Raw genomic sequence first — 144,179 nt, forward strand, 5'->3', positions numbered from 1 at the left:
AGAATCAACAATTAGTGATACTCGTAGATGCATAGTTTAATTTATAAAAGGATACGATAGTGTTGCAAAGTTTTCAACTTGTATCCGGGAAAATGGCTATTTTGTGTTATTTTACTGAAGACAAGATTGAACAATGTTGATAAGTGATATTGTGAAACAAAGAAATGTGGAGGACTTTTGTCAATCCTAGGTGAAAATTGGAATTAAAATGGCACTGTTGCCAATTTTATTTAAGTTTCTATTAACATTCCATTATAAAATAAGTTTAAAATAAGGATACTTCCAATAATTGTCTGATTTTAAAACGTAATCCAAGTGAATTTATGGCATACAATGAATGGCTCAGCATCAGTGTTGCTTTCAAAATCTAAAAAATTCTACCTTGCCTTGGTTGTCAATTTTACTTTTTTTTTAGGCAGAATGCAAAAACGAACATAAACTATGGAAACGCTCCAGTTTTTTGAGTACAAATAAATCTTGATACAGACAATACATTCATTGTTCCTTAAAGAATAGAATATCTTCGACTTAAGAATTACAAATGATGAGAAAATTAAAAAAAATAAAATAAAATAAATAAATAAATCTATAGAAAAAGAAATTAAAAGAATAAAATACTTAAAATTATTAAAATATTGTTGCATGGATTTATCAAAAATTATTATTTCGGCATAGCTACTAACTATTTTTTCATTAATAAGTTGTTAAAGTTCCATTTTTGTTGAGGGTTGTCCTCATAGTATTAAGACCTCTGTGTCACAGTGACAGCATTCCGAAGAGAATAGGACCAGGCTATTGTCATGTTTCATACTTGTATTTCAAAATGGATTTAAGCATTCACATTATGATCTCGGCACTGGATGTAAATTCTTGGTAGCATTCGGTGACCCCTCCATTCTGATAAAAAATACATCCATCTCCCAGTGAAATATATCTGGAAAAAAGTTGCATTTTCTCAATACGCAACGGTGCAGTGTCTTGGCAGTGCCAATCATAACAAGCTCATATATGTATAGAGCATGTTGAAAACATATCTTTGATCTAGATGCCTCAAAATAATTGAGATACTTGGTAAAAGTAAAAAATCGGCAACATGTTGAGGTACTTGCTATATTTTTGAAGGCAAGACTATACTCACGTATCAATCGAAAAAAATATTTTCACGGATATTCATAAATAAATATAAAAAAATCACAAAAGTCTAAACAAATTACCAAAAAAAATTAAACAAAATAAAAAAAGGTAAAAAAATTAAATTAGAAGCATCTTTATTTTAAAATCATTTTATTATTTTTTGTTTGAAAAGAATTATGAATAAACTTGGCAGCAGTATTTTTTCCAAAACCAATCGTTACCTGGGACTGACATCAGCCCTTGATATTTTGCCTTGATACGAGTTAAGATACCCATTGAAGTCAAGTTCAACAAGAAAAAATTATAATCCATACAGATTTCAAAGTTTTAAGCATGGCAACGCTGTATCACCACCGGTCAAAAAATTCTTCTTCAAATACAAACATTCATCTACAGATGACATAAATGGTTGATTTCCTGCCTCAAATCGTGATTAAATTCTACAAAAGTAGCTTCTTTAACACAGAACTCAAAAATATAGACATTTTTAAGCTCAAATATATAAACTATGCAACCCTGTATCATTAAAACTGTACTTGCATTTTGAGTTAAATTTTAACAAAAGCCTTAATCTATCATAAAATTGCATCTAAACCCCAAAAGCATATCTTTTAGCCGTCTCTAAGTTCGTTTTTAAGTTAAGAAACTTGATAAAATGAACATTTTTTATAGGTTTTTATGTCAACTTTGCAACGTTGTTTTAACAGAATTAGTAGTATTAATGTTTCAATTGAAATATGCATTCGATAATAATACTAACATTTGATAAAATGTCACAAAATATCATAAAACATCCAATTGAATCGTTCTGAGAAAATAAGATACCTGAGAATATGAGAATTTTAAAGCTCAAATATGCCAACTTTGCAACGCTGTATCTCGGAAACTAGACGTATACTCAAGCTAAAATTTTTACTGGAGGCTTACCTCATCATAAGGTTTCATTTGAGCCACAAACGAACGAAATCCCCGGGTTCCCGAAAAGGGGCCAAAAAAGGCCCTTTTTTAGGGAGGCTCTTTCAAACAGACGATATCTGCCGATGAGTTCACACATGGTCCATTGGTTCAATCAGTCTTTGTAGTAATGAAATTGAGGTTTTCGTGTAGATAACTATTCGCGCTTTGCGGTTAGTTTGTTGCATCAGGGCCGAATTTACCCACTTGCCGCCCATGGGCCGCCTGTATTTTGCCACCCCCTTCTCTTTCGTTTTGAAACATCAATAAAAACCATCAAGTGAACGTGCCGGAGGGGGAGGGGTGCATAAGGCGCGTTTACTCGTGTTGGACACAGTTTTTGAGAAAACCCTGTCAACACTATTAGCAAAAGTTCGTGGAACTTGCGCGAAAGTTAAGTTCCGTAGGTAAACCTATCTCTGTGTGGTCAAAGCCTTCCATTTATCAGAAATGAACGAAAAAATTATGAAAGAACAAACATAAATGTGGCTTAATGATTTTAACTTCCACCACCGCGCCGCGCAGACCACACTGTGTTCGGCGCAATGCGTGAAGTATTCCTGCAGTGTTGTAGGCGCTGTGCGTTTCATGCCGACTGCTGCTGAACGCAGTGTGTTTGACGCAATGCGTGAAGTATTCACGCAGGCTTATAGGCGCTATGCGTTTCACGCTGACCGCAGTGAACGCACTGTGTTTGATGCAATGCGTGAAGTATTCATGCAGTCTTGTAGGCGCTAATATGTGTTACATGCCGACTGCCGCGCCGAGGGCTTCTGCTTTTCATCTCAAGTCCTCGTCATCATTTCTTTCTTAGTCGCGCCGTTCCAGGCATGATTGCGTGTTTGGTTTCTCTCTTAACTCGACGAATTGAAGGTGCTGTCTCTTTGTATTATTGAAAGACGACAAATTTACAAATTACTATACTCTCAGGAAATGAGAGATTTTGTCGCCTTTTCTCGTTTGTAATATTTTTTTTTTTCCAAATCCGATTTTTTAATACCTACATTTAAAAACATTGCAAAATTTGCCGCCCCCTAGATTTGCCGCCATGGGCCGCGGCCCATGTGGCCACCCCCTAAATCCGGCTCTGTGTTGCATACGCGGTGAAATCGAAGGCTCCGTAAAACTCATTATTTTTCGGATGGGATTTGGCAAAAACTGTTCATACATCGTTTTTCTATAGCACGACGGAATATTTCGCGCGGATGACTTCTTGTCGCCTGTGCCCTGTGAGACCGCGGCTTCACGGAGCTCATCGCCGGCGCAAGGATCACTTTGTTAGCGCCACACATGCAAATGAGGCGCGCGTAGGATCGCACCACGGGATGATGCGCGCGCAATTTCTCATATCTCTAAGGTCGAAACAGCCGTTTTACCGCGAAGAGAGCACTAACTCCAGAAATGAAATTACTTCAAGGAAATGGATCTCCTAGCGCTAGCGCTAACCGAGCGAAAAAATTTCAACGAAGTGGCAATGAAGATATTTCATGTGTGAGGAATTTGCGATTTGACCATTGATTCTTAGGAAAAAGTTCGCGAGAAACACGATGGTGCCACTGGTTTTCTCTGAGATCAACTCCCAAGCTCAAAAAAGCTCTCAAGTTGAGACAAAAATGGAGGGGATATCCCACGCTATCCTGAGAGTCTACCTCTACATCCAGACAAACTCTCCATGCAAAGATAGGGAAATTATTCCTCAGCAGTATTGCTTTCGGGAAGACTTGGGAAAATTATCGATTTTAGATAATTTTTCGTGATTTTTTTGAGATGTTGTCCGATCCTTCGGCAAATTTTGCCCCCTCTTAACAACTTTTCTCTCAGTCCGCGACGTGTATTTCCTGTTGCATTTTACTTTTTTGAAGGATAACTGATGTCGCGTCGTTGTTGGACTAAACTATGTTTCGCAGATGTCCTTTCAAACGTATTTTATCTCGGCGGATCCTGACACGTCTGCAAAGAAATGACGGGAGTATTCAGGTCATATACGATTCATATACTGCCGTGCTAAGGAAAAACGCCGTATGAACCTTCAGGCGTTGCCAGATTTCCTTTGGTAAATCACGAATTTTCGGGAAAATTTGTAAATATTCTTCCTCCAATCTTTCAGTTAATTTTGTTGGCAATTTTACCCAAAGTTCCTGAAAATTTCAAGGAAAAATATTCATAGCTTTCTTCAAAAACTACTTATTTTCTGAGAAGAAAGTTGGCAACTCTCGAATGTTCATACGGCGTTCATCCTTAGTACGGCAGTATACTACGAGGCACGCGTTGTTGTGACGTCGTGAGCTACGTCAGACTGTTGACACCAGCTGAAAACGCCTTCAGTTTCGCGAGATACTTCACCGCTCACACCAGAGTTAATATAATTGTATCATTAACTGCCCTGTGGAATCCTCCACTTTTCGAGCATTCATGAAGTATATTACCTCGCATTTTTTCGGAAAAACATTTATGGAAACTGCTAGCATATCGACGGTGAGGCTACGACCTATCTCGGTTTGCGATGTTGTAGACTTCCTGCCGTTCTTTGCCTTTTTAATGGAAAACTAATCAACGTCAATTCTTGAAAACTTCCATGGTTTTTCCTCTCTGTGCGAAGAAAACTCTGCGAAAATTTCAAGAAATGATATTGATGTGTTCTCTTTCACGAAAATAAAATAGAAGCGGAGATTTTCAAACACCGCAAACAAGATCCTTGGTCTGGAAGTTTCACTGCGTCAATATGTTTTTTTTTTCTTCTTCTTCTTTTCTTTTCTTTGCCCTTTCAAGAAAATTCTCCAAAAACCTCGCACAAAAATGTCCAATGGTCCTCTACTCAAACCTGAAGTAAGCACAAGCAGAAATTTTGAGACGCTAGAACGGGGGAAAGAAAAGAATAGACGAAAGCCACATCAGTCTGAATGCATCAATCATCAGTTGGCCCATTGGTTAGCATGTAAATATCTGTTGAATGGTGCAATTTTTGGGTGTGACATTTATCTATTCTTTTCTTTCCCCAGTTCTAATCGAGTTTCGAGTTCCCGTCGTCGCAGCGTCGCACAGTGGATCGAGTCAATGAGGCAGGTCGCACATGAAATTTTTGACTAAAACTGAAACTTTGATGTTTATTTCGTCCCATTTCAAAATCGAAAGAGTGGGCCCTGAAGGAAATTTCACGAGGAAGCCAATAGAACCGCTTTTAGAATCTCAAAGTTTCGTATAAACGGAGTTATAAGCGTTTAAAGTTTCCAAATTTTGTCCGACCTCTCCGATCGACCCGACCCACCGTGCGTCGGCACGGACCCACAAAGCGCAAGGATCACTTGGTTAGCGCCACACATGCAAATGATAACGCGCGTAAGATCGCGCCACGGGACGTTGCGCGCGCACATGCTCGCGACTCAAAGGTCAAATCGCGCCTCGAATCGAAAACCGTCGAATTTCGAATCGCCAAAGGTCCGCCCTTCGTCCCCGCGCGCCCGGAATGGAAAGTGGCGCCTGACGCGTGGCGCGGCATGGCATTTCGCCATCGGCGAGCACTTTCCCTTTCGGTTTTTTTTTTTTCGAATCATGCACTTACACCGCCCGCGTGGACCGACCGCGCCGTTGGAATCGATTTCGTCGAGTTGGAGCAGAAGAACCAGTTTCAGAGCTAATCAAGAGCATCCCCCCCCTCCCCCACCCACTCCACTCGTCAGGGAGCGGAGAAGTCGCTCACCGACTGACGACGACGTGGAGAGAAAAATATGAGCATGTAGCTTGAAACAAAGTAGCAGACCGGTGGCGTGGCGTGCTTTGCGATGTATAGATTGATCTGTCATTTAAAGCTGTGGAAAAGGATCGATTATCAGGGTGTTCGCGACGAACACCTTGACAATCGATTCTTTAACATGGTTTCAAATGGGGGAATATCGATATATATCGAAGCAAGCCACGCCACTGTAGCAGACCCGCGAGTGCTACCGTCGGTCTATTTGCGTCCTAGAGATAAGCTTTTATTGAGTCGACTCGATTCGAGAGACATGTGCATAGAACTGCAGAAAAGTGCAGACCGCAGCTGAGGGATTGAGGAGGCCAATTTTTGCGGAAATGCGGGGTTTAGAGGACAAGGCGCATAAGTGCAGTTTTTGAAAAATCGAGATATTAATGTTTTCAACAGAGTTGCCGCAGTCAGGGAATACCGGGGAAACCGGGAAATGTCAGGGAATTTTAAAAAGTCAGGGAATTCACATTTCCCCCGCTTTTTTAAATCAAAATTTTCCTTAAATGGGAGAGTAAGAAAGAAGAGAAGAGAGATCATTCTGTTTTTTCCCCGACCACAAACATCGATTCTTTGGTTCTCGGGCCAACAGCAACGAATTGGTAAATTATTTTTACGTAAAATGAACCCTTAATTTTTTTGGGACGTGAATCGCCTGCAATTTACAGAGTATGCAACCAGCAAGTGTGGGCCCCATGTATGTAACCGCTAGCACCCCGAGTCCCTGAGCGCTAATCCGGTCTGGACCCAAAGTACAAAACATGCTTAATCGCCCGGTTTTGGACTTTAAAGTATTGAAGACTTCAACGTCTCCAAAACTAGTCCCTGCAAATAGATCCCTAAATAAAACTACGATCGCTGAGAGTGCAGCTCGTCAGGATGAAAACTACACTGAAGTGTAGGTAAACAAGCACTTTTTAACATTTGAAATTATCATATGTTAAATCATCATGAGGGAAGGAATGATAATTTGTTATCAGCTAAATTCCCCAGGAATAACATAGGTCGCACCATCATAAAAATAAGAAAAAACGTCAACAGAGGCCCAGTAGGCAGTAACGTCGCAATACTTGTTAATTCGGGAGGGAGGGGGAGAGGTACCTAACTTGTCGGTCGCGCGCGTAATGCGTCGATAACTCCCACACCCCCCTCCCCCTCCCTCCGTCATTGAATATCATAATCAAATTGAAGACGTGAAAGGCATTTTTGCTGAAGTGACTCATCGCTGCGTCGCCTGGATTTATTGTCACGTCGCGAAGTTCCGTGACATTGTTTCGGATTTTTTGATTGACAAAATAGCCATATCTAAGAGCCAATTTCCGCGGCTCATTAAAAGATAATAATCATGACAGTAGGTTATAAGTAATACTGTCATTTACATTTAACCCCAGGCGCACCTATTTTCGCCAGGTGGGAGAAAAAAAATTAGAAAAAAAATTCAGTCGAGCCATCCGCGCAGCCAGCTCGACGCGGCCATGTGCTGCGTCTGTGTTATTGTTTTGGTTTCGTAGTTCCTCGCATTTTACGTCACGTCTGCGCATGTGTTGGTGAGCCAACTTCACAACAAAGAAGTGGTAGACAACGGAGTTTGCATAGCTGGTGTTGTGGCCCTAGAATTGGTGTTTTTTTACTTAAAATAGTGTTACATGTTAAGTTTTTTAAGCCATATGTCCTAGGAAGAAGTGTCATCGTCGATTCCACAATGCCTTGGTTTTTGCCTTGGTCAGATAGCATTAAAAAGCGAGCATGTCGTTACTTACTCCAAAGGTACCTGGGTCAATTTTTGGAAGAAAAGTTGACCCTGGATCAGTTAACAGTCGATTTATACAATGGAACTGGCTCCGTATCTGACGTTTCTCTTGATGTCCAGGTAAAGACTTGTCCTTTTTGCAATTTTCAATAATTTCAGCCAAGCTGTTTTAATTTGGCTCGAATTGGAGCTCCTTAACCTCCCACTGATAACCTCATTGTTGAATGGAGACTGCCCCTCATTTTCAAACCTCTCCACACTTTATTCATTTTCTCTCTTCATTGCCAGGAAAATTATCAAGATATTGTCTGATCGTGAGTGAGAAATCACAGAACACACTTCAATCATTCGAGCATCCTGAGGGTGCTACTAATTGATAAGGTACAATGAGGTTGATGATCAGCTGTTGGTGTAAATAAATGGAGAATCCATTGTGTTTGGTATTTGACCAAACCACGAAGCTAGATTCTTCTCAAGTTTTGATATCCCTAATCAATTTAGGATTTGATTTTGATCTCCTCTCTGGAAGTATGTACTGCAAGAGTTCTCTCGAATCATTCACACGGATGGAACCTCTACTTCCTGATAGCCTTGTGTTTTGATATGTTGAGATGATGGCCAAACCATGGCCAAATTTAGCTAATTTTGTTCTATCAATTTCTCTATACATATACATTCGCCAAGAGCTTTTTCATTTGCAATTATTTGCAAACTAAATGCAGTTTGAAGTTGCTTGCGTCATTGAAGCTATGTCCTCTCGGACAATTAATGATCTCTGTATATCTCCAAGCTTTTGCAAATAAGGAAGAGTCTACTATTTTGCATTGTTTTCTGAAGAAAGAGTTCTTAAAATTCTTATCCAGCCTATTTCCTTGTAAAGAATGAATGTAGAAAATATTGATCAGCTGAATCTAATACAAATTACTGACTATGCTAGGAAGGTAAACGATGGTTTAAGTAAAAAAATGCATACTTCTAACTGAAATGTTGCGAGTATCTGCATACGTTTCTCTAACACCACGCACAATGCTAACCAACAGTTTCTCTCGTAATATTTTGTGAATTTTCTTGATTTATTCAGAAATGCTCCGCATAAATTTCAATGATATATGCTTGTTACTTTTCCTCTGTGAAAACATAACATAATTAGAAATGTTTGAAGTCTCTTCATGCCTCAACCATGACCTCCTCTTTTTCTGTCGCTCTTGCTCATTTGTCTTTCATCCTGCTTCTGTTTCATTTGAACTTTGAGTAAATTTTATCTTAATTTTGTTCTTTTTCTAGACGATGAATGATTGGGGAGAGAAACGGAACCTCCCTGTGGAATTCGTCGATGGACATATATCTGCAATGTCAGTTTCTGTTCCATGGTCCACTCTCTTGAAAGACTCAAGCTATGTAGAGGTCACTGGCTTAGTCATAACGATACAACCAAAACAAAGACCAGAAAATGGTAATTCCTCTTCCTGTCATAAAAATTGATATCAATTTCTAATTGTCTCAGCAGTAACACATATTTATTCTGAGGATTACCTTTTTCATTTTCGGATTTTCATAAAGGAATTCTCCAAGTTGAACATAGACCTATGATCCATCAAAGCCTTAAACTCGTCCATGGAAGCAAACAAGATATATGAAACTGGGTGTTCCAAATTCAAGATAGTAGGTAACAAGTCAAGGGTGTACATTTCAGATTAAAAATAACTGTTTCTTCTGAACCTGGACCCTGAAACGTATGTCAAATATTAAAATAAGTTAATCTATGGAATATTTTGCTTAGGTTTATAAGTATTTCAATTAGTCAATTGGACCTCCATACTTAATGAATTATTTACTTTCTATAGTGCATATTTCAGATTCTGGCATGAAATTTTGAAAATTTCAACCATGTTAAAGTTGCAGTTATTGGAACTCCATCCTTCTCTGCAGCCTTCCATTTTTATAATGGGCAATTCATAATTCTTAAAATTAGATAAATGTCCCTGTAGTCCTTTACTTCAAGTACTGTCCAATTTTATCTCATTCAAAATGGTGAGAGACAAAGCTGATTAAGATCTTTTCTCATTGAACTTTGAAAACACAGCGCCTACAATCCACAGGCAGTTCGGTTTTTGGTAAAAGTTTATAGATAGGAATGTATTTATTCTTACCCGTTACACTTGAGAGACTGTGTAGAAAAAATTCATCTGATGAATGAAAAATATATATCATGTACTTTTATTGTTTCTATCAAAATCGGAAGTAAATCATGTAATTTTAATGATTTTCATTTTTTCTTATTTTTTATTTCTCTTATTGTCATAGGTGTATCCATGTTTGAGTCTATGTGGTCGTCTATGACAAGTAGCATTCAAATGGCTGAGGAATGTTTGCGGGAAGGCGGTCCAGAAATTGACGCATCCCAGCCTGTGGAAGGTGTAGAAATCATTGCTCAGGCCATCGAATCAAGTAAGTCTGCCAAAATGCTTTATTTTAACCTAGAAGTACCCAATTTTAATATTTGCTATGATTCATAAAGGAAAATAATTTTAAATAAGATACCTACAGAAAAATTGTTTGGTAACATCTTACTTTAAACAAAATTAACTTACGAAAATTTGAAAGAAAAATTCGAGTATTTTAGAGTCAGTGAAAAATAAAGGTGAAGCAATCTTGGAAGGTAATTACTCTGGAAGAATCTACAGAATATCTCCGCGATGAAACTGTAGGAATACATTTCTCATTCTGTGCTGTTGTAGACTCCTTGTCTAGCTTTATTCCTTTATGGAAATTACTTTTTGTAATTCCCTGAAAACTCCAAATTTTTTTTTACCTATCTGAAGAGTATTCAATGTGAATTTCAAGCAATGGTGTTGGTTTTTTCTCTTGTGATAAAATAATATGGAAGCAGAGGTTTTGAAGCGCTGGAAAAAAGGTACTTATTCCTACAGTTTCATCATCTAAATATGAATATTTCATATAATTTCAAAGTAACTTAGGAATCAATTCATCTGCATTGAAAAACCTACATGAAAGAATAAGATGTTTTTTTCCAGATTTAATTCATGTCCTTAGATGGCCTCTTTTATTATTTTTTTTTTACTCATTCAGCATCTTCTGTGAAGAAGATAATTCCTGTGCGACTTACAGAAAAAATTTAGCTTCAAACCTGATTTTGGGGAGTTAACTTCTCAAATTAACCCTTCTCTCCAGAACGAGAGTGTTATCATACAATTTCATCTTATGACCAAATAAAGTATTACAGATGAGTATATCATTCTCATCACTCCTACTATTCATTAATTTATTTTCATTTTCTTTATTTCAGTTCTGAATCGAGTCAAGGTTAAATTCATCGATACTGTGATACGATTAGAACATCTTCCCAAAGAAAGTCCCACTGGAATTGCCGTTGAGCTGAGAATAAAACAGTAAGTTAATTTAACTACAATTTTCCTAAGTATTCTGTTGGTTTCATGTCAGAATGATCCCGACAGAAATCCATTTTTCTTTTTAGTTTGCAACTCTCTTTAAGCTTTTGAGGAAGGATTAAAGCACAAAATATTTTTCATGAAATCATGTGGCAATATGTGAAAGTCACCAGATGTGATGCTTTATGATTCCTGTTTTCATAAACGAAATGCGACAAGAATATTCTACAAGATTATACATGATGATTGACCAGACTCTCCGTCGCTTATCATTAAGTTTTATGAAGGCACTGCTATTTGATAATATATACTAAGCATCTGTCATGATTTCACAGGAATGTTTCACAACTATTACTACATTAGATCTAAATTATGTGGTTTCAAGAGAAAATATCCATAACTCTCCTCAAAAATAAACATTTTATCAAAGAAAATTTGGCAACTCTCAAATATTTATACAGCATTTTTCCTTAGCACGGCAGACCAGTGATTTATCTCGATTAGAAAACTCATTAAAGTTCAGCAGGAGGCAATCAAAAGTATTTGATGTTTTGTTTTTGAGGTTACACGAGTCATGTAAAGAGCAAAAGTTCATATTAGGTGTATTTTAAGGTATTTTTCAAACCTGAAGATTTTAATCTGCTCAATTTCCTGATTAGCCTCGGCTACATGGACCAAGCAGGGAGCGAACCAGAAATGCCTCCTTCAAGTGAAAGTCTTCATCAGTCGGCCCCTGCTTTCTCTGTGAAAAAGTTTTGCCTGGAAGGAGTCTCTCTCTACACAGACGAATTTCCTGCGTCTGCCCGCACGGTATCTAGAAGTTTGATCTCTGAATCTCCTTTCTCAAATAAAATGGCAGCATCATTTATGGTGAGTACCTACCTTCTCTTTTTTTAAAAATTTGTGAATTTTTAAGTCACCTTGCTCTTCAATTTTACAGTCTTCTCCATGGTTTGAGTGTCGCATACTTTTCAACCAATCAGATGCCAAGATTTTCCTGTGTAGTTATGAAAACATGGAGAGTACATCTATTGATCTATCTTTCCAGTAGTATTTGTTTCCCTCTTTCCAGTCCTGAGAAGGATCATTTCAAAGAAAATTTTAAGAATAGGAGGTTTCTCACCATTCAGGTAGGGTTTTCGGTGATCAGGAATATTCAAAAAAATTTATTTGGATGGGAGAAACCATGGAAAACTCTTGAAAATGGATAGAAACCCTTGAAAACATGGGAAATTAGGGTATATCACTTAACATTATGCACACCATACACGTAAAACAGATAGAGTCAAAATCTTGACCCTCTCCTTCCTTTAGTATCATAGATACGAATATTACATATTATGAGATATTTTCATAAACTTAAAGGCTCTGACAGATAGATAGATATATAAGCTAGCTGATAGGTAGTGTCTGTCAATATTAATTTTCTCCCTTCCTCTCACAGTTAAGTGTTATCTGTCTCCTATCTAAACTAGGTCAATCATTGTTCAGAATGAAGGAGGAAGGAAAAACAATTGTACAGCTTCGATCCTATTTGCATTCCTATTATTTCCTGTAAAATTGTTTGCAACCGCACAAAAGAGATCGAAATACAATGAGAAATCTGAGGCCTAATTTAACTTATCTTGCTACCTATTGAGTTGATCTGTGGTTGAGAGACTGCCAGAAGGTTGCTGCGTGTGATAAAAATGTCACTCTTCTTTTCTAGTTTCTCCATTCTTCTGGAAAAATGTCTTACTTCAAGAAAACGCATGCATACTGAAATGCTGTATTTGTATCATTACTTCCTGATCGTGCAATTTTATAACTGAAAATCCTAAGTTTGTGAGATAACATAAAATCCTAAGTGCATTTAAGACGGTATCTGTGGAAAGGGGCCTGATTTTTTGGGGAAAAATTTTTCTTAATTTTTTGCAGATACTTAAACCATATTTTTCTACAACCTGAGAGTTTTTGTCATGGAACATTGGGGCAAAAATGTCCTTCATTTTTGAGATTTTATAATCAAACTTGCGCTAAAATTTCCAGATTTTCTTCCCCCATAAATGTTTAAAAAGTTATGGAAATTTTTCTTCTGGAAGGTTCGATCCCTCCCCTTAGATCCAGTTAAATTTATAGAATTCTTAGTGTAGACTGTAGAATCAATGAGCTAACTAAAGAGTAAGTAATAGCCAATTGCCAAGTGGCATCTTTTCTGCCATATTCTAAAGTACTATCGACACCTAAAATTGTATGTTCATTGTTGCTCTGCAGAAATTTCGTAAAGGACTACGTGCAAAACGGGCCATTTGGGGCTCGGGGCGGATACCTTTGAGACTTTCCCTATTCATTCACCTAACAATGCCCCATCTTTTCCCAAAGTTCCAAGCCCCCCAAAAATTTTGGGGAGACGCGGCGGGGGGTCAAAGTTAAAAACCGGCAAAATTTTCGCGAATTTATTACTCGAAAACCAAGAAGTTTTCGAAAACGCGGTTTAAACGAGCGTGTTCAGCGTGACGAGAGCTTTCAGAAAATGTATAACATCATAGGGTTTTGTCAACTTCAGCTCGAGTTATCGCCTCCGAAGCGCCGGAACGCTCAAAAAAGACCCCTTATTTTTTCACGTTTGGGCCGATTTAAAAAAAAGCCATTTTTTTATTTTGATGAAAAACTGATATGTTGTTCCTGACTCTCTGTAGCCCCTCTGGCTCTTTACCGCATGCTGGGGAAATGTTTTGGTCGCGAGTTATAAGAGCGGAAAGCAGCGAAGGTCGGGAAAATCGGCTATTTTAAACTGGATTTTCCCGACCTTCGCTGCTTTCCGCTCTTATAACTCGCGACCAAAACATTTCCCCAGCATGCGGTAAAGAGCCAGAGGGGCTACAGAGAGTCAGGAACAACATATCAGTTTTTCATCAAAATAAAAAAATGGCTTTTTTTTAAATCGGCCCAAACGTGAAAAAATAAGGGGTCTTTTTTGAGCGTTCCGGCGCTTCGGAGGCGATAACTCGAGCTGAAGTTGACAAAACCCTATGATGTTATACATTTTCTGAAAGCTCTCGTCACGCTGAACACGCTCGTTTAAACCGCGTTTTCGAAAACTTCTTGGTTTTCGAGTAATAAATTCGCGAAAATTTTGCCGGTTTTTAACTTTGACCCCCCGCCGCGTCTCCCCAAAATTTTTGGGGGGCTTGGAACTTTGGGAAAAGATGGGGCATTGTTAGGTGAATGAATAGGGCAAGTCTCAAAGGTATCCGCCCCGAGCCCCAAATGGCCTGTTTTGCACGTAGTCCTTTGGCAACCGATTCTACTGATTGAAATTACTCCTTATAGAAAATTGAATGGGTTTATCTGTTTGATACAAAGTCTCTGCCATGAAGGGAAATATTCTGCTTATGTCAGATGATTAGTTTTTAATTAGTTATCTCTCAATCCGGGGTTATCTGAAAAATTAGGAAGTATAAGACGATAAAATGAACTTTCTATCCAATTACGTTGTTAGAAATTATTACAATTTTGAGAATCTGCTGGTTATAGATTGTTACCGCATTTTTCCTTTATGGGTCAGCATCTGTCATGCTAAGAAATAACGCCGCAGGCAGGAGCATTCGAATGTTGCCAAATTTCTGCTCATGAATAATTTATTTTTGATAAAAGTCACGTATATTTTTCGAAATTTTCATCTATCTTTGGTTAAATTGAGTATAATCCTCTACAAAATTTAAAGAAAAAAAAATTCAACAGCTTTTTAGAAAATAGTGTCTTATTGTTAGAATTTTGGCAACGTTGTACTTATGTTTTTATGATGTATTCCAAACAGCAATGTTTTTCATTGCCTCTCAATATCATGAACTCTCTACTGTGTTACAGGAAAGTGAAACGAGTACGTATGAATCTGCTCATTCTGAAGATGTCAGCTCAAAAGAATCAGCATACGTCCCAAATCCAATTCTTGTTGGAAAACTGACTGGCAGGCAAGAAGTCAGATTAAAGCTGAAACAGGGTGAAATGGTGTTGGAACCGAAGGTATGTCACTTGATCAAACTGAGTGTCTCAGATAAACATTGCGAACGTTAATTTTCAGTTATGGGACCTCAGAACCATCAGTCAATTATTGCAAAAAATGAATGTAAAAAATTCTTACTCTGATATAATATTAATGCTAAACTTCACTTTTCAAAAACACATATCTAGCACTAACCGATATTTGTGTTTAGGACAAGGTGATAAAAGAGTGCTGGGTCCACACTATTCAAAACTTCCACAAATTTTAATTACAGTAAAAAAAAAAAATTATCAATTTTAATTCGGACCACAATTTTAGTATTTTTTTCTTGTTCCTGTTTAGGTTGATCTTGAAATCGACATAGGCTCTGCAACAATGTTCCTGTCGCCGCGGCAGTTTCATTTACTCTTGGAATTGATGCAAGGACTAGCATCGCCAGACAATCAAGATTGCTCAAACGTCGCACAGAGACCGCGTTGTGTTCAAAAAATGATGCAGGCGTCCGACTTCGACCGGGTCGAACAGGAACTCCTGCGCCAACTGCACCCCATCAATATCTCAAAAGAGAAAACTCTGCAAGCTGTTCACGGATGGTCCTCGGCTGGTCTCGAAGATAGTGAAGACGAGTTCGAGCCGATGAACAATCGCTGGACTGCTACCTCCAGTCTTCCCTCGAGTTTCAATAATTCTATGTCGAATGCTTACATTAATTCTAGGTAAGTACTCACATTCCCTGCCTTTCATTGATCTCTGAGAGTCTGAATGTAAAACGCTATTAAATGTGTAAAATTTCAGTGGGTTGATTGTTGAAATTGATACTCTCACTATTCTTAATAGACAAAAAACAGGAAAGGGATCTGGAGGGATCCTGTTGGTGGAAGCTGCTGCTTGTAATGGACAAAGAAGGCAGGTATTAGACTAACTAACGGCAACCAACGAGAGACCCTGTAGTTAATCCATCATTTTCTCCCCTAGTCTATAGGAACCAACCATTTCCACCAATAGGATCGCTCCATACTCCCTATGTCTTCTTTGTCTATCATTTTGTCTATCAATTCCAACAATCAGCCCGCAGCTCTGTAAACATAGAACAATTGAAGAGCATAATAAATTTCTGCACAGGATAAGATCTAATGCTCCATCCTATGAAAATTCTCTGTCATTAAAATGAAGAAATAAATCATTTGTATCCAAGGAATTTCGATGGTGAAATAGCAAGAATGCGTATCTTGTTGGCTCTGTTTTCAAAGCTCTGCTGTCATTTTATTAAATCAAAGAAAAGCAAATCAACGCTATTGCTTGAAACTTTCACTCAATATTCTTCGCACAAAGAAGAAAAGGCAGGGAAATTTTTGAGAAATACTGTTGAGTATTTTTCAATTCAGAAGAGGAGGGTTGACAGGAAGTCAGCAATGTTGCAAACCGAAATACGCGTTCTTGCAGTTCAATTATTGTATCCCTATAACAATTAATAATGTAATTAAATGTGTTTCTGTCATCAAAGTAAATAAAATATTTCTGTTGGCTCAAAACCTTGTTAGTAGGAAAAATCCAAGATAGAGCTTACTATGAACTTCAGTTTTTTAAAAATTATCTAGGTTTGAAATTGTGCGTTTATTCCCACGTATGAATTTTTTTTTTTCTGTGTGTTACTGAGCATCATTTCTAAGTTGAGTCTTTGATGTTCCAGCAAATCCTGTGGCTCAACTTCTAGTTGCTCTTCCTCTATGAGTGGGCCTTCAACTAAATGGAAAGGAAGATGTAAGTGCTTCGTACTTGTGGTTATTATCCTGAAATAGATTTTTGGCAATTAGCGATCACCTTTAACATTGTGGAGTGGAAACACAGAAAATGTGGTGATACAAAGGGCAAAATAGGATCTTATATAAATTATAGAAATATTTGCATGTATTTATCGTAACATATTCAATCAATATAATAAGGTGTTTGGAATTGGAATGGAGGTTCTTCAATGATTGATTCTTCGGATCAAAAGAAGTTTTTTGTTTTATAATACTTTTTTGCTGAGCTATTTCAAAAAGTTTATAGCTCCCCAAAGTTTTTTGAGCAAGAGATTTAATTTTTATTCAATTTCAGAATCAGTTGTCAACCTCACAACACAAAATTTTACAGTGGGGGTATTTGATTGCACACTATCAATTTCTGATACACAAAAAGTAAAAATTAAAAAAAATTGGAGCTTTAAAGGGTCTCTCAATTCAGTGATACAGGTTTCCAATTTTGAGATGCTTGTAATGCCACATTTTTCTCAGCTTTTACTCATCTGTGGCAAGAAATGGACAAAACATCTAAAAATGCTCTCATGTACCGAATTTTGTCTTTTATAATTGATAATGCCTCTGCAATCAAAATTATTGATTTTTTTTGTTTTTCCAAAACTTTGAAAGATCTAATTCCTGCTTCAAATGACTAAAAAAGAGACATGGTGCAAAGCAAAATAGTCTATTTTCGGTCTGTTGAATCGATTTCTGAAGTATCTGAATAATGTTTAAGAACACTCTGTATGTTAATGAATATGATATTTTTAATACTCGTAGTTTCTTCTTTTCTGATCCAGTAACTTCATCTATGAAATTTAACCCCACTTACTTTTTATTTTCAGCTGGTAGCGGTGATCCCGATTCAAATTCCAGTGTTAATCACTTTTATATCCGTCTGAGCTCTCTGGCTGTGATCATCCTCCACGAAGATATCCTAACACAGTGTGTCGAATCAAATGCCCTCTCCCAATCTAGTTTAAAACAAATGACTGCTTTATCAGAGTCATTCTTCAGCAAACTAGGCCTTTTCGCTGTGTGCGGTTATGGAACAAAAGATTTTACTAACGCCAAGCAAACATTTTCAGATGCTTGTCAACTGAACCATATAAGGTAAGTCAACTTCTCTGTTTTAGTACCAATATTATAAAGTTCTTTAGTCAGGAGAGACTTTTTAAAAATATTTTACGAAGCTAAGCCATGTTGACAGTGAATAGCCTAACAAGAGAATAAACCATTCACAGCTGTTGTCTTCTTTTTACAAGTATGAGGCAAGGGTGCAAAGCCGGTATATTTGACAGGGTCTTTGCTTCAATTCTTAAAGTTTGCTCATTTCATTCGAGACCTGTCACTCTCTCATGATTCAGCTTATACTGAGTGATTGTTAATGATTGTAATTTTTTTCTTTTTCTTGTTTCAGATTATTAGCTACTACTGTGATATTAGAAGGTGATGAAGTTACAAGTGTGAGTAAATTAGATAATTTCACACTGACAGCAGCAAATTTAGAAGTTTTAGAATGCCTGTATGATGGTGTAGTCCCCAATCAAAAAGTTGAATATGTTGAGGTAAGGACGGATGCTTTTCTTTTTTTTCTGCACCGTGTTAATTGACGGTCAATTTTATTTGGAGTGTTCGCAAGTAATCTCTTCATTTCAAGGATGAAACTGCAAAAATGCACATCTCAGTCTGCGGCTTTTTTGACTCCTTGTCATACTTGATTTTCAGCATGGGAAACTACTAAACATCATTTTTTAAATCTTTGGCGTTTTTTCGTCTCCATGTTGAGATTAATTTGCGAACATTTCAAGCCAGAGTTTTTAAAACTTTTACTTCCCAATACCTTGATTTTAAAAGAAGTTTTCAAGTAATATCATGTGTGATGCTCCACGGGATAAGAATTGGGAAGGAATAAGGCTTGAACATTAAATTGCAGATACATTGGAAGGAAGTGAAACGAAAGTTTAAGTGTGAATCGCTTTATTGGATTTCTCAGTAAGTGGTCGAATGCTTCCTATTGGTGACTGGTATCGTAGCTTGAAAACTCAAAATTTAGGAATTTTTATTTAAATATTTTAATTCTTTCTTTTATTTTATTTTCCATTGTGTTTTCTCTTTTCAGTTATTGCGATTTATGAAAAATTCTTCGGAAAACTCTCTCATAGCCCCTCTCTACTCTGTTGACTCTAGTCCTGATGTGAAAGTGCAAATTAAATTTAGCGACCATGTGAAACACAATTCTGTTTCCTGCATGGATATCAAGTAAGTTTCTGATGTTTATTCATTAGTTAATTTAATGACACCATGCAACGTTACCATATCAATTTATGATAATGCATTTGATTAATAGACCCTAGTCGTTATTGGAGGCATCTTTTGTTGATGTTTATAAGTTGCTGTGTTCTTTGGTTTGGGATTAAGCAACAAAACCACCATGAACAATCTTCGTAAAAAATCTCTTTTCTCCCCAGCAATTCTCTTTCTAACTTCTGGAAAGTAGAGCAGTGAGCAGTGAGTGAAGCATCTTATTTTTGGAAATTAATTTTTCCTCCAATAAGTGGTGATGGATGCGCAATGAAAATTTCTGTGATATTAAATGTTAATGAATATTCGATGAAATTTAATGAACAAAAATGGTAGACTCCTCTCCCTAATTTTCTTGCCTGACTGTCCAGCATGAAAAGTAGGGGAGGGGGATATCAACTATTTTTTCGAATTTAATCCAATGTTCACCAACACTTAATCTCAGAAATTTTCATTTCTTCTTCCCTGATTTAAGAAATTGTATTGCCTTGAAAGCAATCTAAAATAAAACCTGCCTGTCAATATTGAAAACATATCTTTTGAAGAAGTTGATTAGTAATATCTGATATCTATACTAACCCTTCATTTTCCCTATTTCAGAGTATCCTTGCAGCAATGTTGGTCAGAAGTTGATATCTCCATTGTTGATAGGATATCTGTACTCTTGAATCCACACCCTTTATGCAGCAAAGTATCATCTGTGCATGAAAATACAACTGTAAGTATTGTATAATAATTGCGTACTAATATTCGTATCTTTTAAAAAAGTCTTTCCTTTTTTTTCTTTTCAAGATGCAAGATTTTTGTGTCATACACCTATCAGAAAAGAGAAATAAGTATGACCTGGGGATTGATTATGGCTTGGTCAGATTCTGTTTTAGGTTCCTAGTGGTGTAGGTCGCACAAAAAATGTTTGTCCTTTGGAATTTTGAATGGGAGCAGAGTGAGTCCAATTTTTTTTAAATTTCGCCAATTTTGTATCCAATTTATATAAAAATGATCACTCTGGTCGCTTCACAAACCTGCAATAGATCAATGACGGTTGCGCTACATAAGTGAACGAATTTGAACCATTTGCAAAACGTTGGTGTAGTACTTTTTCTAAGGATCTATAAAAAGACAAGGAAAAATTTTTACTCCATCACTAGTTCATTTTTGTGTTTCTAATTGATAAAATTTCAATCCGTAGGGTTTAATTCTGCCCCCCCCCAAAAAAAAAACCCTTGGTAATCAACAATATTTTCCAAATTAAACCCAGTTCTATCACCTCTTGATATGATTTAACCTCTGGTTAAAATGCCAGGTACTTTGAATATTTATTCTCCAAGTTAAGGTGGCACCCAACCTGTGAAATTTACTCCGTACACTTTGAAATCCCCAAAAATAGCAAATAGCAGAAGTTCGCCTCTTTGAAGGATTAAATTCGTCTTGAGGTAAAAGAAGTTTACTTGAAATGAAAAAAATAATTTCAGTCCTAAATGCAGTTCTAACTTTTTTTCCAGCTTTTTAAAAATTCTTCAAACAATTTCCTGGAAACATCATCATACTCCAATGAAAGCGAGCTGGAATGGAATGTATCAATACCCTACTTTGTAGTCCTATTAAGGTAATTATTTTATGCATCTTTGATACTGATATTTTGTTTCTATATGAACCCTTACTTTATAGAACTTCCCCAAGAGATGCTTCCATTTTTCAGTATTATTTTAAGAGTAAAATTTCTATGGAAGGTCTTAAACTTTGGCATTAGAATCATTCAAACTTTACTGTACTTGCAAATTCTTATAGCCTTTCATCTAACCAAGAAAATTTCTCCACAGTTTTGGCGCACTGCAATCCTGCTGAAATAATCGGTGAAATGAAATCCATCCCTTCGAGTTCCTGATTTTTGTTATTTGTACCTTATATGAATAAATTTTCCGCAGGAATCATAACGAAGGACAGTTTCTAATGGTGTCTTTATGTTTTAGTCATTGCCACGTAGTGGCTAAACAATTATTATTTTGGTTCGGTTCAACTAAATTCCCTAAAATTCATCAAATTTTTTCAGGTTTCCAATTCCTGATTTAAGAAGTGCAAATGACATGGACAAACCGCCTTGGTGGCAGAGACGGATACGGCCTGATTCCATGCACCTCCAGTTAATCGATGTCAATGTCCGTAGTCATGCTTCCACTCGGCAGCCAGCCAGCAGTTATGAATTGCAGTGTCGTCACATAAATGTCCTATTTCAGGTACTTGCAAGTATTTAGCATGCTCTCTCTCAGGCTCTATCTCCACGGGACGTTTCATGGGATTTTTCCCAGGGAAAAATCTCACTTGCAGAGTTGGGTGAAATATTGAGTTAGGCAATGCTTATCACAGTAACGAGCGGAGTCCTCGTGGGGTCCTAAGAGGGACTCAGGGAGAAGGAGAAGAAATTTTGTTGTTATGTTGTTGTGTTTTGTTGTTATGTGTTTTTGTTGTATGAAGAAGCCCAGAAGTTTCATCCCTGCAATTCGAACTTGGGACAATTCCCATAAAACATCCCGTGGAGACAAGGTGCCAGAAAAGTCAGTGAAGAAACAGTTTGAATTCAGAATGTCTTCAGAGCTAATCAGTAATTGCAGGGTGTCTGCCATCCGTAGAAACCGGCAAAACTGGAAAATATCAGGAAGTTTTATGTCATCAGGTGTAAAAAATATAGGGAAATGTATCATAGATCAGGAGATATTTATCAGAACTTATACATGCAAGAAATCAGGAATTTCCATTTAAAATTGTCAAAAAACTCAGGAAAATCCAAAATGGAATTTTAGTAGACACCTTGAACTAAAACTAGAAAAACAAGAGAAAATTCTACCTAGAACTGTCAAATGAAACTCCTCCTCCTTAATTTTATGTACTCCTGTGGTTTTCAATGATTGGAAAAGTGTACAAGTTTCTCTGAGATCAAAGACAATGATGTTAACATTTTGCCTAAGGGAAATATTATATCTCCTGGAGTGGATGTTTGCTCCCTCTTAGTTCCCTCTTTTTCTTAAGTATTTTCGTTTTACAGAAATTAGTTCCATTAGCTGTGATACAATGCCAGTCTTTGTCTTGGTGGAATACTAATTGGTAGTAGATTTTAAGAAATTTTGACTCGAAAACTTTTAATTCAATTTAAAATTGTCTTTGCAGAATTTTAATTGGTGGTAGATTTTAAGAAATTTTGACCCGAAAACTGTTAATTCAATTTAAAATTAAATTGCAGTTATAGTTCCTTTTGAATGCTTTCTGCAAGAAAATTGAAAAGTTAGAAAAAAACAAGTATTTAATAAGAGCTTCATAAAATGATTTTTTGTCAGTTCACATTTACATAGAGTAGGTTTTCAAGAATAAATCAGGTAAAGCACTCGTACATGTTAAAGTTTACTGTCTGTCATGTGCAAATCGATCATTTTTTTGTTTACAGGAAGATACAAACCCTCTAGTGCCAATCGCTAAATTCTACATGGATGATAAAAGTAATGACTTCACAAGTTCAAATATTGCAAAAGATTTAGAATTATTGAGGTGGGTACTTTTTTCTTGCAATCTCTTCCTAACGGAGACTCCTTGAAATGTCGTTCCTCTAACAATCCTGTGAATTCTGGTCCACACTATTTTGAGAACACTAAGCATGAATCCATTTTAAACTGAGCAAGTTTCATTACTAAATACCTAGCATAAATAGATGTGATAAAGTTAGTGCAAGTTTGAGATTCATTTTAGAATGCCTTTCAGGCTTAACCTTCAAAAAGAAATTTCTGCTCTAAAAGTGTGAAACTTTTCCAATGTGTCAACAATTTGAGACACCAAAAATATTAAACGCTGAGTACATATTTTGACTTTCCTCCCTACAGACTAAAAAAAAGGAACCTGTTCCAGGCTTTCTACATTATTAATTTGATTTTTCCTGAATGTAGTTCTCATACTTCATTCTTTTAGATAGTAATCAATTAATTATTTGTGACCATACATTGAAATTTATTTACATACACCAAATATTTATATGAAGTAATATTATTTTACATTGCGAAGTTAAGAATTTGCTTCAGCCAGATTTCAGTGATGAAGTGTAAATTTTGAGCACTCTTCCTCAACGTAATAGTGACATTTATTTTTCAATTTTTCTTTTCAGAATCGTAGCAAGAATTTACCCTGCGGTTCCAGTCAGCGAATTAGAAGATGATCTCTCTTACATGAACGAACCTGCTTCAATGGCTCAATCTTTCTATATCAAATCAGATAGTAGTGAACCCTCTCTCTTCAGCTCTCAAAAAGTCGTTCGAGGCAATGAAGGGATAAGTAACTATTCTCGTAAGTCCGATTTCATTTCTAAACCTCGCACCCCTGATGTAACCAATGCTAATCATCCTCGATCTCTGAATTTGAAAAAAGTATGACCAGTAGTTTCATCATTAAGTTCACTTTTTCTTGGTCCTAGGAATGATGATTTTGGAAAATTTTAATTTTGATGAGGAAAACTGAGAACGTCAAGTTTAATTTTAAAATGAGCTACTAAAATGATTCTTTTCAATAGATGGTCAGAAATCTGGTTTTAATGTAGAATTTTTCGCATTTTTTTAGGGATACCTGAAAAACTCACGTATCTGGAGTGTTTGTAACTTGAGAGAGTCCAAAACTTTTTTTGAGCTTTGTCAGAAAAAACAAAGAAAATTCAGGATATTTCATTTTCATTTTTTCTATAATTGACATTTTTGTCGAGAAATTTTTTTCTTGAAATCTGTCCACACCCTGTCTGTGCTACATGAATTATATCTCTCTTTCAGAGGAAAGCGATGAACTAGTCATACCTGCAAGTAAAGAAGAAATGATGGAATTTATTGAAGATGCTAGTCACAATGCTCACATACAAATCGATGCAACTTTTCCATGTGCCAACATCTGTTTTCCCTCTAAACATCTGTATGAAGTCGTTTACAATAGGTAAGCCTCGTAATGTCTCTTCTCTGCTGTTTATCAAAAAATTATTTGTGCAATGTATGTTATCAAGGATATGAGAGAAATACGAATATGGATGCAGTTATGCAAGCACATCTACATCAGTAGGGCTTGAAAAAAAGGTCTCAATGCAATAGTTAAGGATCAGCAATGTACAGTAAAATCTGAATAGGATGACTCTTTCAACAATGTAATGGCGACTTTTCTGGTCCTGTCAAAATCCCTACTCTAACATTGTATCTTTGTTTAAAGAAAATACCGCTGCTGCAGACCTTGATTTTATTTAACGATGATTTCGTCAGCTTACGATGGAAAAAAAGGTTTTACTTTTCACAGAACACTTAAAAATACTCGGAATAGAATCTCATCACAAATATGTTAAGGATTGAGCGCGACGCTGTCTGTGATGCGTGAACTCAGCGTCTGTCTAGGTGCTATATCAAAAAAACCACTTTTGCCTCTACTAGAAGTCAAAACTTGTCAAGAATTTTTAATTCTCATAGACTTCTTTTGTTTGAACGTTTCTGTTTCATCCTCTATACTTCGGTCGCAATATTCAGTAAGCAAGCTAATATTTACATGTATTGCAAGCGCCATTTGTGATGTTGCCAAACTTCCCAAACTTGTACGATTTTTTATAGGAAAACTAACGAACAAAGCTCTCGAAAATTTTACCTAATATTTCTCTCATCATCAAGATTAATCCCTGAAATTTTCTCAAAAGTATTTGCAAAAGTCTCAAGAAAAAATTAAAACAAGATTGAAATGCTTTGCAGCACAGCACCTGAGCTTAAGTGGCGCTTGTGATACTTTGGCCATAAGGTGGTAGACTCCAAAATTTTGTGAAGAAATTTTGTCCCGGTATTTCTTAGTCTTTTTTTAATTGCGTTATTTTTTACTTTTTCATTATTTGCCCAGGTTGAACACTGATCTTTGTCTGTGGACTCCATCTGCTCCAAAACAAAAAAAATGGAATACTCTTGATAGTCTGAACTCGATAAATTTCTCATTTTGCAAATCTGGATTACATTATGGTATGTTTCCCTCCTCTTATTTTGTGTTCTCACCATTACTCATGTTCAAATCAGCTTCTGAACTAATCTGAATATTTTTCTTGTTTGGACAAGTAGTTTCAATTTCAAAACAGGGCTCGATTTCAAATTTTTGGCATATTGTCCATTCCACAGTCACTCTTTTGGAACTCATTGGTTTGGAACCGTTCGATCATTTATTTTTTGAGAAAAAGACTTATGTAAGCCTGGGCGGGAAAACTCTCTCTCCCTTGTAGGACACCGTAATCTGACTCAGGTAATACTTGAACAGCTCCTGTAAACTCTACCGCCTTAAAAAATAAACCACATTGCCTGCAGTTTTGGAATCCTAGAAAATGTCTCAAAGCCCGATTCTTCAGCAGTTTTTGACCAAAATTGCTACCCTGAAAAATTTGCTCCTATTCAACAAAATTTTTTTCTCATGAACATGCATTACTTAGAAATATCTCTTTTTTTCTCTTAGCTTCAAATTCTGAATCAGAGTCGGAATCAGAAGATGGCGTGTCTTATTGGGTCCAAAAAGCTGAGCCTGTGAAAAAAGCCAAAGGACAGAGCGAGTTTACTTTCACTCTGAACGTCGGGGAAGGTGTTTTTACTGTTCTCCCTCACAACAAAGTAAGTTTTTCTCTTTCATTCTCACTACAATAAATTGCATGAATATCATATCATTGACTGTTCTTTATAAAATCCTATGCAAGAAGAATCAAACAAAAAAAAATGAAATAAAATTGGTGGAATTTCTCGTCTTCAACAACATGAAGATAGTTTGTTGCATGTGTAGAAAATACTCTGTATCCACCCCTTCTGTTCGCAAAGTCTTTTTCGAATGAATCCTTTAGAAAGCCGTATACGTGTGGAGGAAAAGTAATCTTTTCAGGTTGAAAAAAACAGGGGTAAAGTTAATTTTAAACAGTTTGGAAGTCTGTCAAACTGATTTTTAAAACTGAATAATATTTACTGTGCATACACACATCTTGCCAATTTCAACTGGACGTATTTCTGCCAAACAGAATTATGTGCATTATGACAAGAGCCGTGCTATGCCTATATTCTTAGGGGCTCAGGGCTCATGCCTGTGAAAAGTACCAGTCGAGATGAACTGTTGTAATTTAATTTTTGGCAGATAAAAAATTTTCGAAATAATTATTCTGAAAAAACTCATTTTAATTTTTTCCTTTTTTTTCCAGGATAAAAATGGAGCTGTGATTCCGGGACAAAATGGAAAACTAGAGTTTTTATTCAAGCAAGGCCTTGTATTTTTTGTCTCCAGCTATAAAGGCAATGTTCGTGATAATTATGCATGCGTTCAAGCTGGGACAATCTCTCTCCATCATTCTAGTAAGCATAGCTCTCTAATATCTTAATTGAAACAACTGTGGTGTCAAAGTTATTTCACGATTTTCTTTCACATTTTGCAGCTAGTGGCAACCATGGTTTTTACTTGGGCGTAAATATGTCTCTACTGGCTGGACGCTCATGACTTGTCTCTTTGTAAATGCATCCAACAACAGCTTTTCAGTATTAGGCGCACTTCTTTTACTCAAGGAAATCCCTGGGTAAAAGCTGCAATGGAAGACCTGACGGAACCGAAAAAAATTTTGCAAGTTTTCAGCTTATCTCTCCAAAGGAGTAGCTTGACATTTTCCATGAGAAGTGGAAAGAGTGTTAGTTCTCAAGAATTCCTCACAAGAGAGAATCTAAAAGAAGAAAATGTCCTTTTTTTGTGAGGGGGGCAGCAAATTTTGGTCGTAGGGAAAGAAGGCTGAAAAAACAAGCTCTTGGTCCAAGAGCTTGTTTTTTCAGCCTTATTATGACTCGACATAAGTACCTTCTACCGCTCAATGGAGAAGTGAGAGGCGGCTTAAGTAGTTCCAGGGTTTTTTCAGTAATTACAAAGACTGCTCCGCATTTTCTCTAGAAGTTGCTGTGTCTTACTCTTAGCTTGGAAGTTAATAAATTATTTTTGCCTAACTTTTCATCAGGTGCTGTAGTTCCTTGCTCACCGGCATCATCTAGTGCCAGCTCAAATTCATCAACGAGTTTACACCTTGATCCTACCATCTACCAGTCTTGTGAAGAACTTCTCAAAGATTCTTGTTCAGACATGCTGGCTGTAGCAGTCAGTATTAAAGTCAACGACTCGCGGGTGAAAGTGAGTGGCAGTTTCAGCTTATCTGTTTAGTGCCCTAGTTTCAGAAAAGAATAGTTAAAGGAAGCATTAAGCATGGAAAAAAATTGATCCTACAGAAATGGCAATGTTGTATGGAAACAAGCCAGAATCTACAGGAAGTGCTAAATTTATAAATCTAATTAATCAAATTCTGCCAATAAATTAATGCACTGTTTATACCTCCAACAGCTAAGAATCTGTATAAAATCAACAAAGAAAATTGCATCTCAATCAAGTCTCAATGTTGCTAGCAAACTAGTCTGCTGAGAGATGCAATAAAGCCCAATGTAAATAAACAAATAATCCTTAAAACTACCATCAATTTACCTCACGTCTGATTTCAGTCATTCTGAAGCATTTAAAATATGATCCATCCAAACAATTTAGTGATAGCAGGAGCAAATCCTTTGAAACAATTGAGGTCATGTCTAGTGAAATTATTTATTTATTTAGGTAAGGTCATCTGACATCTCCTTCTTGTCCAAACTTGTTGCCAGAAACCTAGATAATAGTGCTTGAGAATGCTGAAAAATCGAAAATTTTCCATTTGAATTAAAAACTCTGAATCTTCCTTGAATTCTCTGTTTATTTACTTTTAATGGATTACGTACAATAATCGCGAGATCTTAGCGTTTCTCATAATTTTCTATAACATCCTTAATTTTAATCCTTGCAGACTATCCGAGTAGCCTGCGCCATCAGTGATGCAACGCTGCGGTATCGAATGTGTCCGACGGACAATAATTGGTTCAATCAACTGCTGGATTTCTTTGATGTTCTCTCCTACCCAATTATGGGTTACACACCATCCCAAATCGTCACTGAGCTTCACATCCAATTTTTCAACTGCGCTGTGGACTACAGGTGTGTATTGTTGAGTTTTTTCCCTTTTTTTCAGTATTAGGTAGACAAAAGTCAAAATTTGATTTTAAAAAAACTTTACAATCTTGTTTTTTTTTATTTTCTTAAGATTCAAGATTTTTTTGCAAAATAAACCCAATCATTTCAGTTTTTTTATTTGTTCAAGTTCCTAAAAATAACCCAAAAATATCCAAAAGCTTCCAAGAACTACAGCGAACCAATTTTTCTCTCGTGTAATATTTCATAAAGGATGAATGATGTATCAAAAATGAAGTTGGGACATTTCTGCTGTGGTATGTTGAATTTCCTACAAATGAAATTCGGAAAGTTTCTCCTTGTTTTTTCTCATTTTTTATTTAAGATATGTAGAAAGATGTGTTGTTTTTTGTTGTTGTTGTTGTTGTTTTTTTTTTTCGAGTCTATCATTTCTGCTGCAATCAATTAGAAATATTTGTTCTTTCAGCAAATGGAACTTATTTACCCTTGATCAAAAGGCAGGAATTTGCAGCAAGAGACGGAAACTTCAAAATGGATATTGCATGAATATTATATATCTTCGTACAGCATTTATTATATATTTTCTAATATTAGTATAATAGTTAAATACTATGAGATAATTACTTTTACTGAAAAAATTATTCTGTATTCTTATTTTCAGGCCTCTCTACTTACCCTATGCTGCTTTGCTATCATTCGGTAGTTTCAATCTCTCTAGCAATATCGTCGCTCGGACAAGTTCATCAACTTTAAGGTTCATGGCAGAAGAAGTCGCTCTTGCCCTCACAGACAAAGTCTCCGTGACTTCTGGACGAACTCTTAACGTGAAAAAAGATTATATCTGTGTGGTGAAACTTGGATTATTTGAACTGTCATTGCGTAAAACAGAAAACGCCAACAGTCCAAAGATTGATCTCCGTGCCTCGAATAATATTGTTCATGTACGAACTTGCTCAGACTCTGCTTGTATCCTCCTCCAACTCCTATCATACATCGCCTCGGATGGTGATATCGCTACGGAAACTCCAAATTTTGACTCAAGTTCAATAACGGAGAAAACCAATGAGTCAATGGTAGAAGAGGAGCAGATTGTGACAGAGAGCGAAAGTTTGACAAGTCCTGCTGGCAATGTTCATTTGATGATGGAAGATGCCATGATGGAGTCCAATGCTATTCCTGAAACAAAATCAGAAGGTTTGTATTGTTTATAATGATTCTCTAATAATTTTGTTCCGAGGAAGTTTCTGTGCTATAGTTAAAGAGCCCTGAAGTTCACAGTTTTTATTAAAGTTAAAAGAAAACCAGCTAAGCTTACATATCTCTTTCATTTTTCCCCTGTTGATAAGATTCTTCGTACTAACGTGGTTCATTTTGAGGAAAGAAATTTCAATTTTGAGGGTTTTTAATTCGCTTCAAGCCAAGGAAAATTTTGGACATTGAAGTCTAATCGTTTATCATGGTAATTTTGTTGTGTCAGAACAAAACACTTTTAACAATTTACCTTTGAAAGGTTTTTTTCACTCATTTACTTATTTTTTGAAACTGAATGATCCGTTCAAAGATTAAGCACATTTAATTTTAGTGGAAAATATGATTTATCAATAACATAAGAAAGCTGACTCTGTCTATGATGCAATGTTTTTGCATTCGTTGCAGGCTTTAACTTATTCTATTTTAAAGATGGTAATAATTTTTCTTCAAACTTCAAATGGCTGCTTGCTTAGACAGGCTGATATTGGTCTCAATCAATTTCTTCCAACATCTTCAAATTGAGACTAAAGCAAACTCAATAGGTTGCTTGGTTTTTAATTAGAGCGTCATTTTTGATCATTTGGGACACCCTATATATTTGCAAACCTGTTCCCCTCCAAACTTTCTGCCTCATAGCATAAAATCCCTGTGTTTCCTAATAAATTGTAAGTAGCGTCTAAAAATTAAGCCTCGCAGCAAAATTATCTTTCAAGTTTAGAGGTGATGTCAAAACTGTATGCAGAAAACAAATGATAGTTTCCTCAAACTTGCCTGAAAGTCTCTTGTTCAATCGGGAAAATACTGAATGTGCCAATAACATTGTTTTGTTTTTCAGAAGAAGCTGTGATAACGAATGGTGCTGGGGACATATTTCTGTTCCCCGATGAAAATCGTAGCGACAATGTAAGCAGGTCACCTTCTAATTGGAATGATGATGATGTAGAGTACGGCTTTTGCTTGCTGGAGCAGAAAGCTTGCATGGATAACTTGGTATGAAATCTTTTTTTTGTCTTTAACTCAATTCTCATCATTTCCATTCACCAGCTTAAATTTTCTTCAGAATTTTTTGCGATAGACATCCAAAGCATAAACTGAAACCGAATCACGTATGTACTTCCAATTTCACCTTATCAAAAATTAAATAATTAACTCCAGCAGCCTGATTGTTGAAATTTTTAGTTTGTTGGGACGACATAGATGACATAGGTTAAAAGACGAAGCGTGATTGGTCGGCTATGTCTTATCGCTGCTTTATCGTGCCTTTGTCAGGTGGAATGATCAACATACTGTCGGAAACTTAAGAGGTGCCGTTAGCTTGTCGAGAGGTCAACCCGACATAGGCACGACAAAGCAGCGATAAGACATAGCCGACCAATCACGCCTCGCCTTTTAACCTATGTCATCTATGTCGTCCCAACAAACAAAAAATTTCAACAATCAGGCTGCAGATTGATGTATTCTCCTGTCTATTATGAACTTTGGTTCAAAAGATTAATCTGAAAAATTTTGATCTTAAATTGTAACATTAAAAAGAATGTGACGTATAACTTTTTTTTTTCAGACCTTCTCACTGCCTTCGATCACCTTTTTTCCTAATTGAACTCTAACAAATTTGATAACACGACCAGGGAGTAACTGATGAAATATAATTATAAATTTTGCTCGCTTTTTTTTTTTAACTCTGAACATACTGATGGTGAAACTAGAAGTATTTTTATCCTACTTTGTAACTCTGCATTTATTCTATCGTGCAGATTTTAAATCTCAAAAACCGTGCATAATGGTCAGTGGCCATCCAGACTTCCTATCTTATGTTATTTTTTATTTGGGAAACTAATCTTCGTATTATCTCAGGAATGTCTCCGATTTTTCCTCTTTGTTTAAAGAATATTCTGTGAAAACTTCCAACAACAGTGAAATCGGCTCGTTTTCGTTAAAGAAAAATAAAGCAAAAATTTAAAACATTTTAAGAGATATGAATCATTTCTGAATGATTTGAATTTGAATTGATTTTCTTTCATCGATGAATTTTTTTGCTTTTGGAAGACAATTATTCCTTGCTTTTGCACTAAATTTTGTATGACTTCTCATTCCTAATAGCATTGAGTGAAAACATTCAATGGGTAAATAGAAAAATGGGTTTCGTAGGAAAATTAAACTCGAGTTATGATTTTGAAACATCTCAATGAAGGTGCAGCTTTCTAGTTTCACCAGCAGCGGAGTATCTTGAATTGGTGGAATTAAAATAAGTGTTTAACCAGATTCCTACACAGGTTATCAGTCTTAATTTTACGCGAGGTTTTAATATAACTTTGAACGGTTTGCTTTTAAATTCTTTCCAAGCGGTGCAGAACTGCTTTGCTTCTTTCTTCCTCATGAAACTGCGCTTTCTAAGCTAAGCAGCATCTGCTTTTTGCAGTCTGGAGTAAAACCACTTGCACCCTCGAATCCTTTACTATTTTTATCAACACTATTTGGACCGTTTCAAGCAGAATGGTACCAAGCCACATCAGCTATCGCTAAATTTAATTTTTTATATGAAAACTGTTTTGCGGATTTTTGTGCAAATTTCAGTGGATTTTCTGCATGGCTCGAAGTAAATTCCTCATGATTTTCAAAGGATTCTGTGCAAACATTTTCTTGTAAAAAATTAAATTGCCAAATTGAATTTGTCAAAGTGACCTTGTTCCTTTCTGCTAAACACAGTCCATTTATCTGTTGGCCACTAGAGGTTCAAAAACTTCATCCCAAAAATTGTTCAATTCTATTGTCAGTCGCAAAATATCTTTGTGAAGAAACCAGTGTTCTAGTTTTCTTGCAGCTAAAGAGGGTTTTTTGACCGGAATTGTAAATATTACTAAAATAGTAAAAATGAAGGCCTTGAATAAACCCAGTAAATCAATTTCTATAATTTTACAATCTATCAACGTTTCCGCATTCTGTTGAGAATATGCTCGAAAAAGTATGTCTCAATACATTTATAGGTTTAAAAAATAGGTGTACATATTTATTCATTAATTTTTCATCAGCATTTGATTTTTCTCCCTTGGCAAGTCGCATGATGCTAATCTTGGTGCTTATGTTACCATATTTTATTTTTTAATTGATTATCATTACAGTCTAGAAGCAGTCTTCCAGAGGTACGAACTCTGAACTCAGCGGCAATAAAAATCGTAGACAATCATTTCAATATCCCAGTAGGCAAAACAGATGTTTTGAAGGCGCCAGACCATTTCCCGGTTCCAGCTCGACGGTATACGTTGAAAGAAATGACTGTCGTATGGCACATGTACGGAGGATCTGATTTTGGGGACGCCAAACCCAGTGAAAAGTATGTGCCCATCAATGAAAGGTGCGTCATCAATTTGAGTAATCTTTCCTCTCATTTATGTATCAAAAAATGAACAAGTTTAGCCCAATACACAATTAATAATATAATAACTATAATGCCAAAGTAATAGTAACAAATATACTGGAATGAAAGCAAGAAAGAAATTCAGATTAAAGGGCTGCCCCTAAATTACGTAACTCTAAGGGGAGAGGGTTTGAGGAGATTGGTACACCATTTTCTTTTTACGTGTTAGAGAATAGGGATCTACGTCACAAAAGCATTACAAGGAGGGGAGGGGGGTAAAAAATGCTGAAAAAGTAAGTTGTGTAAGTTAGGGACAGCCCCAAATATCTTAACCATCATGGAGATTTCAACAAGGAAATAAAGGTAACTGCAGACTTGAATCAAAATAATTCAGAACAAGCAGTTCCAACGCCAAAGCGTTGGAGGGCGCTTCTTTGACAAAGTATATTATTATCAGTTTATATACCCGAAGACTGACGAAGATTGAAATAAAAGTGGGAAGCTTTTCCCATTAAACTCTTCAGAACTTCAGGACGACAACGAAGATCTAGAAACATCTATAAGCACTAAGTGATTAACCTTTAGGTGGTGCATGGAATCATAAAGGATACCGTGTAAATGAGACGACGGGAAAGAACGGCGGAACGTCTGATAAAGCTAGATGCGTCAACGCGATCTAGCGGACAGCGGCGTCGCGAGGTAGGGCGCGCGGGTCGCGGCTCGCGGGGCAGCGTGGCAGTGAGAACAGGAGTGCAGCAGCGGGCAGGGGAAGCGTGGGTCGCGGGGAAGATAGCGACCGCGGCGACGCGGTGCCGGCCGGCGGTGACATCAACGACATCGGCGCTGGCTGGACCCATAATCACGGCGTGAACACTCTGCCAGGCAGCGCTAATGTCACCGCTAACTGGAGTTGGGGGTCCTTATTTATTCTCTTGGTCCATGACATCATAACCTTAAACCTTCAGCCCAATGCCCAGAGACAAGAGACCCTCCACTGGCCTCCTAGCGACAGGTGGAAGCTTTTACTTTCGGGGTTTCAACAATTCCTTATGGACAATTATGAGCGAGCAACAGTCATCACCATATTTTCGGCTGTTGACTTACCTACATGGTCGATGATGAGCTTCGGATGACGTCATAAGCCAAACAACTTTCCCAAACGTCGGCCATTTTCGGCTTGTTTGCAAAACGAAACTGCCAACACGTTGTTGAACATCAACCATGTAGGTAAGTCAACAGTAGAATGCTGAAGTCCCGAAAGTAAAAGCTTCCACCATAGCCAAGTTACTAGTGGAGGGTCTCTTGTCTCTGCCAATGCCGCAAACAGCTGACGCTTGACGATGCTGCGCCGAGAAAATGAACCAATCACAAAATAGCACAGTAATACGTCACTAAAATGAAGAGATCACGTGACTGTTCGTGATTTTTTCGAATCAATCTGAAACTACAATCTCGAATATGAGGCATTTAAGCATAACGAAGCCCCAAAATAGTTTAACCAGGTAATACGTCCGTGCGAGATTGTTATGCTGAAAAGCAAAACATTTCACGAAAACTTTTACGAATACCAGATGCAGAAGAAAATCAAATTTTCCCGGGTGTACCAGAATGGCGTCATTACCCATAAGGCAAAACGGTATGTAGTATAGTACATGTTACATCGGGGGAGTCGAACGGCTGGAAAGGGCGCATCTGGTACCCAGAAGCGCCCAAAAAGCAAAAATGCATTTAAAAGCACAAAAACGGTTCGCTAGTTAGACACTTTTTAGAGGCAAGCTCAACTCGATCTTACAGCTCTTGTGGATGGCCATTTCAAGACTAAATCAGCCTCCAAACATTAGAAAACTGATCAAAGTTAGTCTCAGAATTGAGAACAACCTAACTTCTTTATTGACACCTGTTTGGTTTGATTTGTCATTTTTTACTGGTTTTGAGAGGAGGGGGAATTTGCGTAGGTTTTTTGGCACCTAGGTCCTTTTTCCTGTGGATGGTCTGAACGGACTTGTTTTTTGCCCATTATTAAGGGAGTATTTTGCCTCAAAATCCAACCCTTACCTCGTCTGTAGAGGTCAGTGGCATAAAATGTTTGCAGAGTATCTGACAGTTTATTTCTGTGTAAAATTTCATGAAAAGAACCAGATGGTCCATTAAAAATTTGAAAAAGCACTCTTAAGGGCAGAAAAAGGTGATTTTAATCTAATCAATCAGAGGTTGTCAGTCCTGATGATTTAACTAGGCTATGTCTTTGGCTGGGTTTCAGGCAATTAGTGAATACAGGCTCCCTCGCCTATGTATGTCGTAACAGACCGCCAAAAAAGTGTTTTGAATGGGCCCAGATTTTGCCAATTTCAGAATTAATTTTCTCCCTCCATTCAAGTCCAAATATTTGAAAGAATTACCGGTAGCTTAACGCACTTGGTACTTCAAGACAATGAATTAAAAAAAATAGGCATCACTGACTATTTGATGGACCTTTCTTAAATTTTTCTAATTTGATGCTTTTCCCAATATAGTGTTGATCATCAATTTTAGAAGCATTTTCCATGGTTTTTGATCCGTAATTTAGTAGAGTATAATATATTCTACATGTTCTGTTACTGTCGTATCATTACTCATAACTATCATCTACAAAATTACTAATTAGTTTAGGAAAAGTTTTTTCATTCAACTGTGTATTTTGTCCATGCAGTGTCAGCTGCCCAACCTCTCCAGCTAACAGAAGTGGTCAGATTAATATGGATATGGATGATGTCAGATTTTACAAATACAATGTGAAAGGAGTAAGTTTCTGCTATAATTTTAAAATTTAAAGTAAGCTCATAAGTCCTCTTCTTTGTCAAGGTGCAAATTGAAGCATTTTGACTCATATTTTTTACTCAAAATTTTGCGTACCAAAAGCACGATTTGTGGAAGGATAATTATCAAAAGTCCAACTAGTCCAATAAATATTAAAGGTCCTAACCAATATATCAACGTTTTTTGATGAATATTTTCAAACTTCCTGCTCTTATAAAAAAAAAACCAGATCGTACACAAGTTAAATCAAACACTAAATGTCTTTGTGGTATAAAAATGTGGCAACCTCAATCTTAGCGCCTTGGCTCAGCTGTTGCACATTGTTTACACTTTGAAGATTACAGGGTGGGGAAGGAACATAGCTCAGTAAAAGGTCTGCCCAAACCATTGTAGTGCGCAATTTGATTCTAGTGGACTCAGGTTTTTCTTGCAAATGGGAAATTCAAATCCTTTGTGACTAGTGCTAAATAAAAATATTTTTTGCCACCTAGTTTTCTATGTATTGTTGGGTTCTAAATACAAAAATGGCCTTTTTTCTCAATTTTGCATTAATTTTGCAGTAAATCAAATATTCCTGAAAATTCTGGGTTTTTTTTTTTTTTTTTTTTTTTTTTTTTTTAGAAAAAGATTAATTTTACTGAGAATTTTTGGTGTTGAAGAAAATCAGTGTTAAAAAAATTAAGAAAATCACACATCAAATGCTGTGTGTTCTTGAAAAAAAAAATTACAAAACTGTTAAGTAAAAAATAGGTACTCTTAAGTTTTTACTGACATCCTTTCAAATTCTCTCAATAGACGCATCATAGCTCCCTGGAAGATGTGAAGCCAGCAGAATCTCTACCTTGGGAGGAACAGGGTGGTCCACAGCGGCAGCATCATGTACTTATGGAATTGCAACTAAATAAGGTATTAATTGAATTAATTTAGTGTTCATTGCATTTTTCTAATTTCTTATTTTTTTATTATTCATTATCATTATTATGCTTTTGAATCAGATCAACGTGGGCGTCAACCGTAAAAATCCATCAGCATCACTTTAAGTATGTTTTCTCGGAGTTATAGGTGCACTGCAAAAATTATTGAAGACTTAATGAACACAAGTTTGTTTGATAATTTTTTTTATTAAAAGATTGATTTTTTCTTTTCTTGTCTCAAAAGGTTCTCGGTAAACTGTCCTGCAAAAAAAGATATTACTACCTATATAGGCGCAAAGTAGGCCCTTAGTGTACATTGTTTTATTTTTAGTTCTTACACGTTTAAAGAAACAATTTAATTCTGAAATAATACACAAAATTGAAGTCTAAAGGTATGAACAATCAGAATAAACATCAGATTAGTCTATTATACACCATGTTATCAAGCCAGGTCAACTTTCCCGGAAAGCCTATTTTTTATTGACACTGTTATCCCAAACAGGGTGGCTAGCGACTGGGAAACTGGGAAAAGTCAGGGAACACAAATCAACCATTAAAAGTCAAGGAATTTCGTCAATGGTTAGAGAATTTCTTGTGGAGTCGGGTTCCACGTCAAAATCAGGTCTGCGGCAGGCCAGCTGATCAAGTTGTTGTGCCAACGTTCCAACCGGGTGATGCTCTCAAGCGGTGTAAAAAAGTCAGGGAATGATAAAATGAAATTTTGCTAGCCACCCCGTCCGAAGTAGGGAAGTGGAAGAGTCGAGCATAAAAAAGTTCAGGAGATTATTTTTTTTAGTTCTCTAAACATCTGGAAAGGAGTTTCGTTGAGAAGTAATTGTGAGGATGTAAAAAAAAAATTAGATTTTGACCAGGTTTGATCACAATCTTTCAAAATGTCCCACAGATTCGATTCCAGCATGAAGTATACCCAGATGACACGGTTGAAGCAAAGCGACAAATTTTATTGGTGAAAGAAGTAGAAATTCGAGACCGTTTAGCCTCATCTAGGATCAACAAATTTTTATATCAATACTCAAGTCAAGCAAGGCCCAGACAATCACATGCAGATATGGTAAATATAAATCCTAGTTCAACTGTTCACTTCATCAAATTAATATCTTTAAGCTGAGTCTTAATCTTTTTGCATTTACACTAATTAAAGAGAGAAAATAGCATATTATTTTTGAACTTATAGATATTGAAACGTCATCGCTGTTAAAAACTGACCTTGGCGTATCTGAATGACTGGAAACCTTGAAAATTGCTCAACCAGCAAAATTGCCTTGAGTGAAGAAGTAGTTTTTTCTTTTGCGATCAGAGAATAACCTTGAATTGAAATCAGTAAAGTTAAAATTTTTGTTGAATTTATAAGTGGAAATAAAACTAGATTTTTCTGTTGAATCTAATTATTTCTCTGGGACTTTTCTACCCATAGCAAAATTTATGAAAAGAATTGAAGGTACTCAATATCTACCCTGAAACTAAATATCCACCCATAACTTATTGCTTTGTAAGTAACATAAAGTTTTTCATGAATTTTTGACCACTATGCCACTATTAGAGGTTTCTGGTCTTTCTTTAACTTTTTATCAAAATTTACCAAAATGATGTTGCCAGCAGTACATGAATTTGGGTTCTCTTTAGACGTGTATCTGAAAGTGTCAAGATTTTAAACACTTGCTGAGCCAATTCTGAAATTTTACATGCACGATTTTCATTGATATCCTTTTCTGCTTCTCTAGGTTGTGATCAAAGCACACTATTTGCGACCAGACCCACAACAGCCTGCCGAGGAGTGTTGCTTGAAAGTATCTTTATTGCCTCTACGTCTGAACATCGATCAGGATTCAATGCTATTCCTTTGCTCTTATATCAATCAGCTATGTGGAAACATCAATCAAGACCTAGACATGAGCAATGCATCAAGCGAACTGACACCAATCAGTAGTTTGTCGCCTCCTGAAGATGACGATGGCTCAGTATCAACCTCTGAAGAATCCAGAAAGAGCGAGAAGTTTGAGCGAAATTGGTCGCCTCAGATCTCATCGTCTCCACCTGTCTTCTTCAAAAAATTCATTTTCTCCCCAGAAGTGCCTATCAGAGTAGATTACGAAGGAAAGCATGTGGACATGACCCACGGTCCGCTTGCCGGCCTTCTTTTAGGTCTCGGAAACTTGAACTGCTCGGAGCTTGCTCTGAAGCGATTGATACACAGGCATGGGCTCCTAGGTTTTGATAAATTAATTCAGTATGCTATAACAGAGTGGTTGCAGGACATCAAAAAGAATCAGTTACCCTCAATCATCGGAGGCGTCGGGCCAATCCACTCGGTCGTCCAGCTATTCCACGGAATTCGAGACTTATTCTGGTTACCAATAGAGCAATATCAAAAGGATGGCCGCATCGTCCGGGGTTTGCAACGGGGAGCAAATTCATTCACCACATCTACGGCAATCGCTGCTTTGGAGTTGACAGCTCGAGTTGTACAAGCGATTCAGAGTGTTGCAGAAACAGCTTTCGATATGCTGTCACCGGGTCCAAACCTTCATAAAATGTACCCTCGAAACGATAGACGGAAGAAGAAACGGAGACATCCCTACAACAATCCAGCGGACATCAGAGAAGGTGTTGCAAACGCTTTAATGCTAGTCCGCGAAGGCATGGGAGAGAAAGCGGAGACTTTAGCTCGGGCAGCCAGCGAAGGGAGGGTTCTGAGGCAAATCCCTGCAATGGCGCTAACGCCTATCATATTAGCAAGTCAAGCTACTACCAATGTCTTGGGAGGAGTGAGAAGCCAATTAGTTCCTGACGCAAGGAAAGACGCAGCTAGCAAATGGAGAGTTCAGTCCCCATCCATGTAGTCTTCGGAACTGATTCAGATTCTTGCAGTAAATGGCATTTTTCAATTTTTTTGATAGGCCAGTCGGCAAGATATGAATTTGTCGCACTTAAATAATCAAATCAGGCATTTTATTAACTGTCTTGGCAGATAGTCAAATTTTGATGGTTTAAGAAATCTTAATTGTTTTTGACGGAGAGAGTTTTCAATTTTTTTACTGTAAGAATTCATCAAATCTACGAACTGCTCTTGTATTTTGCTCTCAAAATGCTCTTCATATAATTTAACTTTCAGCATTTTAAAAATTCTGCATTTTATGACATGCTGAAAATCCTAAGATAAAAGTTCATTTTAGGAATAGAACTAATTGATTTCCAATTCTATGATGCCAATTTTTACAGGGACTTCTTTTCTAGATAAGCAAATAATTATTCCGTCTAAAGTTGGCAAAAGAAAGAATTAGAATTTCAATGTGAGTAAGAACCTTTGACTGTTAGCCTAGGAATTTAACCGAATGCCTGATTTGACTGTTTGCCTGTGGAAATGTCAACTGTTTCCTCACACCAATAGCTAAACTCGGTAACCACAGCCCTTGATTGCTGCATTGTCAAATTTCTCGGAGAATCTTTTTTTTCAAGGAAAACGAGGCAGCTCCTCTGCAGATGTTGACATGAAATGTTCTTCTAAAAGAGAGGAAAAATTATGTACATTTTTCAGAAATAATGTTTTTTCAGTAATAAAAAGAAGGATGATGGGAAATTTACAGCATTAGAATCTGAGGAACGCGATTTCCCAGTTTAGCCATTGACATGCATTAGTGCGTATAGCAATTTTTCCTCTTACTCGTTTGCACTGGCACATTGTTGCCTTTGCATTCTATTTTTTACTATTTTTTAATTGAACAGAGAACCTTTATTTTTTAATTAGAGTGGAATGTAAAATGTGTGGAATGTGTGTAATGTGTGTGGATGTGTGTGTGTGGGGGAAAATCTGTACACTATATACTCCACTCTGACGATATATGTACTCTATATACATGTCTTTTGTTTAGTCAACTTATCAGTAGAAATAATGAATGGAAATGAAACAGGAAAGAAAGGTATGAAAATGGTGAGACGAAACGTTTAAAATGAAGATGGAGCTTAATAGTTCATTGATTTTTGTTTCGTTTTTAAAATGAATGTTTATCTTTTGCACGTTTAGAAACTATTTTTTTAATCATAAGCTCATGTGATATTGCAGCTATGCATTCAAAATACCCAGCAATCATATTTGCTTGCTTTAAAATTTGATTGAGTTTTGAGTTCAGTAATTGCTCTTGCCGCGATCATCTCGTTATTACTCCAAGTGCATCTCGCAATCTAGGTTGTCTCAGCTGATCTAGAATAACCAATATCCCTGAAACACAGGGAAATTGTATTCAGAGAAATCAACGATCTTTCCAATTTGGTAGTCTAGCACAGAGACCGAAGTGTATGCGCTCTCTCTGAGCGAGCAATAGAAATTCTGCCAACAATCTTCAGCATTTCTCTCTTATGAGGTGTGGTTTTACTTTTATGGTGACTCAAATTGAGGTGTTTTTCCAGTGAGCATGAACAGATATTTAGATACCAGGCATATTTTGTCTAATTATTGTTTCACATGTTATTTCTAAGAGGACTAGGACTGATTATGAATTACATCAAGCATCAAGAGTAGAGAGGGGGCCTAACAAGTAGCAACAAAAAACTCAATTTTTGTGTTTGAAGTCTTCCTCGTGCAAGGTATAAAATTCTGAATTTCATCATCTTGAAATCTATTACCACCCTCTCATTTTTTGCCTCCTACTTGAGGCATGAATTTTTCCTCATATCTTATCCACGTTGGCAGTTTTTCTAGCAGTTTAATTTCACTTTGACCTGCTGTCTCTCCTTGAATAATGTTCATAATGAAATAAATCTCTTATTTTCTCCCCCATATTGTACTTAAGATCAAGGCTTAGTCAATGACTCAAACCTTTAAAGCTCTTTATGGAATGATCCAAAAAAATTGTGCTTCTCAAAAATGTTGTTGAAATGCATAAACTCAAGAGCTGAATTGAATGCAGCAATATATCACGGAAATTTAGAACTTAGCCTACCACGATAATTCACCGCTTTTTAGGTATATCTAGTTGCAACTCTCATCTTGCATGGCAGTTTTTCGTATTAATAAGCAATTTGTCTAGGACTCGATCATTTTGTGCGTTTATTTCTTTCATATCAATAACCACTTAGGTGTATATATTATGAAGTTTCATTTCGAGGCTTGAATTACAGGATCCACTTTTGATATCAATGAATGGAATTATTTTTTCCAAATCGATTTCTAGCCTGTAAAGTTATGTGTAACATGTTGCTCTTTGACTATTTTTTTCTCTTGTTCGTGGAAACCAATGAATTTCCCAATCAATCGCTCCTTAACCGTACAGTCAGTGTAAAAGTTGTTTTGATTTTTAAATCGTTCCAAATAGTGGAACCTGTAAAAGAAAAAGGGGAGAAAATGAATCTGCTCTTTTTGTAGCGCTCGTAATTTTACGTTCTCTTTTGTTTTCGAGAAATTTTAAAGTTGCCTAATAAGTTTTTAGCCACAGAATATTTTTATATAAATTTTGTATAATTTTTCTTCCATTGTCTGTTCTGCCAGAGATAGTTCTGTTTGGAAATTACACTGATGCAATCCTGTTTCTATGCAGCTATGAATGCATGGATATTTCCTTCTTGTTAATTTCATGATATTCTTGATATTATAGCAAAACTTTTCTCCATCTTAAGCAGTTTAATTGATCATGTATTTGACTTGAGCATCTATTTCATAGACGTAAGGAACATAGCACCAATTCTTTCTTTCGTCTGCAAGATGAAAGCACATGAGCAATGTCCTCCGAGGAAAACGGTTTTGTTGTAAATCAAGTCTGCACATGAAGTAGAATTTTTAATTATCTTTATGCGCTGAACATGAAGTAAAATGAATGATTTTTAATATGCCTCTATAAATTTTATATTGTTTCTCAAGATTCGTTATTTTCTTTTCAATGCTATTTTTGTACAAAATGCTTTTATATCAACAAATATTTTGTCTTTGTATGTGTTTTACTTTGTCATGATGCCCCCCCCCCCCTTTCCTCTAGAACTTTGTTACTGAAGCATTTGTTTGAGATTGTGCAAAGCAAATGGATAGTAAATAAAAGTTACTGATTCAATTGTTGTCAAATAAAAAGTGATTTTTTAAATCTAATAACTGTGTACGATTAATTTTCACTCTTTCAACTCAGCCTTATCTCCGGAGTTTTTCCTCTGTATGGGATTTTTCCAAACTTATACAATATTGATTCAAGTATCACCCTCTAGTGTAGTGCCTCTTGCTAATTTTGCCATTTTGTAATGGTTCCGGATTAAGATGGTATTGAATCCCGGAGCCCAGAGCTTATTCGCTTTGAGGGCTTGCGTAGCTCAATATAGGAAATGACTATCAACAATCGACTTTACAGAGGATACCTTTTATTTCCTCCACTATCTATGAATCTCATGAACAACAAACGAAACCCGAACTTGGTGACCACCAACACAATTTCTGAGTAAAATACTTTTCTTGGCATTTCTCATAGATACACCAAGAAAGGAGGAATGGGAACAGGTCTCCTCACTATGGCATTCACTTTAGACCCCAAATCTAGATGTTATTATACAGAAAGTACTACGAGAGAAGGGACCAATAATTGATATTTTCATCGTCTGATTTACACTGAACCCTGTACGGAATAGGGTCAGAATTAAGAAATGCAAGTCTTGTCAGGTTAACATATGCATACAAATGGACATCAATCAGGCTGCAGGCCTAAAATTGATATGAATAAAAAAACCACAGTAACATTTTTCAAACATTTATTTATACTATGTAGGGAGGCTTGAATTATTTACATCAGATTGTCAACTACATTAAAATGTATAAGTATATACAAGGAAACAACGCTGTATAATTACGTATTAAATATAAAATAACATCAATAATGGACTTTTCAACATCAGATTGGTAAATACACTGCAAGATTGCTTTTCTACACAATCATAAAGGATAAGAAAAGTACGGAGTACAAAAATATATGCATACTTATGTATTGGATAAACAAAAATATACATAGCAGTTTTTTATTGAATTGAATAAGTATTCATGAATCCGAGGAAAACCATGGTACAACTGTTTCCCTAAAAAAATTAGACACTTCTCTTGGCTGATGGAAAAAGATAGCACAGAAAACATCAATAAAAATAAATCCATATTAACATAACCATCGATTTATTACAAGAAAATTGGTCCAACAATTTTTATGTAAAACTCCAGCAGTAAGACAAACAACAAATTTTCTACCAAATAAATTTTGAAACAAAAATAAAAATTGGAAATAATATCAACAACGTAAAAATTTGTACAGCTAATAATAGGTAAAATATTGTAAATAATATATGACCTACATCGTCACTAACATTTAACAACATTTAAATTTCAATTATTATTCAACGACGAACTAAAGATAAGGCACACTGAGAAACTGAAGATTCACCAATTGATATCTTTGAATGATTTTCCTTCGCTTTTCCAATCTGTTCATTTGGTTTAATTCAGACAATTTAGGTCAATGAGGGAGCATTACAAGAACGATTAAAATTATCATTTTAATTTGCTGTGATCGCTGCTTTAAGTCTGATACAGTACAAACGCGAGAGAATAATACTTCCAGTACAAAAGACACAGTCTTTTGGAGACCTCCTTTTTCTTCCTTGAAAGTTAAAGCAGCTAACCTTATCTGCACTTCAGATACTATTCATAAAAATGCCTAAAGATCAAGTTCGCACACAAAGAAGTTGATGAAAGTCAGCACCGAACAAATGGCACAGCCCTAATTTTTAGCAGGGATTAGCAGTTTACAGAGTGTTTAATGTGGAACAATGTAATGGAGCAGTCGTTATGACTCAAAGAAATAAATCGATGTGATACCCAAACCAGGTAAGGGGTGGAATTTCACTACCATTCTTGCTGGCAAAATAGAAAATTAAAAGAAAAGGAAAAAAATAATGATCGTGAAAATAGTTGTGCTAGAATTTCCATAGCTTGGAAAGGCAGACAAAACTTGCAAGAAATTATGAAGTAAAACCTTTGATACTCAAGAGTAAACGATCAAAGAATGAGTGGTATCCTGAAGCGACACTTGTTGTTCGATTAGTGTTCATTATGCAGAGCACTGAAAAGAGATTTATTCCCATCTAACCTACTTTTGAATTTGTCCTTCAACATAAATTTATTGTCGAGACTGAACTTATCTTCTTACCTAAAGTCACAATACAATGATAAATAATTTGGATTACTGTGAAGGTTTCTAAGAGAAAGCGCTTACAGAAAAAAATTATACTTAATATATTAAACCAGACGATACCACCGATACTTTACCAATTGATTACTTTTATTTGTGTGGACTTCTAAATAACGTACCATTCACTCCACTAATTGTTGATGAATCTGCTTTCATCGATCCAGTTCAGAGAGAAAGTTCTGCACTGTTATTAACTCCCTTTGGACAACATTTTGCAACAAGGAAATCGATAGTCAAGGTGCAAAACCCTATACCTCCATTTGCCATGTTGTAGACTTCCTGTCGTACCTAATTTTTTCTTTGAAAAACTTGTTAACATGAACATCTGAAAACTTCCATGATTTTCCTTCTCTATTTACAGAATATTCTGTATTGATTTCAAGCTATAAAGTTATACAAGCTTGGCTTTTTTCCTTTTAAAAAATAAAATAGGAGCAGAAATTTTGAAGATGGAGATACAAGGTTTTACACGTTGGCCTTCAAAATATTGTTTTCAGCTCATTTTAGAAATGGTGCATGTGACATTAGTTTCCTTAAGCAGATAGAAGCTTTCACAGATGAGCTGGAAATAATAGCTCCTTATAGAAAAATTTAGGTCATTTAAAGTAAGTTGAAAAAACTGAAGATAATTGAATTTATGAGATTTACAGTAAAAATGACGAGGTAAGGTTTTCTTTAGTATGTTCTACTGAAAGTTTTTCTTAACCTAAAATGAAACTTAGTTGGCCGACTTTGCGTGGATTTGAGAAAATTTGGCTTTCAACAGAAAAAAACTTCACCTCAAATCCACAAAGAATTTTGAAAAACATTTTCAATGAAGGTAAGTGTTCAATTTAGTGCAGATGATCATCAATGACCACTAAGAGGTTAAATCTGCATTGCATCACAGCTATAAAAATCATTGAAAGAAAGGATTAAATCATTAATTTTAAAGATGGGGATAAAAATTTCGATTTCTTGATAGAAAAAATTGATTTCGCACATTCCTAGACCCTAGAAATTTTAGCACTAGAAAACAGCAAAGAACTTGCGTTGGATGAGTGGGCAGTTGTTTGCTTTTCATTTGTAAATGATTGCTCTGCAACTGTCCATAGGGTCCACTGTAGTCATTGGGGATTGACCGCAGGCGATGCTGCCAACAAGCACAGAAATGTTAATCGATCTACTGCGTGTGATAGTCAAAAGTAAACTGCTATCTGATGCTAGTTTTAAGAGCGCTAATTCAATTAAAATTAATTCAAATACAGACCAAACTAGGGTTTGTAATAAAATAATTATTCATCAATTCTTTTTCGTGGAAAATTTGGATTAATTTGACTATCTGTGACCTCCTGAAATTTCATCAAGAAATTTTAAACAGAAAAAACTCGAGTTCATGGACAATGACAAAAACGTTTCGAAAGAGATTACAAGAGAGGGAGTCTTTAAAAAATGTCCATCAAAGGAAATTGGGCCAACAAACTCAGAATGCATTCAATTTCCAGGGCATTAGAATGTTTGCAGGATGCATGATAAAATCAAACCGATCAACAGTTTGTGATCAATATTATTATCTGTGACATGAAATTGACACAGTTTGAGACAGCTAAATGATAGGAAATCATGCAATGCAGCAAATCAAAGAAACAAATTAACAAGCTCTCGAAGAGTTTAGGCTTGAAACTCTAGACCTAAATTTGTCGACAACTGGAATAATTCATTCTCCAAAATTTCACGTTGTCTAAATCTTCCATTATGATGTATTACAACCCTTGTGCTATTAAGAGGAACATTATTTGTAGCAGAAGCAGCATAACGATGCTTGACCATCACTTCACGCTGAGCAAGACAAACCAAACTTTTTAAGAGTGAAAGTAGAGGAACCAGAAAACATAGAAATTAATATTAAAAAATCAAAACTAGAAAGCGCTTCATCTTCATAGACAGGAAAGACTCTTGTACAAAAGAAAGAACGAGAAAATAATTTTTCATTGATCATGCTTTAAAAATTGAAAGGAATTTGTTATGAAATCAACGCTTTTTCGGTATGGGTTTTTCTCTTTTAGTTCTCTACTTGCCTCATTCTTTGGATCTAAGCTGAACTGTTATTAAACTTGCTGCTTCTGCAATTGACAGCAAAATAAAACGAAAAAATGAGAATTTCATCAAAAAACTGACAACATGAGAATGATCTTAACAATGATTCTTACGGCTATTCTTCATTTCTTGCACAGTTAATAATGGACATAGCAACGATTTGAATGTGTAAAATGGCTATTCTATTATTACAGGTTGATTTTTTATGGGTTAGGCCACAAAAATAATATCTAAGAAACTTCGGCTGAATGGAAAATCATGGCTTTCACTGAGAAACATTATAACTTGATAATAGCATTGGAAAAATTACACGTAGGAGTCATTACATGCAAATGAGATGTTAGTTTAATTGCATACCATACAGGGTGATCCGAAAGTCCCCTACTGCACCCATAACTCCGAGGGTTCTTGCCCCTTTTTGAGAGTGGTCCCTTTAAAATTCTAGGGGTTCCCAAAAATCGTTTTATTTGGCCTGAAAGCACTCACAATATTTCAAGTCTCTACCTCAATTTGCTCAAAAGTTACACCGTTGATGCCTGGTACTGGTGTGCGGGACTTTAGGGTCACCCTATAGAGAGGAGCAATTGGAGCCACACAAGAAACCTACAATTTTATTCGCTAAATTTTGCTTGCTATCATATCCTGCTTTCTATCGAACCGTGGCAAAATGAACAGATACTATTAGATGATAGAGGCTTTCATCAAATCTTGTAGAAAATATGCTGGATTAATTCTCAGCTAATGATAGATAAAAGCGAGGAGTTGCTTTCCCTCTGTTCAATAATTTACGCATTGATTCAGGGCGCCTTTGTTTTAAGATGATTTCTCAAAAACGAGGAGGGATTGTTGGTATGAGGCTGAAGTCCCACTAGCTGAAAACCTGCAGCGATGAGGACTCAGAGGATAATAAAGGGTAGGTTTTGCTGGGGTTCAGAGATTTCTGTACAGCGAAGGAGTCAAAAGGAGGGTCGGTACACGTTTGCAAGCCTATGATAATTGGACTATATTTTGCAACAGGGAACAACTATTTCTGGCTCACTGTAGAAATAATGTATGTGCCTTTAGTTTCCCTATATATATGCATCCTTTAATGGATGCGCTAGAAATAGTAGTTCCTACTTGCAAAATATGGTCCAATTAAGATTCTTAAAAGTTACTTGATTAGGTAATTTCATTAGAGTCTGAGACTATTTTTTGACAGCACTAGCAAAAATATGCTTTCTAAAGTCTTCCTATCAGCACTAATTAACAAAAAACGCAAAAATAAGGAGCTCCTCAACAACTTACCTCTATCAGACTCCAAGTCTTCCTCAAGCCTGTATGCCAAACAAACAGAGTGCCTGTCTTACAAACAGACTGCCACAAATAAGAAAAATTAAGAACAGAGGTAAGCTAACTGTTTTCCGTATCAAAGAAAAGTTTTGATGCGACATCATCGTTACATCTGTTAAAATGTAATGGCACAAACAAAGAATTGAAATAACTCCCCTCTCCGTTTCAAAAATTCATTCAGAATTTTTCAGTCGTCTGAAATCTAGAGAGGTTAAAATCCGAGAAACTCCTTGAAACATTTTCGTTCGTTTCTAATCCTTTCCTTCCGCTTCCACATTTTGATTAAAAACCGTAAAAAATTGAAAACAATAAAATAAGCACATTTATAAAAGTGGTCGATCGAGCGATGGGAACGAAAAGACAAATCCTACATAAAATCGATGATACAGCTTGCAGGACTGCGATGAATGGCTTACAATTAGGATCACCTCTTTAGGAATGAAGACTGATAAATATTACGAGGCAGCTCCTCCACTTCCAGGTGCGTTGAACTGGAATACGGGCGCACTAGTCCGTGACATGGAGAACGACCTAGGCGGTAAACAGGGTGTGGCCTCCGGCCGACCCAGCAGTCTCGTTGAAAGAGGGTCTCCAGGAATATCAGTGGAATGATTTGAAGGTAACGTGTTAAACCGGACCTGTGGATTAAAAAGAAATTTTTAATGAAAGAAAAAAACACACGAAACAAAGGAGAAATATATAAAACTGAGAAATTTTGTTCTGTGATTATCTGTAAAAATTGGGATGTGCTCTAAGCAGGCTCCAGAAGTTGTTGCTTCTTCTTGCACGGCTGCTAACCTCACTTTTCTCGACTGCGCTCTCATTGATTCTTCTTTGATTGTGAATGGATATCACAATAAACAATTTGTCTACAACATATTTGCACTGATACTTTAAACGAAATACAACAAATTTTACTCGTTATTTTTCTAAATAATAATATGGGACCAGAAATGTTGCAACAACCCAATCAAGATACATGGTTTCCCAACCAAGCCATCGATGTCGTATGAAAGACAAAGATAATGAGGTAATAATTTCGCAACTACAATTGAAAAGGTGCTTGTCGATAGCTAAAGTCGGAGAGTGTGTATTCCTGATGGTAACATTGAAAATTTCCTCTCAAATTTTATTCCTTTAAAAGAAAACGAACCAACATTTTTTCTTGAAATTTTCTGAGAATTTTCTTCACTCATTCAAAAATATTCACAAAAAATTCCAACAAGATATTTTGGTTGGTTTCCTCTTGGAAAAATAGAGAGGGGTCCGAGATTTTGAAACATTGCAATCCAAATGAGCGTTTTTCGACTTTTTTCATCAATATGTCCCACAGAAGAAGAGGCCATAGTTCACAAAGGCCAAAGAATTTCAGTATGGGAACTTTTGTCAAGTTGAATTGAAAAATCAGATTTTGAAAACTGTACGGAAAACTCTATGAAATAGGTTAAGAGGAGGTAAATTAATTTTTGTGCTGATTGGAAGAGCTAAATTACATTACAATTTGATCATTTTGTGCGAAGTGTATTAGAATTTATAAGAGCTTTTCCCTGTGACTACATTTCTTGAATTGCAAATGTTTAACCACCATCACTCTGTAGGGATACGACTAAAATTTTTGAAAAAAAATTTCCATACTCTAGTATTAATGACACAATTTTGAGTTTTTGAGAACGAAGATCCCTTTTCTTGCGGAAAATTGAAGCAAAGCAGTCACATCCACACTGCAAGTGTTGCAGTGATTCAGAATTTTATCTCCAATTTTAAATTTTCTAAGGAAACCAAATGACATCCCCACACGAAAATTACTGACATTTTTCTCGCTCATGCAATGGTTATTTCAAAAAAATTGCAACGAAAATCTATGTTGGTTTCCTTCCAAAACATTGAAAGAGGCAATGATATTTTGTAAGATCTCAAACAAAACTCTATTCACTTCTTGTCAAAAATGGGCTAAAAGCCAAAAAGCCGAAAATGGGGCTAATTGTTACAATTCATCCAAACAACAAAGACAACATGCTGCGTAACAGGCTAAGACTTCCTAGAAGCTGAGCTCTCTCCATACTTTCAAAGAATGAATCAGAAAAAAATGGGTGCCATTGGCCCATCAAAATATTGAAATGACGAACACAAAAGGAAAAGGAAAAGATGGGCCAGTCCATTTAACACCAATTAAGTAATCAAACCAACTTTAAAGTCGATATTCTATGAGAGGCTACTCTTCATAAGCAACATAATATTCTTGAGAGGGCAACGTAAACTTCTAATTTTTTAAAAGAAAGTGGATTGTTCTGGAGTACACATGGTGCAAACAACATCAATTTAAACAACATAGAACATCAATCCATCAAAAATGTCACTCAGCCAAGCACTCACCTTCAGGGATTCACCCTGACATATTGACGCAATTGGCAACTCCTATGACCCCTAAAACATTGAAAAATTGGTTGAAAAGGGTCTGAAATTGCCTACCATCTTGACGTATGACCCACACAGACTGCGGTATAGAGAGTGAGTAAATCTAGAGAGCCACTAAATAATTAGAGCTCTCTTTGAATAATTGTGCTTTGACTATCTGGCGCTATCCACCTACTAACATTTGGACTGCATTTGGCAATTTGGACCTATAAACTCTGGCTCATCTGAAAAAACACCTATGTGCATAGGGAAAGTAATGGCACATACGTTGTTTTTAAACCGGGCCGGAATTAATAGTTCCTAATTGCAAAATGTAGTCCATTTAATCATTAAAATCAATATTTCGGGACCAATTAGGGGGCAGTTGTTCCAGGCCTCAAATTTATGGTGAGAATTCTTGTAAGATTATTTTAAGGTCAATTATCTGGAGGTAGAAAAAAAAATAGAAGAATAGGAGGAAAAAAAAAATTGAGCAAGGGCTCTATTGCAACCTGCAGGTACCTACAAAATTTGCATTTATGGATTGCTATGTTGACTTAATTTTATTTTATGATTTTTTTTATATTTTTTAAACGATAGGTGAAGAGAAAACCTAATTTTTTTTTCTATGAGGAGTGGAAAATTATGCTAATGCCCAGCACCGCGGTTACCACCCTTTCACCAAAAACTCAAAGTGCTCGATGATGCATTTTTCATTGACCACGTTCTGAAAATGCTGCATGTACATTCAAGTTGGAAGAGCTCATGTGTCAAAAGAATTTCTTGACAATCAAAAAATCAATTTGAAATTTAAGAAATTCAAAATTAGCTGTTACATCTTTGTTAATTTGAATGTTAGTTTCCATGACAGTTTTGTTTCCCTGGTTAGTTTCGTAAGCAGCCATGTAAATGCATGTTAATAAATAAATGTACTTTCGGCAAATGAATGAGCGAGTACTTACCGGGTCATGAGGCCCATTAGACATAAAACTAACTTGATCAGATACTGAACTAGAACGGTGACTGGCACCTGTATTTGAAGTAAGAGATCTACTAAGAGAACCTGAAAAAAAATGAAAATAAATTAATATTATACTTAGAGGAGCTCAAACTGCGTAATATGGGCATGACAGTTCTGAAGTGAGAGACTGGCTGCATGTTCAAACCAAGAAGCTTTAAAGAGCTGAGATTTATTAATCTAATTAAAGTGAGGATAAAAAATTGTCACAGCAATTCCAACATGAAAATGCGATCCGCAGTAAGTTTTGTCAATGAGCAACCTATTTTTCCATGAAATGGAAATTGATGTGTGTACGATGCAAACATCAATCTAGACTCAATTTACTCTCACTTTGTCTGGAAACCCACCAAGAGTGCTTAAATTTAGCATGTTCAGTAGATGTTTTGAGAAAATTCAATTTTAATGAAATGGCTTGATGCCAGCGTTTAGCACACATTTCATATGCATTTTATATCAAATGCTTAATGTTATTTCAGAAAGATACCATTAACGTCATACAGCAAAGGTTAGTCAATTAGAGGTTAATTGTGAATAACATATTTTTCCTCAATTTGCTACCTCGTCTAATTCCACAGAGCCGGGAAAACATTAAGAAAAAACTATGGTGAGCGATTGAAAAAACTCTGAAACCAGTGTTAAACAATTTTTCAGTCAGTCAGGCTCATGCTTGGCGTGGTGACACAGGGACTGCCACGCAAAGGAAAAACGCCGTATGAGCCTTCAGACGTTACCAAATTTTTTCTGATAAAATGCATATTTTCAGGGGAACTTATGGATATTTATCTCAAAATTTTTCAAAATTTTTTCTTTGCAATTTAAACTATAATGTATAAGAATATCAAAGAAAAATATTAATAAATTACCGCAAAAATCAATGGTTTACAAAGTGAAATTGGGCAACATCCAAATGTTCATACGACATTTTTTCTTAGCACTACAGAGGGGCACTTAGGCGTCAAACTCATGAGCTCACTATAGCACTTAATGTGTTAAAAAGAATCTTTTTTAAAGTATGAAATTAATTTTCGCAAAGCAATTTTGGAAAATGAATAAAATTAGGAGGTAACAAGATCAAAAATCGTACCAGTTGAAAGGTGACTAGGCGAAGGAAGGGGAGCCGTGCTCCTCCTTCCTGACAGGGGAACGTCAGTTGAATTCCGACGAGAATGCATTGGGGTTGGTCGTGGTAACGTGGCAGCACTGATATCCCTCCTGGGAGGTAGTGGCGGGGGTGACGTATCTCGAGGAGGCAAGCTCGGTACTCCTGTCTGCTCAAAACAGATACAAGAAGATGAATAAAAAATTATCAAACAACTTCACACTGACTTTACAACCATGAGTCAAACTAAGCATTAAAATACATGTTTTCTTATCAAAATTGTGCCTACAACACAGAGGACACACGAAAATTTCAAATTTTAACTCATAAGTAAAATGTTAGTGTTCTTATGAGTAAGCATTCAAACGTCTAACTCGTCAAAGAACCCAAGTCTATCTGAATCAAACTGGGCTCTGAACTAATTGGGTTGTGCTTTAGAGTGAAATACTTTCCTCTGCAAGTTGAATTGTTCTTTCATGAGAAGGAAGATAAAATTTTTGTGATGGAGTATTGGTGCAGGTACTACCTGTTTCATGAGCCAATCTTCATTATTATATTCCCTATGAAATTAAATTTAATGAAAACTGATGCTTCGTTGAATTTAAGGGATTTCTTCACCTCAACCTCCAAAATAAGAATAAGTAACTAAAAAACAATATGAAAAGATCCTATTCCAATTTTTTATGTAGAAATCTGCAATACTGTGGTTGCCTGGTCAAAAAAAGAACATTTCCCTTCCATCAATTGGAAAATTATAGAAAAAAAAATAGTAAAAAGAATATAAAAAAAATATTCAAAAAATATAAAAAAAAATATAAAAAATATATATAAAAAAATAAAGATAAATAATGGAGAATGGGTCTTGAAATTAAAATTAAAGCAATCGCTTTTAAGTTAACGTATCATGTACGAACCTGACTAATTTCACTTATGGAGGATTCTCTTCGTCTGCGAGGAGGTAGGGGAGGGGGCAAGAATGGGGGAGGAGTCGTCGCCGGTGGAAGAGAGGGAGGCAACGTCGGTGGCGCCACCCCTGGAGACACGGACCCTGACGAAGGCGAGAACTGACCGGTGCTCCCGTTGTTCGATGACACACCTGGACTCTGTTGACCTGAGCTTAAATTTGATGACGCTGAAAAGAGATACAAAATGGATCAGACAAAGTGAATAAAGATGAAGAATAAGAGAAGTTACAGAGATAGAAATAAGGAGCGTTACTGATCAACAAATGCCAAAGATGGAATCAATCTACCGAAAATTTTCAAACTTCAGCAACTGTATGCTTTTTTACTAGAAGTACATCATTCGTGCTACGGAGACTGATGAAGAATTAGATGGTAGGTGAAAACTACACACTATTCACAGATTAGCACTTAAATGGATGGGTTCATTGGTGAAAGTCGCAGTGTTACACTCAATATTCTGGCAAAAACATTGATGAAAGTTGGGCTGGACAAAGTGATATCTGGAAAATTATAGTTCCATTCCATTATGGAATTCGACTAAAAAATTCATTCCTTTGTCAAATACATATTGAAAGACTTCCCTTAGTCAGAAAAGGTTTATCAACCATACTAAAACACACCATTGTTCTACCTTTTTTGGTTTTAAAACTTTCACTGAGTTGAATGCAAGAAATGAATGAACGTAAAATGGAGAATTTTTAAAAATTCATACGTTTGAACTTTACACTGGAGGGAGAGAAAAATTAGATTAAAATAGGAGGCCAAACTTACAAGAGCCTAAGAGAATGGAAGCAAAAACACTAAAGTTGGATGAAGACTGGGCAGCACTGTGGATTGAGGAAACTGGTGGCGGAGTTGTGAGAGGCGTGCGTGGTGTTTCCTCTCCTTCACCCGCAGAGCGAGGTCCTGACACCAGATGTGGCGTCAACGAAGGTAGCGGTATCGGCGGATGACTTCTTCCGGGCAGATTTTTCGGTTTGATGCCTGGTGACTTCAGATTCAGATCCGGCCAACGCCTGGGAGCTTTGTCTCCTTTGTCCTTGAACTCCTGTCGTGTAAGATTGCGGGGTTCAATCTCCAGAGACTTGTGATACAGGTAGTCTCGAATATCGGCATCTGATTGGTCATCGAATGGGTTTAGGTTTTCGAGGTAACGCTTTATGTTGGGTTCGACGCTCAGACAATACGGCTGATTCTGGTACTGTTGGATCTCGGCCGTTATTTCAGCAACTTTCCTCCGTTTGCTGAAGTTGATCAGTTCTGGATTATTCGGTAGATAGCTTGCGTTTCCCTCTTCGATGTGGAGGATGTTCGTCAGATACATACCGAAAAACGGAACACAAGGAGGGTTAATTGAGCGAAGTTTTTCTTGATACTTCCGGAAGTGATTCTTATCCAAATCGCGAGCCTCTTCCAGAGCTTTATCTAGCCTAGCGGCTATTGATTGGAACGTAAATTTAAGCCTAAAAACTGAAGCTGAATCCATAGCGGCGATAACAGCTAAAACACCATTAAAATTATTGAGATCTTGAAGAACCATCATTATTTCAATAATTCGACTGACTACGGCAACCCTCTCTTCGTTGTTCCCTGTGTCGACGATATTCTTCTCTAACCACCTCGTGAAATTTGTCGTGTGTTTGATCAATTTTAAAAGATTTGGTGATTTGACTTCCTTGTCCGGCTTGGTCCACACACTACCGACTAGTTCTGAAGGTTTCACAGCCCTGTACAAATCGAACTCAAGCAGTGTTAGTTGCCGAGCGATTTCTATCGGATGAAGCGTGAGAATATCCCATTCTTCCTCGGGACATTTGATGTGCCACTCGACAGGAGGAGGTGACTTGTCGAATGCAAATGTGATTTCACGCTGGATTTCATTCGGGTCACACTTTCGCTGAACTATCTTCAGTACAGAATCAACCCACTTCCGCATTGACTTCCCAGTCACGGTTTCAAGGAATGCGTGTAACTTTGCCAATAGTTCCGCGTCACTTTCGAAATCGTAAAAGTGTTGATCGACCCAATGCCTCAGTACGTTGAGCACTCGGAACTGTATTGGTTGGCAATATTCTTTGCGAAATCTTTTGAGATCCTCTCGCTGAATGTTTTTCAACAGTTTTTCTGAGTCATGCGCATCTTCAGCTTCTAGAGGAGGTTCTGGAATGTTAAACCGTTCAATCAACAGTGTGAGAAGCTCTTGGGGTGAGCAAAAACATCGATACGTTGTGAGGAATGTCCGAACTAACTTGGGATCTGCATAAATATGATAGGTTAATCTTTCGATTAATTTTATTAGAGTAGCACCCTGCAAAATAAGAGAGAACAGAATTAGTTTTCTAGAGGGTGCGTACAAACTTTAGAGAAAAGAATTTCTCATCTTCACTGGGCTGAGATGATGAAAATGTTTCTAATCTGGATAACTTAAGATGTTTCAAATTGACTTTACAATTTTTGTCCTAATTAAAGTTAAATAATGTCAACATTTGTATTCCAAAAATTGTGATAGTTCAGCACAAAATTCTAATTACTTTCAAACGCTTTGATGATTTTTTTTCCTTAAAAGTTATTTTCCTGACTTAAATCAGTTGAGCTGTTTGATAAAGAAACCTGTTTCTTCAACTTCTTAATGTCATTCACAGCTCTTTTGCGCTACAAGTGCTGAGTCTTCTGAAAAAATTTAAGAGAATTTGTTATTTGCTGGACAGATTTGGTTCCTAACTTTAGCACTACTAGATAAAATACCAGAGCCCTTCGAATAAACCAGCAGGCTGATAATTGAAAGTTGAAAGTTGAAAGTTGAAAGGAGCACAATAGAAAATCGAAATGCAACATATTGCATGGATAAGATAGGGTAATGTTTGGTCTTGTTGTGCCAATAAAGTTTCAATTATTGGGCCGCAGAGCTCTCTCCAAATCAGAAACTTGGGCCTTTCTGGTCTTAATTTTTACAGTCTTAAGTCTTAAATCTTGTCTTCATTAGCTGAATATCCGGGCCGAATTTAGGGCAATTAAAGAGTGGAATAAATTACTGAAATCAAGTACCTTGATTAGAGGAACACCTGCATTCTCTTTCTCATCAAGAACAATATTATCCGGTGAGTCCGGCTCTGAAAACCTGTACAAATCTGCGGGGGGTAACCGCAGAGGATGCTTCTTCTCTTCGTCAAGCAGAATACTATCAAGTGTACGTTCCAGCATACTAAAAAAGAAAGGAAAATGTTGATCAAACGATTACGATACCAACGATAAAATTTTGGCCTAATACAATTTTTTCCTGATTTTGGCTGATCTCACAGTTTATGTGATTTCTAATGCCACTTAAGTATATCAACAGTGAAAATACCAGACCACTTATCTCCATTTGCGACTTTGCAGACTTCCTGTCATTCTTTAATTTTTGAATGAACTCTACTCAACATCATTTTTTGAAAACTTTTGTGATTTCTCTTCTCTGTGAAAACTTCAAGGAATTATATTAGTTTGTTTTTCTTTAAAGAGATGAATGGGAGAGATTTTTAAACATCGCAAATGAGATACATGGCCTGGTAGTTTCTGGTACATATACAGAATGAGAGCCTATTATTGGCTGTAATTTCTTGCTTTTACTTATTGTGTACTACGAATACTCGCTTTTTCAAAATTCAATTCCATTGTTTGAGTTTCAGAAGTATTTGGAGGTATATGAAGTTACTGATCTTAGCGAAATAAATTAAGAAATCTGGGTGTGGATGAATGAAATTAATTGTTCAGAGAAGAAATGACATGAATATGATACTTTAGTCTGGCTTATTGAAACAGACTGACGTTGAACTAGTAGTATGATATATATAATCGTTGATAAAAAAAATATCCTGAAATCTGTTGTAATGCTAAAAAATCAAGGATGAGCAATATGTACAATTAACACAGTAATACGTACCTTTTAGTATTAAGCATAATTAAGTCTGCCATCCAATTATTTTTGTCTTCCAGGGTCTTGGCAACTAAGGTCACATTTGGTTGAGCTCTTGGAGCAATATCAAATGCATTTTTTAATTCTGGAAAAAAGTTTGGTTACTTAGTATTTATTCGAAACTACAAGATGAAAAAAAAATGTTTCTGCCGAAATTATTTGAAATACTGATGCGTAACTTCTCGAATGAACCAGTTTTTTTCAAAAGGAACAGGTCCATTTTCAGATAAACTCAAGTTTGCCTGTGTTTACATCAGAGAAAATGTTTGATTTAACGAGAAACAATCGAATAATAACTGGGGAAAAATTGCAGAGAAATGGCTAAAAACGAACATGGAAATAAAGGCAGGACGTTTTGATGTCTTACAATATCATCTTCAACTGCTGAAAGGAAAATAAATTAAATCTCAAGTAAAAAAATACATATAAAACACCAGTAAATCATTGTCATTACCATTCAATTGCTGGAATTTCGAACACATTGTTTGATGATGGTTTCAGTTATTTTTCTTTCAGCAGTTTATAATAATGTAATGTCGTAAGATATTGAGACGTCCTGAATTTTCTCTTATATCCTGAATTATATCTTATATCCTGAATATTCTCTTATAGCCTTGTTTCTGCAATATTCTCTCTTGTTTTTCACATGTTTTGCGTGTTACAGGCTGCTGTTTCATATACCGTTTGTTTCAAACTAGAGGGCGTTGCTGAGAAGCACGGGTATAAAAAATGTTTCATAATTAAGATACAGCGAGGAGGTTTTGAACTCTGTTTCTTTGAAGAGAAAGCTTTCAAAAAGGAGGAGAGTGATAACAAAAAAATGATATGGTGCAAATCTGTTACGAACACAAGATGATGAGCTGATCTGGGAGATGATTTACAACAGGGTGATTATTCACTTGCCTCATCGATTGACCGTGATTGCTGCAAGCTACATATTTATGAAAATGCAATTCAGATCTGATTATGATAGATCTGACTGTAAATCCACCAATACATGCGGATCCTTCTGCCCTGAGGTGGTAACCGCAGTGACATCTATTGAAAACTGAATTGCCGGAGGAGGAATTGAACCCTCCGTTACATGGATTGATGGGGCTTGTGCAAACATTGGTGCTGCTGTTCCCTAAACCTCAGTCGCTGATGAGGCAGAGCAGAGTCAAACACGAATAGTGTTCTTTTTGGAGATTAAGTTTCATTATATCAGCTGTTAATCTTCCCTGCGCACTTTTATACAGCATTTGGAAAATCAAGTTTCCTGATTGGTAGAAAAGAATAAAGTTTTTTTAACATACCCATAATGGCATGGTATTACTTCTTTGTGACAACGCAATTTTTGGTTTCTTAAAAATTGAATCTTTCCTACGTGGCATGATTTTGCAAATTTTCGGCAGTTTCTTTTTTGAAAAAAAGATTGCCAAAAATTAGAAATTTTATGAGAAAACTTTGGGACTCTATATTTTTACGAAAGCTACAACATAAATGCCTGTCCCCCAGAATCCAAAATCCAGAATTAATTAATGCCAAAGGGAGTTAATTGTTCAACACTGTGCCATAATTCTACTCATCAATGGCTTTGCTAGTCACCACTTCGTCAGTTTTAAACAGAGTTCAAAATAGAGTTTTCATCATTAATGTATGAAAAATCTAATTTGTCGATCTATCAACAGATCTATGACAGTAAATAACTATCGTGCAATGAAGACCAGCAACTTACACTAATCTTGACAAAGAGAAGCAACAATTTCTTACCATCAGAATCTTCTCTATCAACAATTTCTATTTTCCTAACATAAAACTTTTCCTTCAACTTGTATTCGCCTTGATTGCTACCCCCTAGAGGTGCTGTCACCGAGACGGAGGTCCGCTTGTTGTTTGGCTTGCACAGGACTAGCAGGCCGTCAAATAAGTAAGCTTTTCTCTCGGTCAGTCTTCTACCTCCAAAGCCAAGTTTGCCTAGAATATCCTCTGAAAAACCATAAGAGAAACATCAGCCACAGTTCACTTCAAAGCCAATGAAACCTGCAGGTTTAAAAACCTGATAACATCAATATCTTTTTAAATTTCATTTAGACCATCATGAAATATCTTTGATGGAAATTATGAGCGACAAAAATTATAAAAATTTAACATGAAGTTTCTTTTAATTTTAATAACAATATAATATTTTGCCTGTATGTACGCTGAAAATTCAGGAATAAGGGCTTAAAACAAGGCTCATGCTCAAAAAGGGAGAGAACACTTTGATAGCATCCAGCTTTTCGTTAAATATGTTCAGCATAGTTTTTTATTTAATGGCATTTATTGCAATTGTCAGGCATTCCTTGGTCTGGATGGGAAACATTAAGGTCATCTCAGAATCTTGCAATACCTTTGAGAAATCATTTTCCGCATACCTACTATGCCAATAAACAACGGAAAAGAACCTTAGATCTTTGAGATCATTACAAAAATAATATCAGTTAAAAAATCTTCACATTTTTCCCCCTAAATTTGAATCCATTATGGTAAAGAATCAAATTGAGATGATAGCCTGCTTCAATGTATACTTAGTGTTTCACTCACATTTTTAAAGAGAGAAGATTGAAAGGCTTATTTATTACGAATGCAATCAGAAGAAAATATTTTCTTAAGGTAAAAATTTAGAAAATTTTACTTGGCTACTTACCTCTAATAAATTCATTGCAACATTGTCCTACATTATTCGTCTCCCATCCATACACCGTCTTCTGCATTTCGTTAGTTTTTTCTATTGCCGCTTGCCGTCGGACCCTTCCGTGCATTCTAATACTGGTTTCCCTCCCACTAAAAATAAATGAATTTAGGATTAATGACTATTAAAACTACCAGCATTTAAAAAGAGACAACTTGATATGACAAACTTGATGATCTACTAGACTACTAGAAAAGGAACTAAAGCGCTAAAAATTCATCATTAAATCATTGGTGCACACCATTGATTAAAGAGGCATTAGGTGGAAATTTTGGCACAAAAAAATAAGCAAAGTCATCCAACCAAGCTGGAATCTTGACAATCAAAACTTAAAAGATGTAATTTTGAAACTGAGAAAAAATTTCTGTGGAATCATAGATCCGTTTCGTAAAAAAATTTGACGATGATTCATACGTAGAACTTTTTTTTTTACAACATTCAATGTAACATTATATCAATTTTGCAAAGAACAAATTTTGTCACAACTTTACCTATCTGTTTATTTTAGGGTACAAAAGCAGGGTGTCTGTTAAAACTTGTGGGCAAATTATCAGTACTTTTACAGCATTTTTTCAGTTCTTTCTCAAAAAATTCAGTTTTTCCCCAACAGAAAAATTCAGTGCTTTTTCAGAGCCTTAATGTAACAAAATTCACACACAACACATGACAAGAATGTTGCGGGCATGAAATTCGAAGCTCGTTAGTCACCTGAAGATCAACTGGCTGCACAATCGCGGTCAAATACTGAGCTAAGAATCAAAGAGCAGAAGATAGAATCCTTTCCAGGTTATCGTAAGATATAGTCAAGGCATGAAAATTCAGGACCTTCTTATAGAATTTTCGTGTTTTTTCAGTACTTGCGGCCCACCCTCAAAAAATCAGTACTATTTCAGACATTCCAAATCGGTAGGCACCTTGCGAAATGGATTTATGATCGGCCAATTTTTTTTCCAAATTGAGAAAAGTCTGTTTCAGTCTGCCATGTTTAGGGCTCAAAATTGTCTAATTATGATGCAACGTTACGCTTCTGCTGGTAAAAAAATGAACCGAACCATTTGACTTAAAATTTTACAGAAATATGTCAATTACGATTTTCCGGCAGTCAAATGAAGTCAGACTGACCTCAGTTCAGATGAGCACAAGAATAGAGAACATCATGAGGTTTTATCCATAATTGTCAGAAAATAATGTTTCATGCATCAGAATTCAGAATTGGTCTAGGATAACACATACCTTTTTGGTAGACTGGTCGAAATATTTTGAAGCTCCATTTGAAGAGGCTTCAGAATCCCCTCAGCTTGTTCTAAGCTTTCTCGATCATCATTCAAAGGCGTAAGCTTATGTAGTGTCTGGGCAAAAAAAATAAAAAGAGGAAAATTATTCCTGAGCTGCTTCATACGACAAAATCAAATTAAAAAATTTCAGTAACTAATTAGCTGATAGACAATTTGAGCACTTGAAATCGAATTTTTTCCATTCCTTTTCTTCTTAGTGATATTCTGAGAAATATGAAGATATTGATGGATGATGAGATATTTAAGGCAAGAAAATATTACAGACGTCAAAATCTTGAAAAAAATTTCAAAGGGTAATATTAAGGATTCAGCAATTCAGTTAGTGATTGCTCATCCGTTTCAAAATTTCAGAAAAAAATAAAACAAACAAATAACACGACAGGAAGTTTAAAGATCAACCCCTAAACAAGACATAGGTTCTTACGCTTGACACTGGTTAAATCGCAAAAAATACAAATGACATCATTTGCATAATTCAACATCCTTTTGATACTTGTCAAAAATGCCTGTTAATATCTTGTTCAGAGGTTGATTTCTGAGCTTTCTATTGTGTGAATAGTTTAATAGTTTTCTACGTAGGATTTTGCTTCTTATATTTCTTCTTTAGCTTGTTCAGCCTTTGTTTAAATCGCCCATTGATCTTCTTTTATTTTAATGGATTCAACTTTACAAACTAATAAAAACAATGTACACTGAAATAATGATCAAAGTGTAAAGAATCATGACAGTGAAATAGAATTTTTAGGGGGCTACTACTTACTTTGATGTAGTCAAAATACAAGAAGCAGTGCCAAATAGGGAAAAGTAGAAGTTTTGGAAAATAATATCTGACTGCTTCGCGAAAACCATGACCTGCTGACTGCAGCGCATGTGAGATCTCAGGCTTATTGATTAATTTTAGGAGCACTTCTTGGTTTCGGAAAACGACTAAATCCTTGGCATATCGGCTATAGACATCAAACTCAGCAGCCTGAAAATTTAAAAAAATCTATCAAGATTTTGTCAAATGAAAATCGGGGAGAATGTATCTCGGTAAAACCTCCATATGGTAGCTTTTGGCAGACTGGCAAAAATCGTTGTTACATTGGAACTTGCAAGAGAGTGCAGCTTATGTTGTTCAAAGTCAGCTCCTGCAGTTTTTGTAGGGTTGTGTAACCTGCCGAACATCTAAGTTGTTGTTTTGCAGCTAACTTCATCTTTTAAAGCAAGAAAACCGTTTAAGCACGGCACAGGAAATTTTAATGGGCATATTCTTCATAGAGCATACTTAAAGGCTGACAGCATCAGCCACGTTTTCTGGTAGGAAAAAAAAAATTTTAACACCTTGCGTTGCTTATGAAAATGACTGACCTTGGATAGCATGAAAGTTGCTTGGCACTTCTCATGCAAATTTCAGATTTTTTGGGCTTCCCCTCCTCCTTTCATATACATGGACGTTACCATGAAAAAAGAATGCATGTTGAAGACAAAATAAATGAAGATACAATTTTACCAACTGAGAATTCCAAAATCAGATGTTTTGTAAAACTAACTGTAATCAAAGATTTCTACATGGTGCTACTGGTTCGGTCAACTCAATTTGAAGAAATCTGAGATACAAATTAAAGATCAAGAAGATGAATGATGAGCAAGCAAACCTCAGCAAGTTCTTCGAAACAACTTCCAATCGCAGGAACCTGTTTTTCTTCACTGATTTCGACGATGTCTTCTAGCAGGCCCAATAAATTTACAGTTAACTCATAGATGTCCATAATGTTTGCGAACATGGCATCTAATTCCTGGAAGGAAGATCACAATGCATTACACTACAGATTACTGAGATAGGAATATGATTATATACTTGAAATCATAATTCGTGCAGCAAGGATAATTAATCAAGCACTTTTTGAAGAACTTTCAGCACTTTTCAAGACTTTTCCATAATTTGTTCCGATATGTAGTTTCTCTTTGTAACGCAACTTTTACGGACAAGATTTTTGTCAAGTTTTTCTTTGTTGGCTCAAAGCTTTGAACGGTTGTGCAGTGCCCAAATGTGGCGCTACTGCCTCTGTCATTACGTGTACAAGTTTTAGACAGCAATTTTTAGTTCTCATCAAGGATAGATCGCAGTTTCATGTGAATAGAAATCTTTTCAAATGATTTTTTTAGGTGAATTGTTTTAATGCTTCTAAAAACAGACACTTTTCACTAATAATTGATAACAAATAATTATTTCAACAAAATGTTTAAAAAAAATCACTGAAATGTGATTTAGTTTTTTTTTTTTTTTTAAAGATAACTTTGATTTATTATTTTGGTTACAAGTTGGAACCATAGTTTAACAGAACTATGGCCGAAGGCCTATGTTTACATGTTAGATTAGAATAAGAAGTTCCTATATTTACAAATTGGTGGTTCCCCCTTTTTTATTCCCGAAAGATAAGCTAATAAGTGGTTAAAATATAACTTGAAGATCCTCGGTCTTCTGAATGATTAAGTGTCTGCGTTATCCTCGGAATTGTCGGCTGACATGTCATCGAGGGAGGAGTGTTGGTAGGTTGGCATTTCAGGTGATATCTCGTTTCCGTCTTCGTTCAGGACTTTTTGCTTTTGTTTGAGGACTTCTTTAATGTAGTATTGAATAAGATACCAGTTTTTCTTTGTGTTGATCATTTGTTCGATGATATTTTCTGGAGTTATTGAGACATTTAGTTTACTTTGGAGAGAGTTTCTGAGTAACTTGAAGGATTCACAGTGAAAAAAGGTATGTTCTGCATCATCTATTGTTAGGTTTTTACACATGGGGCAAAAAGGGTCACTTCTCTTCTTAAATCTGAATAAGTATTGCGCATATGCTCCATGATTTGTAAAGAATTGGGTTAAATAATAATTTGTATTTCCGTGTTTCCTGTTTAGCCATATATGAATTTGAGGAATCAGTTTTTTAATCCATAAGTTCCCTTTTGTTTCTTCCCATTCAATTTGCCATCTGATTTTTTTATCTTGTTCAATTTCGTAAGGGTCTTTTCTGTTGTATTTTTCAATTTTCTCTTTAATTAGAATTTTGGTGGATGGTATACCTGATATTATATCTAGGCATGCATCTGATACTGTTCTATAGGATGAACATAGTGCTAGTTTCATGGGTCTGATGGTTTTTCTTATTTCATTTATGTTTCCTTTTGATTTACAAGCGGGACCCCAGAATGCTACTCCGTAAAAAATGACGGAAAGCATAGCGTGGATCATTATTCTCTTTTGGATGAAGGCTGGACCATTAAGATTGGGAAGCAGTGGTCTATAGTGTGAGGTAAAATGTGATTTAGTTACTTCTAAAATAAATTAACACAAAAAGAAAAAAATAACTGCACATTTTAAATTTTTTTTTCCTCAAATGAAAGGAAAGAAATCCCCATAGTTGGTAACTATGTATTGAGCAATTCCCTGTAAAATACCTACCAAGCACCATTAAAAGTGCTCCTATTCACTGAAAAATTACGAGTCAATCCGGGCAAGCCCTTCATCACCTCTTTTGCATACTTAATACATTTACTATAAACCAATAAAAATCAATATAACGTACTTTGTTTTCACCAGGTTGAATGAGCTTGTTGATTTCTTCACAGAATACTTTGATGATCATATGTAGGTCTCTCAGGTGTTGTTTCTCATCTTGAATTAAATCTCTAACCGTTTCTTCATATGTTGATGATCTTGGCGTTTCATAACTTTCTGAAGTTAGAAGGGCTGGGCTATTGTCATCTTGATGAAACATATCCATTAATACCTGCCGGTTGAAAACACGTCATTAGTCAGGAGAAAAAGCAGCGAAACCCGGACATTTGTAAGCATGAGAACTGCATTTGGCTTTGAAATGTATTAAGAACTTACTTGAATGAAAATTTGGGCGCCTGAGTTTAGGTAAAAAGAATCAGATTCACACCTTCTTTGAAGAAGACAAAAGAAACGTTTAAACTTCATTTTAAATTGAATTCAAACTCAGAATGAGAGGAGATAAGTTGCTTCACAAAGGATTGTGCGATATTGTTGAGAGATCTCGATACTTTTCGTAATTGTTGGAGATAAAATTTTTGAGATTAGGATTTTATTAATTTTTCCGGCTTGCCAGGGAAAAAATAAGGACCTCCCAAAAGCCTTGACATGGTTTTGACTCTGAATTTCTATAAAATCCAAGAATTTTTTGAAACAGGGAAAAAAGAAGGTTCAATGCATGATATGAGAGAAAAATTGTGCTTTTGAGTGCAGAGCATTGAAGAAAATTGTTACAAGGCACTTCCATGCCACACCCTTTCAGTGGCACTTCCATTACCAGATCCTGTTTGAAAGGAAGTAAACTCTTCTTCAAATTGGCAACTTTTCTAAAGTCTATCTTTCTTACATCGTTTCTGATCAAATTAATGAGTTCTTACAAAAGGTTTACTGAATCTATGTCATCGGCTTTTCCTAGAATACTGGAGTACAGGAGAGGTCAGGCTACTGTAAAGCGGTCTTTTTAAAATAGGGAGGTCCAGTATAATGTTACATGCAGTGAGAGGATATTAAAAAACACCATTAATTCTTCCGAAAAATCTTGAATTTTTTTAAATTTGTGCTATGACACAAATATCACTGGAATGAATAGAGATGTAGATGCAGATCATTCCTAATGGAATGCTTGTAGTCATTCATGCTTGTAGTTTCTGCTGGTATAAACTAATTCAATTTCATTGTTCAACACCACGTTCAACTTGTAGCTTTGTAGCATGAAGCATGTAGTTTTGTTACAATGCATGTCTTGGTGGTGTCTTTGGTGGTGCTTTGGTTGTTATGTGCCTGATGATGATCATGGAATGGATTAAAAAGCTTCAATGCAGCAGATAGTTAGAAACTAATAAACAAAAGGTGTCAAGGCTACTTATATACTTATTTTATTAATTCTTAATGGAGCTCCAAAGGGGTAATTTCTCATTTTTCCGATTAAGATAAGAGAAACATTTTATACAAAGTGCAAACAAAATCACAAGGGAAGAGAACAAGCAGAAGTATCAAAATTATGACGAGAAAAAGAGTACAGACTTTTTTAGATTATAAAAAATTGAAAACAGACAGAGTTGAATTTTCTATACCGCTCGCATAGAGGGACATATTGGCATGGCAACTGCCAGATATCAAGAGAAAGGACTTAGTGGCCACCCGCGGGCAAACCGATTCCAGTGCATGTCGACAAATTTTTGGCGCAAACAATTTTATCAAATATGATTGGAAAATTGGAGTCTTCTTCAGTCTGTAAGTGTCTGTTTTATTATTAATGTAGATTATTTCAAAGGAAAAGTTACGAGTGATTTAATTCATTTTGGCAACAATAGAGGACTTACACTTGCACTTCATTACAGCGAGCTTGAATCACAAACATGTCGGATAAAACATGGGGTTTATTTTTCTGAAGTTGATATTTCTTGAGCTTCAAATCGTCAAAGAGTGTCTTTTGTGTGAAATTTGTCCACATTTTTAGGGAATAATCGTTAAACACTTCTCTAAGTAGTGGTTTTGATATCTCAATTTTCACTTTTTCAATAATAAGGTCCTTTACATGGGGCTGATCTTATATATACGAATCTCTAATATTTCTATAAAGTATGCTTTGCATACATTTTTCTGGAAATTTTTATAATTTTTCTTTGTATTAAAAAAAAAAAAAACTCATGTCTTCGGAGATTGTCAAGAAGTAATTAATGCTATGGTGAGTAAATGAAAATCAGTACAAAGTTGGCAGCATCACAAAATGAATGGAAGGAGGGCAATGATATTTTGAAACCTAAGGTGCGCAACTGTTACATTTTGAACAAAAGACAAATATAACTTGGATTAGGTAGTTTCAAGGCCAAATGAATTTTGAAACATAAAAAATGTAGCCTGAGAAACATGCTTATGCATAAAACTATGCAGTTTAAGAAAAAAAATTGACTTCTCATGTTGTCATTTGTTTTTTGTTTTAAAAAAAAGCATAGGTTCCAAATAGTATGAAATCAGGTTCGGGTTCTGTAGCGGAGTTCAAACATGCATGAGGTTAAACGAATTCGATGTAAGTTTTTAGGCATATTAAAATACTGTTTCCAAAAAACAGGCTACAGGACTTAGTGCGCCAACTTCATATAACCTTGATTATTACGGCAAGCATGGACACTTCTAACAATGGGTTCTTTCACCTAAAGAATAACAAAGAGGGGCTTTAAGGCTTTCAGAAGCACTTTGGTTTCTTTGCCCTTTGCAGTAAAAACAGGGGTACAAAAGATCACACAAGAGAGAAAGGGGGGAGAGAGAGAGAGAGAGAGAGAGGTCAAGACAGAAAGCACGACAATACGAAAATAAGCATGTCATGTGGAATGTGTTGGAACTACGTACCACCTAGAGAAGCCAGAGAGAGCAAATGAAAATAAAATAAATTTTTTTAAAAGCTGAAAAGCAAATGATCTTTAGCTTTAGTTCCCTTCAAACAAAGTGATGATGAGAGGATATAATGAGAGTATCAAATTCCAGATTGACTTAGATTTTAAATGTGTATACATTAATGTTAACTGTCGAAATTCTTAAGTGCCATAAGAAGAAAGAATTGAGATATACAAGCGAGATGTTAGATCGCTGCGTCATATTGCATTAAAATTGGGAGAGAGATTCAAGAGCAATCAATTTCATTTTATGATGGTGTAAATTGTAACAAACTGTATATTCTTTTAGGGGATGAAGAGATTTCTAGGCTACTTTAAACTTGAACAACTTAGGGGAAATTCTAGCGAAAAAAGGTTTCACGATACTTGATAGCTGCCTAAACAGAGAAAAGTAAAAATGAAGTCATTGAAACTTTATGCAGGGCTGACTGAATTCATAGGATGGTGATGTATCCTCTTGATGATAGGAGTAAATCCTTTGTCAGTCGTTTAAATGATTCATGTTTGAAGGAAACAAATTTGAAAAAGCTATCAATCAAATAAAGACATAGCATGAAAGCGCATAATTTTTGTGTAGTACTCGTTGGCAGTATGGAAGTTTTGAGATAACATTGATCCATAGCAGTAACTTTGCAAGTCAATTCTAACTCTAGTTTTTCAATAAAAATACTAAACTCAATGAGGTTTTTTCGAAGTTACAAGTGATTTTTACCTACCTCTTTCACAGTAAATTAAAAAAAGAATTGATGACAAAATCAATGTTCTACCTTCCATATAACAGAGCAAGCTGATTACAACGATATTGCAGTTACACTAGCCATTATTAGACTTGGCTGAAACTAAGGACTTTCAGTGCTCAGTTGGATCATGAGATCTCCATTATTACATGATAAAATTCATAAAATACTCAAGTTCCTTGATGACTGATCTAAAGTCTGACCAATAAGGCCATCATATGATCGAACTAACAGCTGCCTCCAATAAGTTTCAACTTTATCTCAATGTTTCGTACGGTTTTTCTACCAATTTTGTTGATAAACCTAATGATTCTTCGTAAGTGTATTGATTGAATAAGAAGTAACCGTTCATGAATACAAGAAAGTTTTCTTAGATTTCAATTTTTATCTTGTACAAAAAATCCCTCACCCCAATCATAGACAAGATTTTCAAAAATATTTCCATTTAATCAAGAATTTTCTGAGAGTTTCAAGTAAAATACAGGTTTTTGAAAAAGCTTAAAAAGAGTGGAGATTTGGAGCATTTTAGGAGTAGCATCTATGATAACAATTAATATAAGGAATGGAATTCCTTACATTAAGAGTGAAGATTCTGAAAGATTGCAATTAAGATACGTATTTTCAAGCTTCATCTATTGATTTGTGCTTTGAAGTCAAGATGTGCTTTCATAAACATTGCCAGACGAGTCATAATGTCTTTTATGAGCTAGAATTTTGATCTGAAATGTCTGATTAAATTTGCTGATTTTCCATCAACGGGTCATACTTCAGGAGATTAGTCAATTTGACCCGGTGAAACAAACAAGAACTGTAAGCAAGTTCTTTGAAAACACTTGCTGTCTTTGAATGTTGATTTTACATCAAATACTTCACAGATCCACACCGCTGATCCATTTTAAGAGACACCTGATATAATTGGAAAGCGAAGCCCAATTTTTAAGCTGCAAAGCTACTTAAAAACCAATCTAAAGCAAGAAAAAGCAAAATCATACACAATACTGTATTCTTAGTTTTCCATGAATACATAGAGATTTTACTGGTATAAATTTCAACCTGAGGAAAAAAAAAAGAATTACGAACTCACCTTATCTGCACACATGGCAACTCGAATGTCTTGACAGCTGATTTCAACATGGCGGATGTTTTTCACATAGTTACCAGCCAACTGAAAAAAGGGGCCAAAGTCAGTTTCCAAATTGTAGGTGAAAACAGTGAGAATCAAAAGGAGCTGATATTCACATTTTTAATGATGTTATTATTCTTTTTTTTCCATTGATTTTAAATTTAATCACTTAGATTTTGTAGACAAAATTGACAAGAGAACATTATTTTCAGAGATGATAAGTCCCCTCTCTTTCTTGACTCATATTTAGAGAAACATACAATCTAACTTAATCATTTCTTCAGTTTTCTTACTCATTTACTACTTGATATTTTTGAAAATTACTTCTCACGTACTTACGTTACTTTACGTTTTTTCATTTCTGAAGAACACATTGTCTGAGCACCAAATGATGACTCAAAAAGACTAGAATTTCATGCAATACCATTTACACCAACAAGGCCAAAATTAACAATCGAGGTTGTAGGCTAAAATCAAATTATGAAACCTTTCTGGATTCTGAAACAGGACAATATGGGAGAACCCTATGCAAAATGTAGCATTTCAGCGGTGAAAAAGTCTGATTTCTTCAGGGAGAAGCTATTACTAATTTTGGTTAAAAAAAGGGGAGGCTTGATTCAATTTGCAGTTAGAAATTTTTTCACCCCTCCCATAAAACTATAGAGAGGAGGAGGATTTCAACTCATCGGAGCAAAAAAAGTCACAACTTCGAACGCTAGCCTCACTAGAACAAGCAACCATGTAAGTGTGAGTGTGTGTTACCTTGAGAATATCAGCAGCGATGTATTCCAAAACAGCTACTATGTAAAGTGTGACTTGGGTTTCTATTTTGTACATCAGTACCTCCTGAAAAAGATGATAAATAACATAACTATGTATATACATACAAATTCGGCCAACCTGAAAACGTTGAATTTTAACAAATATGAGCCATTGATGATTCACTGGGTACAAAGTACTGTGCATAATCTGAGAAAGGAGTTTTTTGGCTTATCAACCTCATGGTTCCAATGACCTGATGCTTCATCAGGCTTATGAAGCTGACGCCAGCAAACTGATGGAAAACTTATGATTACAACAGGACAAGACTTAAAGCATCAAGCACTGATTTTCATGGAATTCCAGGTTCTGAGATGCTATACTTCTAGAAGTCACTTCTTTGACTGCAAGGATAGGTTCACTAAATTGAACTGTTATTTAGCTCTTATAACAGGTCTGTAGTCATTAGCAAACTTCTACGCATTTCAGATTTTAGCAGGAGTAACCAGTACATTATTTTTAGGGCAGCACATGTTTCAGAAAGACTTTGGTTGATCATGAAATCTGACCACATTCCTGAGAGTTTGAATAATAAAGAAAACTAGCAATCCTGATTTCTTCTGCTACCTAATCAGAAATTATACCTTTTGTAGCATGTGATGAATTTTGTCGACTGGAAGCACGAGTTGAGGAGATTTCTTCTTCCCCTTCTCCAGGGCCTCTTTGGCTTCGTTTAGGGCCCATTTGTCAATAGGGGTTGGGAAAGTCTGTCTCACCCTGGTTTCTACGTCCACGACCGAGTGAGGAGAGGGCTTCTCGCACAGCGTGCAAAGAAGCCGCAAAATAAGACTCTCAACATACTCAAGCGCATCCTCACGAGCTGTGAGGGAGGGATGCACCTGTTCTAACACCTGGAACAGACAAAATATATTTCAGAAATGATGCAGGGTTTGAAGAATTGGCATTAGTGGTATAATATTTTTGTTCACAAAGAGAGGTGGACGGTTTTATGGAGAAAAAGGACAGGTATTTAGCGTTTTTTTGAAATGTAATTCCTTCTCCTGTTTCTCTTCTCTATCTGGCGGCAATTTTCCAAGTAACAGAGTTTGAGGTGAAAAGAGAATGGTAAAAATGTATGTCAACAGTAAAATTTGCAAACCACATATCTTGTTTGCGGTATTTAAAAATCTGTGCATCTATTTCATTTTTTTGAAGATGAACAAATCAACATCATTCCTTGAAGTTTTTTCAGCATTTGCTTTGTGCAAGGATGAAAAATCACCGAAATTTGGGAGAATTGACGTCAAGTAGTTCTCCCTTTTACTAATAAAGTATGACAGGAAATTTGCAATGTTGCAAATTGAGATACAAGGTGTGGGAGTTTCACGTTCATTGTCAATATGCTCTGCAGGTGCATGGGTAGATATCAACGAAGCGCTATAAAGAATACAGTGGATTTTGAAAAAGCATCTTACATAAACCACCATTTAATAATATCATGGGTAAATTAAGTACAGGAAAATTTTTCATCAAAGGAAATTTTGGATGACTACAAGTATGTAAAATGAAATGCTTGAAGCACAACTTGGTATAAGATCATCCATAGGAAAAAAGACTTCAAAGACATAGTCCATGGATCTAAAATTTCCAGTCTGTGGAGCAGTAAGACTTAAGCTCAGTTACAACATCAAACTTTAAGGAACGGATCAGAGACTCTCTCTTGTGTCCTAGGGCAGTTTGTATAATTTTTTTGTCAAAAGATAAAAACGGAACTTAATTAGCCTTCCCTGAATATTACGTCATTTTGGATGAGTTAGTGGAAGCGAGAACTGGAAAGATTGACTACATCAAAACCAAGCAAGTTTATGCTGTGCCAATTTTCTCTTACTCAAAGGAAATCATCAAAGCAACTTGGTTAAGTGCATTTAAGTTTTTCTTTCTTCAGTCAAAGAACTAAAAAACACTAATATGTTGATGATTCAGAAAAAGTAACGAGAGCTTAGGCATTATAAGGAAAAACACTATAGGTACCTACGTATCTACCAACACAGCATCAGCAACTAATTTCAGTACCAGCACACAATGCGGAATTCGCGGATGAATTTTGGTTTAAGCAGAGATGCACCGGAATACCGTTATGCTATATACCAGAAACCAGGTATTGGGCAGATAGCAGCTTGTCCTTAAGAAAGACAATTACCAGAAAAGAAAAATGTATGCATGTCTTCCGGTGCATCTTCCATGAAGAGTAATGCTAGACATAGAAGTAAGTTGGATAACAGAACCCTAAAAGCTGATTCATCAACAGATACTAAACTATCTCATTGAGAATTGATGAGGGAAGGTTAGAGGTAAAATATTAAGAAAATTCCAATTACATTCAGTCCTGACTCTCAGTACAGAACTTTAACAGAGAGTGGCTATCATGCTAAAGTGCATTGTACCAACAATATAGATGAAACGATGAAGGAAGATCATTCATGCTACATTATCAAGATCTGAGATCTCTCTGGTGATGGTGTACATAGGGAGTAAGTAATAGAACTGAACCTTGTGACGGTTAATAGTGACATCTGATAAGATTCTGGAGACAGTACCGAAGATTTCGGTTCCGAGGAACTGATAGAATCACCGAGTACATATTCACTGAGAATAGGTTAAACATTTTCCCGGGATTCAAATTTGACTGCGGCAAATTATGACCATCTTGGAAATTGAATAATGATAAAACTCGAGGACGTATTGAATACTGATAAGACTAGGAGAACTGAGGGTGTAATGTGTTGGTGGACACAAATATGAAATGAGTCACTAATTATGTTGTTATCATTTCAACTGTTGATGAGGGGACTGAAAAAGCAAAACCTGGGGCGAAGAGTTCGTAAGTTCTTCGGGGTCGTAAAGTTGCATCGGAAACTGGCTTGAATTAAAGTTCAGTTAGTACGGTGATTGTGATGGATAAATCCCCCGAGAATTGCAAAAAATAGTGTTATAAAGTGTTTATGTCCATGAAGAGTGGTCTCTGCTTACCTTTCTCAGGGGGTTCAAAAATACACCTTTCCACTTAGCAGCATTCTCTTCCTTATCAAAATCATAGTTGAGGAAGTCTGAAGCGGCTGATGGATTAGAAAACATGGCAGTAGACACCAAAAAGACTAATTAAATAAAGCTTCATGACTATTCACTTCACTGAACCACAGCTGAGGCCATGTTTGTTTTCCTTCAAATAAATTTTTCGCATCAAAAAGCCGACAAACATCTGTCAGCATTTTGGTCATGCCACTTGGTTCATCAATCATCAGTCCGCAATGAGGTGGTGAGGAGAGGGGAGGGGACAGGCTTGAAGCGCATGGCGCATGCGCAGTGGGCACATGCGACAGATGTCCACGCAGAAATAAAACGCCTTCAATCAGAGAGGCTGCAATTCTCGTTACGCTGACGTTTTTCGGCGCGTCGCGGCGCGTCAACTCAATGTTCGATAGTATCAAACATGCTACTGTGCTTACGTAGCTGTTGCCAAATTTCCCTCCTCTGGAACATCCATTTCTGAGAAACATTGTAAGATTTTTTCTTGGATTTTTAGACGCCGTAGATTAAAATGAGAAACTCTCTAATTTGGAGAAAAATATACACAAGTTCCCAGGGGCGTAGCTAGGAAATTTTTCTAGGGAGGGCCATGGGACCACCTCTCGTGGTGAAGAGAGCGAGGGGGGGGGTGAGGAACGGAGGATCCCGTTTTTCTGGGGGGGGGGCAGCCCCCCCCCCAGGACCTCCCTAGCTACGCCCATGCAAGTTCCCCTAAAAATTCGTACCTTATCAATAGAAATTTTGCAACCCTTGAAGACCCATATGGCGTTTTTTCTTAAAGCTAAACTGAACGCAAATAGGATCCAACTTTATGTAATGAAACAAATGTTTACTAGATTCTGCAGAGGTTCGACGTGTATTCAATAGCATATCGATGGGGAAAGAGCAGAAGTGCGTACCTCAATTTTTGACGGTATTGAGTTAGCTGCATAAACGTGTTGTTGAAGATGTCGTCTATCTGCCAGTAGAGGCTATGATCGAAAAAAAAAATCGGGAAGTCACCTAAACCTGTAGAGTTTTTTCGCGGATCTCGTTCTGACCCCTTCATTTGATAAGGCGCGCCTTACGCACACCGCGCTCTCCTTGGTGTTTCCCGCCTACAGCATAAGTAGGCTGATCAGCTGTTCTGTGTTTTTATATATTTTCGGGAAATCCCTGGTTTTGAAAAATTGCTAAATGCTTATCACTCGAGGGCTCTTCAGTGTCATTTTTTCATAGGTGCCAATTACTGGCGGCGTCGGCGTTCATACCCATTATTCTATCACAGGGACAGGGCCGGATTTAGGGGGTGGCCACATGGGCCGCGGCCCATGGCGGCAAGTTTAGGGGGCGGCAAATTTTGCAATTTTTTTAAATGTAGGAATCAAGAAAAATCTGATTCAGTAAAAAAATTACAAACGAGAAAAGGTGACAAATCTCTCATTTCCTGAGAGTACATCGCTAATTTCGTCGTTTTTCTGTGATACAATAGACAGCACCTTTAATTAGTCGAGTTAAGACTAAGAGAGAAACCGAACACGGAATTTGGCCTAGAACGGCGCCGCGCAGAAAGCAATGATGACGAGGCCTAGAGATGAAAAGGAGAAACCCTCGGCGCGGCGCGGCGGTCGGCATGTAACACATATTAGCGCCTACAAGACTGCATAAATACTTCACGCATTGCGTCAAAGACAATGCGGTCAGCAGCGGGCGGCGTGAAACGCATAGCGCCTACAAGACTGCATGAATACTTCACGCATTGCGTCGAACACAGTTCGTGCAGCAGCGGTCGGTCGGCGTGAAACGCATAGCGCATACAAGACTGTAGGAACACTTGACGCATTGCGCCAAACACAGTGCGGTCAGCGTCGCAGCGGCGGAAGTTAAAATTATAAAACCACATTTATGTGTGTTCTTTCATAATTTTTTCGTTCATTGCATATAAATGGAAGGCCTTGTCCACGCAGAGATTGGTTTACGGAACTTAACTTTCGCGCCAAGTTCCGTGAACTTTTGCTAGTAGTGTTGACAGCAGGTTAACAGGGTTTTTGCAAAAAATGTGTCCAACACGAGTAAACGCGTCTTATGCACCCCTCTCCCTCCGGCACGTTCACTTGATGGTTTTTATTTTGGCAAGGTGAGAGCTGGGCTGCTAAGTTTTTTAGGAAGTGAATTCCGAAGACTGTAAGTCATACCTACAGTGTCTACTTAATGTGGATGATATTATCAGCACGAACTCAAGATAATAATGGAATGTTTACCCTTGAGTGATTTAGCTAATTGCTCGCAGATAATCTTCATGAGTTCCAGATTTACACTTGAATCTCGCCCTGAACTTGAAATTCCGATTTATCTTCCAGTTTAAATTTAAGCACTCTCTATGAGCTAATGTGAGACGTTTTTGAGGTGCTTACGTTATCGAGAGCGTAGGTGGAACCGAGGGGGGCGCACATTGGATTGCGTCAATAGGAGAGGTCGGACAAAATTTGGAAACTTTAAAAGCTTTTAACTCCATTTATACAAAATTTTGAGGTTCTTAAAGTGATTTCATTGGTTCCTTCGCGAAATTTCTTTCTAGAGGCACCCCTTAAACTTTAAAATGTGACGAAATAAGTATCAAAATTTGCAGTTTTAGCCTAAAATTTTATGTTCGATCTCCCTGATTGACTCGATCCACTGTGGGACGGAGAGGACGTAAGCTCCCCCCCCTCCCCCTCCCTTCGCTCGAAAAAAGGAAGAGGAGGGAAGGGAGAAAGAAGGAAGGAGATGAAGATAGTAGTTGGGAGGACGCTTATATTTAGTGCCGACGAAATTGACACTGCAAACTGCACATTAGATGGTGTAAAATTTCGAATTTTTCCTGGGAGAATCCCCCCCACCCCTTCCACCCCTCCTTCCCGCTCGAAGTATCTAGATCTGCCTATGGTCGAGAGCCATGATTATCACGTAGAGGTCTGTGAAAAATCACGTGCGGTAAATTCAATCAATATGATGCTTCCTTTTGTTTTGAAAAAATATTTTTTTCCAATCTAAAAGACTCGATTTCAGTATATCTCTGTTAAACAGTGATTCCCTATTTCATATTGAAACGTGAAAAAGACATTGAAAGTAAAAATCTAGGTTTTGATTCTCTCTTATTTCTCTTATTTGGTATACCTCTTATGTGTTCTTTTATTACGGTATACATACTCATTAATCTTATATTCTCTTATTTATTTAAATTAAAATTTAATTATTATGGTATCAGGCGGGGAGATGTCCATTGCACTCTGCATTAAGAGCCACAAAATCAGTATTATTTTAGCCCTGGTCTTGGGAACCTCCGTTTTGAGTGCGTGCGTGGGGTTCTTTTTAATCGAGAGAAAACCTCCAGCAGAAGCGACACTTCGGTTCGTGAGCGTTGTGAGTATGAACCTTTTTATTTTTATCTATATAGCATTAAGAGCCCGCCTCAAAGTCAAAGATTATGAACCGCTAAGAAATCAAAAATCCAACTTTTAGTGCAAGATATCATAAATCAACTCTAGGTGGCGGTAGCCACCCCGACCCAATCCTAAAAAACTCCCCCTATAAAGTTGACGACAAAAAAAAAAAAAAAAAAAAAAAAAAAAAAAAAACTTCCCCTGGTCGGCATTTGAGATTTGACTTTTTCGGGGGGAAAATTTAATATAATTCGATGGCATTTTCCGAGGTTTTTTTTTTTTTTTTTTTTTATTTCACTCTGATTATTTAACTCAACTAACGAAAACTGCTCCCTAAAAACGGATTTCAGTCCACAGAGGTACGGCCTCTTTCTTAGTCACTATTTAAAAAAAAGCCCCCAACTTTGAAGGACTCACCTTGAAAAAAGAGGCGAGAAACAGATTAATCTGAACTTTTATCCAGTCAGCCAACAGGGTCAATGGAGAATTTGCGCTCAAATGTTTTATTTCTTCATCGAAGAGTGCTTGAAGAGCTGCTTTTTCAGTATTTTTATACTTTTTCCGGATCTGAGTAATGGTATAAAAATAGATTTAAAAGTGAGAAAATTAACCGCCCAATGACATCATCTGGCGGCAATTCTCATTTAAACGCATGTATTTTAGCAGATTGGATCATTTTGTCATATCTTCTCCAATTATAGTTCAATTTATGAACCACGGCTATCCTCGTGCTCCGTTCACTTATATTGTTAGTAATTTCTACTGAAACACGAAATTAATCAATTTCAGACGCCTGCAAATTCGCCATTCTCTGGAAAGAGAATCCTACAATTTCGGCCCAACAAGACATTGAAAAAAAAAATTACGAATACGCCAGTACTACCGTGCTAAAGGAAGAACGCTGTATGAACGCTCGGGAGTTGCCAAATTTCCTTCGATAAAATGTGAATTTTTGAGGAAAGTTATGAATATCTTTCCTCGAAATTTTCAGGGACTTGAGGTGAAATTACGAGCAAAATTACCTGAAAAATTGGAAGGAAAATATACATAAGTTCACCAGAAAGTTCGTGTTTTATCAAAGGAAATTCGGAACCGCCTGAAGGCTCATACGGCGTTTTTCCTGAGCACGACAGAGTATTTCAAAGTCAATTCTTTTTGAAACAGATCCATCGACATGGCGAGAGGGCACCTGAAAGGACATACCCTCTCGACCCTTACCAGGGAGAGTCAGCGTGGCCGGAAGGTTTGGGAGCGCTATTACAGGTAAAAAATACCATAAAAAATACTAATAAAAAATACTGTACATACAATATCGGTATTTTTCAGACTGTGATAGAGACAGGGGCGGACTGGCCAAGGGGGCGAGGAGTCGATCGCCCCCTAACAATTTGCCGCGGAGGTCCCGAAGGGGCCCCCGCGGCTAAGTTTTTTTCGAGTCATCGTTTTTTCCCCGTAATGTTGATATGTTCTTATCCATTTCAATCACTATAAGGCCCCGAATCCTTTGAAAATTTGTCTCTAAGAGACATGGAAGGTCGCCAAAAGCATTTGTGATGAAGGGACCCCCGATGAATCCTGAGGATAAGTTATTTTGAAGTTCAAGTACTGTAGAATCCAACTCCAATCATATCTACGTGTTTAAAAAGTGTGAAATTTTCAAAATTTGACGGAGGAGGACCCCCGGACCTTTCTTAGAAGGGCCCCCGAACGAGGTCTATTTCTCCAGACCCCCCACCCCCCGAAATTAAATTTCAAGATCGACAAAGTTTTGTACTCGTTTTGTACCCAAATGTACCGCAAAGAAAAAGTTTTGTACCCATCATGTAAAGTACGTACTATTAAAACGCAGGAGGGGGGGCTGGAGAAATTAAGCCCCCCCACCTCTAAAATTCTACTCTTTTTTATCGCCAAAGTTTTGTACTAGTTTTGTACCGAAATGTACCGTTCGAAAAAAGTTTTGTATCCTTACGATAGGGGAGCTACGGGAGGGTCAAAAGTGGGGGGGCTGGAGAAATATTTTCGAAATAACGGACTTACGTACTCGAAAACCCTCAGGATGTACTCTAGGAGTTTTGTACCGAAATGTACCGTCGAAAAAACCGCACTTTTTTTACCGTACGGCCTCCCCCAGGGGGGGGGGGGTACCCCCGCCATGGCCCCCTGCCCGTGGCAGTATTGAACGGGCCGTTTCCGTACCCCGGGTGATTAAATCAGAATGTTTCTTTACTCCTTTTAATAGTACTAGTTTAGTACCGAAATGTACCGGTTGAAAAAAGTCTTGTACCCTTACGATAGGGGAGCTACGGGGGGGTCAAAAGTGGGGGGGCTGGAGAAATATTTTCGAAATAACGGACTTACGTACTCGAAAACCCTCAGGATGTACTCTAGGAGTTTTGTACCGAAATGTACCGTCGAAAAAACCGCACTTTTTTTACCGTACGGACTCCCCCAGGGGGGGTACCCCCGCCATGGCCCCCTGCCCGTGGCAGTATTGAACGGACCGTTTCCGTACCCCGGGTGATTAAATCAGAATGTTTCTTTACTCCTTTTAATAGTACTAGTTTAGTACCGAAATGTACCGGTCGAAAAAAGTTTTGTACCCTTACGATAGGGGAGCTACGGGAGGGTCAAAAGTGGGGGGGGCTGGAGAAATATTTTCGAAATAACGGACTTACGTACTCGAAAACCCTCAGGATGTATTCTAGGAGTTTTGTACCGAAATGTACCGTCGAAAAAACCGCACTTTTTTTACCTTAAGGCCTCCCCCAGGGGGGGTACCCCCGCCATGGCCCCCTGTCCGTGGCAGTATTGAATGGACCGTTTCCATGTCTTGGGTGTTTAAATCTGAATGTTTCTTTACTTCTTTAATTGTATTAATTTAGTACTAAAATGCACCCTGTTATCAATCTTATACAAGAAGTCAACGATTTGCTTTGTGGAGTGAACAGTTCAGTTTTGTAGTTGTTCTGAGACATTCTTTCCTCAGCTTTGCGGAATGGCTACGAAATGTTTCGTCGCGAATGTAGTAGAACCGGTGTTATTTCCTTTCGGGACATCTTTCTTTTCATCATTGAAAAAATGCATTTTTTAAAGGGATCATTGACAGTTTTTTTAAGTTTTGGATATACTTATATTTTTAGAGTGTTAGTGTATTGCGTCCGATTAATTTTATTCAACCACTTCTTATTGCATCTTTGTATTTCGATTAATGCCATACGACCAAACCAACTTTCAGATATTTTTATAACATAATTGAGCGTGTATTCCGGAGAGACAAGTCACAACATCAAAGGTAAGTATGCTCTTTTTATTCATTTTGTTTCGTTAGAACAGGTCTAAACACGCTATTCCCCAAAAAGTCTTTCTTCATTTGGAGGAGCCTTCGTCTTCTTCTAAAAGTAACACAGAAAAAAAATAAGATTGTCGTGACTTAGATTTTCCCGGTGGCATCAACGCCAAACACGTGGAAAAAAACCCATACGGTGTGCACTCCTGTAGAGCCCGGGAGAGGGGGTCCGTGAGGTAAGGAATATTTCTAGTAGGACTGAGGAGGACTGAGTTCAGGAGTCCTCCTACCTGTTTTTTAAAAAGTTTCAACCACAAGTCATAAACTTTGCCCAAAATTACGAGAAATATCAGGGACTCTAACAACCTGAAAAATCGGGAATCATCAGGGATTTTTTTTTTTTATGCAGTACTATATGGCTTCCATCTTACCTTTCCTCATTGATAGTTTTCCTTCAGTTGCAAGCGTAGGCAACACGAGCTTCCCCGTGGTCAAATATTGGCATTATTCTGAGATGTCATGATTGCTCGAGGAAGAAAGCCCGTATAAGGCCCGTCGTTGTATCGAGGTATTCGAATGAATAAGCGATGAATAAATGTGCAAATAATGAAAATTAATTCACGTAAAAATACTTTCTTCGTGTAAACAGGGCCCATCCCCTGCTTTTTCCTCGGTTGGTCCGTACTTGAGGTACCTCAACTAGTTCGTCCGTCGTTCGTGATATTTACGCTCTGATCTATTCACTCGGAGTACGATGCGAAATTCGCGCTGGATTTTTTTTCACGCCGGCTATTCACTCAGAGTCAATCGTTGATTTTTACAGTGCACATGACAAAATAAGTCCTTTTCCACCAGACTTAAAAATAATGAAGGTAAGTCCTTACCTCAAGGAATTACTTACAATTCAGCCTCGCACGCAAAATGCATGTTTTCTGTAAATGAGGCAATTTTAAAGTCAAATCGATGGAACATTCTCTGATCTCTCATTACTGTCAGAGCTACAACGTCACTAAGGGAGCGACTCTCTTATTCTTCGTAAATAAGTAAACAATCTTTAGAACAGATTGAAACAGATGAGGACGTATACAAAAATGCATTTTCTGAGAATTTGAGTTCTGTTACCTCCCCTTGAAAGGAGTAGCCCACTAGTTTTTAAGTAAGGGAGCCAAATTGCATTTGCTCTGAGGAGGTAAAACCATGCAACTTTTTCCAGAAATAAATATGAAAAAAGCATATATACTAATGATGCATGAAAATTCTGTGAAAAACCCTTAACCCTCGGATGAGAAGGTACCGAAATTTGCAGAAAAATGTAAAACGGTATTTTTTAATTAAATGGATCACCATACTTACCCCCGCCCTCCAAAGGGGCCTTGCACGGAAAAAATGAGCTTAGAGTCGGGCCCCAACTAGAGGTAGGGCAAAGAGATGTAGCTCACGTTTAGATGAAGCAATTTTACCTACCCCTGGTGTTGGGAAGGGCCCTGCGTCGCGGGTCCCGACCCAAAACCCCTTTTTTCCGTGTGGGTTAGGAGGCATTGGTTTTGTAGAAAAACTCATTTTGTTTTAACATGGATGTTTAAAAGATAACACCTGAACATTCTGTTTTAAACGCGAAGGACCCAGAAACGGTGAGATCAATATTGCCCCAGTCAGAGGTATCATGCTCAGGGAATTATCGGTTGGAGAGCCTAACGGAGCTTTACATTAAAAGAAGCGGGGTTTTTTTGACGGTACATTTCGGTACAAAACTCCTAGAGTACATCCTGAGGGTTTTCGAGTATGTAAGTCCGTTATTTAAAACATATTTCTCCAGCCCCCCCACTTTGGACCCCCCCCCCCCGTAGCTCCCCTATCGTAAGGGTACAAAACTTTTTTCGACCGGTACATTTCGGTACTAAACTAGTACTATTAAAAGGAGTAAAGAAACATTCTGATTTAATCACCCGGGGTACGGAAACGGCCCGTTCAATACTGCCACGGGCAGGGGGCCATGGCGGGGGTACCCCCCCCCCCTGGGGGAGGCCGTACGGTAAAAAAAGTGCGGTTTTTTCGACGGTACATTTCGGTACAAAACTCCTAGAGTACATCCTGAGGGTTTTCGAGTACGTAAGTCCGTTATTTCGAAAATATTTCTCCAGCCCCCCCACTTTTGACCCTCCGTAGCTCCCCTATCGTAAGGATACAAAACTTTTTTCGAACGGTACATTTCGGTACTAAACTAGTACTATTAAAAGGAGTAAAGAAACATTCTGATTTAATCACCCGGGGTACGGAAACGGCCCGTTCAATACTGCCACGGGAAGGGGGCCATGGCGGGGGTACCCCCCCTGGGGGAGGCCGTACGGTAAAAAAAGTGCGGTTTTTTCGACGGTACATTTCGGTACAAAACTCCTAGAGTACATCCTGAGGGTTTTCGAGTACGTAAGTCCGTTATTTCAAAAATATTTCTCCAGCCCCCCCACTTTTGACCCCCCCCCCCCCCGTAGCTCCTCTATCGTAAGGGTACAAAACTTTTTTCGAACGGTACATTTCGGTACAAAACTAGTACAAAACTTTGGCGATGAAAAAGAGTAGAATTTTAGAGGTGGGGGGGCTTAATTTCTCCAGCCCCCCTCCTGCGTTTTAATTGTACGTACTTTACATGATGGGTACAAAACTTTTTCTTTGCGGTACATTTGGGTACAAAACGAGTACAAAACTTTGTCGATCTTGAATTTTAATTTCGGGGGGGTGGGGGGTCTGGAGAAATGGACCTCTCCGACAGGGGGGGCCCTTACATTTAGGTCTCCTCCTAACTTTTCGACCACCAGTCCGCTCCTGTGTGCCGCTACTGTGCAGTTTTGACCGTTAAGGCCGTAGTTTAAGGGCGCTAAAGCCAGGATTGTATTTTGCAAATAGATAATTTTTGATGAATAATTAGAAATTAAGAAGCAGGAGTAATTTAACTAAATAATAAACGAAGCTCTAATCTAAAGGATAATGCAAAATAATTTGAAAAATCTCGTCATGTAAATACAAAAAATTCGGAAACGCCTACAATTGAAGCGTGATACCTCACGCGTTCCGGGCTGTTCAAATAGTTGTATCCCTGCGCCTTAGCAAGGCGATGGAAGTTTAATATTGAAGTAGCGTCCCGGTTTGGTTTTTCGGCATTCCTGTGCCGCTACTGCAGTTTCGACCATTAAGGCTGGAGTTTGAGGGCGCTAAAGCAAGGATTGTAATTCGCATAAAGATAATTTTTGCATAATAATTGAAAATTAAGAAGCAGGAATAATTTAACTATTTAATAAAAGGAACTCAAATCGACAATATAATGCAAACAAATTTGGAAAATCTCGTCATATAAATACAGAAGATTCGGAAACGCCTTCAATTGAAGCGTGATACCTCACGCGTTCCGGAGAGTTCAAATAGTTGTATCCCTGAGCCGTAGCAAGGCGATGGAAGCTAAATATTGTAGTGGCGTCCCGCGTTGTTTTTCGGTTTTCCTGTTCCACTTTTGTAGTTTCGACCGTTCAGGCCGTAGTTTCAGAGCGCTAAAGCCTACAGCCAGGATTGTATTTCGCAAAAAGATAATTTTTGCATAATAATTAAAAATTAAAAAGCAGGAATAATAATACTAAATAACAAAAGGAACTCAAACCTACAATATACTGCAAACAAATTTGGAAAATCTCGTCATATAAATACAGAAGATTCGGAAACGCCTTTAATTGAAGCGTGATACCTCACGCGTTCCGGAGAGTTCAAATAATTGTATCCCTGAGCCGTAGCAAGGCGATGGAAGCTAAATATTGTAGTGGCGTCCCCGCGTTGTTTTTCGGTTTTCCTGTTCCGCTTTTGTAGTTTCGACCGTTCAGGCCGTAGTTTCAGAGCGCTAAAGCCTACAGCCAGGATTGTATTTCGCAAAAAGATAATTTTTGCATAATAATTAAAAATTAAAAAGCAGGAATAATAATACTAAATAACAAAAGGAACTCAAACCTACAATATACTGCAAACAAATTTGGAAAATCTCGTCATGTAAATACAGAAGATTCGGAAACGCCTTCAATTGCAGCCTGATACCTCACGCGTTCCGAAGAGTTCAAATAGTTGTATCCCTGCGCCTTAGCAAGGCGATGGAAGTTTAATATTGAAGTAGCGTCCTCGCGTTGTTTTTCGGTTTTCCTGTGCCGATACTACAGTTTCGACCGTTCAGACCGTAGTTTAAGGGCGGTAAAGCCAGGATTGTATTTCGCAAAAAGATAATTTTTGCATAATTATTAAAAATTAAGAAACAGGAATAATTTAAATAAATAACAAAAGGAACTCAAATCTACAATGAAAAGCAAAAAAATAACGAAGTTTAAGGGCGCTAAAGCCAGGGTTGTATTCGCAAATGGATAGTGTGTGCAGAATAATTAAAAATTACGGAGCAGGAGTATTTTAACTAAATAACAAAAGGAGCTTAAATCTAAACTAAAATGCGAACAACTAACGTAGTTAAAGGGCGTTAAAGCCAGGGTTGTATTTCGTAAATGGATACTTTTTGCAGAATGATTAAAATTAAGGAGCATGAGTAATTTAACTAAATAATAAAAAGAACTCAAATCTACAATATAATGCAAAACAATTTCGAAAATCATGTCATGTGAATACAAAAGATTCGAAAACGCCTTCAAATGAGGCGTCATACCTCACGCGTTCCGGAGAGTTCAAATAGTTGTATCCCTGCGCCTTAGCAAGACGATGGAAGCTTAATATTGAAGTAGCGTCCCCGCGTTGTTTTTCGGTTTTCCTCTTCCGCTACTCAAGTTTCGACCGTTAAGGCTGTAGTTTAAGGGCGCTAAAGCCAGGATTGTATTTCGCAAAAAGATAATTGTTGCAGAATAATTAAAAATTATTAAGCAGGAATAATTTAACTAAATAATAAAAGGATCTCAAATCGACAATTTAACGCTAACAAATTTGGAAAATCTCGTCATGAAAATACAGAAGATTCGAAAACGCCTTCAATTGAAGCGTAATACCACATGCGTTCCGGAGAGTTCAAATAGTTGTATCCCTGCACCTTAAGAAGGCGGTGGAAGTTTAATATTGAAGTAGCGTCCTCGCGTTGTTTTTTGGTTTTCCTGTGCCGCTACCGTAAATTTACTTTCTAGTAGCTTTAACTTTAACCAAGAACCAACAGAACAGGCCCCCAAACAATTATTTTTTATTTCATTTGATGTTTTTTGTCGTAATTTTTTACATGTCTTCTTTCAGCTTTTGCCGTCAAAGAAAGAGTAAAATATATTACATTTTGACTTATAATTTTTTAGTTCATTAAAATTTTAAAAAAGGGGAAGAAAGGGGAAAAAAAGAAAGAAAAATGTTCATAATTTTCGTATTCTGCTGCTCTCTCCGCATCTTGCTGGGGTTTCCACCGGGAGCTCCCTAGCCCCCATTCTAAATTTGGTCCTACTTGCGAGCATGGTTAACATATCATCTCAACTTTTATTTTTTGGAATTCATGGACCCCTCCTTCGTGTTCAGCACTTAGCCACATAAACAAAACATCAGAAAAACACGATCTTGACTGCGAGCTTTTTCCAGAAGGGGAAAGAAAGTATGTTCAATCTTGGATGCTTCTTGAGGCGTCGGTATGATGGGTTCCTCTCTACAACATATTCTCCAGCCGAGATTTTCGTCCTTTCGAGTCGTCTGGATCGCTGTATAATGAGTGTGCAGCTTCTTCTGGCAGGTCTTTACCCACCAATCGGAACGCAGATGTGGAACCCAGATTTGCTGTGGCAGCCAATCCCTGTTCACTCTCTCAACAGTGGTTGCGATGACGTAAGTTAGTTATCTTTCCTCAGTGCTCTTTCACTTAAAAGTAAGAAAATTTGATATTTTACTCCAATGTGAGGAATATTTCGGGGGATGAGTATTTTGCGGACGTGGAAGGTTTCCGCAATATTCAGTGCCAACGTGAAATCAGCCGAATAAGAGTCAGAGAGCTAAACCTCTAAACAAAAAATTCCGGTCGGGTAGCTGCGGGTTGCGGTAGCTTTATAAAATATAGTTTTGGTCTATTTGGCGACCCTCCCTGCTACAGAAACTAATATCACACGTATAGACGCTGAAACTACCAGACCACTTATCTCGTTTGCGAAGTTTAAGAATCTCCTCTCCCATTTGATTTTTAGGAAGGAGAACAAACCAATATCATTCCTTCAAGTTTACACAGAGTTTTCTTCGCTCAGAGAAGAAAACTCAAAGAGATTTTCAAGAATTGAAGTTGAGTAGTTTTGCCTTCTTTAAATAAAGTTCGACAGGAAGTCTGCAACGTCGCAAACCGAAATACGTGGTTTGGTAGTTTCACCGTCTATATGTACATTTGAACGTATTTATATGCTAAAAGGAACTATGTCTCATTCAAACCCTATTTACATAGTTCCTTACAGCATAAATACGTCCATTTACGAGTACATATATCCTTTTTACAGCAAAGTTATCCCCATGATGTATGCACTAGCTTTATCATTGTAGATTGTTATTTTCCTTTCTGCGACAAGTCGTCTTTATTTATAATGTTAACGGTAAAAAAGACTGCAGATTTTTTTTTTTTTTTTTTGGGCTTATTAGCTTAATTAAACTTATAGAAAAAAATAACATAGTTGGCTGAAATGTGACGAAGAGCAAAAAATAACGCAAGTTTCCCTAGGCGTGTCGTTCTTTGAGGCGAATCAAACTGTGGAGTCAACTCTTCGGATCAAACGAGATCTGCCATTTAAACCTTTGGAAAAGGATCGATATATAAGGTGTTGGCAACGAAAACCATAATGATCGATTTTTTTATCATAGCTTCAAATGGGAAAATATCGATAATCGATCATTCACGCCTCTCTTCTGATGCACGCTTTACGTTTGTTTCATTTACAGATTATTCGTGTATCTAAACAATGCAGGTTGCTATCGAGGGAAAGGAGGGAAACAAGAGCTCTACTTCAACAAGAAATAAACAAACATGATGAATTTCTGAAGTATCTTTCACAAGAAAGTGGTCTCCAAGTAGATGGGTATTCAGAGGTCAATCGTCTGTATGACAACCTTCTTGTCGTGGTGCGTATATCTTTTTTGAACTTTTTTTTTACTGTATTGTGAGGATGTATTGATGCCAAAATGCAGAGGGCACGTGTCACGTTTTGCTATAATGCAGACATCTTATCGTATTTTACTCTTATTCGAGAACCCATCCCACTCAGCACAACACGGAGAAAAAACCTTCGTGCGTGGGACCCGAAGTTGAGGTCATATGGATCTCTGAACTTTTCGGATCACTTATCTAAAAACTTGAGGTCCAGCTGCCGAAGTTCTAGTCAGACATCGAGGCACTTCGGTACGTACCGGCGTACTTCAGATGTGTGACCCGAACCATTCGGTATATATCGAGGTACTTCAGATGTCTGACCCAAACTTCGGCAGCTGGACCTCAAGTTTTTAAATACGTGATCCGAAAACTTCAGAGATCCATATGGCCTCAACTTAAGGTCCCACGCACGAAGTTTCTTTCTCCGTGAATATCTAAAAAATGTCCTTGATTTTTCTTCCTAGTTGAAAAAAAATTCTGAGAAAATGTCAAACAATAAAGTTTTCTGAAAAAAAAGTAATAAGCCGTCGGAAAGTAGTGGGATCGTTAATTTAAAAACCTTGCAATTGAAACATGATTATTAAGTTTAGCTATCAATTCAGTGCAACCAAGACACCAAGAGTGGCAAATCTACCGTTACTTCTAATAGAGATTCACATTCTTTAATATTAGACGTGGAAATTAAACGTACGGCTGGATAGCGTAAGTTCTTGTTTGTATACGCTACCTACTAATGAAGCTAAAGCACATTAATATATACGATGTCCTCTAATTGATTCACCAGTTCCTCCTCCTGTATCGTACTGCAGACTGCGGATGTCCGCGCAAAGATAAAGCGCCTTCATTCCGGGAGACTGCAATTATCGTTACGTCTCTTTTCTGGGAGACGCGTCAGCCGTCTTCCTGCCTGTACGCTTTGTCCAATGCTGCCGTGCTAAGGAAAAACGCCATATGAACATTCGAGAGTTGCCAAAATTCCTTCGATAAAATGTTGATCCTCTAATGAGGTTATGAATATTTTTCCTTTGAATTTTCAGAATCTTTAAGCAAAATTACAAACTAAATTATCTGAAAAATTAGGAGAAAGATATTCATGAATTTACTAGGAAATTCGCGTTTTATTAAAGAAAATTTGGCAACGCCTGAAGGTTCTTACAGCGTTTTCCTTAGCACGGCAGAATAGTTAACCAAACATCGACAGAATCAAATTCAACGTGAAGAAACAGCTTCACTCCAGATTTTGCAGAGGTTGGACTTGCGTGTAATAGATTAGTTGAATCTATCAGTTCGAAAAACCCATTTCTTTTCTCCGGAATACTCTTTCGCCCTCTGTCTCTCCAATATCGAGTGTTCTTTAGATTTTTATCGGCGGCGAGGCGTGAATATCGATATTTCCCATTCGAAGGTATGGTATAGAAAATCGATTATTAAGGTGCTCATTGCTGACACCCTATTTATCGATCTTTTTCCATAGGTTTAAGCGGCAGATCAATCTATTTATGCCACGCCAAACGCCAACTTTTTAAGGCGTTATAGAGGTTCTTAATTATGCATCATAGGCTATTTCAATGCTTAGCATACTTTCAAGGAGATTTCGAGTCTATAGGGTCTCTGAAAGTGTCTTAAAATATACTTCTCTCACATGAGGCGATTATTGTCAATGAGTATACTCCATAAATATTTCCGTTTTCAGGGACAACAGGGCCTACCATTACCACAATGGGCTCAAGGAGATGTTCTAGATAGATTGAGATCACTCGCTCTTGTGGGAAAATTAGGAAAATTTAAATCACCTGTCTATGTAAAACTTGAGTCAGGTAGTATGCTAAAATTCCCTCTTGCTAGGGGAAAATTGGACTGCATTTTGCAATTTGGAGCTATAAATTTTGGCTCTCCTGGAAAAACACTTATGTAGGGAAACTAATTGCATATACGTTGTTTTTAAACCGAGCTATAATTTATAGTTCCAAATTGCAAAATATAGTCCAATTCGTATAGACACAGACATATCATCACATTCTTCATCAAATGCCTCACGCCAGTCAGTGGCGTGGCGTGAACGATCGATTATCGATATTTCCCCATTTGAAACTGTGGTAAAGAATCGATTATCAAGGTGTTCGTTGCAAACACACTGTCTACCGATCCTTCTCCGTAGGTTTAAAAGGCAGATCAATCGATATATCGCAAAGCACGTGACTGACGTCAGTCGCGTCACGTCTCTCTTCGTAGAGAACGCGCAGTGGCGTGCTTGCGATATATCGATTAATCTGTCATTTAAACCTATGGAAAAGGATCGATAAACAGGGTGTTCACAACGAGCACCTTAACTATCGATTTTTTACGACAGTTCCAAATGGGAAAATATCGATAATCGATTATTCTTGCCTCGCCACCGGTAGAGAAAGCACTCACGATGGCGCATTTTCCTAACAAGCAGCATATTCGGAGACAGCGCGTAACCATATAACCTCAATGGCCGAATAATTGACGATGCATGAGAAACGCCTTCATTGTGAAGAGATACTTCCTAGCGTTGCCTCAGAGATCGAATAGTTGTATCATTTAGATAACCCAATTAATAGTGGAGCATAGCATCGTAGATTAGCGAATAATGAAGTTGCCACAGATAATTCTTTAAGAAAGAGTGGCGACACATAAAAAACGCCCTTGTTGTGATATGGAAAGATACTTCCTGGCGTGGCCGAAAAGGCCGAACAGTTTAATCATTTAAAAACCCAATCAACCGTGCAGCAGGACGTAGATTAGCGAGAAAGACGGTTACATGAGATGGATAATCTTACATGATGGTTTTTCACTTTTCACTCATATATTTTTCATTTCTATTGCTGTAGGAGTTTTGATAAACGAGATATTGTCAAATATGGCAAAGAAAACTAACTCCTCAAATAATTTTGGTCGGCGGTTAAGCTTGTACTCAGCGCATGACGCGACTATTGTGCGTCTTTGGGGAGGCCTGAAAATTAGTCGAGAAGTAGCGGAAGTAGACTATGGAGCTGTTATAATTATTGAACTGCACCAGATCAAGGACAAATATAGAGTTAAAGTACGTAAGTTCCACTAATTTTTTTGTACTAATAGTAGGTTCTACACTTTAAAATAAGTCCAATGAAACTCCAATTGAGAGGCGATCGGACCACATTTTGCAATTAGGAATTATTATTTCCGGTTCAGTTTAGAAGCAACGTGTGTGCTATCAGTTTCCCTATGCACATAGGTAATTTTACGGATGAACCAAAACTTGTAGCTCCTTATTGCAAAATGTAGTTCAATTAAAGCAATTATAATTTTATTAAAGTAATTTTAGAGCCAAATAGAATTAAAGGAAATGAAATTTAGTCTTTGACTCGAAAAGAGTATTATATATAGTGGTAAGTTTACAACTATTTTTTTCTTGTACAGGACTAGGTGCTAGAAAGATTATCTATACCAATAAGGTATATAGCTTTTCTAAATTTATTCCCTTACTAGAACTTATTAAAATTTTTCGTAAGGCATAGAGCTTACAAAATGAAAAGTATATACCCCAGAGTATATACCTACCCCGAAAAAAGTCTGTAAAATATCAAACTTACTTGATGCATGGATAATGATCGACGAGAATTATCGAATGTCAGTGGCGATTCTTAAAGGTTGGCGGCTCTGTTTTTCATCCGTTTAAATGTATGTAAAACAATCGATTCATGGCGAGGGAGCTTGCCTCACCTAAAATCGATATTTTCAATGGATTTAAATGGTGTTGTCGACTTGCAAAATCGTCACTGTCGAATGAGTTTCCTCTTTCTAGCTATCTTTACCATGCTCCTGGTGTAACTTCGATGATTTTTTTCTTGTCACCAATAGAATTAATAAGATTACTTAAAGAAAGAAAACCTCTCGGAGGAATGGGAAACATTTGGGTGGTTTAAAATCATATCCAACCAACAGTCTGGTCCTGAAGCACACATTTATTTCCGTAATTAATATGTCCGCAGTCCATCGCACGCTATGACGCACGGCTTGGAAATAGAATAAATATATTTACTTGTACCTGGCTAAATTCTGAAAGAAAAAAGCGAAAGAAGAGGAAAATTACAGCATATTTGCACGTTTTTCTGGTTTCAGATTTTGTATAAGAAGAGTACCTCGGACGAAAATCTGGAAATTTTGAAAGTTCAAGGCTGCGAATATGATCAAAACACGGTTGATGACGGCATGTGCGATCTTGACTCTTTTTCAGCTGCCATGCAATCTTCCATCATCACCAACTTTGATGAGGCATGTCAAAATAGAAGAAATTAGCGCTTCCTTCGGAATCGATTATTCAAATGACGCATTTATTTTTTTGATCTCTCATTGATTTATCCTAATTCGAAACTAAATTCGGCGTTTCCCTTACAAAAGAACGTAACTATATTTCAATGTTGCCAAATGGACCACTAGACTAGGCACAAATTCAAGAATTCTGATACATGTTTCTTAACCAGAATTTCATGTAGAACACGATTTGCGCAACGAAAATTACTGAAACCAACTCCTAACGAAGATATTAACCTTTTTATTTTACATTGGTCACGCGGATTTTGAACTGCCCGCTCACAAGAAACTCAAAGCTCTACGTGAGTCAAATTGCGCACTACAACAGTTTCAGCAAGCTTCTCAATCGAGCAATGTTCATTTCTCACCATGTGTTGTTCGAACTATAAGCAATTTGCTATAGCTGAGCCAAAGCGTCAATATTGAGGTTGCCAGATTTTTTTTTATCGCAGAGACGTTCGTGATAACGTTTAGCGCGCGATGTGAGTCACGTAGAGCATTGAGTTTTCATGGGCGGGTGGTTTCAATTCACGCACCAAGAATCATTGAATATCTTCGGAAGGAGTTGATTTCGGTAATTTTCGTTGTACCCATCGTGTTTTACGTGAAATTTTGGTGAAGAAACATGGATCAGAATGCTGAAATTCGTACCTTGTCTAGTGGTCCATTTCCCTTCACAAATCGCATTTTTACAAGGAGAGTCTTATGCATTTCAAGCCGAAAATTTTACAGATTTTTCTCCTGATTTCGTACGAAAATCAGACAAATTTGAGCAAAAAATTCACAGGTATACTCTTGTAAAAAATTGAATTGTTTGAGCCAATTTTGCAACCTCGGAATGGAGTTACGTGCCGTCGACCGGGAGACGACTAATTGGACTGCATTTTGCTATTCGAAACTACACTTTCTGGCTCATCCAAAAAAATTCCTATGTGCATAGGGAAACTAATGGTACATACGTTGTTTTTAAACCGAGCCAGAAACTGTAGTTCTTATGCATAATGAAGTCCAATTGAAGCAACTGTTGACACATAGGCTATCTTTATAAGAAGTATCAATCAATCGTGTGGACAGTTTACCGTCTGATTTAAATAGAGAGAAAGTAGTGTCAGAGCTATAATCTTTGAAGAACAAATTTTTATCCTACTAAATTGGTAAATGAAATACTTACTAATAACATCTCGCGGGTGGGTGAAGGAACAAGAATTGCATTCCTTCGAAATGAAGGCGGTTTTTTGTCGCTGCGGAACCAGTTCGGTTTGGGCAGAGATCGCATGGTTGGGTTCCTGGCTTTGTCAACTCGTCGTTCTCGTTCCTCACACGAAAGAACGTAATTAAATTTCAATGTTGCCAGATTTTTCTTTACAAATTGCATTCTTATCAGGATAATTTCTAACTGAAAATTTCACTAGTTTTTCTTCTGATCTCATGCAAAAATTAGACAAATTGTTGACGAAAAGTATGCCAGTTTACTCTGGTGAAAAATTGAATTGTTTGAGTCAATTTTGTAACATGGAGTTACGTTCCTTCGTGCGCGAAACTTCGAATTGTACACCCATAGGAATGAGGTGATGCAAAAAATTCCTAATGGCATCAGCAAAGTTTCAAGTGGTTTTTAAGACTCATAAGATCTAGCATTCAATGAAAACAGTACGCTGACACGAGCTCTCATTCGAAATAATCAAACCTCTACTTATCATGCGGCTGAAAGAAAATGTTTCCTAATAGTTTTGTGCACTCTAAGTTCTAACTTTTCAATCCTAAAATCTTAATCAATCTCATACAGAGTATCATTTACTTTTTACTTAATATAGTCGAGCTTCAAAGTAGTGGATCGATAATTGGACACATGTATACTAAAAGGAACTATGTGCGTAGGGTTTGGATGCAACGGTTCCTTCCAGCATAAAATACGTCCAATTGATAGAAAAATAAAAATTGCGGACAACCCTCTGCTCAATACAGAGGACAAAGTTTGAAGATATCTTGCCCTCCGACTCAGAGTAGGTCGAGTCTTTTTAGAATAAATGGATTATCGATATCAAAGTTCTTGACTCAGCATGACGATGATGCAGATTTCGGAGACTTCAACGATGGAGTAAGAAAGTAGAGATACCTAAAAAACAAGCATTGATTTGGTCCCGAATACGATATTATTCGCCTATACCTTTGGGGACGTTTTTACTGATGGTTTACCGACATCAAAGTTCTTAACTCAGAATGATGATCCCTGATATTTTGGAGACTTAAACGATGGAGTAAGAATGTAGAGACCTAAAAACAAACAATAATTGATTTGGTCCCGAATTTGATATCATTCGCTTACCTTTGGGGACGATCATTAGTAATGGTTTACGGTCATCAGAAGTTCTTAACTCAGGATAAAGATCCTAGATATCCTGGAGATTTAAACGATGGAGTAAGAATGTAGAGATCAAAGAAAAAACAATTGATTTGGTCTCGAATATGATATCATTCCTCGAACAATCATCGGTGATGAAGTATCGGCATTAAAGTTCTTAACTCAAAATAATGATGCTAAATATTTTGGAGACTTAAACGATAGAATAAGCCCGTAGAGATCAAAGAACAAAGACTTCATTTGGTTCCGAATTTGATATCATCCGTTGGGCGACCATGTTCATAATTGATTAATTTCAGAAGTAATTCATTATACCTATGTCGTTCCTGTGTATTGATTTACATCTAATTTATTCGATAGACAGCAGAAATAGAAAAACAAGAAACCCGTGTTAGATCGGGCTGAATGCACAGGGTGAAGGAAGCCCTGAAACTGGAGCAAGGAGCACACAAATAGGGGAGACTAGGGTTTACGAGAGAGAGGGAAGAAGAAGATAAAATTAAGACAGATTATTCAATAGGTCGGTAACAATAGCAGTATATCTGCTCATACTCGTTGTTAGGTCTGGCAACATCGTCAAAGGCCGTCGCTCCTGGAGGCGCGACGCGCGAGCGCCAAAATTCGGCCACTTCTTGACTTCGGCACAGCACGGTGTTGCCGGTTTGAAACAGGAAATAAAGATTTTCCATGAAGAAACTTTATTCATAACACAAAGGGTATTACTATTTACCATTCTTTTTTCATTTTTGAGGAGTTTGCCATTTTATAGGACAGCTTTTTTACTATAATTTCGGAGAATTTTTTTGCGGATTGGGTAAAAGAGGAATCACACGAACTGATTTGCTTTAGTATTGATCAGTCAAATAATTTTATTTGAAAACCAAGATACAGTAAATACGAAAATTATATAACAAAAAAAAATTGAACTGAAATATTTCACGATCCAGAACAGTGAAACTTCCAAAACCCATTTTTTGAAATCTGTCATGTTTTATTTCTTTGAAGTACCCAGCCATTCGTTACTCTGGTTTTTTTTTTTTCTTTTTTTTTAATATTTCAGCTAAATTGAAAGTCTTCAGCTGAGATAGGCTCCGTCGTGGCGGGTTTGGCAATTGGTCCCGCCGTAACGGGTCCTCTTGATTCGACTTTTCCCTCGAAATATTTGCCTTTTTGGTATATTTTCATATCTGAGTGCACTAAGTTTATCAGAGAAATGTATAAGTTAATTTAGTTACGTTTAGGATAGTTTAATGACTGCTACAATCTGGACGAGAGAAAAGATGGCTTTTTGTTACCGCTTGAAAAATGCAACGTTGGAAAACAACCCCATCAACTCTACCAAATCAAAATTGAATCGCGTGGTTATGATCATGATCAGTGCCCCTGTCGGATCTGACTGGCAGAATTATGAGGACCGACTCCTGAAAATAAATGAATCAGCATAAACACGGCAACGCGAGATTATCATGTCTCGCGCGCAGACTGAGGATGAGTGTCGTTGACCCAACCAGCTGAGTGTGGAAGGCATAAAAACAGTGTTGCCAATTTTCCTCGCAAAATATAGTTTTTGTAGGAAGACCTGCATTGAAATTAAATGAGCTACTGGATGACGCCAAAATTAAAGCAACGAAGATCTGCTGGTTAAATTTTTAATACGACGAAGTATTGGCGTCGATATCCATAAAGGTTCTGTGTATGTTATAGTTCGCTTCCCATCACCTTATGACCCGAACCCACCTTTGCCTCGATCAGATTATCGCTACTTGTTTAATTGACCAATATGCACGAGTAGTGCGGTAGGTAAATTTAAAGGGTTGAATTCAGTGAAGGTAATGCCGAGGACAAATTTGCAATTTTGTATTTTGTTCGGTTGCATGCGAGTTGGCGTGAGGTCCTGGGCGCAATTTTCTATGCAACTATGACCCTTAGTATTTGCTTCTTTTAGGTATATGGAGTAACTTTATAGAGGAAATACCCAAAGCCCAATATATATACATATAGGGCCCAAGCATAAAGCATTAAGGTGGTTAGGTGTAGAGGGTATTGAAAAATCTAAGAATAAGGATTGGTTTCCATGTAGAACAATTATTGGAGGAGATATGACCAAATGGCCTGTGGTGAATGAGGAATTAAGGGCCGGATTGAGGGGGTGGCCAGGCCACATGGGACGCGGCCCATGGCGGCAAATCTAGGGGCGGCAAATTTTGCAATTTTTTTAAATGTAGGTAATAAAAAAATCGGATTTAGAAAAAAAAATTACAAACGAGAAAAGGCTACAAAATCTCTCATTTCCTGAGAGTATAGTAATTTCTAATTTTGTCGTCTTTCAGTGATACAAGAGACAGCACCTATAATTAGTCGAGTTGAGATAGAAACCAAACACGCAATTTGGCCTGGAACGGCGCGACTTAGAGAGGAATGATGCCTAGAACTTGCGATGAAAAAGAGAAGCCCTCGGCGCGGCAATCGTTACGTAACACATATGAGCGCCTTCAAGACTGCATGAATACTTCACGCATTGCGTCAAACACAGTGAGGTTAGCAGCGGTTGACGTGAAACGCATAGCGCCTACAAGGATGCATGAATACTTCACGCGTTGCGTCCAACACAGTGCGTTCAGCAGCGGTCGGCGTGAAACGTATAGCGCCTACAAGACTGTCGGAATACTTCACGCATTGCGCCAAATACAGTGCGGTCTGCGCGGCGCGGCGGCGGAAGTTAAAATCGTTAAACCACGTTTATGTTCGTTCTTTCATAATTTTTTCGTTCATTTCTTATAAATGGAAGGCCTTGTCCACACAGATATAGGTTTACGAAAATTTAACTTTCGCGCAAAATTCCGTAAACTTTTGCTAGTAGTGTTGACAGGGCTTTCCCAAAAAATGTGTCCAACGCGAGTAAACGCGTCTTATGCACCCCTCCTCCTCCGGCACGTTCACTTGATGGTTTTTATTAAAAACCATCAAGTGAACGTGCCGGAGGAGGTTTTATTGATGTTTCAAAACGAATGTGAAGGGGGCGGCAAAATACACGCGGCCCATGGGCGGCGAGTAGGTAAATCCGGCCCTGCAGCTTGATTATTGAAATTTTTTGTTTGTCGGATCGACATAGATGACATAGGTTAAAAGGCGGAGCGTGATTGGTCGGCTATGTCTTATCGCTGCTTTATCGTGCCTTTGTCAGGTGGAATGATCGACAAGCTAACGGCACCTCTTAAGTTTCTGACAGTATGTCGATCATTCCTCCTGACAAAGGCACGACAAAGCAGCGATAAGACATAGCCGACCAATCACGCTCCGCCTTTTAACCTATGTCATCTATGTCGTCCCGACAAACAAGAAATTTCAATAATCGCCCCGCTGGTGAATAGATAAATGTGCTTAATCGAGAAATTCCGCCTGATGATATCACGAGGCGCGTTCATTTTCTCACTTTTAAATCTATTTTTCAACAGTTTCTGACACTAGGAAAAAAATAATAAAAATTATTGCGAACTCAGCTTATTGCATGCACTCTCAGATGGAGTAGTGACAATTTTTCGCGCACATTCTCCTTCTCTTTTTCACATAATGTTCATAGGAGTGAGTTCAAATTTTCCTCTCCAACATTTCTTGGTCCCTTCCTATCAGCACGGTCTATTTTAAACATATTTTCCAGTCAACGGAGTATGAATCTCCTAACTGCACGGCACGTGTTTCCTCGATATTTCGTCGTTCCTCTGGTGTAAGGGCGCATCTCGATTTCCGTATGAGCTTCAGAAAGCATGGATTCATGTGTAAAGCAGGGCTCACGTGAAAATTGAGGTGTTGGGTGCTTAAGGGTAAGTCTCACTTGAAGTGTTTCTGAATCTCCAGTGCTACTTTTTATTCTGAAGGGGGCTATTACGTTTTCAGCACTATGTAAAGTCATGAAAATATTCCGTAAAACTTACAACAAATTACGTGCAGTTACGTGCAATTTACGTGCTTTCCTTATAATGGATGAAACGGTCGCGGAGATTTTGAGATACACAACCAAGAAACGCCTTGTCTGCACCCAGCGCAGGCGCATAAGTGCAATTTTTGCTATTTCGAGAAACACGCGTTTGAAGTTTCGACATTACATGGATCCTTATCCCGGAAAGAAAGCTTAAACTGATTTTTTTATGTCAAAAATTGAAATTTGGGAACGGATTTTTCACAAAATATGCATAGAGACCAGTTTCACTTAAATTCATTGATATCTCGATGTTTTCAAAAACTGCACTGATGCGCCTTGTCCTCCAAGCCTCTCAACTGAAGTGCACCCTTACGTCAGGGGGACGATTTCAGTCCCTTTTTCAAATGCCAGACTCCAGCTGGCGACGAGGAAGCCGGAAGTCTCGACGACAGAACTGCCACATGCTTTATACTAAGGAAGAACGTCGTATATGAAGCTTCAGGCGTTACCAAATTTCCTTTGATAAAGCACGAATTTTCTGGTTAACTTATGAATATTTTTATTTCAATTTTTCACATAATTTTTCTCGCGATTTTACCGAAGAGTCCTGAAAATTTCAAGAGAAAATATTCATTACTTTCCTCGAATATGCACATTTTATCGAGGGAAACTTACAACTCTCGAATGTTCATACGACGCGGCGTTCTTCCTTAGCACGGCAGAGAATACGTTGCTCCCCTGACGTAAGGGTGTGCGTCTATTTTCACATGATGCCCGGAGACTAAGGAGTTATATGGACCACACTTATACATGCTAAGGAAGAACGCCGTATGAACGTTCGAGTTTTCGAATTTTCACCAATAAAATGTTAATTTTTGAGGAGAATTTTCGATATTTTTCCTTGAAATTATCAGACTTTTTAGACCAAATTGCAAGCAAAATTACCTGAGAAATTGCCACGGAGAAAAAAACTTCGTGCGTGGGACCCGAAGTTTGGGTCATATATATGGATCTCTGAAGTTTTCGGATTGAGCATCTGAACACTTCAGGTCCAGCTGCTGAGGTTTGGATCACACATCTGAAACTTCAGTTCTTACATCTGAAGTACTTCAATTTTCACATCTGAACAACTTCAGTTCTCACATCCGAAAAACTTTGGTTCTCACATCTGAGGTACTTCAGACGTAAGAACTGGAGTTTAAGATGTGTGATCCGAACCTCGGCAGCTAGACCTAAACTGTCTAGATGCTCAATCCGAAAACTTCAGAGATCCATATGACCTAAACTTCGGGTCCCACGCACGAGGTTTTTTTCTCCGTGTGGAAGAAAAATATTTACAAATTTTCTTGTAAATTGGTAATTTGTCAAAGGAAATGAGGCAACGCCTGAAGGCTCATACGGCGTTTTTCCTTAGCACGGCAACACAGGGTTCACGTGAAAATTGAGATAAATTGATGAGAGTGACGAACGGCGTGAAGCGCAGTGGCGTGGCGTGCTTTGCGATATATCGATTGATACGCCACTCAAACCTATGAAAAAAGATCGATTATTAGGGCGTTCGCTACGAACACCTTAGTAATCGATTCTTTACCATAGCTTCCAACAGGCCCGCCACAAGGGGGGGGATACTGGGTCCCTGGTACCGGGGCCCGGGCCCTGGAGGGGCCCGTGACGCAGGTGACAAACCACTACGAATTCATGTGTAACCCTTGTCTCGTAGGGAAAAGTGAAAAAATTACCCTAAAAATTCCGCAAAAGGTGAATATAGTTTCAAAAACACGCTAGGGCACTATAAAATTTTTCTTACCTTTTTAGAGATTTTCAAGATTTTGAGTATACGTAGAATGATATTTTTAGTAACTGTGTTTCATTTTCTTCCGTTGTCGGATGCTAAGAGGCTCCTTTCTGGGCATCCTCGACTTCAATGGCTTAACTCCCTTGCCATTGACGTACGAAAGGGGAGTCCAGGGGGCCCGGCTCCCCATAGAATTGAAAATTATCATCTGCCCCCTCAAAAAAAATGTATACATGTTTTGAATGCAACAATTCGAAAGTTTTTGGTGCTGAAAGTAAACAAAAAGGCGTAATTATTCTGCAGAAATTGATGGAGAATCTCCATCATAAGAGCTTCATAATGCGTCCAAATAGATTTAAAATTTCAAAAATTTCCCGGGGGAGGCCCCCCGGACACCCCCCCCCCCCCCCCCCTGTGCTAGGGGCCTGGGCCAGAAAATTGGTATCCAGGGCCCGAGATGGGATGTGGCGGGCCTGGCTTCCAATGGCGAGATATCGATAATCGATCATTCACGCCACGCCACTGGTGAAGCGGCTGAAACATGGACCAACATCAGACGCTTCCGGCGGCGGCGCCGCGGCGCGCGGGAGCGCGGACCACCAGGTCCAGGTGCATTGACCAGATGACCGCCGCCGGATCAATGTCTCTCGAGGCGGGAACCGGGCGAAGTTTTCATTTTCGCGCTCTCGGCGCCGGAACCCGTACGAAAGGGCGTAACCACGCATCGAGATGAGCCCGGAAGAACATTGAGTCGTACGGACGGTAGGGTTCATCGCAAGGTGTGGTTAGGCTCTTGTTATAGGCGAAGGGCGACGAATTCGCGGCGCGAAGAGGGAATCCGCGACACCGTGAGAGAATCCCGGTCGCCGACTGCGACTGGATCCGCCGGATTATGACATCCACTCCGCGCGGTTCGGTAATTGATGAACGGAAAACTTATGACCACACCCCCCTCCCCCCACCCGTCGCCCCGAGCTTGCGTCCCTGACCACACTTCCGCTGCCACCGCAGCACCGCGATGTCGGATTTTCGCGGGATATCGTTCATTTTACAGCCAACGCGGAGAAAAAAACTTCGTGCGTCGGGCCAAAAGTACTTCAAGTTTAGTGAAAATTGTATTTTTATAGAATGTCCAAAAGGTAGTAGCGAGGTTAGGTAGCTCTAAGTGGAAAACTACCGAACACTGGAAAAAAAAACACATTGGATCTTGAGTCCAGACCCCTGAAAACATTGACAAGAAAAAATACTCTTGATTCAATCGGATTTTTGCTTGAATCAAAACGAAATCCGCTTAAATTAAGAGGCTTGGTTCTTGATTTAAGCTAGATTCTGATTGAATCAAGAGTACTTTTTCTTGTCGATGTCTTTAAGAGTCTGGACTCTAGACCCAATGTGTGTTTTTTTTTTCTTCCAGTGAACCTCACTTCTTCAAAACTTCGATGATTTTTATTCTCTGTGTGATGAACATTCTATGACAATGATAAGCCATAATGTTTGTTAGGTCTCCTCCTAAAAATAAGGTATGAGCGGAGATTTTGCGGCGAAGCGTTTTTTGCAGTTTTACCGTCGATATCCCTACCGTAGAGTCCGGGTCACACATCTAAAGTACTTATTTTAAAAAGAAATGTATACAAATAAATAAAATAAAAAAAATCCGTATGTTTTGTTTCTGTTTGTTATTTTCTGAAATATTTGAGGGAAAAGGTGAGGAAACAGTCTTCAGGATTTCCATACCCACATAAAAGAGGAGAGGGGGTCAAACAGTCGGCAGAGACACCTTGCGTAATACGAGCGGCTTCCAATGGTGGTCTAAGGACGGCGTCAACTTCAGGATAGCATCATAAAAAGGACAATGTTTAAACGATCCTCCAGTAGATAGTGAAACTTCAGAAACAGATCCTAGTAGGAGATTACAAGGACTAAACCAGGGCCGGATTTACCTACTTGCCGCCCATGGGCCGCCTGTATTTTACCGCCCCCTTCACATTCGTTTTGAAACATCAGTAAAAACCATCAAGTGAACGTGCCGGAGGGGGAGGGTTGTGTAAGACGCGTTTACATACTCGTGTTGGATACATTTTTTGCGAAAGCCCTGTCAACACTACTAGCAAAATTTCACGGAACTTTGCGCGAAAGTTAAGTTCCATAAACGTATCTCTATGTGGAAAAGGTCCTCCATTTATGAGAAATGAACCAAAAAATTATGAAAGAACAAACATAAATGTGGTTTTATAAGTTTAACTTCCGCCGCTGCGACGCTGACCGCACTGTGTTTGGCGCAATGCGTCAAGTGTTTCTACAGTCTTGTATGCGCTATGCGTTTCACGCCGACCGACCGCTGCTGCACGAACTGTGTTCGACGCAATGGGTGAAGTATTCATGCAGACTTGTAGGCGCTAATATGTGTTGCATGCCGATCGCCGCGCGGAGGGCTTGTCTTTTTCATCTCAAGTCCTTGTCATCATTCCTCTCAGCGTTGAGCTCCAGGCCAAATTGCGTGTTTAGTTCCTCTCTTCACTCTACTAATTAAAGATGCTACTTCTTGTTTCACCGAAAAACGACAAAATTAGAAATTACTATACTCTCAGAAAAGAGAGATTTCGTTCCCTTTTCTCATTGACAATTTTATTTCTGAATCCGATTTTTTCATACCTACATTTAAAAAAATTGCAAAATTTGCCGCGATGGGCTGCTGCCCATGTGGCCACCTTCTTAATCCGGCCCTGGGACTAACCACCACAAAAATACAAAATACGAAATACAAAATTATAAAATTTTTAGAAAATGTGCGGTGGGTTTACCTTTTAATTGGCAAGACTTTGAGGGGATGACAAGTGCAGCAGGCGGTAATCATCAAAATTTAACGAGCCCTCGCCTACTCAAAATCGCCGCAATTTTCACGGATCATAAGGGTCTCAATGAGGTCATGTCCATGTTCTCTCTATGGATACAGGTACTCTAGTTCTAACCAGTCCACCATCTGCAATCACAGGGTTATTCATGGCAAGGATCAACTTCACCCCCCCCCCCCCCCCCCCCCCGATATGCTGCATCGCTGCATGGCGCGGCGACCGAACTTAGAGCATATGCCACTGCAGCTCTGCTGGGCTCTCAGGAGAAACCGCTTATCAACGCGGGGTTCACGTTGGAGTTGCGTGGTTCTTGTTTAACGGCAGTCGATAAGTTGCTAGGGGCGCGACGGAGGGTACTCATTTCCGCGCGCAAATCTGCGCCATTCATCGTCGATAAAGATAGACTGCCCGCATAGTTGCCACATTGTGCGATAAAATGACCCAGCTGCGCTAGTTAAAGAATCGCGTCTTGATGATTTGAGCAAATGGATGAGCAAAATTCGAGCGCCTTCTTTTTCCCCTACGTCAATTTGGAGACCTGGATTTTTTTTGAGGGGAGCGCTGTACCCCACCTTTAGGGGTCAGTATTCCGGCCTAGGATAAAACGATTTTGAACTCTTTGGTGTTCGTTACAAATGTTTGAACTTTCCGATTACTATTAAATAATTTCAAAATTTTGCCGGGAACCGCGACTTCCAAAATTAGGACCCTCCCCCTCTCCCAATGTACCTACCACTCGAAGAAAGGTGAGGGGGTGGGAGAGGTCTTTGGAATGATGAAATTCGGATGCTTTTGTATCGATTCCTTACTCCCTTGTGGCCGCGACCTGGAATAACCGAGAAAAAAATTAGTCTTCCATCAGTCATCATTAAGCGAATTTCATCCGATTTTTTCCTCAACAAGTTGCTCATCAAGAATCATCGAGCATCATCTAGTATCAACAAGCATTATAAAGCATCACCTAACATCATCTAGCATCATCATAATCATCAAAATCATCATCGTCATCATTTTTTTAGGCGAAAAGTGGCGTTGAGCTCAGTGGCGAGGCGTGATTGATCCATTATCGATATTTTCTCATTTGAAGCTGTAGTAAAAAATCGATTACCAAGGTGTTCGTTGCGAACACACTGTTTGTTGATCCTTTTCTACAGGTTTAGATGACAAAAGTGGCAAATTAATCGATATATCGCAAAGCACGCCACGCCACTGGTTGAGCTCCGGACCTAACTTTCGCCTCATCCAATTACATTGCTTCGATTAAAAATACAGGGCCTGTAAAATGATCAGAGAGTATCGAAGTACGGTTCTGTGACCAGCGCAATTGAATATTTGAAGTTATACACAGGCGAAGTTTTGATTTTTCGGCACAAGCTGAAAACCTCGATCGCCTGTTGGACGAGAGGGGAGGGGGGCACTGCACCGGGCACTAACCCTCGTACTTGATCCAATGCTCTTCGCGCTCTGCCCAACTATGTAAGAACCACGTATCTCCCATTGAAATCGGATGATGATAGGTGGTTTTTGCATGGCGCGGTGGCGTCCAGGCGTCGCCGTCATTGAAATTAGCGCGATTGTTCTCGCTCGCCGTGAACCATGCGGGTGCCTCTCTGCTCGGCTGGGAGGTCTTTGTCCCCGCAGAAGAGGGCTGTCGTGGGCGAATTTGGCTCTTCTCATCTATAATAGTCGAAAGAAAAAGAAAAAGAATCATGTAAGAACAATAATATGCATCATGATTTAAAGAGAGAGAGAGTGAGAGAAAGAAAAATAGGAATATATACCTATAGCCTAAAATCTCTGATCGAATCAAATGGAATTAGGCATTAGCATTAGGCGGGCAAGACAAGGGCGCTAAAATGAGAGGATATGAAAAAGATGAGAAAAATCAGAGAGAAACGATAAGTATCGACTTTGCTCGGCATCACGAATAGCAACCGATTAACAGTGGCGAGGCGTGAATGATCGATTATCGATACTTCTCCATATGAAGCTGCGGTAAAGAATCGATTATTAAGGTGTTCGCTGCCAACACTCTGGTTATCAATCCTTTCCCATAGGTTTAAACGGCAGATCAATCGATATATCGCAATGCACGCCACGCTACTGCCTATTAAAGCACATAGTCATCTGCTGCATGCTTCGACTGAATCAATAAACGATATGACGTGCGAATCTGTTGGTTAGATATCGTCTACTTGAATCTCGCCTTCAATCTCACCGCATAGGCAAAAAACATACCTAGAAGCGCGAATAGTTATCTACTCGAGAAACACACTTAATTTTATGTCGCCCCATGAGTTCGATTGAACTATGAACGATGTTGTTGATCTTCTAATAGGGATCGCTAATCTGAAGCTCGCCGTTAGTTTTTTGTCTATTCGAAAAACGAAAATTAATCTTGCTCCACAATCATTCTGAACGAATTGACCGTTCATTCAAAAATCTTTGAAATTAGCTGAGGTATAAGCCTTCAAACCAGCAAACTTGTCAACTCTCCAAAAAACCCTGGTAAAAATTGGCAGTAGAATCTGTGTTCCAAAATACCATAGACCTACAGCCAACTGTAAGATTTCCAATAACTTCTATAGCCGGCTACACAATTTCTTATAGCCTTTTATAGCCGATGGTGACTAAGCAACAGCCAGGCGATAAAGTGTATGCTAAACGTTACTAATTACGGATACTAGGATTTAGTGAGTTTTTGGACTAACGCTCTCTTTTTGGGCCGTAATATCTTGATTTATTTTGCGAGGAAAGCTCCGTACTTTTGATGGATGCCTGCCATTCCTACTATATTAGAGCGCCTTCAGTTTCGTATGATACTGTGCAATACCTCTGGTGTGAAATAGTTGCTTCAAGCGCCGTGGCACGCTGCGGCGCGGCAGGCGGGCAGCCAGCGCGAAACGCGCATTGGCGCCTACAAACCTAACAGGGATACTTCACGCGTTGCGCAATGCGTGAAGTATCCCTATTAGGTTTGTAGGCGCCAGTGCGTCGCCGCTCCGCTTTAAGTTAGGCTCTATTATTTAATCTGGCGGAGTCAGCGTTATTAAACTCATGATTTTGAAACGTTTGCGCATCCTGTATGGATTATTCTCATTTTAATTGATGAAAAAAATATGTATTTAAGGAAAATATAATGTGTGTTTTGTAAATATTAAGGTGGTTCCGTATCAAACTTAATGATTTCCAAAGCACACGAATTTCTACACAATTTCTTGTAGCCTTTTATAATCGATGGCGAAATAGCAACAGCCAGATGATAAAGTGTAAAGCCCGGCGATAGGAACTATAGCCTGGCTGCATAATTTTTTATCGCTTCGTATGCCCGGCCGTATGATTTTCTCCGCATTCTACAACCAGCTATATGATTTTCTGTAGCCTCCTTTTAGCCGGCCATAAGAATACCTATGGTATTTTGAAACGCAGCTCTCATCGCCAATTTTTACCAGGGAATAAGAAATTTACACATCGATAGCTAAAGTGCGAAACCACTAGCTCCATTACGGTGTTTTAAAAGCTCTGCTCCTACTTTATTTTTGCGAAGAGAAACAAGACAACTACACTCAGCTTAAAATTTCAATGGAATATGCGGCTTATAGAGAAGAAAAATGAAGAGAGTTATCAAGAAACTAAGCAACTAGTTTTCCGAAGTAACAATAAAGTATACCTAACAGGAAATCTACAATATAGCAAACGAAGATACGTAGCCATCGATATATACTACCAAGCTAAGGAAGAACGCCGTATGAACATTCGAGAGTTGCCAAATTTCCTTCGATAAAATGTTCATTTTCGCGGGAAGTTATGAATATTTTTTCTTGAAATTTTCAGGGACTTCAGACTTTTCTTCTACGAAAAAAATCATCTGAAAAATTGGCAGGAAAATATTCATAAGTTTACCAGGAAATTCGTGTTTTATCAAAGGGAATTTGGCAGCGCCTGAAGGTTCATACGGCGTTTTTTCTTAGCACGGCAGTATTTACGTAATTTACATCGTGCATGGGAAGAGGATTTCGAACGGTTATCATAATCCTCATCTATGGCCAAGAATCGGTACTCTTTTGAAAATCTCCGGCTTAGGTCTGGTATCAGGACGGATCGCAATTGGGTTGCTTGCCGAAATATACACTAAAATGCCCAATTTATATGACTGGTTTATTCAATACCATCCATGTGATGAAGATGGTATCATCCTGATCGTCAAGTTCCACTGCTAATGGCATCGTTAACTACTGAAAAAAAATCCTTTGATGTCGATAACCCATCTGATCAATGACCGTGGATGTGAAAGGAGACAGTATATTTGGACGTATTTCTGCCAAACGGAACTATGTGCATTGTGACGTGAGCTCCGTAATGCATATATTCTTATGGGTATCAGGGCTCATGTCTTTAAGCACATAGTTCCGTTTGATAGAAATACGTCCATTTTGGAGACCCCGCACTGATGTTTTGCCTAAAAGTTACTTTCGGAAGTCAACTCTCAGATTCACTTAACTGTTACCTGTTTTTTTTTTAAATGCTTCAGAACAAAAATGTCTTATTTTGATCCCAAAAACCTCTCTATAGGTACATATAATAAAATCATTTTTAAGACGCCAGATGGACGGGGTGAGGAAGGAGGGCAACTTCCAAAGAAGGAATCAAAATTCAGAGTAAAGAGGAAGTCTTTAAGAATATTGTTTGGCGGGAAATTTTTCTTTGAAACATCGTTTTGTTATTCAATTGAATTATTTGCTCGTTAACCGCCGACGGGCGATTTTGACAATTTCGGTGGCCGCGAAGCGGGCCTAAGGTGGCGCGTAGCGGCCAGGGGGCGGACACCCTAGTCAATTCTGAAAATATTCTGATATTGATGAACCAAGCGATTTACAAAGGAGACAGGGCGAAAATGGAGCGATCCTATCGTTGGAAGCAAGTTGTTGCAATGGACAAAGGAGGTAACGCGGCAACACACGACAGACCCCATAGTTAATCCATCGTCAACCCCCGCCCCCCCCCCCCCCGCCCCCGCCTTCCAAGTCGCATATTCCAAAAGAAAATTCGCGATATTTTGAGATTAAGTTGCGATTTTTTGGTGATAAATTGCTAGGATCGTAACATCTGAGCCCTTATCCTCAATCTTGTCGCAATTTTGTCTCTAAGTAAAATCGCGTTTGATAAAATCGAAATTTTATCACAATTTATCACGAATTTTTGTTTGAAAATATTTAGATAAATCGCCGTCGATAAAAGCTCGATTCTATTGCAAATTTGTGCGATGAAATCGCAATATATTGCAATTTTTTATCCGATATTGCTAAAAACGACGTTAATAAAATCGTGATTTATTCCCCGATCAAATCGCGACTTATCGCGATTACTGCAACTTGGGTTAGTCTAAAACAACCACCCATTTTAACCAATATGATCGCTCAATTTTCTATGTGTCTCCTTTGTCTATCGCCTTGTCTATCAATTCCCAAACTCAGCCTGCTGAATATGAATGGGTTGAGAAGGCGCGGGTAAACGTGACAAAGGTTCTGATTCCGAGGGAGTTTCTCGGATCGGCTCGGATTGGAGCCCGTCCAATTTTCTCGATCTCGAGTGAGCCCGGTGAATGGGACAGTGGTCAGCGACTGGGGGGTGAGATGCCCTCTCCGCGTCTGATTGATGCCCATCGAGGAATCGAGGACCGGCTCGGTGCATGGCCATTAAAACGAATGTTTGGAAAGATCGCATTGTTGCCCCGTGTCCCGTGTCGGGCAGCGGGCAATGGACCGACCGCGGATGGCGCGAAGTTGCTCACCAACCGCACTTAGAGTATACAGGGTCGTTCAAGCCTTCCGTTTCCCTCTCACGGTGGACAGAGCACTGAGCAGTGTTCGAGTCTGATAGGCGCCATACGCAAAATGCGCCTAAATATCGATGGCCAAAAGGCGAAACCACGTATGTGCGTTTGTGGCGATTCAGATTTCCTGTCATAATGTATTGTTTCTTTTGAATGGACCGTACAAAGTACGAATTTAACAGTCTGATACAAGTCTTTCAATCAGAATTTCACGTAGAACACGATTTTTGCCGTCCGAAAAATTTGAAGAAAAATATTTACCTACAATTTTCCCCAGTAGATTCGTTTTTTATTGAAGGAAATATGACAACGTTTGAAGGCACATACTGCGTTTTCCCTCAGCACGTCAGTATAGTCTACAACACCTATATTGGGATAGTAAGGACAGGTCGTTTCAATGAGGGCTTAGGGCCCAAAAGTGCAGCCATTCTTCTAACCAACTTTTAACACACAAAATTTCACATATGTCTGCAGAGTCTGCAGATTCCAATTCTAACCAAGATGGCCAAAAAAGTACATAAATGAGCGTTCTCCCGCAAAAGTGAGTAAATTTATGCAAAAAATAAGTCAAATTCGTGCTTTATAAACGACGGCTCCTAATAATTGTACAAGTGAATCGCCCTGGATAATTTAAATTCATAAGTTGGCCGCATTTCTGGTCCCTAACTTTATTCGCGGAGGCATCGATGAAGGCCTGGTGGTTTTTCGTAGAGTCCCTTTATACTGAGAGTCAAGACAATTCGGCTCATGGATGTCACAAACGGGAATAAAGATTACAGGAATTGAACGTTTTTCGTAATCTTTGATCGGCCCATTCTCAAATGCCTTTCTCCGTTCCTCCTCTCATTCTGTTTGTTCCTTGCCGAACCCGTAATTCCCTGGTCCATTCCAGATTATAATCTTTGCAATTGGTGAAAATGTAATCTTTATTCCCGTTTGTGACACTGTGGAGGCTTAAAATACGGGAACCAATCAGAAATGGATTCAAATTGTCTTGACTCTCAGTATAAAGGGACTCTAGTTTTTCGGAGTTTCACATCCGTCTTTACTCTCGCTATATAGGTACTCTAGTAATAGTCCCGCGCTGATTGATGTAAACAAAGACCCCGCGAACAGGGCACGCACGATGGCGGACCCCGTAGAGCCGGCTTTTTCGAAAGACATTCCTCCGGCCCAACATCGGAGGCGGCCCAATGGGCGGGGGGTGAGGGGGAGGGCCCCGGTCCCCGAGGGCAGTCAGCGAGCCGTGAGAGGCAGAGGAGCGGCCCTTGCCCCCGCTGAACCCCTGGACCCGGGTTCGCCCCTGCCTGCCTCCTCCCTGAACCCTTGATCGGACACCTTCCGCTCGGGGTGCCCGCCCGGTGCGCGGGAAAAGCCCCGTCTGCCGAGGGCGGAGGGACCCCAGATCCTTCGACGGTGTCAAGGGAGCAAGGTCGAAGCACCGCGAGGACTTCCAACTTCCTCTCTTGGCGGAGGATCACGTTGCAGGAGGACAGGTGCTTTCAAAGGATTTCTCTTGGGGTAGTCGCGAAGACAAGGGCAGAGGATATGCGAAAATGGTGCAGAATGAACCTGTTGCAAACCTCGACCAGAGCAAAAAGAACACTGGAAAAAAAACACATTGGATCTAGAGTCCAGACTCTTGAAAACATTAACAAGAAAAAGGGCTCTTGATTCAAGCCGTTTTAAGCTTATATCAAAGGGAAATCCGCTCAAATTAAGAGGCTTGGTTCTTGATTTAAGCTTAAATCTGATTGAATCAAGAGTATGTTTTCTTGTCGATGTTTTTAAGAGTCTGGACTCTAGATCCAATGTTAGTGTATTTTCCGAAGGAAATACACTATGTTTTTTTTCCAGTGTAGAATCATTTCAAATAGAATTTGGCTAAAAGACAGGCATTGGCGGATCCAGAAAATTGGTGAAAATTTTTTTCTCCATTTAAACCTATGGACATGTATCGATTCTTGGAGGGTTCAGGTAATCCGACAAGAATCGATTATGTAACATCGGTTTAAACGAAGGGAATCCGGCGTTGCCAAATTGCTGGATCTGTCTCTGCCATAAAATCACGACGAGAGCAGCAGAGGGTCTGAAATACAATCCCAACTTCACAATATGCGTGAGTAATATGCGTTTTGTTAAGCTCCCCGCTTCATAAACGATCCAAAGACACAGGTGAACAATTCGTAATAAGAGGAGTCGATCCAACCAACCCATGCGCGCTAGGATGCAGGGCAATATTCAACATGGCCGACGCCAACCCGCCGGATGCAAGTGACGAGACGGGATTTTATCAACCGGCAGGTTTTTATACTTACAGTGCGTTCTCACGATTTTCGCGGAAGTGTCAGCCATGTGACAAATTTTCCGGATCCATTCAATGCAACAATTTGAAAGCATTCTTTGCTGAAAGCGAAAAAATAACCGTAATTTTTCGGAAGAAATTAATGGAAAATCAGCGTCATGGAAGCCTCCAAATGCATCCAAATAGGGTTGAAATTTCAAAAACTTTCCGGAGAAGGCCCCCCCCTCTGCACTGAGGTATGTTACATGCCCCCAGACCCCCCGGGGATAGGGGGGCCAGGCCCCCTCTAGCAAAATGACCTATGAGTAGACTTACAGTAGACGTTACCATACTTCTTTTTCAGTGTGCACGTTTAGGTTTCAAGAAAATGGCCTTGACTTTGTACGCGGAATATTTTCAAACCAAGCAATGAAAGAGCGTGAGTCCAATCGCAGTTTGCTAACCCGGACAAAGCTGCCTTGCTAAGGAAAAACGCCGTATGAACCTTCAGGCGTTGCCAAATTGTCTTAGATAAAACACAAATTCCCTAGTAAGTAAACTTATGAATATTTTTCTTCCAATTTTTCAGAGAATTTTGTTCGTAATATGATTTAAAATTCCTGAAAATTTAAGGAAAAATATTCATAATTTTCCTTAAGAATAAGCATTTTATCAAAGGAAATCTGGCAACTCTCGAATGTTCATACGGCGTTTTCCCTTAGAACAGCAGAAAGAATGTGATAGCGCCCAGAGACGGAGAGAGAGCCGCCCGACCCAATTAGGTAGGTTGCCGTTTTCCCGTGGAATGCCCTGTCAAGCAAAAACTGAAAAATTGCGATGACTCAAATTCTCGTGTTGATGTTCTGGAGAAGCATTCGGTAAAATGGGCTCATTTGATATGCTGATCCGCGCACAAACGCCTGTGAAACAAATAATCTCATTCCGCAATTCGACATCATTCGCGAATCGGTTTCCCGCCTCTGCGATGTCCTCCTTCGTCCCACTCTGGCCTGAGAAAATTTAGATCTCTGCGATTTTTTTTTTTTTCGAAGAAAACGATATAACATTGTTTCTCGGACGAAGGAGCGTAACTATATTCCAAGGTTGTCAAATTTACTCCATCGATTCGATGTTGTACAAGGATATACCTGTGAAATTTTTGTCAAAAAATTTACTGATTTTTTGCATAAGATCGGGAGAAAAATCAGTGAAATTATCATACAGAGGTGCCCAAAATTCTCAGGGTGAAAATGCGATTTGAAGAACTAGCAGAGAAAAATAATCGAAGAATTTTTCAGGAAATTACGTTGACTAATTTTCCAAAGAAAAATTAGGTGTGACAGAAAGTGTGCAACATCGTAAACAGAGATATGAGGTTTCGAACTTTAGCCATAGATATTTGACCATATTCGTTTCAGGAAGGTACATCGTACCTACATCGCTAAGTACAGTGAGCAAGCTGAGATAGAAATGTGACAATATAGAAAATGTTCGGTTGAAATGTCATATTTCTGGTTAATTTTTGAAATAACATACGCGTACGTCTGCGACGTGAAGTATAATGCAAGTGTTAACTTTAAATATAAATTTGTGTACGTTAGGCAAAAGAAACATTTACTGAAATGCAGACGCTTTTTACGGGCCCTTTGGTATCCAGTGCAAGCACCTGCCTACTTATTAACGCTCGCTCATGCGTTACTGGTGGTTATGAATGTAAAGTTAACCATGATGGTATGTGCCGAAGTTTGAAACTTTTTAAGTGTCCAAGGTTTAATTTGCCGCCATAGGCGCTGATCGCAGATTGGGGTTGGACCAGATTGGTCCGGGCCCCTTAATAAAACAAATAACGATTCTAGCATATCTCATTTTTCTACATGATAAATAAGCAGCCATCGGCTTAGTATAATAAGAAACAATCAAAATAATTCGATACTGAAGTGTATAAAAAGTATTACCGGTGAATTGGAATGGTGTGTAAAACTGTAATTTTTATTGCAGATTTTCCCGAGCTTCTCAAACTTTTTTTTCTTCCTTTTTTCTAACGATGCTCTTCTAATTCTTCAAAAAAACCTCACGAAGACCCTTTTTTATGAACGCACTTTGAAGCGCACTCTGATCAAGGTTCTCAAAAGACGTAAAAAAGTCGTAAAAGTCACATTCGTTGATTGGTGTAATTTCATTCACAGGAAACGTAATCATCGTCCTTTTCATTGTAATTGAACTTTTTTGATTTAGGGGTTCTCTCGGAAAGTAATAAAACTTCTCTTTGAATCAATCAATCGTGAGAGTTCATCATTATCCGAGGTCTTTCAATTCTAGGGGGATCCTTTTTTTTTGTGTATCAACACTCCCAGTAGTGCAATTTCAGTATGACCTGCGTTAAAAGAATAAGTTTCAGCTATGAAGCGAGTTGGCAGCCTTGTTAGCAAGATGCTTCGTTTTGTTTCCCGCAAATTTTTGGGAACTGTAAAATTGAAACTTGTCGGCTGAACTGAAGGTGCTGGACAGAGAGTCATAAAACCAACAGAAAAAAAAAACTCTCAAAATTAACTTTACAAATTTCGTTAAATCGTTGGGCTTGAAAACAAAACTGAGAGAAAAAATTGCAGAAAGCAAAAAAAAAACAATCTAGGTGAGAGAAACCAACTTTTTTTTGTTAAAACAAGAAAAAGATTCCGTAGCAAATCCCCAAATAATAAAAATAAAGTAAAAAATATAAAAATCAAAGTTGCATCCGACCCTATTGATATAGCCATCGAATATTAAGCTTAATTGTTATCAGAAACCATTTTTATGATTGGAAAACGGAAAACGAATAAAAATTTAAAAAAAAAAAATAAAATGATTGTACTCAGTATGGAAGAGTAACCAAAATTGTATGTGTCGTTATGGGTATAGCGTTTTATAGATGGCCCAGATATATTTTTAAAAAAACAGAAAAACATAAAAAAGAGTCAAAATTTCATCGGACCCTAGGGTTATAGTCATAGAGTTTGGCCGCAGGGTCATGCTTAGAGGATCATGGACTCAATGGTTTTTGGTAACCACTTTCATGAAATTAAATTTTCAAAATTTTCGGAGCTGTGTCGTCTTTGAACTGAATGATCAAATAGTGCATTTAAACCAACTTCAGTATCTGAAGTAGCTGCGCAAAATCGAATCAAATTCGGCAGCGTTCTAGATGTACAAAAACGTGTCTCCAAAAAAAAACCAGAGGCACAAACCTGATTTCTTACCTTCCTGAGTGCTGAGCGGAGGAAGCAGGGAGATCCCTTCGCCCTTATCACCGAGGGAAGGGTGGAGGGGGCAGCGGTCTCTCCTTGGGAGAGCTCGCCGTGCCACCATAATAATTGCAAAAAATATCGAATAACAGAAAAAAAGGGCCCCATGTGTGATGTGTGGCGAGCGAGCCTGTGTCGTTTCGACCAAAAAATCCCTTCATTTCGACACTTGCATGTAATAACTTCAAGCACGCTGGAAAACGCGTACGTGACTTCTTAGAGCGAACCGACAATGATGCATATCTCGTCGCTCCTCTGACGTAAGGGTATAACTCAATTTACTCGTGAGCCCTGCTCTCCATAAAACTTTATGCTTTTCGGGGCTCGTGCGGGGATAGGGATACGCCCTTATGTCAGCGCCCTTACGCTATGCTGCGTCCTGTCCTCGTGGCAAATAGCATGTGTGTCGAGCTCTCGGTAATTTTTTCTTGCATGAGCTTAAATTTGCCACATGCTCCGGGTCTGGGGCTCGGATTTATATATGCGACCTTGAAGTAGCCAAGTGTGCGAGGCTCAGGGGTAATATTTCTTCTATTTTTGACCTTGCTGGAGTTTTATTTTCATCGCCGATGCTCCCCGAAAAAGTGGTCGTGTGTTGTATGTGTCGCAGGCAAATAGTCGAATCAGGCATTTTGTCAAATGCCTAGGCTGGTAGTCAAATTTTGACAGTTTACGGGATTCTGTAAATTTATGGCGAGGAGTTCACGGGTTTTCAATATTTTGGGAAGAATAACTCTTCAAATTCGCGAACTCTCCTTGTTCCTTCCTCTCTACATGACTTCAGTGCATTTAAATTTTAAAATTTTAAAAATTCTAAAATTTCATGATAAATGTGCATTTAAGTATTGTTTGTAGTGCAGTTAAGTCTCAAAAAAAAGGTCCAATTTTTCCTGAAGAAATCTGTCGACCGCCAAGCTTCCCGCTTGTTTTACCTTCTTTCTTGCAGTGCGTTTAAGTCTCCGAAAAAAACTGCACCAAAAAAATGGATTGCTGATTTAACAATTAAATCGTTAAAAAAATATGCCCGACATATCTTAAAAGTACATTTTACAATAGTGGAAAGCTAATTTTACCTCGGAGGTGGTTAAATTATAAAATGGTAAAATCTACCTTGAAACATGTCTGACACTTTTTTTAACCACAAAATTGTTAAATCAGCTATATGATTTCTTCCGTGCGGGGAAGAAAAGAAGGTTAAGCTCTTTGGCAATCAAACAAATTACAATTTTTCTAGTGGAAATCTATCGACTGTATGAGCCTCCCGCCTATTTTACCTTCGTTCTTGCAGTGCGTTTAAATCACCGAAAAAATCGAAAATAACCATCTAGACGTTTGTTCATCCTCTTTTATCACCGCAATGCTATTTCGATTATGACCAGGCTATCCTTAATTGATTGTTAATTTCGCCTGCCCTACAATACCGATCGTAAACGATTAGATCATCGGAATGTACTTAACTAGCCCAGGAATTACCTTATGACTGATCGCTTCCAATAAAAATTCAAACACTCTCATCAAACTTTCCCCGGTGCCTTTGTTAATTTGGCGCGCGTCCTCTGTCGTATCGAAGAACGCCGCAAGAATATCCAACTGTTGCCAAATTTCCCTGAAAAAAATTATTATTGAAGAAAAAAATTATCAGTATTTTTCCTTGAAAATTTTCAAATGAATTAGACCGCATCGGGGATACGATTCTTGGAAAATCTCGGGGAAAAAGATCTGAAATTCTTCAAAAAAGTCACGCATTATCAGATGAGAGCCGACAACGTCCTAATCTGCCTTGCTAAGGAAGAACGCCGTATGAACATTCGAGAGTTGCCAAATTTCCTGCGATAAAATGCTTATTTTAGAGGAAAGTTGTGGATATTTTTCCTCGAAATTTTCAGAAACTTTAGATGAAATTGCGAACTAAATTGTCGAAAAAATTGGAGGGAAAATATTCACGAGTTTACTAGGAAAATTCGTGTTTTAACAAAGGAAATTTGGCAACGTCTGAAGGCTCATGAGGCGTTTTTCCTTAGCACGGCAGTAATGTTCATGCGCGTTTTTGCAAAGTTAATCTGTGTTTTCGGTGATCGAAGTGCAAAACCACGTATCTCCTTGCGGTTTTTCGAATTTTCCCGGCCTGTTTTATTCTTCCGCGGAGAAACAAATCAACCTTATGACTTGAAAATGCAGAATATTGTACTAAAAGAGAGGAAAAGTCAAGGAAGTTTTCAATAAAAAAAAAATAAAAAAAAATTTACTAGTTTTCCGAAGAGGGAATAAAATATGATCTGAAGACATGCAACGTCGCAAACGGAGATACGCGGTTTCGCACTTGGGCCATCGTTATGCTTAGCTGGCCGCACTGCTCTGTCACCGATCAGACACGGTAATCTACAGGGTGAATTAATCGTCCTTTGGAAAGTGGAAGTGACCTATGATTCGATCGCCGAAATCTCATGAGCCCTGTTCCTCCTATCGAGAACGACGTATGGGGCTCAAGGGAAGTTGGTGTTTGCGTCACAGTGTACTTCCACTTTTCGGTCTTGGGCGCCTTAAAAACTTCCGGCGAACAACGAACCGCGGGTCTCGCGCCAGACCGTTACGGGTTCAGTATCGATTCGATCGGGGTGTCATCGGTTGAGGCATTCGGAGCACCTGTTGATTAGGGGCGGACGGAACTCACGGCTTTTGGAGGAAAGGTGGACAAACAGCGGTTGACGGTCAGTACACTCTAACGAAAAAAGGTCATTCCTGTCCTTGCCTTACAGGTGCAGAATCGTACAATTTTGCTTGAAGAAGGGCTTCTCTTTGAAAGGGAAATCGGAAATTCAGTTCACAAAAACGCAAAATAGATTGTTGATACTGGAGCAAAAAAATATGACAGATTTTACCATATTCGACACAGTGATATGGATATGGTAAGAAACACTAGACTCTTTGGTAGCATTTACCATATAATGGTAAGGATCACCAGTGTTCTGGCGAATACTGGTGTGGTGGGAATACTGGTTTTCTGGTTATTTTCACTAAATAGTATCACTGTGTAAAAAAGCAAGTAGACTTTTATACTGCCATGCTAAGGAAAAACGCCGTATGAGCCATCAGGCGTTGCCAGATTTCCTTCGATAAAACACAAATTTCCTGGTAAACATATCCATGTTTTCCTTCCAATTTTTCAGATGATTTTGTTCGCAATTTCACCGAAATTTTCTGAAAATTTCAAGGGAAAATACTCATAACCTACCTCAAAAATAAACATTTTAGCGGAGGAAATTTGGCAACTCTCGAAGGTTCATACGGCGTTCTTCCTCAGCACGACAGTACACTCTAACAAAAAAAGGTCATTTCTGTCCTTGCCTTACAGGTGCAGAATCGTACAATTTTGCTTGAAGAATGGTCTATCCTTGAGAAGGATATCGTAAATTCAGTTCACAAGGACGCAAAATAGATTTTTGATAGTGGAGCGTAAAAGAGAACTTTACGAACGGCAAGGGACACGATTCAAAAAATGTCTGAACTTTTCCAAAAATGTCTGAACTTTTTCAAAAATATAAAGCCGCACCAGAGTTATGGCGGTTTGGGAATGCAAATGAACTTCATTTTGTAATAAAAAATTAAAATTCCTGGCTTCTCCCAAGAAGCAGTGGCGAGGCTTGAATGATCGATTATCGATCATTTCCCATTTGAAGCTGTGGTAAAGAATCGATAATTGAGGTATTCATTGCAAACACCCTGTTCATCGATCTTGTTCCATAGGTTCAAATGGCAAATCAATCGATATATCGCAAAGCACTGCCAAGAAGTACTAATCTGCATATACAGTAGACTCTGGATTATCCGGCTTCGTATTATCCGGACTCTGGATTATCCGGCTTCGTATTATCCGGATCGATTTTGCAACCATGTAACTACGTACGCATTCCGATAAGTGAGCGGATCCGCGGAGAAGCGGTCGCAAGGCATATTGGCGCCTGCAAGGCTGAAGGAATACTTCACGCATTGCGCCAAACAGTGAGGTCGGCGTGGAACGCATTAGCGCCTACTAGATTGCATAAATACTTCTCGCATTATGTCAAACGCAGTGCAGTCGGTTAGTTACCCTAAAACGCACATTAGCGGCAACAAGGCTGCATGAATACTTCACGCATTGCGCGCTTTAATCGTTGTATTGTAGTTTATCGTTGTCGGCTACCATTCACAATCACCGTTGAGTCGTTCAGTTTGGCGTTAACCTTTTAAATTCGTGTTGGTATGAACATGATGTATACATAATAAGAATACTGTGGTGTTGGTTGGTGGTGTTTGTGTTTACTATTATTATCCGGATTTCTTTTTCATCCGGATCGGGTCCGGCACCCATTAATCCGGATAATGCAGAGTCTACTGTATGTATGAAATAATAACACAAACGTTTTCATGTCTACAAGCTGCCATTAAGATTTGATTGTCATATGTAGCAAGATACTTATCACCTTACCATCCAATGAAATTCGGTTCCAACAAAGCTAGTGTGTAGACACCTTTTTATTGCATGACCAAATTTGAAACAGACTTGCTTTACATGGTTTACACTTGACGCAGTTTTTAAATCAAATTATTATTTAATAGCAACAGGACGGACGGCAACACCGATTTTCGTGAAAATCCACAAAGCAGGGATTTTTTGCGAGCGCCCGCAGAAATGTTTTTTTTCTTTCTCGCACGTAGGTCTTGCCTCCTTTTTTCTAACTTGCATAAAAACAGCCCCCGGTCTACTTACTCGTAGCTCCTCGGTTTTGTAAACATTACTTCCAAATTTTCAAACAAAAAGAGATCAAGCAGGCAAATCCGGCGCTAAGTGCTGAAAAATCATTTGTACAAGCTAATCCAACACAAAGCGGATCGAAGGGGAAATCTAATAAGGGCCTGGCAACAAGTGAAGAGAGGTCGAAAAAAAAACCGACGCGAACACGGGATACTCATGAACCCTCAATCGCACTTAACTGCACAGACGCCAGGGCTCACGAGAATGTACCCCATACTGTATTTTTTTATCGCCTTTTTTCAAGTCCCCGATCCGTCTTCTCGGAACCCTCCGTGAAGGGCTCCGTAGAGCGTCAGCATCACTCGACCATTAATCTTGGCGGTTGTCTGCCCTGCAATCGAAGAACGACGTAACTCGATCTAGAATCCTGAGAACATACGCGTTGTTTTTAGCGAAACGATGGTTGTGGCTATGCTCCTCGTACATCAACAAAGCCCGGTGAGTCCCGCGCGTTTTTGGGTTTGAATCACGCCCATCGTGGTCCTTCAATGGGCTTAAATCATCTTCGTGAGAGGCTCAGAATTTTCGACTCAATTAAAATACCTTTTCGGGGTAATCCGGACCGGTCAAATTTGTTAGAGCTGACAGTTTTCCCTAAACACATGTGGGTTAGGGAAATTACAGGGGTGGACGGGGGAGGTGAACCCATCCGTCGCCTTTGTGATGGATGAGTTGAAAAATCGATACAGATTTTCAAAATTTGCTGCAGGTGGACCGTAATTGTTTAATGGAAGTATTCGCACCCAAAGGGACGGAGTGGCAATGAATAAAATCAAAAGAAACTATATGCATAAGGTTTGCGCGTGCTACAAAATGTAGTGGCGTGGTGTACTTTGCATTGAATCGATTGATCTGCCATTTAAACCCATGGAAAGGGATCGATAAACAGGGTGTCCGCAACGTTCACTTTAATAATCGATTCTTTACGACGGCTTCAAATGGAGAAATTTCGATGATCGATTATTTACACCTCGACTCTAACAAAATTCCTTTTTTGACTTTATCTCTTTCCACATAACTATTTTCGGCACGAATACGTCCAAACAGAAAAAAAATTATCATAATTTAATGGATGAACTTTACAGTTCCCCTTACAGCTCCCAGGTTACAGTTTGGGGGATATTAACTATAAATGCCGAATTACTCCATCCGGTCTATGTGAACGGTGATTCCACCATCCAAGAAAAAAAAGGTGACATTCTTCGCCTCACCTTCGTCGTTCTAATCAGAGTGAATAAGAAAATCACTGATCCATGCGACCGAATAAGTAGATAAAATCATGTTATGGAGTGTTAAAATAAATGACGTTGACCACCTTGATGTTCAGGAGACAAAAATTCCTCTAGTAATGGGCGCAGAAACTTGACGTCGTCGGAGAGGTATCATTAATTTTACCAATAAAAAACGTTTGACCATTAAAACACGATTCATTCACTATTTCCAAAATTGACTTATTCCAAAAAGTCAACACAGCGCACCTCCAGCCCTCCCTCGATCGACGAACGCGTGAAACGAGGATGGTGAAAGTCAGGATACAACTATTCGTACTCAGTGGATGTCCGTGTTGCATATATGAAGCAGTGAAGGCGTTTTGGCAATCTGACCCGTTCAGCACTGTGCGCGACGCGTACTTGTGCGTCGCCGAGCCGGTTGGGGTTTCATTTCCCCATGAACAAATGATCAACGGCAATGAGCCGTTCGGCGAACCCTCTGCCTGCAGGTTGATCATTGAAATTGATAGACTAAGCGATAGACAAAGAAGACATGGGAAGTATCGAGCGATCCTATTGGTTGAAATTGGCGAATCCCATAGACTAAGGGAGAAAATGATGGACTGGATGACTGGATTGATGATGGAATTATGGGGTCTCTCGTGAATTGCCGATAGTTAGTCTATTACCTACGTCCTATGTCCATTACAAACACCCACTTCCATCATTAGGATCCTTCCATGTCCCTTTTATCTTCTTTGTCTATAGCTTCGTCTATCAATTTCAATAATCGGCCCTCTGGCGAAGCATAGCATCTCAGCATTCGTGCACATAAGCAAATGAGCATCGAGTATGTTGCTGCATTGGTAAGAGTACAGGAGCTTTCGTATACCTATCGATGGTGGAACTCCCAAACCAATTATCTCGGCTTACAACGTCGAAGAATTCCTATCGTAATTCATTTTTGCTCAACATCAATTCTTAAAAACTTCCGTGGTTTTTCTGCTCTGTGCGAAGCAAACTATGAAAAAAACTTCAAAGAATGATGTCGATTTGTTCTCCTTTCAAAAGAAATAAAACAGGAGTGGAGATTTTTAAGCATCGCAAACGAGATACTTGCTTTGGGAGTTTCAACGTCGATACGTAATACGGATACCCATAACAGGAATAGTCTCATCAAGCCGTTTCCCTTAAGAAGCAGAGCGCCTTCAATTATTCGATATGCAACCCGGACATCCGTGGAGCAGTAATAGTTGTATCAGGGCTATACCACCGTTGCGTTACATCCGTTTGCCGAGCTCGTGCAGGAAGGCACCTATGCCCTCGATTATTCTATGTTTGTAGTACTTGGAACGCAAAAGCTCTTTTTTGCCATCACTCGCCACCATTTTAGAAAGTTTGTACGAACTAGAAAAATCCCAGTCGAATGTCATTTTGGAGCTAGCTGAAAATGAACGTATAGCCTTGATACAACTATACCTGCTCCACGGATGTCCGTATTGAATACCTCACAATTGAAGGCGCTTTGCTTCTTAAAGGGAGACGGCTTGATTCCTAACGACTATTCCTGCTCTGTGGGTATCCAGACTGGGCAAAAATCGAGCATCACAAGATATGTTTCTCTGTGAACATTTGAAAATTTCACGCAGAACACGATGGGCACTTATCAAATTTTCGAATTTTGAAAGTGTTTTTTCCTACTCGTGCGTTAAAGTCTCCAAGATTGTGGCCTTCAGTCCTGACTAAAAAGCATGTTCCCAGCTGAGCTGACATCTTCATTTTGGGTGGTAGAAGACAGCGAAAACACGTCTCCCGCTGTCGAGACTTGCCTTTCAGACCTCTGCCCCAACCCTTTTTAATTGCACCCTAAATACCCACCCCGACAAGAGCATCCCCGCATTCCTCAATTTCCACGCAGGTCGCCCCGAAAAACAAAGAGGGCGAGGGACAGAAAAAAAATTTATGGGGGAGAAACTCCGTAGGATTTCGGAAACCGCAAGAACGCACCAAATGATAAACAATTAAAAGTTACCGATAGGTCGAAGGGGAAAGGGATGAGGCCCTGCTCCTCACACTTTCCTCCCGGCCGGGATGTTCCGAAAAGGGACGAGTCAATCATTGGATGAGACCCGAAACGCTCGTATTTTAATGTGGTGTAGGGCTCATCCGAAAATTGACTTGCTCCGTTTCGGGAGAGCAAGTTTTCATCCCGGTCGCACGGCTATTCTCCGGCAAACCCTCCTAATCGGTTCGCGGAAGATCCTCCCCTCCCCCTCACCCCACCCCATCAGGTAGAAGCGGTGACCCTGTCTGGTGTTGTTTTGTCGATCAGCTGAGCGGCCCCGGGGATCCCACAATCAGCTGAGTGACGTCCCCGGCAGCGCTGCCGTTTTGCAGATAAAATTCGTCTTTTTTACATTGATTCTCGCGGGTAATCGGGAGGAATCTGCTAAAAAAAACGCATGATAGTTACGTTTACCTGGTAAATTTCGCCGGTAAGATCATACCATATGGACAAAGCGTAAATTCTGTTACACGAGTAAAATTCGCCTATTTACGTCCAATTAAATTAAAAAATCAGTGGGTTTTTACGGTAAATTCGTCTTTTTTACATTGATTCTTGCGGGTAATCTGGAGGAATCTGCTAAAAAACGGATCATGGTTGCGTTTAATTGGTAAAATTCGCTTAGTTTAGGTCATACCGTCTGCACGAAGCATAAATCCTGATGTACAAGTAAAATTCGCCTCTTTACCTCCATTCAAATTGAAAAATCGGTGGATTTTTACGGTAAATTGTGTAAAGATGGCGTTTTACAGGTTACATTGTTCTACTTTTTCTCAGTTTTAAAGGGAGGGATGTAGATGCCGTTACCGAAGTGGAATTTGCTCATTTTACTTAGTTTTAAATGGCAGATTCGACGAATTTTACCTAGGAATCGAATAATGTTGAAGCTCACGACATAAAATTGTTCCATTGCATGATAAAAGTGTAAGGAATTTCTAGGTAAAAGCCTAGTGTAATTTGTCCTGTATGAGAAAATGTGAACTTCCTCCCGCAGAAAAATTAACGGCGATTCCTCCTCCCAATGTTAGTGTCACCTTCTATATATTCCATATTAGGAGAGGATTAAAGGGCCCTAAACCACACATCAAATGTGTTGCATTTGCATCGCCTCTTGTGAGAAAATCGAGTATTTTCTGGGAAAATGGCGATATTCATAGCTTTTTGCAAAAAATTGTCCTCATATTGACTATCATGAAAAAATCGAAGAGTCAACTTTCAGGATGGAACTTCTTCATCTAACGCAATGCACATTATAAAGAAATCTACGGATTTTCGACGGAAAAGTGACAACGTAGCCAATTTAACGCAAAGTTCTCACACTTTAGGTTAGGAAAGTATATTATGCCGTTTTCAGGAAAACTTATTCACGTTTTTTCGAGCGAGGAAATCTGAAAACGGCAACCGCGCATTGCGCACATGTCCGCAAACCGGAGTTGAAGGGATCCCAGGGCGACCCAACCAACCCTCGGCCTTCAGGATCCTCGAGTCCAAGGCGAAGGGGCTTAGCGTACCGTCGAACAGATATAGATCGACAAGAAACAGTTCGAAGTCGGTACGAAATAATTAATTTTCTATAGAGGACACTGCGAATAAAGGACTTCGTGTTTATTCCGACGTCCTGGAAAAACGAGTCCTGCCCGATTTTCTCGTTCCCGAGGAACTAACTGTTGAGGCTGGGCGCCGACGAAGCAGTTCGAAAAAGCACTTTCTCTATAGGAACGGAAAACAATGACAGGGTGGTTCCCTTTGTTTCGAAACGAGGTTTGTGGGCTTGGGAACGTGATCGGGAAAAAATGTTGCCAATCAAACGGATCTACCATCGTAGGATCGGTCGAGGCTACACGGAAAAAAAAAATTGCTGATTCAACAATTCAATTGCTAAAAACAGTGAGTGCAATGTTTCAACGCAGATTTTACAACAAAAAATGCTACTTTAACCTCCCCCGTGGTTACATTAGTTGGACTGAGTTAAGCAGAAAGGAACCAACCCACATTTTGGAAAAAATTGAGTTTTGAGTGGTTTTGAACTCAACCACTGCTCTACCATCTATCGCCAAAAATTCAAAGTTTTTGTTGGAGCAATTTTACAGAAATTGAACTTGAAGCTTATCTTTTACATTGAGTCTTATGCAGGAGCCAAACTTTAAACCTCTTTTTCTCGGTTCGATCCCGAGCTTGGTTCCTTTCTGTTTAACTCCGTCCAGTTTACAATGTGGTTAAAGTAGCATTTTTTTGTTGTAAAATCTGCGTTGAAACATTACACTCACTGTTTTTAGCAATTGAATCGTTGAATCAGCAATTTTTTTTCCGTGTAAGCAAGAGGGCATATTTCCTTCAATTTTTAACAGTTAAACCTCAATATTGAATTTGGACCGAGTTCAGCAGAGAGGAGCAAAGCCACGTCAGTTATTGCCAAATTTAATTGAGCACTTTAATTTTTACATGAAATTTTGAGTTTTCCAAAAAAAATACAGGACGATTCAGAAGTCCTGCACCGCCCCTACAGCCACTAGGGTTCTTGTCCCTATGGGAGGTCCCCAAAAGTAGTCTCCTATGACCTAGGAGCATTCATAAGATTCCAAGTATTTATCTCAACTGGTTTAAAAGTCACAGGGGTGCTCAATGCTGGTATGCTGGCAGTGAGGGACTTTTGAATCACCCTATTTGAACTTCGTCGCATTTCTATTCAAATTTTTATTTATCCAGATTTTCTTTCTCCCTTTTTGACAAAATCCAAAATTTTGACAAAAACCCCGACTTTTATGGTCGTGGCTCCCCTTCATTTACTGCCAATGGGAAGTTGTGGGGTTTCAGGTTCATAAAATTTAGAGTCCTGGGGGTCAGCCACCCCATGCTCGGTAAAACTAAGGTATCCTCGTGTTTAGTTCACTCAGTGCTTTCCATTTAAACACGCAATTCATCAATCTTCAGACATCTAAATGCTCTATTCCAAAATGCATGCCCCTCCACGTGACAGGCGACTAAATGCTCTGTAAATGCCCTCAAATTTCCCGTTTTTTCGCCTGAAATTACGCATAACATATAAAATTCATGCTCTGCGGAGAAGCAACGTTCTTCTTACAGCAACCGTAGAAAATCCCGAAATCCGGGAATTCAGCTCGGCCAGCACCGACGAACCGTATCCCGCATACCTTCATACTTATACACGCCGCCAAGTGCAGTTTTTTGCCGGCACACCATTTTACATATTTCTGACGTGTATCGAATTTATTCACTCGCGATCGTGAATGAATAGACACGAGAAAAAGGTTCCATGAGAAACGGGACAAGGGATGAGAATCGGAATGCCAAACCCGATTTTTTTCGTGTCACGATATGCGAATTCGGGATAGTCCCATTCGGTAAGGGTGTCTGAGGGAGGCACCGCCGGCGCTCGCACCCCTAGATGCTCTCACGCAAACATCCCCGCGCAAGGGTGTAACTTTATCACGAGTTGAGCCCTCTCATCCGTATATCTTAACGCTCTCTAGGGTTCACATCATAGTGCTGTTTCGTCTTTTTTCGGCCCTGTAGAGATATTTCAGCCGCGCGGCTGCCAAAGCTTCTGTGCACGCGTTTAAAACCACCGTGTTTCAATTATCCATCTGAAATCCAGCGATTTTGCGCACGATTTGGTGCATGGGAAAAAAACTGTGGTGTTTCCTTGTGTCGGATTTCATCGGCAAGTGTCCTTTCTTGGTAGCCGCGCCTATCCTGTCTGATGCCAAAGAACACAAATTCGGGGTAAAGTGTATTTCAGTCGACGGTTCGGTGTCAGCGTTAATTAATACGTTTTGCGGGGTATTTGGTACCTAGTCATGGGCGGAGCTGCAAAGGACCTGTCCCCCGGAAATATTTTTGGTGCTCCCCCGAAAATATGAGACAGGATCTCACAGATGGCTCTTGTTTTAATGATTGCTGAATCATTGTATAGTGTCGTCATTTTTTTCTACCCTTGCGTTAAAGTCTCTATGTAAAAATAGCTCAACTGCACATGCATCCTATTTTAATGAGTACTGAATCATTTCATGATATTGTCATTTTTTTCTACCCTTGCGTTAAAGTCTCCGTGTACAAATAGCCCAACTGCGCATGCATCCTAGTTTAACGACGGTTGTTGGAGTTTTCCTACACTGGAAAAAAAAACACACTGGATCTAGAGTCGAGACTCTTGAAAACATTGACAAGAAAAAGAACTCTTGATTCAATCAGATTTAAGCTTAAATCAAAAGGAAATCCGCTCAAATTAAGGGGCGTGGTTCTTGATTTAAGCATAAATCTGATTCAATCAAGAGTATTTTTTCTTGTCGATGTTTTTAAGAGTCTGGACTCTAGATCCAATGAGTTTTTTTTCCCCCAGTGAATTATTAATATCTCAATTTTTTCAAAAATGCACTTATGCGTTTTGTATTTTAAGCGCCCTCAATTCTAAAGGCAGGATGAAATCAAAAAATGCTCCCCATCGAATGAGCGCTTAAAATGTCCTAACTTCTTGGAGACTTACCATGAAGAAACATTAACCCCATCAACGCCACCTTCCCGTCAACCGGCAGGTGAGGTGGGCCGAGCGAAGACATTTCTAACCGCCTGGAACACACGGCTTTTTGCAAGACGGCAGGACCACCGAATAGCGAGAAAACGGTATTCTCCACGGTTTTACGAGTGGACAGTGAAGTTTCGAAATGACGTAGATCTTAATGGCGGAAAGAGAGTTCAAACTAACTTTTGGATGCTTAAAAATTGGACTTTTGGAGCAAATTTTTCACAGAGTATGCATTAAGATTAGTTTTACTTGAAACACTGGAAAAAAACACATTGGATCTAGAGTCCAGACTCTTGAAAACATTGACAAGAAAAAGGACTCTTGATTCAACCAGATTTAAGCTTAAATCAAAAGGAAATCCGCTCAAATTAAGAGGCTTGGTTTTTGATTTAAGCATAAATCTGACTGAATCAAGAGTATTTTTTCTTGTCAATGTTTTTAAGAGTCTGGATTCTAGATCCAATGTGTTTTTTCCAGTGAATTATTAATATCTCCATTTTTCCAAAAATGCACTTATGCGTTTTGTATTTTAAGCGCCCTCAATTCTAAAGGCAGGATGAAATCAAAAAATGCTCCCCATCGACTGAGCGCTTAAAATGTCCTAACTTCTTGGAGACTTACCATGAAGAAACATTAACCCCATCAACGCCACCTTCCCGTCAACCGGCAGGTGAGGTGGGCCGAGCGAAGACATTTCTAACCGCCTGGAACACACGGCTTTTTGCAAGACGGCAGGACCACCGAATAGCGAGAAAACGGTATTCTCCACGGTTTTACGAGTGGACAGTGAAGTTTCGAAATGACGTAGATCTTAATGGCGGAAAGAGAGTTCAAACTAACTTTTGGATGCTTAAAAATTGGACTTTTGGAGCAAATTTTTCACAGAGTATGCATTAAGATTAGTTTTACTTGAAACACTGGAAAAAAACACATTGGATCTAGAGTCCAGACTCTTGAAAACATTGACAAGAAAAAGGACTCTTGATTCAACCAGATTTAAGCTTAAATCAAAAGGAAATCCGCTCAAATTAAGAGGCTTGGTTTTGATTTAAGCATAAATCTGACTGAATCAAGAGTATTTTTTCTTGTCAATGTTTTTAAGAGTCTGGATTCTAGATCCAATGTGTTTTTTCCAGTGAATTATTAATATCTCCATTTTTCCAAAAATGCGCTCATGCGCTTTGTCCTTTAAGCGCCCTCAATTCTAAAGGCAGGATGAAATCAAAAAATGCTCCCCATCGACTGAGCGCTTAAAATGTCCCAACTTCTTGGATACTTTCGATGAAGAAACATCAACCCCATCAACGCCACCTTCCCGTCAACCGGCAGGTGAGGTGGGCCGAGCGAAGACATTTCTAACCGCCTGGAACACATGGCTTTTTGCATGACGGCAGGACCTCCGAATGGCGAGAAAACGGTATTCTCCACGGTTTTATGAGTGGATAATGAAGCTCTGAGCGGCGTGAAACAAGCCTTTGACTGGCTCAAGGGCCGTATCCTGCCCGATCTGATAGCAACTCGTGCCGCGCCCGGGATTCCGGGACTCCTTTGTCGTCGGACAAGGTGGATTTGGATCAAGTCTACCTGCAGCCTCCCGGGTCTGGATCCATCATCTCACTTCTGGCGCGGCTGGTGCGCGGTGCCTCGCTCCGGGATCCGTCCGAAAACCCAAAACTGCCTTTGTGTGCCACCTACATTGCTGTCATATCTTGTGGCCAATCTTCGATATTACTATCGCTATGAAGTTGATATGGCATATTTTGCGAGAACTCTGCCCCCACACTGAAAAAAAAAATCTCGGTGTATTTACTAAGAAAATGGTAAAATTACCAAGAATTCAAGGTTCTATTTGATCCCAGTTTTTTCTTGGTAAAATTACCATTTATGGAATTGGTAATTTTACCGAGCAATCTCGGTAAAATTATTGAACTTTCTCGGTAATTTTACTGGACCTTGGTAAAAACGCCAATATTTTTTATCGTCTGTGGTAGAATTACCGAGATAAAATGGCAAAGTTACCGGGAATTGATTACCAATAAAAGTGGTATTCTTACCTGAAAAAAACAGAACGTGTAGTGAACTCATTGACCTCAGTTGGTTTTAGATCGGATAGGCAACTAAACTAACTCCGTGACAAGGCGTAGAGTATCACAAAAAAGGAAGGCGCTCCAAACCGAGATTATGCTTTTAAAAGCCAAAACTCATCAAACCTTCACTATGCCAATACGCATTACATATTGCGATTAGTCGAAACAACACGTGAACCGCATCATGCAAATAGCCAGCGATTGCTATATAATTGTATGCGACATTTACCATCCCAATCTATGATTGAACGTGTCGTTAAAAGTCAAAGGTCGAATTCTATACTCACTGGATGGTTCGAAATTTATTTTATTTTTCCCTCCTTTTTTTAAAAAAAAGAAAGGACTGCATGTTGTATAACCAGCTAAAGTCGTTTCGTTTTTCAATTGGCAAATACATTAATCGATTTCAATGTCCCGGATCGATGGTGCCAGAAATGTGACAAGTTATAAAATAGATTCCAATATGCATGCATACCTAATTTTTTTTTGAGAAGCTGGTGCTTTTTATAGCTAATCTCAGTCATTATTTTACAAAGATTTAAGACCAGCCGCCTTTCAAGAGGCCGGGTCTCGACAACCTCTGGCTCAAGGTTGAAAGTGTCAAACATTTTGCAACCTTGCCTCACCAACCCTGGTGCGGGGGTGGAAAATATGGTCAGCGCCGTCCGTTGAATCCACCCGGAAATTTTGGCGGCAGATGGTACTTGGATTCTCACTTTGACCGTTGAGATTTGGAAAAGGAACATCTGCATGGGGTTTCCAGGGCCCGAAAACCCCAAAGTTTCGGGATCCGAGACGACCAGGGTCCAGCGTGGAATTGGACATTCACCCGATTCTTTCCCGCTCTGTTGGGAATTTCGGACGCTCCGCAGTGATATAATAATTATTGTGGTCCAGTTTCGTCGGAAATGCTGATAAATCCAGAGTAGAAACATCCCCAAATTCAGATCAGTTTGGCCTTTGATTAGGTAATTAGTTACCGGGCTGTTATTGAGAATAGAACACAGCATGCCTGCATGTGTTGCCAGGAAGTATTAATCAGTTTAGAGCCCTAATCATCTCGATCATTCAGATTATACATGAATGATCGTATATTTCGCAGGCAGCCAATGTTTCGCGCATTTTATCGAACGCCGAGGCAGATTGAAAAATGTTTACAGTTAACAAAATTTTGTAAATTTAAAACGGAAAGCTCATAAGCTTTCTATACGTTGGGGGAAAAAATGACTAATCAATTCTACGGACGCATTCCTTCGTCTTCAAATGCTCCTCATATATATTTGAGTGCTAAATCTTTTTTTTTTTTAAATGTGTGTATTATAACATGCTGCAACAACATAAATCTTCGTTCAATATCTAAAAACCGTTTAAAATACTATTATTTTTATGATTCAAATTTTTACCAATATTTTTTTCCTCCAGGACCAATAAAGTACTTTCTCTAAAATTAGCAAAATAATCAAAATTTTAATTCCAGTAAGAATATTTGATTATTTCGTCGCCCCTCTGACGTGACGTAAGGGCGTATCTCAATTTCAACGTGAGCCTTGTTTTATATATAAGTCCATGCTTTCTGGGGCTCATGCTGAAATCTGTATACGCCCTGCCTCACATCAGAGGAGCGACAATTTGCCCAGGCATTTGAAAAACCGTCTGATTTGACTATATGCCTGCGACACACATGATGACGACACGAGAACAATCTTTGGACAAATTCTAACTATTTATCCATCTTTTCGTCTGAGGACTGTGAAAATACATTTAGAATCGTGTAGAATGCGACAAAGTGTTCAAAAAAGGAGGACAGAAATCCAAATTGTCGGAAAATGAAGACATTTTTCGATGAGCGTGTGAAGAAAAAAAGGTGTCCGACTGAATGGAATTTTTCTCACTCCTGTCGGTATGTTAATTGACACTTGCTTCCTCTGACACAACTTTTCAGCGACTTGCTTGATTTCCTTTCTATTTTCTCTTTTTCTGCTCTGTTCCCTTTTCTTTCTTTCTGTTCTTCTTTTTCCTTTTCTTTCCTTCTGTTCTTCTTTTTCCTTTTCTTTCTTTCTGTTCTTCTTTTTCCTTTTCTTTCTCTCTGTTCTTCTTTTTCCTTTTCTTTATTTCTGTTCTTCTTTTTCCTTTTCATTTTCCTTTCCAAGGGCTCAAAAGAGCAGGTCCTTGAAGATTTCGGACCGGCACGGTGACGGGTCCTGAATTTCCGATTTCTGCCGTTACGCAGGGACAGGAGGAAAACAGGTCGCCCGTGCTGCCCGCTAAGGAGAAGTCGCGTAACTCCCACAGGAAACCCTATGTGGATACGTGGTTTTAGCATAGTGCGGTAGGGCCCCGATCCGGAGTCCCAAGGTGGCCCCGGCCAAGTCCATTCAGAGGCGAATGAATGAGTGGCTAAACATTGAAGGCCCCTGCGATGTTGCCAAACGGTCATTAAATTGGAAATCGGAAAAATGTGGAATAATGATTTCCACAAAATTCTCGTCTCCCTGTAAAATAAAAGTTTATGTACTAAATAAGGATATTGACGGCACATCGAATGGCATGAGATAAAATTTTATGGTGCAGCTCGTCACTACGTCCGGAACAGATAAAAACAGGACAAAAAAATGGAAATCAAGGCTCGAAACCTTAAATTAAAAATCCGAGACGTTTCAGCTGGTGTGGTGGCTTAGTGATTATCAGCCAGTTAATATTACAAAATGGCGAAAATGAAAATTGAAATCCTAAAAAAAATTGTATTTTTTTAAAATGGCTGGAGGATCTTTTAGATTTCCAGTTCTTTTTACAAAATTTTGCTGTACCCTCGTTCGGAAATTTTTCTTTGGTTGACGAACCGAAATATCAATCTTAATAATCATTGAGAAGTATTCGGACAAAAAGTGAACCTCCAAAGCCATAATATACGTTTGGCAGTCCTGGCGTGTTTTCAATGTTAAACCGAGTTTGATGCATCGACAAGTATATTTAAGTACTCAACAAAAACGGTACTTTTGACCAAATATTAGAGTTTTATAGGACGCTCTTCGGAATGAATGCCCTCTAGTGATTAGACAGAATGATATTTCAAAATTTCCAAAGTATTCATACCGCTATTTTAATTTTCAGATCCATCGAATGTAATCAAAATGTATCGCGGCAAAGCTGAAGATCCACCTTAAATGGGGCCGAGGGGAGAGGCTCCGAAAATCAACCCCCCTCCCCCCATTTCCGCCACTGGTATTCGAATACCGCTTGGCAACCATGTGAGACCTAGGGCTAAGCTGAGAGGTCCCTCTTTTTTCGCTTCTTCCTGTTTTTTCGGGAATTTCTCCGAAGACAACGATAATAAAGGCATATCCGTCGGGCCATAAAACTCGATTCCGCGCAAGTGATTTCGGCTTTGTGTTTATTTTTTAAGGTATTGAGGTCAAAGCGAGTGACGTAAGTTATGTCGCAGTAAATCCCTTTGCGTGGGATTCCGTTGAGGATCCCTCCATCAATAGCCGCGCAGGTTACCTGCATTTTTTTTCGGAGCAGAGCGAGAGAGAAAGTTTTATGCACCTTGCGCAGTCATGCCGGAATGCGTTTCCCACAAACTTATTGTGAGACACAAGAGGGAGGTTGCATTTTTCGCGGGGCGAGAGAAGAAAGAGCGTGATATGGCGGGAAATGGGGTAGCAGGAAAAATGAGCGCGCAAGGTGATCCGAAAAACGGCAACCTTGGAGGCACGTTTGGACATTTGGACTACATTTTGCAATTCGGAACTATAAATCCCGGCCCAGTTAAAAACAACGTACGTGTCATTAGTTTCCCTGTGCACATGAGTGTTTTTTCAGATGAGTCAGAATTTATAGGTCCAAATTGCAAAATGCGGTCCATTTCTTCTCTGTGAGGTTTTTCCCAAAGAGGCCCTCTAGGAAGCTACGGCCCTCCAATTTTTCGAAAAAATTATCGTTTTTCTGATTTTTTGGCGATGGTTATGGACCGGAAGTCGAAAAAATAGCTGGTCCTTGTGATTTTTCGCTGAAATCATCATTGGCCTCAAAAGTATCGATATCTCAAGTCAAAAAGGATCTTTCAGGGCAAAAACTTGGAATTACAGTCAACGAAGGCCCAAGGCCCCAAGACACCTCCTCTTGACTTGACATTTACATATTTTTAAGGCTAAACGGATGAATATTGTGGTAAAAATTAAGGGGACAGCCATTTTTCATGAGTCGGGGCCCTTCTCCGTTGCTAAAATTCAGCAAAAAACGACGATTTTCCTAAAAATTGGGGGCCTCAGTTCCTTCAGGAGGCACTTTTAGGAAAAAAAACTCGGAAGAAAAATGTCTAATTTTACCCACAGAACACGCTCAACGCGGCAGACATATCAACGCGGGAAAACGAGCTGAGGAAGAGAGGAGGTAGGTAATCACGGTTACTGGGACACTTTCGGCGCGTAATTGGAGTGATGTAGTAATTAAGCGTCGTTCTGACGTCAGTTACGTCATTATACACACTGTTCGGAATATAGGTCGGCGGTAGGAATGACTCATTATGCATGTTCACGTCAGAGTGCATCTGTTGACCTCGTTATTGCTGTTAGAAAGAGAGAGAGGGAGGGAGGGGGTCTTTTCATATTTGGATTCGTCATTACAGCGCACTCAGAGTGCCATTAACTTTCACTGATAATAACTCAGACTTCATTGTCGTCAAAATTTCGCCTTTCGAAGGAAATGCAACTAGGGGAAAGTAGACTGAATAAAGCAAACTGGGTGGGCATGGTCGAGTGTTACAAAGTGTGCAATGGTGAATGTAGAAAATCTCACCGACGAAAAATTGGGATGTTGAATTTAGATCCTGGCTGTCAGAAAAATGTGCGACAAGCTCAAAACGTCTGCCTTAACAACCTCTGCAGTGAAATGAATATCCTTAGGACGTAAAAGCAATGGCACGTGTAGTTGAAACAAGTTTTTGGGATCTTAGTACATTTTACCTCCAGGAAGTTTAAGTCAATCTCCTATTTTGTTTTACTTTCTCGCTATGCCCGTGCGGTTATAGAAGGTGTTGTCATCCAGAAAAAGAAAAATTGATTTCCTTTTTTTGTGTAAACCTTCGAAATCAAGCGCGTTTTACTTCTTTGTTGATGTCCTTTCTTACCCGCTTAAAATAATGCCTGTGACCTGTCCTGTGTCTTGCAATCAAGCGCCTGAATACCACTATATTAACTCGTAGGAGCGCGCGTTGCATACCTTGGTAAATGAAGGCGTTTCGCTCTTTTGTTGATGCGATCTCTCATTCGCCACGAAGAAATACAAGTAACTGTCTGCGGCACTATGTGCCACCAGGCAGACTCTTCGGAGTACTAAATGTGCGATGTGCGATGTCGAATGTAGAAAATCTTGTATCACACCTTCACACAGACATTTCGTCATATTCTTCTTTTTAAAATGATTGCTGATCATCGTTACTAAAAAGGATATTGTGTAATTTCTCCTTGCCTTTACAAAAGAATTCTTTAAAACGTTTGCGCGCACCCGGAAAAATATGATCATCCTTTTTTTTTAACACAAAAAATGGTATATCGACGGTGGAACTTCGAAACCACGTATTTCATTTGCGGTATTTAAAAATCTCCGTTCTCATGTTATTTCCATCCAAGGAGAGCCTGCAAATCAGCATTAATCTTCAAAGTATTCAAAAATTACAGAAATTCTAAAGAATTAAGGGGCTTGGAGGACAAGGCACTTAAGTGCAGATTTTATTATTTCGAGAAATGCGCGTTTGAAGTTTCGAAATTACATGAATCCGTATGGCGGAAAGAAAGTTCAAGCTGACTTTTGATGCTTGAAAATTGGAATTTGGGAGCAAATTTTTCACAGAATATGCATTCAGACTAATCGTCGATATCTCGATTTTTCCAAAAACTGCACTAATGCGCCTGGTCCTCCAAGCCCCTCAATTGAGGATGAGTCGGTTGGGTTTCAATCCATTGAAAAATTGCACCTATGCCGGGAAGTTGCAAACCGTGATACATGATTTTGAAGTTTCACCATCGGTGTTTCATATCGTAGTAGCTAGACATTATAAAATTGTTTAATCGAGGGAGCCTCCTTTGGAAAAGTAGATATCTTTCTTCTTCTTCTCCTTCTTAAAAAAAAAAAAAAAAAAAAAAAAAAAAAAAAAAGAACGGATCTCCGTAACCATCGGCGAGATATCCCATATTTGAACATGCTGATTTTACAATAAAACAAATAAACTCCGGTTCCAATAATACAAAAAAAATGAAAAATAAAACAAGCAGTGAACTCCAACACAATGTGTTGATAAGGCGCGTCATTAACTCGCACATATCAACCCCTTTAGTTTTCATTTACAGAGATTTCAAAAAAGGCAAGCAGCACAACAAGAGAATTCACGATCCAACACTGCAAGGTCAGCGACGCACCTTCACGAGACCGTGTATTGTGAATCTAGAAAGCTATTCGAACAAATTTAAGTTTTTTGATCTGCCTCAAGCAAAATCTTTTCAGATTCTTGAAGAAAAGTGCTACGGAAAAATTTAAGCGAAGAAAGGAAAAATTCTGTCGAACTCCTAGAAGATAAAGTCGATTTAAAGGTATTTTGGGGCTAAAATACCCAAATCACCGGTATTATAAATCCCGTTATATTATTGAAAAGAAATTGACTCGATATAAATGCAATTGTCTTAAATATGTCTTGATTTTGTTATTTTAAACGTCTTTTCATGCAAAGAAGCTCAACCATGTCCATGCTTTATTCATTCATGAATTGAAAGTAAGCAATCCACATCCCGAAAATCTACCGATTTGCCGTAAAAAATCGCAGAAACTTGATATACCAGGTCGATGTACCCACTCTTTGAATTTACCAATCAATTTAGTGAGTGCACGTATGTGAAAGTCAAAATGCTATAGTCATTTTGGGTGCATTCATTTTTCATGAAACAATTGTAAGTAATTTCAATCCCGAAAAACCATATCAGGTTACATTCCGTATAAAATTAAATAAATCAAAATATGTCGACTCCCTGCCGTGAAAATTAAATTCTACGTGTGAAAATACTTATGTATCGATATGCTGAACAGAATGCGTAACTCTCCTCGTAATTTACAAACCGTTCCTATACTCATCTCAAAATTTTTCTCAGAGCTTTGTGTTATTATCAGCTTCCATTTAAACCCCGGTTTGATGGCCGAATCGGCTGCCCAAAAAGCAAGCCATTTTTGAAGGGCTCTATGAGAAATTCGTGATATTATCAGCTCTCAGGAAATCACCCCATGGGTAAAATTGCTGGTATAAATTTTCGAGTGCTTAAAATAATCGTATTCAAGAAACTAAGGCATTAAACTATGGAGTCAATTTCGTTTTAATAATATAACGGGATTTACTTGTCTTCAGGTCAAAACTCATACAAGAAAGCCCCTTGCAAGAGGCTAATTTTTTGTAATGTCACTCAATTTTTTCTCCTTTTTATAATTGAATTGCTTGTCACATTCTGAGGTCAATCATATTAAATTGTAATTTATACATTTCTTTTTTTCCCCCTTCATTTTATTTTTTGTTTGGAGAAGTTTTGTTGATTTCTTCGGATTTCGAATACTGTAACTTCTCTTCTATTTGGCCGATTTTTATGAATGAGACCTCTTTTAACTCGTGTTTTAACGGAGAGGAAGGAAAAAATTGCTAAAAACTCGCGAAACAATTTTTTTTTGAAAATTGGACGAATCCTAGCGTGACGGTGAAATGGTTAATGAAGCGTAAGTAATTGGGCGAGGGGCTGAGGATCCCGGCCTCGCTTGGCGACCGTCATTAGCTATTGTTCGTCGAGACGCCGACGCAGTGATCAGGAGCGTGGGGAAGAGAGGGGTAAGTGGATTCCTGTATGAGCCACGTTTAGCTAATGGTCTAATGAGTCTCGAGGCTCATCACAGATTGCACTTACACAGATTGCACTATCATGAGTGGCGGTAGCCACCACCGGGCAAGTAACCTATCCTCCAACAATTGGCAACACAGCACAGCCCGGTCGAGGCAATGACACCATAGTTACACGAACTTGGCTTATTTGGGTTTTTTCAGAGCACGGGTACCAACTTTTGAAAAGTATAACCGAGGTTACAGATCTGTCAAAGCAACGTTTTGAACAAAACGGAGGAGTTAGATTCTCATTCCGAGAGTGCCGACCTGCTCAGCCATCCTCGAATCAATTCGCTTGATTCTGCTTATATATGCATATTTTAAATCAGCGCGCCCCATTCTTAGGCTTTTTTTAAAAAAACCAAGTAACGTAGACTCTTGGTATTCACTGCACATAAACTAGCGACCCCCAGAATGAGAAACAACTTTAAATCATAATTATTGATGGATAAATAAACTTTTTACACGCTTTGGAAAATCTCAAAAGTTCGCGGTAGTCACTTTTCGGTAAGGAACTAAGGGACTCGGTTATTGTATCGAGCAGGGTTCGAAACGATCGCAAAGGCGGTATACTACGTATACGCGCCAAAAATAATTGAATAAAAATAATGAATAAAAAAAAAAACGAGCGAGTTCTGTAAAATTCCCTTTCCGTTATTAGAATGTCGGGCTCTCACAGTGTAGACAGCGTGACGCGGTTCGGTGGCGCTTTAGAGCTTCGGCACATGCAACCGGCAATCCACCTCCGATGTACGGCCGCCAATGCGCCGTATGAACTGAAGAAGGAGACGTATTGGCGCGAAAGAGACAGGTCCCTGGCGCCTAGCGCTATACGAAGTAAGAAGACGATAGTTCCGCTCAACCGAGCACGAATTCGACGCCACTGAAATACGTCACAGAGATTCTGTGAACTGATTGAGAATACGCTGTGTTCCCACGCTAACTTGAGAGAAGTTTTGCACTTCATTAATTTTAAAGTAGCTGGTTCTTTTAGAGTGCTTTCACGTAAAAAGTAAACAAACATTGGAGATAGCAGTCAAATTTTGCTGAATAAAGGGGTATTTCTTAAATTTATGAGGAAAAACCGGATCCATGACAAGAGCTCCCAGAGACACATTTTAGCTGTTTTTTCCTCTAAGTATCTACATATTTTTTGAACCCTAAAAAGAAGGTTAGATTATGCAATCGCGAATTATTGCATGCAATAAGTCAAATCAAATAAACGTAAATCAGGTTTTAAAAATGAGATTATTTGGCAGTTATCAGCTGAAGTAATGTTTCTAGGGGTGATGACTCCGTTTCCCTGCCAAAAATTTAAAGTTATAGTAGTATTCTAGCAAAATTTGTTCAATATCCCGGCAATACACAATCGCCGGCAATTTGTGAATGACTTTGGTTGCACTCTTATAATACTAAAGTATCCATCGGTAAAAGACATCTACAGCACACTCTGGCACGCTCTTATCAGATCGCCTTCATTGCACGTGATACTGTACGCTTCGCTGTGCAGTTAGTTTAGTTGCCTATCCTGTGCCTTGTTTGTCTGCTTAGGGCTAAGTTTACTGTTCTCGTGACAGTGTGGTCCAGTGCAGATTCACTTTAATAAGGGTTAGATTAATCAGGATGATAAAGGTTTACCCTTAAAAAATGTCCAGTCTCCAAGTTATATTTTTCTTAACTCGTCGTGGTCTGGAAATAACTTATTTGGGGTCTTTTTGAGATATTTTTCACCTCACAGACGTAAATCTTCGATAGTTCTACTGGCGCAAATTATATTCTGAGAGTTGCCGTTAACTTGGGGTTTTTTTCGATTTAGCGGAAGTCATCATATCACGCTCCTTCGTAAATTTTTTGTGACGTTTCATAATTACAGAGAAATTAAATACGAGTTTTTGCAATCTTATTATTGAACTTTTTATGAGAATGTAGAATTTATTCGCGTGAAGTGTCATATTTTCAGAGAAACCAAAGGCGAGTCTTTGCAATCTTATCGATGAATTTTAGATAAGATTATAGAAAATATTCGCAGAAAATGTTATGGAGTTCACATCCGTTTTTCGCGAAATTAGAACAGAGTTGCCGAAGCATACCACTCACACTACTTTTAATTCCAATCTGCAATTGTTGAGCTCCTTCGAGTAATTCAAAAGTGAACAAAATGTGAAGATTTTAAGTAATGAGAGAGTATGCGGGTGAGAAGTATAGTGAAGGTTGTACGTGATGACAAGATTAGGGAATTGGCGTCTTAAGATAAAGGGCAAAATTTGGCCCAACCATAATTTACTGAAAAAAGGCAAGTTCCATGACATTTTTATTCCAAGAGTTTCGCAAATGTGGGTTGGTTCTTTCCTGATAAACTCGGTCCAAATGTGCCTAGCCCTTAAATACTGGAAATGTCCCGAAACAAATTAAAATATCGAACCGCGAAACGCCACCAGCGCCTCAGCCCTCAGCAGTTTCGCAGCGACATGCGTGGAATCAGGACGGGGATGTCGGCTGTCGTGGGCCGGAATCAAAGCGAAATAACGAATCACTTACCTACTTCTGCGAAGATTCGCCTCAAACCGTCAAAACACAAAGGGTTTTTATCCTCGCGATGCTGAACCTGCCGTTGGAGACCTCTTTATTTGCTCCTTCGAGCGCTGAGGCAAAGGAAACCCGTTAGAATGGCGAAGGCCGGTCCCTTGGATGAGCCCGTGCCGTGCCCGAATGGCCGAGAGGATAGGAAACTCCCCGGTTCGTTGAGGAGGCGATCGAGCGAGGGCTTGGCCAAGGCGAAGTGTCGAGACACAGGATAATGTGGCTATTCTGATCGATTTCCAATGATCGTCTGGTGCGAACAATGATGAAACAGGCAGAAACGGTAACCATCGGTACCAAGCACTTGGTTTTAAAAAGTCAGCGAAGCAACAAATATATTAACACCAGAACTTCTGGAAAATAACCAGGTCTGCTGAGCGAAGCTGTGGTAATCTGGACGTATTTATGCTGAAAGGAGCTATAGACTTGGGGAGAGATTGGGTGTGCTCTAGTAAGCTGCGTAAGAAACAATGTAAAAGTGGACTGCAATTTGCAATTTGGAATTATAAATTCTGGCTCATCTGAAAAAAACACTTATGTGCATAGGGAAACTGATGGCACATACGTTGTTTTTAAACCGGGCCGGAATTTATAGTTCCAAATTGCAAAATGCAGTCCAAGTGGGCTTGCTTCTTTTCGGGAACTTGGAAAAGTGGGATTTGACATTAAATCATAAGGAACTAAACGCCAAAATATGCTAACTCATGAGCCCTAGACGTGCGACGAGAGCGTTGTGGACAGGGCTCATGAGTTGAAGCGGACCGTGTGCGGCGACTTCGTCGCCGCTGACGTCACTGGCGCTTTATAATTCCCATTCATTCTTACGGACCTCAACTAACGAGCACAATCCTTCTTTCCCACCCGTCTCTGGTTCCTTTTAGCACAAATACGTCCTATTGTCTAGGGTATTGACAATATTGCAATATTACATTGTAAGGAATAATTAGATGCATCTATAGCGAAAGAAGATTTCCTCCGATGGAAGTTGAATGAAAGAATCTATCTGTTTAGGGGATGCAGCTGGATTGCAGGATCGGCTGGTTGCTCTTAGGCTCTTATGAAGGGAGTACCAAGAAGTAAAAAGACGTGACGCAATCTGGGGCAGATAGGGTGGGTATCGTTCGATTACGTGATTGATAAATAAACCCCTGATCAACTGCAACTCAATAGACAAGCAAAAATTTGATCGATCTATGGGTTTGTCGATCGAGTGATGGGGTTGTCAATCAAGTGATGTGTTTGTCAATCAAGTGATGGGTTCGTCGATCGAATGATGGGTTTGTCAATCAAGTGATGGGTTTGTCAAATAAGTGATGGGTTTGTCGATCGAATGATGGGGTTGCCAATCATGATGGGTTTGTCGATAGACTCCCGTTCTCATTTCTCATCGACCCCTGGCGATCGGAACGATACGAGTACATATAACTGAGATTTTTTGAAGATTACACTTCCTGTCTCACTTCCTGCTATCAACAACTTTTACCCCGAAATGGGCGCCCCTAAACTATGAGCATTATTGAGCATGCTTGCGGATTTAATGGTTCTCATTAAAAATTGTGACCACGGTTTTTGGCGGACACTTCTTGTCGACAATTTCGTGATTTTGGGCACGGAAAAGGAACTCCGGCCGTGGAAACCGTACTTTTGGGCGATGTAGGCATTCCGTTCTCGCACCGGACTCTGAGGCCGAGAGTTCCGAGTGGAGCACCCGGAGCCGCACAGAAAAAATTAAATTGCTGATATAACAACCCCGTTGTTGAATTAGCTTTCCATTATTGTAAAATGTACATTCGAAACATTGCAGTAACTTTTTTTAACAATTGGATTGTTAAATCAGTAATCCATTTCTTCCGTGAATCAAAGCTCCAGCACCCGGAACATTTGGCCTCTGAACCCGGAACGGTCGGTATGTCTATATAGCCCGTAACTTTTTTTTTCAGAGGGGCATTGGAGTTTTTTCTCGATTCCCCGCAAGGACTTGCGTGCGATGTTTCGCGGGCTTTCGCTCACATAAAATTTGACGAAACAGGACAAGACGAAATGCGCAGGCCCTTGCGCGGTTATCTGCAAATCTCCCGCGTTTTCGCGGGCGCACTCCTCCACGACTTGAATACATTGCATCTTATCCTCCCTACATCTTGATTACTGGCTCAGAGGTCATTAAACCCTAAAATGGGATTTGTTTATTCTTCAAATTTGATCTCCAGACATCAATTAATAACATGTGAGTTGAATTTCCTTAATTTGTCCACATTCTTGTAAACAAATGAACAAAAAATGGATGAACATAATTTTTTAAAGTTTCGGACGTTTTTGTGGTTTTAAACTAGAAAATTATGTAAATTTTGTAATGTAATATACGAAATTATTGGAGTGACGCGTAACCCAAAACACTCAAAGCTCGAGACCCTTTAGGGTTTGGGACTGCAAAGCGGTCGCGGGGGCATAACCCCTATGCTTTTAAAAAATCTCACCAGTAAAAATACAACGCTTCTCGCTTAACTTGAGCTATTTTTTCACGGGAAAGGCACCGAAATATCAAGTAAAATTATGTTAATTTGTACTTACAAATACCTAAAAAGAGGCTTCAATTAAGTCAAAAGTCACAGTTTTTAACTATTCGTTTCGTTCCTATTAAAATTTACCGTTTCCTTGATTGCTTTTTCAAATTTTTTTTCAACGACCACGTTTCAAACAACTGATCCTACTCCAACAATACCGCCTCTCAATCGGTGAAGTCAATGATCAAAGAACTCAATCTACACGGGAGCACCGCAATAAATTGAATCATTCCGTTAAAAACGCTCAAGCGCCAAACACCACCGAGCCTTTGTCATCCTTATCTACCACAACTACACGGGTATAACACTTGGGCTTTTTCAGAAGTATAGATTAAATTACCGATTCGATAAATTTCACCAATTTTCGCGGTTTTCAGATCGAGCGCTCCTTCTCCTTCAGGACAATGATCTCACAATCTCGCGGGCTCCCGATCTAGAGCGCCACCAAGGCTGCAAAAACAACGTATCTCCGCGGAGCTTCACCGCCAGTTAGGCGGTTTTAGTTTATGGCAGTGTCGGGGCGGAGGAAGCGGAACTGCGGGACGAGAGGAACACCGTGTAAACAAAGCCATTCTCAGCAACTAGTATAATTAAGGTGGCAATATATCTGTCACTGCCTTTGTTCCGGGCCCGGAATATGGGGCATAGGTGCATGACAGGAGACACGATACGCCACTAAGCGCTTGCTCAAGCAAATAATTCCACTGTGCCCTGCCCTGCCACCGCGGGCTTGGGAAAAGCCTATCTACGTCCGTCTATGAGCCTTGGGAATAGTGTGTTCTTATGGCATCGGCGGACCACACGGTTGGAAGGATAGGTTTCCTCGGCTTAGCGGAGTCCGATGGCCAAGAAATTTCGGGAGACGGGCCCTCATCTGCCAAATCGTATGAAAAGTCAGGATTTTTTTAATGAATCCGTTGTTTCTATCTTCTATCCAATGTATAGGAAAGGCTCCTAATTTTTTTTAAAAAAAAATTGTGATCGAAGGAGATAGAACCGGAAAAAAGGTGTTTAATCATGCGAGGGTATAGCAATTCATTTTCATTGATTATAGTGTAAAAATGTGTACGAAAACAGGCGTCGGTTGGCATATTTCAACGCATTGCAACTGTTATATACGTAAAACTTTCGGAAACAAGTGAAAATTGAAGAAACCGCCGGATGATGTAAAAATCATGTAAAAAAACGACAAAGAAAAAATAAGTATACTATTTTTACCCTCAATTTTCGATGTGATAAAACTGAACGGAATCCGTCAACACATGACTTTTTTTCTGAAACTTTTTCAGTTTTTTCCCCTCCAGAATTCTGTTTGTATTAATCCTATTAAATCACCGGGAAGTGTCAAAATCTATCAACATTATGATTTTTTAGGAAACTATTGTTAAAACGCCTAAACTCGGCCAATTTTGAGTTTTCCTTCCCAAAACTCGGGACAAACGATCGCTCAAATCTCCTCTTTACGAGCAGCGCAAAACTCGATTTTCGAGTTATTAAGTACCCAAGGCGCTTCATGTTGTGTGAACGTTTGAAATTGACCCAAATTTGGCAATCGTGGTGGTATAGTGTCATGGCAGGGTTGCAAATTGGGGTGAGCCGCTCTTATCAGCCAGGTATGAAAAACTCGCATTTTTTGGTGATTTGGCAGCGGTGTTCCCGGGATTCCAGTTTCTAATACGGCAACAGGTTTGGCATGCCCAAAGGTGAGTTCCCCTAGGAATACAGCTGACCCAGTCGGTTAGGTCCGCTATTTCAGATATCCAGACAAATGTCTTGGTTTCGCAAAGCATTCACATCGGCATTGAACCTCCCCCCACCCCCCTTAAGAGTATCAACTGCCCTCTGGAATTACCGAAGGACATTTCAGTGGAGATATCGGCTTTGTGGCGTAAGTAGATCCTATCGGATTTTAATATCTGGCACCCTAAGGGTAAATACAATTTCATGACGGCATAAGAGAGAAGAAGAAGGGGGAAAAGGGAAGAAGACTGATGATAAGGAACCATAGTCAGGAAGAAGAAGAATAAATAGAATACGAGGAGAAAGCGGAAAGAATGGAGGAGGGATGAAACAAAAAATATATAGGTGAGGAAATAAATGAAGAAGAATATGAGGCAAATAAGAGGGACGGAGAGGTTGAAGAAAATATGAGAGGGGAGACAGGAAGGAGACAAAGAGGAGAGAAGAAGAAAATATATAATTATATGCTTTTTAGAAGTTTTAAAGTTCGTAGAGTGAAAATAAAACCGAATTCGAAAAAATCAGCGACATCAGAAATGCGGTCTCCAAATTCTATTAAAAAAGACAAGTGCGTATCTGAAAATATTGAATTAAGCGATGCGATATATCGCATGTCGCTC

General features: G+C 38.6%; 3 protein-coding genes across 7 annotated transcripts; 2 read left to right on the forward strand and 1 right to left on the reverse strand.

Annotated features, from left to right (window-relative positions):
* The first annotated feature begins 7,060 nt into the window (after positions 1-7,060).
* Positions 7,061-42,515, forward strand: Atg2 (Autophagy-related 2). 2 transcript variants are annotated; one of them, XM_019062304.2, is made up of 29 exons: positions 7,061-7,697; positions 8,862-9,030; positions 9,882-10,025; positions 10,885-10,987; positions 11,647-11,857; positions 14,837-14,992; positions 15,315-15,688; positions 16,663-16,733; positions 17,596-17,863; positions 18,171-18,318; positions 18,873-19,012; positions 19,655-19,772; positions 20,557-20,660; positions 21,105-21,288; positions 22,491-22,591; positions 23,199-23,377; positions 23,851-24,007; positions 24,941-25,056; positions 25,538-25,689; positions 26,262-26,412; positions 27,057-27,226; positions 27,921-28,108; positions 28,764-29,296; positions 30,189-30,256; positions 32,473-32,705; positions 35,398-35,488; positions 36,300-36,410; positions 37,323-37,490; positions 38,161-42,515. In XM_019062304.2, exons 1-29 carry the CDS (start codon positions 7,530-7,532, stop codon positions 39,277-39,279), a joined length of 5,895 nt encoding a protein of 1,964 aa, XP_018917849.2. In that variant the 5' UTR covers positions 7,061-7,529; the 3' UTR covers positions 39,280-42,515. The 2 variants fall into 2 exon arrangements, with proteins under 2 accessions (XP_018917849.2, XP_018917848.2); XM_019062303.2 differs by having other exon boundaries at positions 7,062-7,697; positions 30,189-30,343.
* A 627-nt stretch (positions 42,516-43,142) lies between these two features.
* On the reverse strand, positions 43,143-73,780 carry Sos (Son of sevenless). 2 transcript variants are annotated; one of them, XM_019062316.2, is made up of 18 exons: positions 73,568-73,780; positions 71,182-71,448; positions 70,541-70,624; positions 69,740-69,820; positions 65,056-65,259; positions 63,131-63,271; positions 62,254-62,463; positions 61,432-61,547; positions 60,154-60,290; positions 59,238-59,453; positions 57,453-57,570; positions 56,576-56,732; positions 54,302-55,838; positions 53,480-53,697; positions 52,551-52,734; positions 51,408-51,508; positions 50,425-50,475; positions 48,532-48,689 (listed from the first exon to the last, which is right to left on the reverse strand). In XM_019062316.2, exons 1-17 carry the CDS (start codon positions 73,670-73,672, stop codon positions 50,467-50,469), a joined length of 3,885 nt encoding a protein of 1,294 aa, XP_018917861.2. In that variant the 5' UTR covers positions 73,673-73,780; the 3' UTR covers positions 48,532-48,689; positions 50,425-50,466. The 2 variants fall into 2 exon arrangements, with proteins under 2 accessions (XP_018917860.2, XP_018917861.2); XM_019062315.2 differs by lacking the exon at positions 50,425-50,475 and having other exon boundaries at positions 43,143-48,689.
* A 2,757-nt stretch (positions 73,781-76,537) lies between these two features.
* LOC109044639 (testicular acid phosphatase homolog) lies at positions 76,538-91,764 on the forward strand. Of its 3 annotated transcripts, XM_072303305.1 has the most exons (8): positions 76,538-76,555; positions 76,851-77,005; positions 78,190-78,288; positions 85,892-86,131; positions 87,221-87,400; positions 89,122-89,245; positions 90,284-90,495; positions 91,554-91,764. In XM_072303305.1, exons 2-8 carry the CDS (start codon positions 76,859-76,861, stop codon positions 91,728-91,730), a joined length of 1,179 nt encoding a protein of 392 aa, XP_072159406.1. In that variant the 5' UTR covers positions 76,538-76,555; positions 76,851-76,858; the 3' UTR covers positions 91,731-91,764. The 3 variants fall into 3 exon arrangements, with proteins under 3 accessions (XP_072159406.1, XP_018918010.2, XP_018918009.2); XM_019062465.2 differs by lacking the exon at positions 76,538-76,555 and having other exon boundaries at positions 76,566-77,005; positions 85,895-86,131; XM_019062464.2 differs by lacking the exon at positions 76,538-76,555 and having other exon boundaries at positions 76,568-77,005.
* The last annotated feature ends 52,415 nt before the right edge of the window (positions 91,765-144,179 follow it).

Source organism: Bemisia tabaci, chromosome 8 (assembly GCF_918797505.1).
Source record: "Bemisia tabaci chromosome 8, PGI_BMITA_v3".
Taxonomy (NCBI): Eukaryota; Metazoa; Arthropoda; class Insecta; order Hemiptera; family Aleyrodidae; genus Bemisia; species Bemisia tabaci.

Excerpts from the sequence above, each read along its gene's own strand:
- Sos (XM_019062315.2), bottom strand. The coding sequence starts at position 73,672 with ATGTTTTCTAATCCATCAGCCGCTTCAGACTTCCTCAACTATGATTTT. Across the intron at positions 65,260-69,739 it reads TTGCCATGTGTGCAGATAAG|GTATTAATGGATATGTTTCA; the intron begins GTGAGTTCGTAA and ends TTCAACCGGCAG. Across the intron at positions 57,571-59,237 it reads TGATAGAGAAGATTCTGATG|AATTAAAAAATGCATTTGAT; the intron begins GTAAGAAATTGT and ends ACTTTTTTCCAG.
- LOC109044639 (XM_019062464.2), top strand. The coding sequence starts at position 76,841 with ATGGTATCAGGCGGGGAGATGTCCATTGCACTCTGCATTAAGAGCCAC. Across the intron at positions 78,289-85,891 it reads GTTTGGGAGCGCTATTACAG|AAGGGGAAAGAAAGTATGTT; the intron begins GTAAAAAATACC and ends AGCTTTTTCCAG. Across the intron at positions 86,132-87,220 it reads TCAACAGTGGTTGCGATGAC|ATTATTCGTGTATCTAAACA; the intron begins GTAAGTTAGTTA and ends TTTCATTTACAG.
- Atg2 (XM_019062303.2), top strand. The coding sequence starts at position 7,530 with ATGCCTTGGTTTTTGCCTTGGTCAGATAGCATTAAAAAGCGAGCATGT. Across the intron at positions 15,689-16,662 it reads AATGCTTACATTAATTCTAG|CAAATCCTGTGGCTCAACTT; the intron begins GTAAGTACTCAC and ends TTGATGTTCCAG. Across the intron at positions 37,491-38,160 it reads GACAATCACATGCAGATATG|GTTGTGATCAAAGCACACTA; the intron begins GTAAATATAAAT and ends CTGCTTCTCTAG.